The following is a 122,120-nucleotide window of genomic DNA, read 5'->3' on the forward strand; positions in this document are numbered from 1 at the left end:
TTCTTTTTACTTCCAGCATTATACCTTATTTACCTCAGAAATATATTATTCAATAACTGTAAAATGTGAAAGTATGAAATGTATTCCAACAATGCTGTTACAATGTCTGTCCTGAAAATTGTCCAAGATTTCCCGTGAATTTGGAAAAAATCGAACTTTGTCTGAAACAAAGGAATTCAGAAGATTCCTCTATTTATTTATGTATTTTTTGTATCATTTAACATGGATGGGGTCAAAGTAAAAGTTTTTTTTCTTTGTCCTCAGTACATTCAACCTATGCAATTTGAGTGAATATTATAGCAAGTACCTTCTTTGCATATACGCTCCAGACATTCATTCAGCTGTTGCTTTTTTTTAAACTGAACTGAACAAAATTCTTGGCTGAAGTTAAGTTATGTTTATACAGTTAAGAGATGTTTCTTGTAATGTTCAATGTTTCTAATGTATCTATACAATATGAATGATAAAACTGTAAAATGCCAATATTTTTGGCTGAAATAGCCCACATTGTAGGGATAAATAGGGTGATTCAAAGTCTGATGTTGGTGTTGGTGTTTGGATATTGAATTGGGCTGCTAAGCTTGGCATCAACACATGTTTGCAGAAGTGATAACACTCACATTATTGAATGCTCAGCTTTCCCTGCTCCACCCTCTATTTGGGATTTATGTTGTGATTGGTGCTAATCCAACACCAGATTTATTGAAAGAATTCAATGTTTTACGTGAAGGCTTGATTATATGCAATGACCAGTTTGTTACATGATGGTTTTTATGTTGTGATTGGTGCTAATCCAAACCAGATTTTAACACTGAATTGAAAGAATTCAATGTCTTACGTTTCGGCTTGATTCTATGCAATGACAAGTTTGTTACATGATGGTCAGCAATATGTGAACGAGGGACTTGACATTCACCCGTGTGACAATTGCTCCTACCTTAGTACCTTGATTTCTCAGAAGATAGCCGTAAGGTTTAGAGTTAGGTGTCAGGTTAGGTTTTTATATTTTACTTAATTATTTTCAGAAAAACAAGTTACTGGAGAGAATGGCATGGAGCCATTGTACAATGATAGTATGAAACCGTCCTCTGATATGACTATGATTTTGTATACACACCAAAAATAAAACTGCACGCAATTCATTGAAATAAGTATTGCTTTTCTTTTCACCACTTAATTCATCTATTGCAGGGCTTCCCTTTTGAACCATTCATTGAAATCCTTTGAAGTGCCATGCTGAATTGGATGTTGTTGACCCAATCTCAGTTTTTAAAGTAGCTAGTGTTTTCCATAAATCGCTGCAGCGTGCTGATAATGTGTATCTTTATTTATTTATGTTAGTTTTACGGTTAAGTTGGATCCTTGATATTCAAAGAGGGGCTTATTCTAAAGTCCTTGCGAGCATTTCATGAAGCACCTTGTCCTTGATTATTATGTAGAAAAATTCCTACCAGCCAATCAGGTGCTTGGATTTCAGTAGCTTGTAACAGTGACAAAGAAAAAGTTCTTAAATGTCATATATTTCATGAACAAGGTATTTTGCTATTTTGATCTAAGGTTGATAATTCATGAAAGAATATTTTTAGGTTCATTAATGTCTTCATTCACTTTGTATATGTATACTCTGTCAGGAATTAGAAAAAAAGTTAAAAGTTCGATATTTGCCAAAATTTTACCTCAAAAATGTTCAGCTTATACAGTTACTCTTTTGTGATACAGATGTTATTTATGGTTGTGGTGTTTTTAGATGTGTATGATAAGTATTCTTTGTGTGTCATGTGGCAGACTTTGATTTGACACTGAAAAAGATGTCACCTGTTCCAATTGTTCTTTTTGCAAGAACAACAAAATGATACATACCGGTAAATCTGCCTTAGTCAATTCTCTGGGGACCAAAGAAATACCTTTGGCTTTGGCAAAATTGTAAGACGATTAAATGATCACATTTGGACTGTCTATCATTCCAGAATTTTGAAGCTGACGCAGTAAAGTCCTATCATCGGCTAACATGCAAGTTACTGAAAAAGTGAGATGGAGACAGTTGCTGGCTGATCTAGTGGGTTTCAGATTCAGATAGTTACTCTAAGACTCTTAAGATCCGACAAATCCTATTTTATTCTACAATTACCATAGTAACAGTAGCTATCAGCCAATGAGATTCAAGGAAAGTTGTCAGATCAGGGGCCCGTTGCAGAAAGAGTTGCAATCAATCGCAACTCTAAAAATTTAGGGGCAACTTGATTTTCAACAAATCAACAGCGCGCATTTTGGTCTTGCAATTGATTTTTTGGCTTGCGTTTAAACGCAACTCTTTCTGCAACGGGCCTCTGACAGTTTGGCGGACTGAAATGTTGATGAAACGCTCAGTTCTTGATATTTTTACCACAGTACTATGCAAATTGCATTTCCCTTCCGATATATTCATACCAAGTTCCTCCCACTTAGGAATTTTAATCTCTTGTTCTTTCCATTAGAAAAGGTGGGAAGAGGAAGGATCTGAACTAAGCCATATAATGTCAGGAGTCTATGTTTTACCTAAAATCAAGTTATTTTTAACTTCAGATGTGCTAATAGGAAAATAAACTTTTTTGTGTTCTACTGCTTTTTGTATAGAACCACAAGTTGGTTGTATGCAATAATGGCTGAACTACCATTTCACTTATCCTGCCTGTATCATCCTGCCAACTTCAATCTGATGCTACAGTTTATTACATTTAGTAGTGATGTATCTGTGTACATGAACATTTTCAAAGTTTATAGAATATCTTTAATCCTAAAAAGACTGGGGGGCTGATTCAGCCCCCCCCCCCTCGACATTTTCGCAATAAATCTGCCGCTTGAAATTTTTTGACCGCGTCGCTTGCTGACTTTTTAGTTTTAGTCTCGCGCAAATTTTGAGACCAAAATTGTGACCCCCGGGTACGCGGTTCCGAAATTATGCAACATTTCGTAAGTGCATGCAGACTCAAAAACGTGAATTTGTGTATGAATCCAAGGCAAATAGTTTTTTTAGCCAAAATTCACAAATGTATCATTATTTTTCCTTTCACTGCTTAAAATCAATTAATTTTGTCTTGTTTATGGTCAAAATAAGTCCCTGACAATTTCCATTGAACAAAACAATAAAAAACAATATGTTGAAAAACATAGAAATACAAAAGAAATTTAGAAAACAATAAAATACATAAGAAAATTAATGTTTTTTTTTTAATTTTTGAAAAATAAATTTGATCAGATGCTTATCTAGAGTATGTGAAACAAAGATGAGCATTTTAGGGCACTAATTATTAATTAGTGCAAACTTATGATTTTACACATAAAAATTAGCATAATTAATGAGCAATGAGATTTTTTGCAGAATTTGATACTATAGTTTTGTAGATAATGCCATGGGTAACGCACATGCCAATTTTTGTCGCGATCGACGGACAAGATCATAAAAGGGGCTGAATCAGCCCCCACCCCCAGTCTTCTTAGGCATCGAAATAGCCCAGTCAATTTAGGGTTAATGATCAAACAAATTTTTCTTTCATCTCTGATTGAAAAATCATTGAAATGCTTAGAAAAATGTTCTGAAGCACTGCATTGAATTTCCTTTTTTTTTGCCAATGATCAAAGAATCAATGTTGTGAATGTTCTTCTTTGTCAATATTGTTTACCAATTGAAAAGTCAACCATTCCACTTTACCGTGAATAAACCATTGGTAGGGGTGGGTGGGGGGGCTATGCCCTCGTCTAAGGTTGCCCACCACTGTATTTACTATGCACGTGAAGATATCACCTTTTCTCATATACATTAAAAACAATTTTCTTTTGTAATAACCATTATTTTTCAGTATTTTTTACTCTTATTACTTTAAAAATGTTATGTAATTTTGTATTTACACAGTATTTTCATGAAAGTCAGAAGTCTAGACTGTGCATGATATTTTTGTATTCAACACTATACCAAAGCTTATTTTGATTTGATATTTTTTTTACATTGAGTCCGTCTAGTATCCATGATACTGCATATATTTTTTATTACATGGTATTTTTGGATTTTGTATGAAGTCTTACTCAAATTTCACAGACATATTAATGATTTGGTAAGGATGTCTTACACAGACGATTGCCGCAAGATTGGACAACTTCTTTAGCGACAAGTGATCGCTATGACAATGATGTAAACAATGGTTATAGAAGTGCCGTATTTTGAAGGCTTTGTCATTCTCTTTTGAAGAAGTTTCATTAAAACTTTTATGTACAAAGTTAAAGTGAATTTGCTTTGAAGTCAGTTATTGTTGTTGAGATTTTGAAAATGGTGATCCTTCATGTTTGCATGGTGGTGTGTACGTTTCTTATTATAGGCCTATGCTTGTGGGGCAGTCAACTTGCACAAAATAGCAAGGGTTGTTGACAAGGCAGTTAAAACAAGGGATGGAGGGTAGGAAGAAGAGGGAGAGAGAGAGGGGGTGTCTTAAAGTGCAGATGTGCTGGAAGCATATTTTCAAATGTGTCAGTTACTGCATTGCCATGACAAAGTTCATTGACAAAAATGAGGAAAAAATGCCAGTTCTAATTCCTACCACAAGGCCACCTTGATTGGGCAAGGGGATACATTCTATGATATTACCCTTTATATTTTTACCTCCAAGCCCAGGGGGGCCACTTACATTGACAGTGGATACCATGCGTGAGCCAAAACAACATGTAAAAAGCGTGTCTTTTTGAAGATGGTCACGTTACGTACGTAACGCAAAAAGGGTGTCAAAAACACTAAAATAATGAAAACATGGTATCTATTTTTGCTAAGTATTTAGGGTCCAATTTGCGAGGGTATAAAAATAAGACAAATATTTTAAGAAGGATGTACTTTTTGCCTAATTTGCATAATTATATGTATTTACTTGTGAATTTGAGAATGGCGATTGGAGAGTTAGATTGTGAATGGATGGATGTAATTGAACCTCGCCCCTACCTTGATATTTATCACTTTTATACTCATGATATTGTAATTGACGATCAAAATTTCACCGTAAGGGTGTGTGATTGATCCATTCAATAAATAGTAATGATAAAAAATGGATGACACATCGAATCTGTCATAATATAGTTTGCTGAAATACGGTTCGATCAGCAGATCGAAACATTACCTCTGTTGAGGATATGCCTTTTGACTTGAACATGTTGCTCTCTGTTGCGAGAGAATCCACTGTCAATCCCTTCTGTAAAGATTCTAAAAGAACCAAATAAAAAGAGACTTCCCAGAGGCCTGATTAATTTGTTTACCCGCGTAATTAGTGTAATCTCTGAGTGTACGTAAAATAACCAGGGTGGACAAACCAGAGTGTTTGCATACTTAGAAATTGAATAACCGCGGATCAATTAAGAAAGTTTTAAGTAAAAATCGATGAGAAAGGTGAAATGCACGCTTTGTTGAAGAATTAAAGTGGAGAAGAAATCATGAAAGAGATTTGGAATCTTCTACCTTTACCTATAGTTCACTTGTTAATGTTGTTAAAGCTATTGAAATAGTACGTATTTTACTTTTTTCCGGGAGCGGAGGGGGGGGTATTTTTACAATATCAAGAATCCAATTTCATTTGTTTTTACTTTATTGAAAAGAAAAAATAAAAATATTTTTTAATTATTTTCATTTTTTTAATCAACAAAATCCTAAACAGCTTAATGGTTAAAAGGGGAAAAAATGTTTGACCGTTTCATATGCTGTAAAATGATGAGATACTCAGAGAAATATGTATAGGCGATGCATAGCGACCGAGTTTTAACATAAAAAGCCTCATTATCTGGTGCTTATTTCCGTAGCATAATGTAACATTTCTGACTTAATTGACCTTTTTCACACCCCCCCCCCTTCTCTCTTTCTCTCTTATTGCCATTTCAAATTATAAGCAATAATATTTTTAAAATCTGACTAACAAAGAAAATAAATCGGGGTGGGGGTCTGTCCTTCTCTTGCCCGATTGCAATCAAGAACTAATCGAATATTTTATTTAAAAAAAAAAGAATTTATAACATTAGAATTCGAGGTGTTCTCCCTCATTGGATGCTCTATGCATAATTACCCTGCCCTTTCAACAGTAATTAGAGATTCTCATTTCAACAGAATCTCAAGAAATTACTTTCTTTCGTAACCATCAGGTAAGCCTACCAGTTAACCCTATCACAATCGGGGATCACAATTAAGTTGCAACAACCTGCTCGCGGCTTCTTTTGTATCATGGATTATCTTCTGGTGGTTTATCATTTCTAAGTGTTTTTTTCATTTACCTATCCCGAACAACAATGCATGTTGTAGGCCTAATTATATAGGCCTTTCCAATGAGAGTAATTTGGAGAGTGGGGCTCTATACAACAGTGGATCTAGGTATATACGTGGAATTCAAGAGGGGCAGTGTATATGTTTTTATTGTTGGAACTGTTATGTTGTCGTTGGATCTAATGTTCTTTTGTTTTCAACCAGTCTTATGCAGGATATACCATTCATATTATACATAAAGATGATTATAACTTCTTGATGATGATGATGACAAATACATATAATTCTGATGGTGACTATACTCTGAAGTATATAAAATAGACTCTGCAAATTGATGTACACAGTGGCGTACCGTGGGTCACAGCATTGGGGGGCACCAGCAAAAATTTCGAGCCGGGGGGGGGCAGCTTCCATTCACGAGTGGATACCATGCGCGACCATGGGGTCTCGAAAAGCGCCCTAAACACGTAATATCCATATTTTGAAAATGCACCCCTTAACAAGTATTGGCGTGTGAAACCCTACCCTTAACAAGTATTGGAAACAAAACGATACTCTTGGCAAATATTCCCTATAATGAACCCCTAAACAAGTACAGGAATGTTTTCCTTCGGTCGTCGGATTTACCTTATTTGATTTAGTACGACCCCATTTTCTACACCTCGCGCAAATCAGACTCTAAACACGAAGTGTTAGGGCAAAAAGGACATCCTTTATAAAACATTTTGATTTTGTTTTATCAACCCCGCAAATTCGACCCTTAACACGTAATTTTCCTAGCCAAATAGATACCCTTTTTTCATTATTTTTGTGTTTTTGACCCCCTTATCACGTTACGGACGTAACGTGCCCTATCGTGAAAAAGACATCCTTTTTACGTGTTTTTTGGTCGCGCATGGTATCCACTCGTCAATGTAAGTGCCCCCCGGGATTTCGAGTCACTTAAGAAGCGCGCTCAGTTGCCAGGTATATACTGACCTAATCATAGAGCTATTAGAGATAGAGACATTTTAAGGACATGCAGTGCCATTAAACGGATATGTATTTCACTGATTAAATAATGCGAGCGTGAAGCACGAGCTGAAATTTTTTTATTCAGATCAGAGAAATTGACATTTTAAGGACTGATTTTAGGAATTCATGAAGAGCAGACATCTTACCAAACAACTAGTGCGAACGTTAGCACGGACAGGAAATGTTTTATACCAAGACCTTAACATAGGGCAATCACTTTAAGTAGTCATGAAAAAAAGCAAATGTCACTCCGTAAAACAATTTTAACTCGAATTGTGAGGAAAATTATTTGGTGTATATTGATTTGAAAACGGGAGGTTTTAGTACAACAGGATTACATATCTCGTTTATAAACAGTCTATGCGAGCACTAGGAACAATGAAGATATGAAGATACAATGAAGGCCCTGAGCAAATCATGTTTCATAAATTCATGAAAAAAAATGCTTCTTATGTAATATAACATAAAATAATATAATAGAACATTTTAATGAGCAATAATTTCTTCTTTCCCCGCTATATGTTTCTCTTCCTTCCTAGCTCTTTTTCTCCTTTTCCCTGTATTTTTGTGCCAGCCGATGGGGGCCGGGGGGGGGGGGGGCACGTGCCCCCCGTAGTTACGCCACTGGATGTACATGTAATATAAAATTCAAACTCTTCTGTAGCTCTATCTCTAAACCATTCCAAAATCTAACTCTATTCTCTATTCTGTAACCAATCTGACACTTCCTGAAAATCCTAGAAAAAAGCAAAACTTCCTAGAATTTCCTGGATTCCAGGAAGAGTGGAAGCGCTGGTTTTAAGTTTAAGTTTTAAGTTGGTCTGGTCAAGACTCTACTCAACCAAACAGGTGGTGGTCAACCTTGGACACTTGACGAAAACAATCTGCACGTCATAACTTTATAGTCTGAATTGGGGGAGTTGACCTTTTAACATGAAATGTAATAATAAAACCATAAAATTTTGAGTGCGTCAGAAGTTTAGCTGGAAGAAGAATTAATTAGTAAAGAAAGTTGGATTTGATATACCTCCTGTAGAAGTATAGATAAGTATTGATTATGTATTGATGTATCATTGAATATGGGAGCTGTGTCTTATCATCACATAACAGAACTATTGAGAAAAAAATAAGATACGCCCCTCAACCCTCAGAATCATAAAGGCCTATACTGTCGATCATTGTGGAATATACCTGTCTACAATCGCTCCTGAATATGCAGTGTTCTCCGTTTGTATATTACACCCCCCCCCAAAAAAAAAGAACGCGAAACGCGTTAGAGCTTAATGATTTTACAATTAAGAGCGAGTATAAAAACAGAAGATTACTACAAAGTATGTGAAAATGTTATTGCATGATCTGCTTGATGAATGGAAGAAAAATTTTCAACATTTTTAAAAAGCCACAGGAAATAATTATGAACTTATGTGTTCCATCGATTCTCTATAGCTGCAATAATTTTTGCTCACAAATTTCGAAATCCATTAATTAGCAATTCTATTTCTATATCAAATTACAGATAATAATATTATTTACTTTCATAGAAGAACGACGGAAGTATCAAATGTTTTGTCAGACAAGAATGGGTTATTCGACATTCACAAGAGGAATTGTGCCTGTCAGCTAATCAATTAAGATCAAGGAAAGTTAGTACACAGGTCCATGATGAAACGGGAGGAAACGCCGCCCCCTGAATACTGGGGGGCATTTCATCAATATTTTCGTCCGACAAGTTGTCAGACCGGACAACTTCCCTGGATTCTGATTGGTTGAGAAGCACTGTTACTATAGTAACTGTCGGATAAAACAGGACTTGTCGGATAAAACGTCTGACAAGTCCTTTCATGAAATGCTCCCCTGATCCTATTACTCGTCGTCGAGTTTGATTTGATGAAGTAACTCTTATCATGTGACTCGTCACATGATTATTACCAATACATGGACCTGTCATGATTTGACTTCCAGAAACGAGTGCGGCTGGCAAGCCATCAATATATTTGGGAATTAACTTGTTATCAATTCTCTCAGCTATCACATGGTAAGTAAGTAAAGCTTCAGTTTGGGAACAATTGCCCACCACATTTAACAGTTAAGAACAATAATTCTGTACCTTTTTTTTCCGCATCGGTCTCAGCTGAGCTGAGCCGCCGACCTGTCATGCCTGCGCACTGGCAGTGGCACTTCCCCTGAGCCATCCTCGGCGCTAGCAAGAGGTTAAAGCCGGTTCCAGGTGGGGTGCAAAAGTGCACTTGCGCCACTGTTGTTAATGTGGGCCTGCCATGCCAGTGCCAAGCGAAACCAAGGTCAAGGTTTCAGTTCCAAATTTCTTGTTAAATTTATGTTGATTTGATGAATAAAATCAATGCATATTTATTTCTTGCCAGTTAGATCTATTTTTACTTTGTTTGGCAAAAACTAAAAGTAAATTTATTTTTTTTCTAATCTAGACTCTAGTCTAAAGACACTCAAGGGTTCAAATCGTCTCGTGTGTGAAGGATTCATATGCACCGGTGCACGCGAATCTTTCACACCCTTTTCACTAAAATAACTATGACTTTACATCGTAGCTAAGCATTATATTTGAGCTATGACACTTACCGAACCATGGCATATGGATCGTTTGTTGAATTCTCTTTGCTGTTTTTTTAAATAAAATAAGAGCATTTTTCGTGATCTTCACGTAGATGCCTCTTGATCAGCGTTGATATCAACTTTTGCCTAAAGAGGGCGCGCGATATTATTTCAAAGTCGGTAGGCACTTAAGAACCAAGTTTGAAAGGATACTCGTAAAATTATGTCACTCTCGCCGATGAATATTCATTAGATCGTGGTCGTGCGTGTTCAATACACACTGAGTGCATGCATGCAGAGAGTTTTTATTGAACACGCACGATCTAATGATTATTCATCGCGAGAGTGACGTAATTTTACGAGTGTCCTTTCAAACTTGGTTCTTAAGTGCCTACCGTACCTTTGTTTACGGTGTTGCAAGCTAGCTGCATTCTAGGCGATCAGCATTATTTTCTTGCTCGTTCAATCCACTTTCATCATCATCTTGTCAAAAGATGGCGTACTTTACCAATAAGTATATACTTGAGATGCAACCTGTTGATTTTTGGTACAATTTCCTATTATGCGCTGACGACTTGAATTGAGAATGTTCGATACGAAAAATTGCTTTTCGATTGTTGTTTGCGTACTTTCCACCGCAGTATTAAGGACGGATCGAACGGAGTATCCTGGTTGAGACTTGGAGGTAAGCGATAAAAACACTTTTATAAATAATTTCCAATTCATTAAAAAAAAAAGTTAAATCATAAAAACAAATTTCCATTAGTGGAGAAATACTGAAATGTTTGGCGTTTTTCATTCCCTCACATTCGTGTGATGAATGAAAACGTCAAAGTCCACTATGAAACCACATGCGTTGTGCGAGGTTAGTATTACTAATACTAACCTCGCATGTTGTGTGAGTGGTCTAAAGACTAAGTAAGTTAGACTCTAAATAAAAAAAGTTTTTGGCCGGCATTTCTTTTTAATCTGTAAAATATTGTTTTCGAGCAGCCTCTATTTAATGAAAAAAATCCTAAGATTATTAAGAAAAATAAATCATAAACTAAACTAGGAATGGAATTAAGTATTTATCACTCATTCAATGAACAAGGTTATAATATAACCTTGTTCTCAGTTATATCTCCATGTGTGGCAAAATAATGGTGGCAATGTTTGGCTTAATTTCTCTTTTTATATGGGACAAATGCTTGATTTTCTTACACTGTCAGTTTTCATTACAGGCATTCATCATATAACTTGGCTCTTATGTAAATTTAATTCTTGAAATTATTTTTTTCTTAATTAAATATAGAGATTGAAAAATGAAAATTTTCTTGCCATATTTACTTTCCACCAATAGAGGGCATACACAAAAATATGCCCAAAATTCAAGATTTTGAGCGCTCTTGTGAATACAAAAATTATTCCTAAGTTACTAATGAAAAATAAATAGCAACTGTATGGAAATCAGTAATTTTGGTCACAAAAGTGATATTTTAATGATTTTTCAAAGTGTGTGCTATGTACAGCATTGGCATACCATAGTCCTACCTGTAGATTCCCCACAGGCAGGATGGTAGCAGTGAACAAGTGGTATTTATTGTGAAAAAACTATATCTTAACTACATAGCTGGGGCCCGTTTCTCAACACATGGACAAGTTAGTCATATGTTTATCCACAAACCACGGAGTTAGTTCCAATCTTACTAAACCTGTTTCTCGAAAGGCTTCCTAACTAGAATTCCTTGATATCGATACTATCGGTAAAAAGAGCAGAGAAGACGTAGCCTTAGTCACAAAATAGCATAATTTTCAAAAAGAAAAATTATGACAAAATTGCAAATATTGTGATGAATTGGGAATTACATGTTTTAAAAATAGTAGCACAGGGTCATTTTCAAACAAAAGTGGACATGGGGGTGAAAATTAAAACTTGCTAGAAATCATTAGGCTTCAATGGTTTTTGAAACTAGAAAACTTAAAGTATATTTTCCCATTTCATTTACATAAAATTATTAATTATGTCTTGAGATACAGTGAATTTTATGCAAGGGAAATTAAATATTACAAAATGTTGATTTTTTGCATTAAAATTCACATATTGCCTATCACAATATAAAATTTGTATTAGATGCACATTTGTTGGCAAGATACAAGCTGTGAATTGTATCTAACTCCTAAATAGCAAAAAAAAATTCTGTGAAGTGTTTTTCTGAAAAAAATTGGGTTTCAAAGTTTTCAAAACTGGTTGTCGTGTCACTCACGTTTTAAATGCAAAAAGTTTTCTAGAGCTGTGTATTCTTAAAATTAATTTATCCCAGTACTGGAGCAAATACAGTTTATCTGTACCTTATTGTATATAAAGTAACTTGGTCCAATGTGTTAAGGTAAAGCTAAATTTAACTGTTAAAGTTGTGTCGTGTCACTCACAATGTCGTGTCACTCACGAAATGTCGTGTCACTCACAGTATTATATTGTGTATAAAAAAGGACATCCAGTAATTTTTGAAGCGTTTTACCAGGGATACAGTCAGAATGTTGTTCCTGACATCATTTAGGCCTATTTTAGGCTAATAATTTCCTCCATCTTCCTAATTTCACTCCTTTTCATGGAAATATTGAATTTGACAATGAGTTCATCTATTTTCTCTCCTCTCCGTGGTTGCCTTGGTTTAAAAAATCCTGACAATTTTCCATTGGTGTGAAGACTCGGATCCTAATTCATATTTTGGTGAATGTACTGTGATTATGAATATAACAACATAATCAATCAACACAAAATTATGAATGTATCAAGAGAAAAACCACTATACTTTAGCAATGGACATACAATGCATAAAGGGTTGGTGATGGTGATGGTTCAAGTCATACCTAGGTATTACTTGAACATTCTCTGTCTCCATTTACAGAAATGAGCAGAAAGTTCACCTTTCTTTTGAGCAATGTTATTTCTTTGTTATACTCATAGCTAGAAAAGTCAGGGATCCTTTTTTAAAATTTGCAGAAATTTTAGTGGTAAAGTAGTGTACATGAGATATAAGAGATCACCATGAACACCAAACATTTTTTCAAATTTGGAAAAGAAATATTTTTTCTTTTCCTTCTGATTGATTAAATCAACCTTTTCATTTGCCATAAAGCTTGTATTCCAGGACATGAAATAAACAAATTTGCAAGATAACATAAACATTTCAGGTGAGAATGTACTGAGATTTGATAGAACATTTTGGATATTGCTTGAAGCAGCTACATGCCAAGTTAAAAATCATTATTTGTTCGGCCACCAATCATACCGCTAGTGATTAACTACATGTAGGCTCTGAACAGCAAACTACCGTAAGCAGGCCGATGTGTGTTCAGAGCAGATTTGCATTTACAAATATTCATTACAACAAAATGATGCATGTTCATGTAGGTCCCAGCAAGTCCCAACTGAGACCGCATTTTGATTTGAGCAACTTTGATGGGTTGCCATGTACCAGTAGTTCAATTTTTTTTTTGGGGGGGTACCCTGATAAGATCAGAGCTGGACCTCGAGGGGAAAAAGCTATTGAGGTATAAAGGGAGCCTGGTTGGGATGCTGAATTGGATTTTAGTGTGACATCCAAGGGCTTAGAAAAGGAAAGGCTAATGACTTGTAGTTGTAATAGTAGCAGACTGCAAGAATCAGGTACTGACTGCGTCTTTCACCTTGTGGCTTTCCCTGGATTCCCGTGGTATGGTATATGATCAAATAATCAGCAATGAAAAGGCACTTACAAGATTCCAGCTAAAAGCATAGCTCTGAATTTTGGTACAGTGCCTACATGTACTGCCTTGGGAGGGTCCACATACAAGCACTGTTCAGGAGAAAACCTATGCTTGTTGAGTAGAATTCCCAAGTTTCTCAAGGATTTGCTGATAGTCCATCTGAAGTGTGCAGCAACGTGATTGTGGTTTGGTACCAAAAAAGACATTGAAACTGCCATGTCCTATTTGGACAATGCCTAAAATATTAAAGGAGGATAATATTGTAATCCGATATTTCAAGAAAGAGGAGTCATACATGACATCATTGGCTAACAGACCATGCCAGATGATGTGAGTGACTATTGAGAATACCTTTCTTACAAGGAAAAATTATTCCATCCGTTGTGAATGCTGAATTATATAAACCCGTAAACTTTCATATACAGACAGGGAGAAAGAGTTAAAGTTTTGAATGATATCAGGCCACAAAAAGAATGTTTGAGTTGATGTCAATGCCAAGACCTCATAACATCTCCTTCAAGTGCCCCCTCTCCTCTAAAGAGGTGAGTGGTAGAAGCCCTAGTGTGACAATGTGGTATGGTATAGGGAATGTGAGTTGATGGGCAAATATGACCATAACCCAAGAATAAAACATTTGGATGACATATTCTGAACTTTAAAGAAAGCAGTTATTATGTAATCAAGCTTGTTTTTTGGTTAATGGTATTTTACTCTTCAACATCATGCAAAAAATACTTTCAATGTTGAGATAAATGTTGTATTTTTGCACTTGTCGTGTCACTCACGTTTTGGATGTCGTGTCACTCACGGTATATAGGAGGGTACCATTTTCCATAGAGAAGGTTTGATTGATTTTGACTATATGTGTTAGATAGGTACACTATTTATGTCCATTTACTGGTACTCACAGTACTCCATGACAACTACTTGGGCACGAATCAAACCATATGTGTTAGTGGTCAGAAACCCATGTCCAAAATTTGTCGTGTCAGTCACGCACCGTTTTTTAATCATATCTACTAAACGAATTGTTGAATTCAAATCAAACTGCGAGTGGCCCATGCCAGTCCTACATTGTATATAATATAGTAGTCATGATTGATTCGTAACCTTTAAGTTTAAAGATATGAGCCCTTAAACCTCTCTGATTGTCGTGTCACTCACGTTTGAAAATGACCACATGTAAATTATGCATCATACATACTTAGACCATGAAGACTGTGGCATTCAATCGCTGAAAAATTGAATTATAAATAATTTATTTCATGACTAAAAAATCACAAGTGGACGTTGAGATGGGTACCCCCGGGATATCCAATTTTAATAGTTTACGAAAGTAAACCATAACGGTTTTATTTGTAAAATTATGATAATTATACAATGTTTTACGATTCCAAACATCATCGAAATATAGTTTAACATTTTTTTTTATAAATCTTTGATACTGATCTTACGATATGACAAATTCTATGCAGAAATTAGAGATTAGAATTTATCCAAATGTCAATAAGGTCTGAAAACGACAAATACAAGTCCAGTTATGGATGGCCTGACGTGGTAGAATTTTTATCGATTAAATTATTTTACTATTTCAAAATGAATGGTTTTGTGGCGTTTTACCAACAGTTTTGTATTACAATGAACATTGAATGCATTAGGGCAAGTCCAAGAAAAGGTCACCCTGGAATGCAAAATTTCATCTTTAATTTAAGAAGTTATCTTTGGTGGGGTAAGAAAGACCAAATGTTGAATTTTAAAATTTCATTAAGAAAAATTTGATAATATGCATATTTATGCTAATTAGGGGCACCTAATTTGCATAATCAGTAAAATGGGCGTTACGTATGGGACAATTATAAAAACTCATAGAAAATGAAAACAAAACTTCTGAGATTTAGTCATAGGTGGGACATGGACCCCCTTACATCTTATTACTTTTGGCAGAAAAAAAGTGGTGTCATCTAATTAATTATGCAAATTAGGTCTTGTCCAAGGATGGAATGTCCCATACGTAACATTTTGAGGATGTTTTTTTAAGTTATTTCTCATAATACAATACTTGTATTGTTGCATCTCTGGGAGGTTCTAATTTATTAAGTATGAAAATGTTATACCACAAAAAGTTTCAAAAATGGAGTTTACTTTTTAATTAAAAGTTAATTAAAAAATTGTTACGTATGGGACAACATGTTACGTATGGGACATTTACACACAATGTCAATGGGGAGATTTGTGTACAAAGTGAATGGAGAAAAACAAATTTGAAGAGTGCTCTAAAAACTGATTATTTACCTTTTCTTTAGTTTTTAAACACTGATTTGTTATGAATACTGATTAATGAATACAATTGAAGCCAAAAAAAATGTGAAAATTGAAAAATATATAAAAAATAAAAACAATAGAAATACATAAGAAATTCGTAAAACCATGAAAAACAAGGAAAAAAAGGTTGAAATGGCTAATTTCCCCTTCAGTCATATCAAATATGTCTCAGTAGAACATTTAAAAAGAAATAAACTCTTGTTATTTCCATATTTTAAATTATTTCAATTTTTTGAATTATGGGGAAAATTGTGTACGTTCTCTATGGGGACAAAATGTCCCATACGTAACTGTCCCATACGTAACATGTCATTAATTTGTTTAATTAGAGTCTGTAATTAGAGGGATTTGGCTTATGACATGAAACTTGCCATAAATATACTATAGTATTGAGACTTCTATCACACTAAGTTTCAAGTTGTCAAGTGAAATACTTTCAGAGAATTCTCAACTTGAAACAAATGTATTAAAAATTGTCTTTTCTCTGCGTCCCATACGTAACGGCGCATCTTTTCGCTCTAAAAGGTCAAGATCAAGGTCATATGTCACAATTTTTTGCATGATTATTCTTCTCCTAGATGTCTACCATCATGAGGGTATTCAATCTAATCAAAGTCATTTAACACTATTTTTCAGGTCATTAAAGCCTCTGAAATGTCCCATACGTAACGCGCGCGAATTCTTGGACTTGCCCATTATCCCACTTGTTTTGGGATGTAATTTCAACCTCTATGGTTGATTACGTAAGATTATAATTTTCAAATTTCTCGGCACTTTTGCATGTCATAGTCTACCCACTTGATGCCACTACGTCATCAATAAAGAAGTTATGACAGGTTCGGAAGTGTCATAAATATTTAGTGAGGTTGTTGTACCCGATCTTGGTAAAGAGGGCTTCGTGAAACGGTTAGCGGACAAGTAGCTCACTATCTTCGATTTAGTCAAGAAGTTAGACTTATGACGGTGTTGAGAAATGGGCCCCAGGCAGCCATCTGTTTCAAGGAGTTTTTTAACATTTTGATTTTTTTTCTAATTTCTCCTCACATACAGACTACTCGCAGCCACCATTAGGGGTTTAACAATGCTTGCAAAATCACCCCGACGGGGCTCATTGATTTTTTTCTTTATTTCATAAAAATGTATAAAATCAACTGTACAAAAATAAAGATTATTATTCCATTTTGGCCTGAAATGCACCAAAATCTGGAAAAATAAATTTAAAAGGGGAAAAAACAGTGACTTACTTTGGCTGTCGCGCAACTTCACTTCCCTGTTTTATCCGAACTTAATACATATACATATGGCCATTGAGTCCCCTGTACAGATCGAGTTAGAACTTCGGTCTCTGTATTTGGTGAGTGGAGCCAATGGAGTTCAGCGGAGCAACCAATATAACAGAGACCGAAGCTTTTGGTCTATATCTTAACATGCTTAAAGCCAGTTTTCAGTGTGTGATGTATCTTGCGTAGACACAGCTGGGTGGTTTCAGACTGCAAATGAGAAGTAGCCTATTGACAATTAATATGATCATAGTTTTAAGTGCAGTGGCAGATGCACTTCTGCTAAATTAGCATTGCTATAAATACATGTAAGACCTGGCTATAACCATCAAATTCACAACTTTTGAGTTAAACTTTAAATAAAAAGAATGAAAGGAAAAGGGTTAAATATGATATTATCTCCTGAATACTGAATATTGTGTCAAAATCTATCACAAAAAATCAATTTTCATTCAATAGGGTAAAAATTTAGCTTCCTTGTGTGAATGCTCATGACTTTTGATTTTATTAAGTGCTGATCACTTGTAGGTTTGGGGAAGTCCTTTTAGTCAGTGTGCCACATACTTTGTTTTGACAATTTTATGGCTAACAGTTGAGAGCTTTCGTTTTCTGAGACGAGCCATGTGGACGTACGAGATTAAGGGATTTTGGGAGCACTGCGCATGCGCGAAATATTCTGTGACGAGCCTTCTCGTTCACTGCCCAAATCTGTGACTCGTATTTGAAGGTTTTGACGTTCGCTGTCATAGTGCTTGAACGAGCGCTTGTTCGTGCATGATGACGTCATCCAAGCTTAGCAAAAATGAATGAAGCCGCATCAACACTTGACTTTCGTTGATTCAGCAAGGCTGGTAAACTGCAAATTACTGCTTGTTACCAGCTTTTCCACTACATTTAGTGTGTCCTGTTTTCAGACACTACATATCCGATAGGTAATTGATGTTCTATTTAAAAAAAAATGGTGTTTTTTTTTTTTTTTGGGGGGGGGTTGCGCAAGAGTGCAAGTGTTGCACCCTCAGTCGCCCCACTGGTTCGTAGGGTGATGCTGCGCCTGACTCTCCGGCCGAGCATCGGCCCACGGCCCGCTCGCTATCAAGCTGGTATATGCTGTGGTCTGGTACGGGCCCAGTACGGGTACGTCGATTAAGTCGAAACTGTTTTCATCAATGTACGAACGTGATACTGAACGAGCGGTGTCACCACTTCCGGTGAACTAGGAATACGTTGCAGTCGCAGACAATCGAAATCTCTCTAGTGAAAAATAACATAGAACCCACAGTAACTTTCAGTCAATATTACAGATCATTTGTTTACTCTGTCCAAACCTCAGAGGACTAATGGGTGATGGTTCCAGAGAGTCTGATGGCTCACTGTAACAGTAAGGTTAATGGTCAATGTCTCAGGATATTGTTTACAGAATGATAAAAAGGATAATGTAAACACTGTTTGATGCCCAAGTGCTCCCAAACAATCAGCCTTTCATTTCTTTGTCACAAGATACTTGTAGATTGTATTGAAAATTTAACTGAAACTTTGCTTGGTTACAACACAAATTTTTTTCTGAAGAATATTATAATTTGATAAAAAATAAATATTTACAATTGAAAAAGGTCTAAAATGAGCTACTATTTTTCTTATTTTCAAACATTTCTTACTAGGAGGAGAAGAAGGATGCTTTTCTTTATTTTAATTGTTCTTGCCAGTTGGCTGCAGACAAATGGAGAATTGACCTTTGACCTCAATGGGCAGTGGAAGCTGACCAATTCAAATGGCAGTAAGTAGAACTTATATCCATAATCAATTCTAGTAATGTCTCAATCCATGCATGAAGTTTCAAAAGTTTCTTTTCATTCAAGGATTGTTTTCCTAGATCTCAATCCTTTCGGGAAGAAAAAATATTTGCATGAAATACATTGTGGAATATACTTATAAAGTTAGTATATTTTTGAAAAGGACATTTTCAAAAGTAGAAGGAATAACCAACTTGTTTTACAATGAAAGTATGGTTGTTGAAGGGGTAGTAGCATTTACATTCACTGACAGGTTTTGTCCCCCCCCCTCCTTTTTTTCAGTGGCAGCTTATAATTCATTGTGCTTTCTTCTTTTATTTTAATTACTATCTTAATCAATCAAGTGAATTTCCAACCCCAAGAATACATTTTACAGCTTATACAAGTATTTCAGTGTACTTATTTAAGTATTCAAGGTATTCAATGTAATTTTGTAAAGGAAAAGTGGTTTGTAAGAAAAAGCATAACATTGTAGGTATCTTAAATAAAAGCAGGGAGTTTGAAGCTTGATAGCGTACTTTAAGTGGAACAAATAAACAAAAATACTTTATAGGTATTCATTTGTTCATTGTTAAAGGATTAATAGCTTTGACATTTCTCTTGCAGATTTTGCCTTGTACGTTTTGAAGGAGGTGAAATTAAAAACTTTTATTTTACAATATACAAGTATTTGTTTGTGTGATGTTGAAGGGGTATTAGCTTTTTCTGACAAGTTTTGTTTTCATTTTATTTTGCTTTATTTTTTAGTGTTTTATTTTCTTTCTTTAACATGTTGTTTTGTAGGTATTTCCATTCCTGGTCAGGTTCCAGGAAGCGTTCACACTGCCCTCATTTCATCGGGTATCCTGACTGATCCATACTATCGATTCAATGATGATCTCTATAAATGGGTAGGTAGGGAGAACTGGACCTACACTCACAGCTTTACTGGTAAGCTTGTAGAAACTACCGGGTAGGGAAAAATTGCATGGGGGCTGATTTTGCTCCCGAATGCTCAAAATAGCCCTTAGAAATTATTAAAAAGACCATTGGAATATACCCATTCACTCCAATGTAGTTAAGGTTATCAAATGATTGCAGATTCAAGCTGTAGGTTTTTAAAAGTAGCCCCTGAAATAAAAGCTTTGCCTTCTTTTGAGAGAGGGGTTGAATAATTGAATTGATCCAAGGCCATTTGAAAGCCATTTCACCCACCCTACTCTCTTCTCTAAACTCATTTAGATTATTTAATCTTTTTTTCTGATCTCAAGAATATTTCATGTTTAGTTAATTTCTGAGTTAATTGATGCAGAAAACCATTGTAAAGCTAGTGAGCAAAGGGAATAATGGAAAGTGTATGCCTCCTTTTCACAAATGATACCAAGGTTTTAAAGCAGGGACTGAAAATTTTTGAATTGATGAATCATTTGGATTGGTGTTGCTCTCATTCCATCCCACCCTCTCTGCTCTCTTTCGTTTTGATACAATGTTAATTTCAATCTGATGTGAACATTTCATGTTTTATTTCAGTTCCAAGTGAATTGGTGAAGAAACGCAATGTGAAGCTTGTGAGTAAAGGCCTTGATACAATAGCAAACGTCACTCTCAATGGCATTTCGGTTGGTTCATCAACAAACATGTTTGTACGTCATGTGTGGGATGTAACATCTATATTGAAGGTTTGTAATTTATTTGGAAAATCAACAATCATTTAAACTATCTCCGTAAAATCGCATCTTCTTACAATGCCAATCTCTATTTGCCATTGTTTATGTCATAAATATTTTTTTGAACTTTCCATATGTATGACTCAAATGAAATAAGTACGTAATTCAGGATTTTTATGTCACATTCATAGTTCTATTGCATTGAGTGTTTTATAGTAGCTTTACATTGATTTTGGGTGGAGAAATTGGAATATTGGAAGGGAAATCATGCTGAGCGGGCTCAATTTTTGTTATGAGGCTCCTTATGAATTCATAAAGATAAACTGCATCTTGTGTTTTGCAAGATTCACACATGTTGCCATTGATGGCTAACAGGGAGCACTTTCTATATTTTGTACTGCACCAAGAAGTTCAATTCAATTTACCAGAGACTGTTTTGATGTTCAGACTGATTAAAGGACAAATCCACCCCAACAAGAAGTTGATTTGAATAAAAAGAGAAAGATCCAACAAACGTAACGCTGAAAATTTCATCAAAATCGGTTGTAAAATAAGAAAGTTATGACATTTTAAAGTTTAATTTCACAAAACAGTGATATGCACATCCTGGCTGGTATGCAAATGAGGAGACTAAGATGTCATCCACTCACTATTTCTTTTGTATTGTATTATGTGAAATATGAAATATTTTAATTTTCTCCTCATTGTCAAGTAATACAATAATTAATTCCTCCCTGAACATGTGGAATTAGCATTGGTTAATACTATTATGGTTCAGTCAAGTTGGTCCTCATTGTCAAATCTATAAAAAGTGAAATATTGTATAATTCAAACAATAAAAAACAAGAAATACATGTAGTGAGTGATGGACATCATCGACTGAGTCACCTAGTTGTGCATTTCACTATTTTGTGAAAAATAATCGAAACTTTAAAATGCCATAACTTTCTTATTTTACATCAGATTTTGATGAAATTTTCAGCACTATGCTAGTTTGATTTTTCTCTATAAATATTCAATTCAGCATTCAGCAGTGTTTTGTGAGGCATCTCATTGGTGATTTTCACTTTCAGCCAGTCAGATGCAAGCATTTCAGTAGGTTATAACAGTTGTCAATGAAAGCCACTGACTATATGTTCATGAAATGCTCCCCGAACAAAATTTATCTTTGAATAACAGGCTGGAGAGAATATCATCCAAGTTGCGTTTGAGTCACCGGTCACCTACGCCGCTACCAGGTCCAGCTCATACCCCTACGACGTACCCCCGGATTGCCCGCCTCCAGTACAACATGGTTTCTGTCATCCAAACTTCATCAGGAAAGAACAAAGTTCCTTCTCTTGGGATTGGGGGCCGGGCTTTGCCCCCATCGGCATCTGGTAGTAGGATGTTTCTTCACATTACCTTGAATGATCATTGCTTTTTGTGTATTTCATTTAGCCGTGACTTTTGAATGGATTTCAGTGATTATCAGTGATATATTTATTGCAAATCAATTTATGCCGAAGTTATATCAGCCATTACTCATATAGGCCCTAATACATGATATTGTTTGTTTGTACCAAAATTTGTATCTTACTTTCTCTCTGTTATTGTTTCTTTTTAATCATTACAAGAGATCTCTTAGTTTCTTTTAAAGCTGCCTCAGAAAATGTTTGCAAACTTTCAAATTGGATTTCAGTTTGATGATGGTTTCATATTTGACGTGTTCACCATAGAAAATTGCTATGTTCATATTAGATTGATCTGTCCTCTATTAAATTTCATTAATTTTGTTAATTTTTTTTAAGGAAAGACATTTATTTGGAAGCATTTGATGATCCAATCCTCAGAGATGTGACTGCCATTTCATATGAATGTAAGTTCGAACATATATAGTGTTGTCAGTTATGCACTTTCAGTTAGTAATGTGTGAGATTGATAATGAGAAGTATCACTGTCAAAGTATGTGTTGTAGTCCTGTGGTTAAGTCACTGGACTTTGAACCACCAGGAAGTAGTTGCTCAATTAGATACTTACCGGTACATGAAAATCATGCAAGGTTCTCAACACCACACCTAAACTTTAAAGAAAAATTATTTTTACCTTATTCAACCATTTGTGCAAATGCTTTCTTTGCAAATATTCCCCTCAACAAGTTTAACACTTTTAATATCCTCAAATTAAAGAATTCAAGTTGCTTGAAAATCCAGTCCAGTTTCTGTTAAATAGATAAATGTCATTTGATCAACTTATTTAAAGGAAATGATGATTTTTCTTGATTTTGAGAACTTTCAGAGACATAATATCTTACCATATTTATTTAGATTTAGATTTATTCATTTTTCGTTCACAAAGCACAACAAAAACAATACATAGTCAAATTTGAAGTACAACATCAATCGAAATAAGGTATAAACAATGAGAACTAATGCAAACTATTTGACAACTTAAACTCAGCCACCAGGAACTACAGTTTTGTATCTCAATCTTTATAATTCAGAAAACATATGTCACAGTATTTTCTAACATAGTATCTGTTTTACCTTGGTTTATATTTGTGGAGGCGCGATGGCTCAGTCGATAGAGCAGGGGTTTTTGATCCAGTGACCCAGGTTCAGTTCCCACTTGGTGCGCTAGTGCCCTTTTGTAAGGCATTTAAATCCTCATTACTAGGTCCATTGGAGAGGACCTTTAGCCGTCGGTTCTCTGGTTGCTTGCTTATGAGCATTCATATGCAATCATTCAAGAAAAAATCACCAACAATCTTAAAATTATTGATAAATAACAAATCACCACATACAATCTTATTCCAGCAATGCCGTGCCCCCATCTGTTTAATATCCGTACTGATGATTTAGTTTTATCCATTATATGTATTATTATTATTATATTTGAGTATCCACTTTTGTTCGTATAGTGTGTGTGTATGTGTCTCGATGCCGGGTGAATGTGAGCGAATGCTTGGGTATGACTGTTTAATGAGTGTGTCATTGTGAATATTTTTTTTCCTTTTAAATAATTCTTTTTGATAATCAATATTCCTTTAAGTAATATGCAATGTACACTTTTATTGTAAATTCATGGCGCAATTTAGTTTTAAAAACTACCATGCCTGTATGTATTTTATGTGTGATTTTGTATTAATAAAACCATTTATCTATCTATCTATCTACTTTTTATCTATTCCCAGCGGAAAATTCTGTCTCCGAACTGCCAAATCCAGGATGGCTGAATATCACCATATACTTTGATCTTGGGAACCTTCCCTCCAACGAGAGCGTTAATGCCACAGTGCTGGTGTGGTTTCCTACCATGAATTATACAAAGACATTTGACATTGAGATTGATGTTGACCATGACCAGATCAGCAAGCAAGTCTTTGTCCCAAAGGTAAGTGAGGCTGATTATTTCCAGATGGTAGATTAATCATAGAGGGTGTTTGATAAAGCTGTTCATTTACTAAAGACTTGAGATGCAACTTTCTTGGGTGCTTAATCAAATCTTCTATCTATTTTACTCACAGCACAAGTTAAAATACAATCTTTAGATGAAAATTCTTGATGTTAACAAGCATCTAAATGCAAGCTTATTATTTCTTAAAAGTTGGAAATTCAAACACTCATTAAAATTTTGGGTATCTCCCTAGGACGTATACTAGAAATGGGAAGTCTACGGTAATACATGTACAAAAACCTGCAGTCATTTGTAAATGTTACTGGGTAAGCTTATCTTCCAGTTACGGCCACACAGAAACCTTCTTAGCCTAACAGAGCTTTAACAGTAGAGCTAGTCACATCTTTCAGAAGTGATGTCAAACATTGATCCAAGCTGACGTTAGGCATCGCTGCAACATTACTGGTTGTAACCTTGTCGCTAATAGCACATTGTTAGCGTAACAATGTTTATATGGGGCTGGTACAGGTCATTAGTTGCAAGTGAAGTTGTGTGGAAAGTTGATGATGATGGTGGTTCTATTATAATGATAGTAATTTTAATAAAGAATATCAGAGCCGATGTTAGATATAAAATATCCAGTAAGATCTAATTATGAGTGTTTGTATTACCCATTTTTAATTTGATCCCTGGCATACGTACCTAAAAATCTCTGTTTGCAAAAGCATTTCATTGAATGGGGGGGGGTTGGGAGTTGTATTTTGTTTATAGTTTCATGTTTAATCTTGACTTGTTTTCAGTTATATACTCACATTCTTAACACCTGATATCTTTAACAGGCAGAATTATGGTACCCTCATGGGTATGGCTCCCAGCCTCTCTATCCTCTCAATGTCACCTTGAAGATTTCAAGGTCAGGTGAGACCAGCTCAAGGTCAATGAAGGTCGGATTTAGGAAGGTGGAGCTTGTGCAAGAAAAGATTGCTAATAGTACAGGTAATGGTATTTCTTTATAATTTATTTTATGAAATGGAGTATTGACTGGCCTCTTGGCGATAAGGCATATATCGCCCAAACTAGATTTATGTCGCCCGAGTTGTAGACGAGGGTGATATCAATTTAGTGAGGGCGATATATGTCATTTTGCCCCCAGGCTAGTCAATATTGCTATTATTAATCAAATCAGACATCTAGAGCAAATATCATGAAAATTTTAGAGTTTAAGAATGGGAATGTATTATGTCATGTTGAGCTGACTGGGCCTCTAAACTTTACCATTGTGATGTACTTGGAATGACGCGTCCCTGGCCTGGGGACTTGATTAACGGATGTGTGATAGCTCAGTTGGCAGAGCGGGGGATTCGTATTCTGATGACCCAGGTTCGATTCCCACTTGGTGCGTTAGTGCCCTTTGGTAAGGCATTAATCTTCAGTACCAGGTCCTTTGGAGAGGACCTTAAAGGTATTGTTTAACTTTGTGAGCTGCCGATTTAAAAAATTTTCAAACCAAGATGAAACATACTAAATAGGTTCATTATTGCGGATTGAAATAATCGCTAGAGGGTATTCATTTGTCTCGCAATCTACTATGGTCAACAAGGAAATTCGTGATCACTCTCGCAAAAAGTGTTCACTGGCTTTCTAGGAAATTCGTGATCACTCTCGCAAAAAGTGTTCACTAGCTTACAAGTTCACGAGCTTTCGAGTGCCGCTGCAACTCTTTATCAAGTGACAAGGATTGTCCGATATCGTACTGTATTTATACTAATCTCCAAGACCGTACGCACAAGCGCGAGAACAATAGGTGGGCACTGATCCGTTGTGTGATTGGTCAGGAGTTATGCAAAATATATGCAAATACGCCGTGGGTCGGCAATATGCAAATGAGACCAAAATTGGCGGGCTCGCTAGTTTCCCGTGGGCGGGGGTTGACTGGCTGAGCGGTCCCTCGATCGGGGCCGGGAACGATCGGGTCGGCGTGCACTGCCAGGTAAGGGGGTATTGTGCTGTCGGATGGTTCGCATCCAGAAATCGGGGATGTCGATCCCGCTGTCTCTGTTGAAGTTGTTAGGACAAAGACGTATACTAATAGCCTCCTTAATCCTGCGTGTATACCAATGTCTTTCTTTGGCAATGCAATGTACACCCTCCCAATCTGGGTGGTGTTGCTTCTCCCAAGCATGTTCTGCCACCGCGGATGTGTCGGTTCGCTGTAACCGAACATCGCGCTTGTGTTCAAAAATGCGTTCAACTATCGGTCGGGCTGTCTCTCCGATGTAAGACCCGTCACATCCCTGGCAAGGAATGTTGTATACTACGCCATCACGTCTGTGATCAGGGATAGGGTCTTTGGGGCATACAAGCTGTTTGCGTAAGGTGGTGTCCGAGCGGAAAACCGTTCGGATACCGTGACCTTCTAATCGGCGTTTAAGTTGTTGTGAAAGGCCATCTATGTAAGGCCATCTATGTTTGCCGTGTCACCCCCAAAATTGCCCATTACCGAGATAGTAGCTAAGGTCGAAACCGCGGTCAAGTTTATTGACCTAGTTTCGGCCGATGCCGCACGTAAAGATGTAGATTCTATTCTACAGAGAGCACGTCTTCCAAAACCGAATACCACAAGAGAGATGCGTGATGCTCTTAAGACACTCAAGAATGATGATAGCATCACAATCCTTCCTGCGGATAAGGGTAGTGCCACAATCATTCTAGATAGTACGTCTTACGAAGACAAAATGACCGAGCTTCTGAGCTCTGGTCCGTATAAAATGCTAAAGAAAGACCCCACAGATCGAATGTGTCGCAAACTGACCAGTACGTTACTGGCACTAAAGAAAGACAAAGTTCTAGATGAGGCTACATACAAAAAGATAAAGCCCACACAGAAACAGCCACCTAGAATATACGGGTTGCCCAAAATACACAAACCCGGGATACCTCTCAGACCAATAGTTTCATGCATAGGTTCTTTTGCCTATAACCTATCTAAGTACCTGGCGGACATCCTGTCCCCTCTCACTAACTGCTCAGAACACACGGTTACCAACTCCAGTGAATTCGCTGAATTCACATCGGAGCAGACAATTAACGAACAAGAATCCATGATCTCTTTTGATGTAGTCTCCCTCTTCACTAACGTACCGATAGAGGGCGCATGCAGTACGGCCCTGCAACGCATGCAATCCGACCCCACATTATCAGAACGTACCACACTTATGCCTGAACAAATAGCCGAACTCCTCGAGTTCGTCCTCAGATCCACATATTTTCTGTACAGAGGCTCTTTCTATGAGCAAACAGAAGGAGCAGCAATGGGTAGCCCAGTCTCAGCGGTTGTGGCTAACCTATATATGGAAGGATTTGAACAGAACGCTTTGCCCAAGTGTCCTTCCACATGCCGCCCACGGTACGCCCCAAAGACCCTATCCCTGATCACAGACGTGATGGCGTAGTATACAACATTCCTTGCCAGGGATGTGACGGGTCTTACATCGGAGAGACAGCCCGACCGATAGTTGAACGCATTTCTGAACACAAGCGCGATGTTCGGTTACAGCGAACCGACACATCCGCGGTGGTAGAACATGCTTGGGAGAAGCAACACCACCCAGATTGGGAGGGTGTACATTGCATTGCCAAAGAAAGACATTGGTATACACGCAGGATTAAGGAGGCTATTAGTATACGTCTTTGTCCTAACAACTTCAACAGAGACAGCGGGATCGACATCCCCGATTTCTGGATGCGAACCATCCGACAGCACAATACCCCCTTACCTGGCAGTGCACGCCGACCCGATCGTTCCCGGCCCCGATCGAGGGACCGCTCAGCCAGTCAACCCCCGCCCACGGGAAACTAGCGAGCCCGCCAATTTTGGTCTCATTTGCATATTGCCGACCCACGGCGTATTTGCATATATTTTGCATAACTCCTGACCAATCACACAACGGATCAGTGCCCACCTATTGTTCTCGCGCTTGTGCGTACGGTCTTGGAGATTAGTATAAATACAGTACGATATCGGACAATCCTTGTCACTTGATAAAGAGTTGCAGCGGCACTCGAAAGCTCGTGAACTTGTAAGCTAGTGAACACTTTTTGCGAGAGTGATCACGAATTTCCTAGAAAGCCAGTGAACACTTTTTGCGAGAGTGATCACGAATTTCCTTGTTGACCATAGTAGATTGCGAGACAAATGAATACCCTCTAGCGATTAAGATGAAACATGTATACAAGTGCATGTATTAGAACTAATAAAACCTAAAAACAACCATTATTGAGAATGAAAAGCTAAAACTACAAGGCAAACCCCGATTTTGTAAATAGGCGTCTTATAGACACCGAAATAGTACACATAAGTGTATGGGATGAAATTAAGATGGTGTTTCTGGTCACTTTATATTTCAATTTTTGAAGCACTAGATAATTATTTTCGAACGCAATTTTTTCTGGGCTTCATTTTTGTAACATATCACAGACACAGGTGACAAGTGTGACCTTCTAGCTCAGATTTTTTAAAAGTCAAACCAATGTTAACCAATCACTTTAAGCCGTCAGTCCTCTGGTTGCTTGCTTACCAGCATTCATGCTTTCTTAGCGATCAGGTGAAAAATCACCACCATCACATTATGATGTATAGCATTGCGCAGTTCAAGGATGCGTACAAAAACGTGTAGAATATGCGGATGTTAGCTCTGCCTTATTTTTTTTCTCTTTCTTCTCTACTTCCAGGATTGTCCTTTTACTTCAAAATCAACAACATTCCCATCTTCATCAAGGGTTCTAACTGGATACCAGCAGATGCATTCCAGGAACGAATCACCCATGGCAACCTGACCGGCCTCCTCCAGTCGGCCATTGACGCTAACATCCATGCCCTGAGAGTCTGGGGTGGGGGCGTCTACGAGCGAGATGAGTTTTACGAGCTCTGTGATGAGCTAGGGATTATGGTGTGGCAAGATTTTATGTTTGCCTGTGCCATGTATCCAGTAGATGAAGAGTTCTGTTCATCAGTTGCTGAAGAAGTCCACTATCAGGTAAGCCTTTCATTGACCAGGGGGCCTGTTACACAAAAGATATTGAATGCAACTTGATTTCAACCAGTCAGAAGAACATTTTTTGGATATGCTCTCATTGTTTTTATTGCGTTCAAACTCTATCTGCAAAAGATTGTGCAACACTATTATAGTTTAAATTGTCTGGTGAAGACATCAACTTCAATTTGCATTTGATCCTTTACATTTTAGTCATTATGAGTATCCTTATGAATTTTTTTCTTCTATCTGTAATTATTGTCCCATTTTCTTTGACTTTTAGGTCCGCAGATTGAGCAGTCACCCATCTATCATCGCATGGAGTGCAAATAATGAAAATGAGAAAGCATTGAGACAAGACTGGTAAGTGACATAAAGGACTTCATAAATGACAGGGGCCTGGTACACAAAGCTTAGCAATCATCATATAACATTTTTATGATTGATTGCATTGACTACAATGTACAATTAATTGTAAAATTCAAGTGTATGATTAATCACCAACCTTTGTGAAATCCAAGTGTAGGATTCTTTGAAATTGTGCCTAACTTCACAAACACCTTCTATGAATCATTCCCTTGATTTTCTTCACGTCAGTCTCTCATTACCTCAAACTCTTAGGTATGATACCAGCAGGAATTTCACCAGGTATGAGAACGACTACATAGCCCTCTACATTGGGGTGATACGAGAGATAGTCCTCTCGCAAGCAACTGGTCTACCTTTTATGAGTTCCAGTCCCTCTAATGGCCTACTGACTGAGATGCAGGGCTGGGTGGCCAAGGACCCATCTTCTGTGTATTATGGTGATGGTAAGAAGATCGGCAAAAGGGGGGGGGTATGGGGAGTGTCATAAAGCTGTTTGTAAGTTATAAACGACCCAGGGGGGGGGGCACTCGACCAAAAAAGTAGGAGGTATGTGCCGCGGGCGAGATAAAAAACGGGGGCCTTGGAGCGGGCTTATTGTAAAAATGAGGGTCTTCGGAACTACAAATGTTTGTGAAAACGGAGGTCCTTGGAACGGGTAGCCTGCGTGTGCATCCCAATGGAACGGGCATACATGCATGCAGCTAGCCTGGCGCACGGTCGCAGGGTGCGCTAGCGCAAAGGCGATGGTCAGACAGGGCTCTGCGGCCGCTTTTCACAAAAATTGCGGTTCATCGTAGCAGATCAATGCAACCGCAACGGCGTAACGGAAAATAAGCTTTGGAGCGGATATCTTCTTTTTTCTCAAGAAGAAAATGCTATGCTTTGGAGCAGCTTTCGTTGTTTTTTTCTCAATAAGACAAAATTGCTATGCCTTGGAATGGAAATACTGAGTGCCCCCCCCCCCCCGGGCAAATGACTCTACAAACGACTGATGACACTTTCTTATAGTAAAGCATATACCATACTATAAATTTTGCGCCTGTTTAAAAAAAAAATAGGTTATCACCGCCCACATGAAGCATTTCCCTGTGTTCTCAAAGGTCCTCAAAAAGAAGAGGGCCTCACCCCCTCTGAATCCACACTTAGTTTTAATCAATCAAACAGATTGGAGTTTGAAGCAGACTCTTAACAACATAAGAACTTAGTGAAAATCAAACGGTTAAGCGGTCTAAGTTATGGTGTTTGAAGAAATCAATATGAGAAGAATCAAAATAGACTAAAAACTTCGAAAGAGGGAGGTACTCTTGAAAGAAAGGGAAAGAGCCTTGGAATGTAAATGCTATGCATATGCAAGGTTTTAAGGTTTTATATTTTTTTGAAAAGAACAATTTTTTGATGCGATTCAAATTACTTGTACACCTTGTTATTACAAAATGGTTGATTATTTCTTTTTTTGTTGTCTTTCTGTGTTAGTCCACTACTACAACTATAGTGCAGATTGTTGGGATGTATCGAGCTATCCTAAACCACGGTTCGCCTCAGAGTATGGAGTCCAGTCCTGGCCGTCGTTCAGGACACTCAGTCCTGTTTCCATAGCAACTGACTGGTCCTACTCCAGCTCATTCAGTGTCCACAGACAGCACCATATGTTTGGTGAGTGATCTTTCTATCTGGTATTGGGGCCCAAAACTCACAAACTTTTCTTTCGACTTCACCCCTCCATACTTGAATTTTTTGTATAAGCTTGAATTTTTGTATACATTGGCCTGTATTCTGATCGCAGGTTTAACTTAAACTTTTTTTTTTTTTTTTAATTATGTGTATTATTGGTATTCAAAATCACTTAAACTTAGGTTTAAAGTTGTGGTTTAAGTATGGATAGCCAATTGTTACATAAATTACTAACTGTAGAGATATCAAACTTCAACTCATTTGGGTCTCAAATCATTCATAATTGTCTAGGAAGTATAAATAGATGATTGTCTTCACCATCGATAAATCAGGATAGAGCACAGTACACATAAACATACAACTTAATAAAAATTTTGATACTTTTGGCTACCCATACTTAACCGACGGCAACGGTGGCAGTGGCGTCGTCAAAATTGAAATCTTAACCAAAGTTCAGTTTTTGAAATGTCATCATAACTTAGAAAGTATATGGACGTAGTTCATGAAACTTGGACTTGGACTTGTTTCATTTTGTCATGCTATTTTTTCAATTCATTTCATTATCCACTCTGTTTTGAATTCATGCAAATTCATTCAAAATATATGTGCAAAGTGAAATGTGGAAATAATCTGAAATTGAAACTGAATGCTGAAAACAGAGCTGCCAACCTGAATAAAAACATTTGAGTATTTTCAAAGCTGAAAATCGGTATTAATTTTCAAAGAATACCATAGGACAACACATAAAACTGAATCTTTAGAAATTAGTGTTTTTCATGAAACCATCAATATTCTTCTCATTTTCAGTACTAAATACAGAGAATCCATACTACTTGGCAGCTCTGTGAAAAGGTTGTAGCCAAAAGAATATGAATGATGTTTCAAGAGTGATCATACAGAAAAATCATCGAGGGTGTCAGTAAGAAATATCCACTCAAGTTTCCTGTCAAATAGTTGTATCAGGACTTGGTAGTGTTTCAAATCACCAGTCTTGTGTAATTTACGAACAGCTTTATGAAACACCAATGATAATTGAAAGAGGGTGTAGATTGGCAAGGCATTTATCTACATTTGCCACTCTCCACCCAGGTGTAGTAAATGGGTACCTGGTAGGAAGGGATTCATTGAATGCTTGAGCGTTTGATCAGGAAAGCTGTGCTAAAGCCGGGGTAATAGTATGCAGCACTTTTCTGTATTAAGCACTATGTAAATGTTGCATATCATTATTAGTATTATTTTCTGTGCAGCCCTCACATTAATAGTTGTTTATCCAAGATATGCCAGTTGGAGACTACATCCATCTTTGAATTTACTTATGATTTCTTTTTTTTCTTGAAGGTCAGGCCCAGATGTTGGCTCAGATCCAGAGACATTTCAACCTCCCATCATCAAAAGATCATCTCGTTTACTTCAAGGATTTGCTCTACTTAACACAGGTATGTTTGAATTCAATGTTTAATCCTTTTTCAAAAGCTTTGGGATCATGGGTGTAAATCCATGAGGTCATGCTATTCAAATGAGGGATATAAAACAAGAGATCATCCCCCTCCCCCAAACAATAGGTTTACCACTTTAAATTATACCATTGTTTGGGATTCATACCAGCATCTCTCTTAAATCTGTATTATGAAGAGAATTAATAATAACAACAACAGAGAAACTTGGAAAGAATTAAAATATCTAAAGAAAAAAAAACAGATGATGAAATGTTATTAAAGACTTTTAATCTCCTATGCTGACCATTGATGGCATCTCAAAGCACTTTATATCTCACAGCACAGATGCTATAGAAATACCAACTATTATTATCAATATTATTATTTACTTTTGAGGGGGGCTAAAGCACAATATCAAGAAGGGCAGGAAACAGAAATCACAGGGAAAATGTTTTTTGCTCAAAATAATGTAATTCCTCTCATAGAATTTGTCCAGCTGTTATGAAGTTAGATTTTCATTTTGTCTACTACCTTTTCTGTGATAGATATAATATTTCTTTAAAAATGAGGGCACCAAGTAAAGGTATTTTATGAGTCCCCCAAAATACATTTAGATGCAATGTGACAGTGACAGTAGATCACTGCTAACAATAACATTTTATACATACTTTTCAAACAAAAGGTGTTCTCAACTTCAAGAGAAATTTCCAGAGGCTTGTCAACCTAGAAACAAGTAAATGATGCATAAAACAGGATCCCAATTATTGCAGCTTCTTAGATCATTATTATTACTAAAATGGTAAAGGATTACCTAAGAAGAGAAACATCCATAACTTTGATTCACTTTGTAAACAGGTCTATTATAGTGATCAATGACATGTTTAATAGTGACTGATTATTTTTTTGTGTAGGTATCCCAAGCCTTGTGCATCAAGTTTGAGACAGAGCACTACAGACGGCTTCAGAGCATCTTGGTCGATGGTCAAGGTCACTGTATGGGGGCGCTCTACTGGCAGCTAAATGATATCTGGCAGGCTCCCTCATGGTCATCAATAGGTCAGCCATTTATCACCCACATTGTAAACATTAAACTTATTTTGGCCTAGAGGTCCAGAGACAGATTGCCAACAAGATTTGTATGTAACAATTGTGAAAAAGCATTCCATGACTGATCCATTTCCCCCATTTTGATGAAATTTTTAGAGAATAATTAAGGGATGCTTTGAAGTTTTAGCCAGCTTATACTAACATACATAATTTTGTCATTTAATAATAAGTTTTAATACCAAGAATTGCCTGTTGATAATGATAATACAATAATAATTTCTTGTATACATATGTCAATATACTCATGGTAAAATGTCAATATGTAATGTCCCTTTTGAGGGAATGCTGGAATTATTTGTGATTTAGATTTTGTGATACAGTGAATTTTGATTAACATTGTTATCACTTATCAACATTTCAGTTTAAGGATTTAGTGATGATACCTTAAGAATACTTCAGTAAGATACTTTCTTTTTTGTCTTGTTACATTTTCAAAAAGAATTTGGGGTGCGCTTGAAATCATCTGATTATTATTTAACAAATATCCGGAAGAAAAGTTTGAAAATAAGACAATAAGCATTGGTATTGGTTACATACATTATTGATATTGAATATTAGCAAGCACTGATTTGACCTCTGACCCCACAGAATATGGAGGCCAGTGGAAGATGCTTCATTACTATGCGAAGGATTTCTTCTCTCCCATCCTTGCCTCGGGCATGGTACAAGATGAAGAGCTGTATGGCTACTCTGTCACAGAAACAGACAACCTTGTCGATGCTAGATTCGTCACATCCGTCTGGTCTTGGACGGATCTGAAACCAAAGTATCAAGTTACCAATCAGTTTTCTCAGGTGAGTTGTTTAAAATTAGACATTCAACCATTTATTTAATTCATCATAAAAATGCATGTACATAAAAGGAGAATTATCATAGACAATCAGAGGTACTTAAGCAAGTAAATACAATTACATAAATGGTGAAGTTATCTTAGATTTCAAACAGGTTCATATTTTACAAGTAACTCTGACAGATAAGATGGAACCATTTGTCGAAAACACTGAAGAGAGAGTAGTAAGATCTTGAACAGAACATAATTCGTGACCTGACAGGCAACCAATGCAAGGATCTTAATACAGATTAAACAGATTCATATATTTTTGTTCTGGTAATAATCCTAGCAGCAGAGTTTTGAATGACCTGAAGTTTCTGGAGTTGAGCGGCTGGTAATCCATACAATAGAGTATTGCAATAGTCTAAGTGGCACATGACAAAAGCATGCACCAACCTCTCAGAGGTATATCTATCAACATACGGTTGAATTGACTTACAAATAATGAGATTAGGCCCGGTTTGAAAGTCCCTTTTTGATGCACGTGTACACGGCGTGTTTTTCGGTCGTGTACACGTGTACACGTTGTAAACACTGAGTGAGTGAGTTACGGTATGTTTTCAGTGCTTCCTACATGTAGCCTGAGACTAAGTCACGGTTTTAAAGCTTACCTGAGATGTTAGAAGTATCAATCCACAAAAATTAGTGCAATTAAAAAGTTTACTCAGCTTAGCAGCGCATTAAATTAATAAAGAATGCAAAAGTAAATCAGTGCAGGGCCCTAGTTAGCGCTGACGTTCGTTGGATGCGCATTTTGCATACTGTACCGTACATGCATGCACAGATCGCTGCAGAATTAAGTGTAACTGAAGTTATCGATTGATTTTCATTATTTTATTGCCAATTTGTTTGTAGGCTTGTAGCACATGTTTATGAGCGTATAACACGTAACTGGAGCAATGATCGCTGTCGCAATTGGTGATTCTCAAATTGGCTCTAAAAGTGATTGAAGAACGCTTTCGAGAGTCTCCAGTTACGTGTTATACGCTCATACACATGTGCTACAAGCCTACAAACACACGCTCCTCAAATTGGCAATAAAATAATGAAAATCAATCGATAACTTCAGTTACACTCAATTCTGCAGCGATCTGTGCATGCATGTACGGTACAGTATGAAAATGCGCATCCAACGAACGTCGGCGCTGACCGGAGCATACCCATTTCGTGTGGTACAAAAACTGGAGTCTCCAGAATAAATGTGGATTAAATCGGCGATTTTGGAAGTAAACTCACTCTAGGTTAATTGAAATATATTGACATATTAGTGATTAAAACATGTGCAGTGTCTGAGAATTAAGAATTAAATGTGAGGCTGTGAGCTTGTTCACTGACTTTACAGTCCCACGCAAGCTTTATGCAGATGCTACCATGTACACGGTGATGGAATTTAGTACATGTGCACTGACTTGACCGTGCGTGTACACGTGTACCCGTGTACCCGAAACGGGCCTAAATGAGATTATATAATGAATAAATTTCCAGTAAAATTTTCATTATAGCCAAAAATTACTCTGAATTACGGTTTCATTTTGGCTTTTCTGGGATGCACTGTATATCATATCCTCTGTTAAACTGATGTAAAGATTGATTCATCCAGGAAAAGTCAAATTACGATGGAAAATAAATCTTATCATCTGGACTTACTTTGGAACAGAGAACTGTTTCACGTCCGATCGGGGACGCTTCTTCAGCTCTAATGAGTTGGCGGGAAATCATCGTTGCCATTTTCCGGATTACTGGATTGTAAATATTCTCTGTTAGGAGTCAGGACCAATCCATATTAATCAAAATGTTATATACTAGTAAATGAGTACTCTATTATCATTTCATTTCAATTAATTTCACCTTGTCCAGACTGCATTATCATCCAAGATGGTCCTCAGAACACCTCTCGATGACCTCCTCCAGAAAGCAGCGTGTGGTTCAAAACCTGTTCGCTCTTGCTTTGTAACCATGGCGATATACCATAGCAACACCACCCAACTCTCACCAATCAATCCTCTCTTTCTGTCATCCTTCAGTGATGTAATGGGACTAAAGAAACCAGTTATGAGAGTAAGTCATCTGTCTTGTTTTGGTAAATTGCCATTTTTTGTCTACTTTTTGTTTGGTCTCATCCCCATTGTCTAATCCTAGTCTCCGATCAGGTTGTCCAAAGGCCACCACACGCCTTACGACCCGACTGGTCTGCGGCTGGCTTGCGACTGAGTGAGGGGAGATGTGACGTCACAGCTCTTGTCAGCTTGAGAGTCGCAGACCAGTCAGAGACAAGTCGCAAGGAAAATCGTAAGGATTTGACACGTTGAATCCTTACAACTGGATCACAAGCTCATTCCAACATTCAGTCAATCAGACAGCAGAGTTGCGCGGCGCGTATATGATAAACAACGCGCATACGCAGTAGTAAGTGCACTTTATCAGTTGATCTGGCAAAAAGCTCATCTGTGAGTCGCAGACAGCGTGGTAGTCACATCGCGAGGTGTGTGGTGTCAAGGCATATAACTACGCTACGATTCACCTCCCCTCACTCAGTCGCAAACCAGTCGGAGACCAGTCTGGTCGTAAGGGGTGTGGTGGCCTTAACAAAAAAGAGAAAGAAAGAAAAACCATATTCTATGTATACTGTGCTCATATGAATCGGCTCCAAATTTCATTATTTCATTCATTGGTAACAGGTGTTTAAAGGAAAGTGATCATTAAAAACCTGTGAATTGGCAACCAGATGTAAATCTCAGAATTGCTGTCTCTCCATGCGAACTGGCAAGTTTCATACTTCAAAACACGATAAAGAATGTCAAGTAGTTTAGGTATATATATGTGTTTCTTTTTCGAGTACAATGATGAAAGAAAAATTCTGCTGTTACCAATTTGAGGAAAAAAATATGATCACCTCCATGTAAGTTCTTTAATACAAATGTTTTGAATTAATTTTTATATTTTTTTTTGTAATTGTCTCTGTATAGATTTCTTCTGTCAGCAAAGCTTCAACAGATGAGTTCCTCATTACCATCAAAACCAGTAGCATTGCTCCATTCACTTGGCTGGACAGTGGTGATCGTAGAGGGCGCTTCTCACAAAATGGCTTCCTAATGATGATGCCCTCGATATCGGTGACTTTTTTTGCATGGGAGTCAATGTCTACCGAAGAACTTGCCAACTCACTCACAGTTTCATCTTTAATGGATTTGTATTGAAGAATGATTTTGGATTGAAACTGGTTTTAAACTTTTGACAGTCTTGTCACACATTGCATTGTGGGAGTTTTTAGAGATAAACAAAGCCTGTTACAATTCGCAATTCATGCCTTGCAGTGCAATTTTTTACTTTTTCTTTAGTAAAATCCACTTTGTGCAATCTGTATTTCTGTCGTGTGCAGACAACTTGAGATCATAAAAGCAAAGATATCATCCTTACACAGAGGGATTGCCTGGTAGATTTCGCTTTTTTCACATCCCTCCCGTCGTCAATAATGCTATGAATAGCAGATTCATAAAGGTCTCGGAATTTTCCACGAGGAATGCAAAGTTTATGGGCAGCATTATCCAAACTCTCGCAGAAGTTTCTCGCGTGTAGTCGTTCTCGCCATTGTGGATGAAGAAAGTGACTTATATGCATTACCTTCGTCTTTCCCACGTATTTCTTATTGGTCCGATTTATTTCTTCTCATACATATGTAATTATGCATGAGAATTTTTCGTACAAAAAACTGGCAAAATTTCAAAGTCAATATAAAAAAACAACATCCAAAGCAAGACTCGAGTGTATAGACGGCTGCTAATGCAGCCACAATGTGTAGTCTTTGCCAAATCAGACGTATCTCTTGCATTCAGCATAACAGCAAAGACAATTATTACTGCAGCCTCCGCCTAGGTTATAGGCTATCTTTATCCTGATCAGTGGATGTATGGGTTGGAAATGATTATCACTATGTTTTAAGAGTAATGAATTCAACCTTCAGAATTCAACTCTTTAAAGAGACCTATTTGTTTTCAAACTAAAGTTTTTACACTACTTAAAATGATGGTATTGTTAATAGTGTGTGAATTAAAATCTGAATTAAAAAGATTTCAAGTATCCTAGCATTAATAAGTTTACATGTACAGATGTCTAGGCTCTAATCCCTCAAATATTGTTGGGATGAATTTTGTAGCATTTTGATAGAAGATGATGATACTATATTGTGTAATCACAGTACTCTTTCATCAAATGTAATCGTATGTTTATTGTTATGCAAGTATTGTTTATTGTTGTCCACTCCTAGTCAAATGCTTCCAACCAATATTTGGCAACTATTTTGTTTAGTCATTAATCTGTGGATCAAGTATTATTGCTTGAGAGGGGAAGCCCCTAGAATTCCTTTTCTAGTATTTGTTTTAGTCTGCTTTCATGAGTACAAACAGAAGAGAACCTTTGATAAGGCATTATTTACCATCATTTTATCATAAATTTTGATACAATTCTAGAATTATTCGTTAATGTTTATTTGCTTCATCGTGGAAATTTTAATTTGACCCCTTCAGCGTGTGCTGCTGGTCAACACATGTGAATGTATATACTAATATATAAATCAATGACGAAGCAAGACTAATTTTTGTGTATTTCACTATTTCAGATCTTTTTCTTAATCTCTTTTTTTTCATACATGTGTATAAAATGAGCTTCCTTGTTACAAAATTGATTACAGCAATGGTGTTAGCAGTCTAATTTTTACACTATTGAAACTTAAAATGCGAATTATTGTAATTTCATATGATAAACCCAAAAAAGGTATTGAGGAAAGCCATCTGCTTGCTCATTACATATTCATGATGGCATGCATAGAAATAAAAACCTTGAATAACTTTGTAATTACTTGTCTATCATAATGAAATGCTTATATTTCCATTGGAAAATTTCTTTTTTTAAATTCAGATTCAGATTTGAATAATCTTAAATTGTATGTTTTTAAACAGTACTAAGTTGACTGATGTGACTTAATAAATCGATATGCAGATTGATAGCATTGTGTGTTTTACCATACTGAATTTAAGTAAACATTAAAGCTCCAAGTTTTTGGTCCTAAGTTTTATTAAAGATTATATAACCCTTTTTTACTTAGAGCCCCCTTGGATTTTCAGATAGATTATAAAAGATCCGCTTTTAAAATTAACAAACTGAAAGTTTCTCTTCATTTTTTGAAATCTATGCTTTTTGTAATTTGATTGAGTGATTTTAAATGTATGAAAATAAATTAAACCGGGCAGCCCAGTAGCATTACTAGGATTTTCCAAAAGGGGGGCAAATTTGTCCGCCAAAAAATTTGACAAGCAAAAAAAGAAAAAGGTCTTCAACCACAAATAAAGGATTTCGTACCAGAAAAAAATCTGACAAGCAAAAAAAAAGAAAAGGTCTTCAGGCTCAAAGGTGCAGGCACTTGTGGCACGTCAGGGATCAGTTGTAACTCGTCAGGAGGGGGGGCCATGGGTCCCCCTCTGCAGTGCACCCCACCCCCCCCCCCGTAGGTACGCTAATGGAGCGTACCTACGGGGGGGGGAACAATCCAATGCATAATAATTTCATAAGGACAAAGTACACCAGTAGCGTAGGGGGTGGTTCAAGCTGAATGAAATGTTGACAACCAAAAAAGTCTTCAAAACAATTTTAGGGGGGGGGTTGGGAATTAAAAAAAATTAAGGGGGAGGGCCCCGGGTTTGAATGTCACTGCAGTATACACCTTAAGAGGTTGATTGGTAGAGAGAGAGAGAATTAAAGAGAGCAAGAAAGAAAAGAAAAGAGTGCATATGCATGGTGAAGGTATATAGGAAGACAGCTTGAAGGAATATGACTACCGGTAGATAGAGAAGACAAGATGCAAATTGCGAGTAGGTAAGAAGAAAAGTATTGAGAAAGAAAGGGTGCAACATTGTAGAGATATCAGGAAAGTAGGGGAACCCTTGTAAAAAAGAAGCTTTTAGCGTGCACAATAAAAAAAAAAACATACATAATATTCAAGGTATATAATTGAGAAATATCTTTCTATTGTGATTAAAAAAAATACCTTGAAGCAAAGCCTATATGTATTCTTTTTAAAAGGTGTTATAATAATCTTATTTTCATTACTCTTATTCCTAATTTTGTTTCCTCCTCGATCCTCTTTTTGTTTTCATCCTCTTTTCCCTAAAATGAAAATCTTTATTGAATGTCGGTGAATTTTCTTTGTAAAATCAATCTATTATTTAAAATAACTTGAAAATAAAAAGAAATGAACAGCTCTAATTGATAAACCTCTATCGACAACCCGGAAGTATCCTGAGACGTCGAGACCTCGATTTATTGCAATTATGCACGTGACGTTTTGAACAAGCCGCCAATCCGAAAACACAATGTTAATCAGTCACGTGACACCGGCATCGAAAAACTCCGACAAGATTTTATTACGCGGGAACTCATTTGACAACCATGGCTACAGCACTCTATCTCGAACAGTACCTCGACAGTAAGTGGATATTTTCGCCTTTTATAGGAGTTGACGGAATTTGATGTGTGAATGGTTTGATACTTTAGAATTTTCTTAAATGGCATGGTTGGATCGTTTGTATGTCCATTGAAGAGAAGTGTGATTTTATTGGTCTCAAATGTGCCTAATTATGTATTCAAGAAGGTGGTTCGCATTCCTTCAGACGAGTGTACGGTGCCCGTGTATACTGCGCAATGTTTGTGTACGAACTGTGCTGAATGAATGACTCATGGTGCGATTGGCATCGTGTGTTCGAGTTGTGTGTGCGGCTATTGCCGATGCACTGATGCTGTGTGTGGAGCGATGGGGCCCCTGACTGACTTGGCCTTGCAGAATCATGATTGTGTGTTTACGGAGCTGTAGCCCTCGTTCATCGGAGAGTTGCCCCGTGTGAATACGAGTGCCTGCTGTACATTGGCTGCTTAGAATTCAGATAGTTGCAGCATTAAAAAAATGAATTCATAAACATGATGAACGTAAATCAAAAAGCAAATCCACACATCAAAACTTTTTGTTTCAATATTATTGGTTAATTTTCCTGATTTATTATTTTTTTAAATCAAATTAATGAAAAATGATTTTTTTTAAATTAATAAAACCCTTTTTAGTTTAGGGGGAGGGTTTGTTGGTAATGTTGGCTTTGAATGAATTTTCTCACATTCCAGATCCAGGCCGGTCCTTCAGTGAAAGGGGGGGGGGGCTGCCATGCATTGCATTCTTTTTAGCCAATTTTTTTCCAGATCCGTCAATTTAAATTAAAAAGAAAAAAATCTGCAAGGGCAGGTTTTACATGTTAAAGAGGGGTATGCAAAAATAATGATAATTTCATATGTAGATCTAAATTTTATTTGAAAAATGTCAAGCACAAGGCAATACTTAGTTTGAACAGTGCAAGAACCCCCCCTCACACAACGAACAATTGTCCATAGACTGTGTACAACGGATAGATCGTCTCCGCACAGCGATTCGAAGACCGCTGATTGGTCAATCGCGCAGATCACGTCATGACCACGTGGTCCCAAAAATAATTCCTTCGGACTGCGTGCGGAAGTATCGATAGCGATAACGATATCCGGTCACGTTGTGTACGCCGTAAATAGTTTTGGTTCGTGATCGGATCGCTCCGGTATCGATCGAAAATTATCGAAACTCTGCAATTTCATGCATATTCAGGCGACGCTCCGAAACCCGGAAGCCAATTGACTTTGTGCACGTTGCGATAGACTCTACAAATTCCAACGAACACGATGGCATATAGACGCTAATTCGTAAGATTTTGATGGAAAAGCAAGAAGTAATCGAAATTGCTTACCTGTGCAGTATCGGTGAGAAAATAGATCCTCCGAGAATACCTTTCATAATTCATATAAAATACGGGAAAGTGAAATTCTAGGTCGATTTTGGTACGAGGTGATAGAGAATTGCACACTTGTTTTGGTGGAATTCTGTGTGGGGAAATAAAAGGCTTGCACTGCGCATGCTTACTATATTTTCATTCATAAATTGGTTCTCGGCAGGGGCTGGATGACGTCATGTAATAAGCAAAACTGTACACGACCGCTACGTTCACGCTCCGCTATCCGTTGTACACAATTGTTCGTTGTGCCCTCCCCCATGACTTATCCAGACCAAAGTCAAATGGTGCGCTAGTCAGAAAATCAAGGATCATCCTTGTTTTCTAAGATCATTATTTCAGAGGATGTCTTCCGCTTTCAAGACCCTAAACTGAGTCTTGGGTGTGCTAGTCAGTAAATAGGTTTTATATTAAAGGAGTCCCTGAGGAAAATAGCAAGACATGAAAAAAGAGACTGAACTAACTGAAGTGAAGGCTATTTGATGACACAATCTATTTTAGTACATTCAATAGGTGGAACTATTGACATGTATGTGGCAAGGCTGCAATGAAGTAAGATTTCAAGCATTGTAAGAAATTTGCCAAAGAAAAAAATATGACTGGTTTAATTTGTGACCTCTATAATTGTACGAACTAAAAAACTTTTGTACCAAGTTCAAAAGAAAAAATATATATATAAAAATTCCTAACCAAGTGAGCTAAACCTTGCTATTCACAACACACTTTTTCTTTGTTGTATGATTATAAAGCATTTGTGTGTTATCTCAAACACCAAAATGACAGTTATTATCTGATAGAGAATGGGCAGGGAGTATGGACCAAAAATGCCTACACCTTATTCATATCCATTTCAACTATCAATCAACACCCTTTTTAAGTGGTTGTAAGTTAATATTGTATTTCTTGAAGTTGTGCAATGTGAATTGATTTGAACAATTACCGTATATATCACAATTTATTTTTTTCTTTCTTTCAGGTATTGAAAATCTTCCTTTTGAGCTACAAAGGAATTTCACATTGATGAGAGATTTGGACCAGAGAACACAAGGTGAAAAGGATGGAAATGAAGCCTTATTACATTCAAATGACCCCCCCCCCCCTTATCATAAAAAGTAGAGACGCATGGCCAATATGGGAGACTCTCCAATATGAGAGACAATCTCCCATATTGGAGACTTGCTTTGCAAAAGAACGAAAGAAATAACACCAACAAAAGCATAATTTTTTCCACCTAAAATTTTGTCTCCCTCAGGTCAGAAGCCCATTTGTTTTGTGTGTGATTGACAACAAAAATCCTTACCAAAACAAAAGTAGACAGAGAAAAGGGGTAATATTTCATGAGAAATCTGCTTATCACATTTTTATTCGCCACCAAGCTAATCCTTTTGCAGCAAATGTAAACAAAGATATTGGTCTCCCAAACTGGAGTCTCTGATATTGGAGATAATCTCTCTCATGGGAGACCGTCTCCCATATTGGCTGTGCGCATCTGCTGATAAAACTTAGCGACTAATTGTGATGATGATTTCTACGATTGTTAAATTTGTGTAATATGATCAAACTTCAGCGCCAGACCCACATACAATTGCTAAGCTTTATGTAAGAGAGTCAGGGTTATGAAGATGCAGAAATGTATGGAATCACAGGCAGAGAAATTCATCATAAAGCATCTTGTCCATGAAGAAGTGATGATCTTCGTTGTGTTTTACATATGCGAGTGCTCCAAGTGAATCGGATCTGGAATAGTTATAGAAGTCCATATGCATAATAATAATGATAATCAATGATATTGATAATTTGATTGAGATGAGATAAAAATCAACAAAGATCTAGAATTTTTAGTTGGTATTTGCAAAACGGCATGCATTGATTTTGTGATGATGTCACAAGCCTGTTTGTGTGATATGCCTCTTTATGTGCTCAATTTTTCTTCAGAGCTTGCTAAGAGTATAGACGAAGATACAGTGAACTACTTGAAGAATGTCAGGGATCTGAAGCCAGAACAGAGAGCCGAGAGATTAAAGAAGATAAATCACTCTTTCACGAAAAGTAGGGAATATGGCGACGACAAAGTACAGCTTGCTATGCAGACGTATGAAATGGTGAGAGAATAGCTTCTTGCATTAATTAAGTTCACTTGGGTCATACCGAGGCACAAGAGATCTGGAAACTGTTTTATAATTCAATAACTTTATTGAATAGCTACTTAAGGAATTGTGAACCATTTGTGGCATCCCATGGGGCAGTTCAGGTCATTGTTTAATGTTTATCCATTTTCATCTAGGATTACATTTGTGAAACCTGTGCTAATTTCAAATACAAGTGCTATAATTGTGAGTTGGAAATTGTAAATCAGCAGTTTGATGAAGGTTGTGGACGACTAGCTTTATTTATAGCTGGAGTGGAGTAATTACAAATTTCAATTAATTTGGAAGTGGTTAGAAATTATTTTAAATATGTCATTGCCTCTTGTATTGCTGGGTCAGCAGCAAATTTTGTATCCTCTTTCGTGAAATCTTTATGAAACAGCCCCGTTTCTGCTGTTCATAGCTAATGTTGTTAATCATTATTTTTGACCATTTTCCAGCAAGTTTGTATATTAATATCCAATAAACCTTTCCTAGGTTGATAAGCATATACGACGGTTAGATGCAGACTTAGCGAGGTTTGAACAGGAGCTCAAAGAGAGAACACTGGAACAAGCCACGCCCATAGAAGGAAGAGAAAAAAGTAAGATCTTTATCTTTTCTTTAGTGGGGGCGTTGTAGTCTAGTGGTTCCGAATCTCGTCTTTCAATGAGAGGGATGTGGGTTTGAATCTCAGCGACTGCATGTTTTACTTCAGTGATAAATTTATCCACATTGTGCTGCACTCAACCCAGGTGAGGTGAATAGGTACACGGAAGGATCAGGGACTAGGTTTTGAGGGGAGTGAGATCAATTGCTCGCCTTAACCCTTTTCAGGTTGAGCGATTTATTGCTCGCCTCAGGGAATTTGATTTTATTGTGACATGCAACAAGAAATTCAGAAAATTTTGTTACTCTATATGTTATGCTTCTTTTCATGCTTCTTGTCATGTTGACAAAACTGAATATGGGCCATCCATACGTTGTGTATTTTTTTTATATACTATACTATACTACTCCCCTAATGCCCCCCTCCAAATTTCCAGGTGAGCTTTTTATTGCTCCCCTCATAATTATAAAACTGAGTCCCTGCAGGATGAATTCCTTGGTTGCACCAAGCGCCTTAAGCAGCTGGAGTTACAGCGGGGGTAATGTATACTGTGCCATTGAATAGGAAACAAGATCAGCACCTCATTCGCTATATATTATTATCTCAAATATGAAAATGAAAATTTGGCTGAATATTAGAGATAAAATAAAGTTCAATTTGAGTTTTGCCATAATGTATTCATAAATGTTCATCTAAATTTCAATGCAATTTCTTTAAAAATGTGATTGTTTAATAATACATAATTATTTGCTGTTTTTTTCTGTAGAGAAAAAAGGTACTGAAAAATCGGCAAAGAAGTTGAAAAAAGCTGGAAGATCGTCTGATGATGAAACGCCAAAGACATCGAGAAAGAAGATGAAGACGACTGCGGTAGAACCGTAAGTTTAGAATCAAGATGGGAGAACCAATCTCATCTAATCCATTAGATCATTAGGAATTCACTACCTCATACACAACGTTCCCAATTTTGCAGAATACAAAAACATTGTTAAATAGCACAAATTAACAATAGGAGAAGAGTTCTGTCATATTTTCTGCCAATTAAGAATAATCTTCACCAAGTGACATGGAGGAGATTAGAAGAAATTATCAACTTATTTGTTTTGGATTTTTTGGGAATGTTAGGAGAATCTGATGTATGATGGATTTCATATTTAATAGGAAATTTGCATTTTGGTATAGATCATATCACGCCACAGTGAATCAATTTTTATCTGATCAGTGAATTACAAGACTGATTTGAGATTGACTTGGGATTAACACAAAATTTACCTGAAATCAAGTTTCTAACAACTTTATACATAATTAGATGTACCAGGGAGTGAAATTGGACCCAAATACCCTCCACTTTAATCGTAAATCTAGTAGACTCGATTAGATTTTTGTATTATTATGTGACGTTTCTTTGACATGTAATTTGCTTCATCTTTGCAGTGTTGTAACACCCATCCTCACGTTACCGTCAGTTATCAACTCACCTTCGGATGTCCTAGACATGCCCGTTGACCCCAATGAACCCACGTATTGCTTATGCCACCAAGTTTCCTATGGGGAGATGATAGGCTGCGATAATCCAGATGTGAGTATTCGAACAATGTTGTCTGTATGATACGTCTGTCATTTTTATGACCCACCCTATGACTCCATTAGGAATGGTGTGTCACTTGTCAAACACGCGTCGGATTTTACTATATCATGATGCACGTGTGCGTCTAATCGATGATGGATATTTGCAGACAATGACGGACACCCTCATCAAATGTATGATGCACCATTTTTGGATTTTGACTGACATTGATGAACCAAATGAGTACAAGTACTGCATCCTGCAGCACTAATTTGATGTAAATGATCCATCCACGACTCATCTTTCGGGGGGGGGGTCATAGATTGGGTCATACGAATGACAGGTCATTCCAAAGCAGAAGAGAGACAAACATGCTGCTTTTCAGACAGTGGTGGCATTGCCATCATTGCAGGCCATTTAACAGTGAATATCAACCGTAAATCAATCACAATTAGAATTATCACCCTTTAATGGATTGCAAGTCTGCAGCAATTTCAAGAATATGAGCTTCTTCTGGCACACATTTTTTTTATTGGAAAGTAATGTGCCTTTGCAATGCAGTATTCTTTATATTCTTGATTTCGGTCTCAATAGTTGGGAGAAAGTTCAAAGGAAGAAAGGTTATTGAAATTTAGTGTTATCTCTTTGCACTTGAGAGTAATGGTGCAAAATGTAAGAAAGATTGAGGACTCCCCTCCCCCCTTCATCATTTTCATTTGATGTTTACAAGTTATTTATCGCTAAAATGTTTGTCTGTGTTCTGTTTCCAGTGTCCGATAGAATGGTTCCATTTTGCCTGTGTTGGTCTCGTCACAAAACCAAAAGGAAAATGGTGAGTCACAAAAACTTTATTTGATTTTATATTGTTGCTAGGGATGGTGTTTGATCCTCGTATCTTAAAATGTAAAAATTGTAAGGGATCAAAAAATCAACTAAGGTCTGCATTTTAAACATTTATGCAGTGGTGGCAACTTCATAATTGTTTGAACTCAGTCTCTTAATTCCTGTAGAGAACTTTATAAGTATTGTCTATCATGATTACACATAGATGTACCCACGGCTTCTCTATTTATTTGTAATTTTTTATGGTATTGGAGCCCAGCCTGTGTCTTTTTGTATATTGATTGTATTTGAGTGTTTTTTTTTTACAGTAATTGGAAATCAAATTTAAACAAAATGACATTAAAAAAAAAAGAAACTCTTCAATTGAACTTTTCTTAGCTCTCAAAATTTTGGATAAGAATATTATAGCAATAGTAAAATCTTTTGCACGGGTGGTTAAGTATAAACTAGCTATTATTTCAATGCAGTTCTCAATGATTTACGTACTCTAAATTTGATAGATGGAGAATCCAGTGTTAGAGTAGTGTAACATTTGAATGCCTGTTTTAAGTCGCATGTTTTAGATAGAAATCTGTTCAAAATAAAGGAATGAGACTGTCATGTTCGGTAGGTACACAGATTTAATGTTGAATTGGCACATCTACAAGAACATTTTATTTTTTTTTATTTAGACAGAATTTACTCATCAAATATATTTTTTAGATAATTATGCGTTTTAGTCTTATTGTTTCCCAAGCTGTAAAATGGAATTTTTTTAATCAAATAATGTGTAAACCAGTTGCCTGATACTATGATTTTTATTTTCATATTCATCTTTTATTACCATTTACAGGTTCTGTCCGAAGTGCTCACCGGAGAAGAAAAAGAAATAACACCAGCTGCAATATCCTTATTTATTATGATTATGTTTTCCATTATCACATCTGTACATATCTTGTAAATAGACAAAGATTAATTATTGAGGCTTATTAGCAAAATATTATTATTGTTTAAGTGAAGTCTTATTCAGACGTGGCACAGTAAGTCTCAGCAACATTTCTTTTTTTGCAGTATTCAGACACAGACAAATCAGCATTGACCCTCACCATTACCCCCCCCAAAAAAGTAATAAATAAATAAAAATTAATTAATAAAAAGAAGAAAAAATAGAAATGAAAACTAAAAGAAATTGCCCAAAGTTTCAGAATTATAGGTCTAATGATCATTGTGATGTTGTGATTTTCATGCTTAGGCATTAACTCAACTTTTGATCGAAAAAAAATCCGGAGAGTAATTTCTTGTCATTCACAAGTTCCGCCACTCTGAGTAATCTCTGTAAAATGTATCTTATGCAATTGGCTTTACCAGCTTGGCATTGATACGGCGGAAAGCAGTTCCTACAGGGGTTACTTCAACAGAAAAAAAAACTTATTATGCTGTCATATAATTTGTGCAGAAATTATTTGCTTGAAATTTTAAGAAATCAAAAAACGTCTCCTATGTTTGTGAGACGTTTTCCGATAGCATTTGCATTCCAAATGAGTGTTGATAATGCTATGGGTTGTTGCTGATCATTATTGCTGAGCAATTGTTGAGTGATGTTGCTGAGAGTTTTTCTGAGTGGTGCTGCTGAGCAGTGTTGCTGAGCGTTGTTGCGCCATGTCTGAACATGCCTTTGATATAGCTTATTAGCATCCTTACAAGCCATACAAATAGTCTATGCAAGCTGCACTTTTCAAGAATGATGAAACCCACGGTGCGAGATAGATTGTTGGAAAAAAGGTTTATGAATGGGAGTTGCGATGATGTCGCAAATTTTTTTTATGGTACACAGCACACACTAGTTGATTATAATACTGTCTGCCTGCACTGCGAAGATCCGAACTACCCAAAGCAATGTTGGTGAATTTATATATAAATAACGGTTATGCATTGAAGTTGTATTGATGAATCAGAGTTTTCTATACACAACACACGCTGTAATTGGTTAAAACCATAATATTACTGTTTGCCTGTTCTGCAATGTTCCTTATTTACTCATATATGTTATTAAAAGGACATTATTGGTGAATTTATACAGGTTGTGTATGGAAGTTGTATTGATGTATCAGAAATCTTATGCACAACATACATTGTATTGGATTGTACTATCACTCTGCCAACACCCCAAAGTTCTCAACTTCCCTTATACAGATTTAGAAGTGTTATTGAATTGATTTGGTTACATGATATTATTATAGCTGAGTTTGCCCGAGTTGATATCTCTTGAAACCACAGAGATCTGTTTTGGCTTGGGTGACAATCAACATAGAATGATATTTGGTTTGCGTTATCTGGTGACTTCTGGGCTGAAAATGCTTTGATCTGGCCCATTATTTAGCTCATGGAAGGTATTGTTATGCAGACTTGGTTGTTTGTGACATTCAAACAAGCTTGTGAACATTATTGAAAGTGAGTTTTCATGAGGACTGACTCACAAAAATCATAAGAATTAATCCATTTTTAGAACAACCACTTGAATGTATGCCAAAGAGAAGTAGGTTATTTTGCACGTATACTGGTATAGGAATCGATGTGATTATTTATGCAGAATGCTGTGATATAATAGGCAAGCTTTCATCACATAGGAATGCATTTTTGTATGTAAAGGGATGGTGATTCTCATTATATTGGAAAGAAAAATGAATAAAGGATTTTGAAAAGGAGATTTCAAAGATCAAGAAAATGATTTAGGTTGAATGTCGGTATTTCTATTGCAGTCAAGAGGAAGTATTTCTATATGTTCTTATGTAGTTCTTTAAATAGAAGATGTACCACTCTTGACATTGATGACTTATATCCAAAGTTGATGGATGTTTTGCTACATGTATTCAGAGTAGGACAAAAGTCAAGCAGGAAGTTTATTCTGTAAAAGATACACTTGATAATCTATAATTTTTGTCTCACCTGCATAGCAGAGTGAGACTATAGGCGCCGCTTTTCCGACGGCGGCGGCGTCAACATCAAATCTTAACCTGAGGTTAAGTTTTGAAATGACATCATAACTTAGAAAGTATATGGACCTAGTTCATGAAACTTGGCCATAAGGTTAATCAAGTATTACTAAACATCCTATTAGAGTTTCATGTCACATGACCAAGGTCAAAGGTCATTTAGGGTCAATGAACTTAGACCATGTTGGAGGAATCAACATCAAAATCTTAACCTGAGGTTAAGTTTTTGAAATGACGTCATAACTTAGAAAGTATATGGACCTAGTTCATGAAACTTGGACATAAGGTTAATCAAGTATCACTGAACACCCTGCATGAGTTTTATGTCACATGACCAAGGTCAAAGGTCATTTAGGGTCAATGAACTTTGGCCGAATTGGGGGTATCTGTTGATTTCCCATCATAACTTTGAAAGTTTATGGATCTGATTCATGAAACTTGGACATAATGGTAATCAAGCATCACTGAACATTTTGTGCAAGTTGCAGGTCTCATGATTAAGGTCAAAGGTCATTTAGGGTCAATGAACTTTGTCCGAATTGGGGGTATCTGTTGAATTACCATCATAACTTTGAAAGTTTATGGATCTGATTCATGAAACTTGGACATTAGAGTAATCAAGTATCACTGAACATCCTGTGCGCATTTCAGGTCACATGACCAAGGTCAAAGGTCAATGAACTTTGGCCGAATTGGATGTATCTGTTGAATTACCATCATAACTTTGAAAGTTTATGGATCTGATTCATGAAACTTGGACATAAGAGTAATCAAGTATCACTGAACATCCTGTGCGAGTTTCAGGTCACATGATCAAGGTCAAAGGTCAATGAACTTTGAGCCATGTTGGTTTTTTTTTTGTTAAATAACCATCATATCTCTGTAAGTTTATTGGTCTAGTTCATAAAAAGTGGACATAATAGTAACCATGTATCACTGAACATCTTGTGCGAGTTAGAGTAGTTTTCAAAGTCAGCACTGCTGCTATATTTAACTGCGTGATGCAGGTGAGACGGCCAGAGGCATTCCACTTGTTTACTTTAAAAATTGAGAAAGTTGACCAAAATATTTATTGGATTTAATGCCAGCTGTGTGTTATAATCACTTTGGTACACAACAGTCAGACCTTCATTTTTGAGGAGCGCGATCGTGCTGGCGCTCCTACTGCCTTTAAATCCATGAAATGGCCATCTGCTTTCCATAATTCCTTGAAATGATTTTGATTTAGTTGAAAACTATCAGAAAAATGAAGAATTTCACTTCTTTCCTGACTCTGATTTGAATTTGAACTCTGTAAATATTGTAGTCCCTTATGGAGGTTTTCATGGGAACATCATGAAAGTCTACATGTGGGACTTTAATATTTACCGAGAGTTAGTTCAAATCAGAGTCGGGAAAGAGGTGAATATCCTTCATTTTTCTGATAGTTTTCAACTACCGGTAAATTAAAATAATTTTTTTTGGCAGGAGCACGATATTGATCATTGATGTTTTGTAAACATATCAACCCACGCCTAGTTTCACCACAGATTGATTAATAGCTACACGGCTATTGCATATACGATGTTACTGAAAATCTAAAATTTATCATACATGTATTGTATTGAATTGATTTGAGCTCCTCAAAGGGAGGGATGCTGAGGAGCTCAATTGAGCTCCTCAAAAAATAAGGAGAGCGGTTTATTGAGCTCCACGAAATTATAAACGTTAAGGACTGAACAGTCTTACATTATTATAATAGTGAAAACTTATTTTCTTACCTGTACCAGCCGCATACATGTACAATCATTGTGAGCGCTATTGACAGAGCACTAGCAGTAGACGTTGTTGCAGCATTGCCGAATGTAACAGGGATCTCTGTTATAGCGCTAGCGACTTTTGATGTGGCTGGCACAGGTCTAGGTGATGTTTTCTCTGTTTTCATTTTTGCATTTTTAACATGTCAACTTAAGCTCATTGTGAAGTATGGATTTAGAATTGTATCCCATTTCCTTCAGATTTGATGGTACTTTGTCAATTGATTTCTATGTGTGCTTGCCTTTAGGGTCGAAGGGTTGAATTATCATGTTTACATCTTTTTAATTATGCTTTCCCTACCATTGTTGATAATCACTTATCTTAGGATAGACTTAAGGTTCATTTTTAGGATTTTAATAATGACTACTTGTTTACTTACTTGAATATTTTGATGCAATATACTCTTGTATGATTATGACCAAATTTGTTCTACAAGGTTGGAATTTTCAAAGTTACACTAACCTAGAACTTTAGTTAAGACTTTCATGGAATGCTAGGTTTCATTTCATCTTCCTTATTCAATCGAAGATGGTCATTCTACACAGCCCGTGTAGAATTCAGATTTGGCTATTTATGAAAAGCTTAATTAATTTTGCCTTTTTATGATCAGAATTAAGTCTGGAACGATTTCCATTGAAAAAACATTAAAAAACAAAAAGTAAAAAACTAAGAAATACATAAGAAATAAAAAACAATAAAGTACGTAAGAAATCGGTCTTGGTACCAGAATTTTTTTCATTCACAATTGTTAGGAATGCTTTAAAGAATATTTTCACCCAAAAATAGCATTCTAGGAGCTTTATTTAGTGAATTAGAGCAAAAAGTATGATTTCATGAATAAATTAGCATAATTCATATAAAATAAAAATATCTGAATTCAGTGAAATTTACCAATGTATCTGCGTAGATTACATCATTCTCTATCATCATGCAAATTGTTGTTGTGATCGCGCAATCTGGGCTGAGATCTTAAGGGGGGCCATAATGCCCCTCACCCGGAATGACAAGAATTAAAATACCCCAGGAGAATTAGGGTTAAGCCGTGCTGTATTTATCTGTATTATTGGTTGCTAAGTTAATGTTCAGGCAGTGTTTCCACAGATCCAAAACAAATTTCCTGAAATTTGGACAATAACAAAGTGAGCCTGAACTTGGTCCAAGTGACCAAAATCAAGGAATTTTACCTTTGTTGTTGAATGCACTTTTTTTCAATAGCTACAAAATGCGAGCACGGAGAGTGATTAGAAAATTTTGAGCTACGAATGAGGCAAACAATTCTTTGAATACAACATGAATATTGAAAGTTGCTACGTTTAATTGAAGTTTGATTTTCTGATTTCCAAGAATTTTTTCATTTCCCGAAAATTACCCGAAAATGATCCAGAATTTGGGAAGTTTCCCAAATAGTGGAAACACTGTGTTAAGGGTTAATTGGGTTGGATTGTCCTTAGAATGTGTAATTAATCATATCAGTCATCTTCAAAAAATACATATAACCTTGATATACATGTCATTTTTAAAGCTTTTCTGATTTGTCATAGATTCCTTTTTGTAGATTTGCCAAAAACCATAAAAATATTGAATGTATTAGGAAACAATAGTCCTGTAACACAAAACTTGTAATCAATTTTTTTTTAATTGACATGAGATGTAATTCGTTGTAACTTGTAATTGTAAGTCTATATTAGACTATGTGTGAAAGTGTTGCAGTTAATCATAACATTAATTTATCTTATCTCAGAGGGTACATGAAAATGCAATGAACAAATATCAGAGATTTGACAATTCATGAAATGAAGTAAGAATAATAATAAATGAGATTTGTATAGCGCACTCTCCATCTTGATTAGATGCTCAAGGCGCTTCAGAGCAGAACAAGAAGAAGTCGATGTCAATCAAAAGGCAGTCTTAAACAGGACATTGCCCTTGAACAAAAATTGGGGTCAGATCTACAAACAAATTGTTTTATGGGATTGCCCTTCAGGAAAATAAAAATAAGCATAGCATGAATCACAAATATCCAATTGGATTGAACAGGTTTTGGACCAAAGATATTAACCATGTCAGTGCCCAGATTGAATTCAGCACAATTAAAATCTACAATTGATACAAACTTGTAATGTGGTTTACAAAAGACTAACTTACAATTAGGGCCTTTTTACACGTGAATCTTAATCATCATTGTAATGATGATTGCTATTGCAATCGTGACTTTGATTAGCGTTCATGGTTCTAATCATGTTCTAGTTTGGTTTCACACGTGCTGAATATTTGTCATTAGCCTTAGATGTCTCTGGAATCATTCAAAGTACAATTTTTATACTGTGTGAAAGGGTGGTTAATTGCATACCGTAATTTCTTGTTGGAATGTTGTTTTTACATTTGTCACTGTCAAAACAATGTGCGCATAGGGAAATCAAGGTAATTTGTTACTCCAGAGTAGCCCACCTGTACTGAGATTAATGTCAGAAAATACTGGTGATCATGAAAATGAAAATCTAGATAGACTAGTGACTGCTTCTTTGGAGTTGGATCAATTTTGATCACCATTAACTTCAATTTTTTTTCCAATTGTTTAGATTTTTCAAATAGGGTGAAGATTTTTTTTATCAACCAACTAGAAATACTGGAAATGAGATATAAGTAATGTTTTCATATGGTCATAAAATGGAGAAGGCTTCGGGGGGGGGGGGGGGGTATTTGTATACAAATCAAGTACCAGTTATATTTTTTCCTTGATATTTGCATATACTAATCATAATGATTAAAAATTGAATTTCTATAATAGTTTTTAATATTCATCCAGTATATCACGAAATTTTATCTGTTTTGTTGATCATATTTTCTGCTTTCATGCAGGTATCTTGTTCTAAGGGTTTTATTAGCCTGTTGTGTGCACAGAAGAGAATAAAAGAATTGTATGGTCGGAGGATTTATATTAATGTTGATGTTCTCATTAAAATGAGCTATATACCTGAATACCCCTTGTCTTATCTTGTTTTCTCTGAATGAAATTACTTTTATTACTTTACTTATTGCTACTTGCCTATTGTCTATACTACTACTGATCAAAAAACTCTAGCCGGAAATCAATTGAATGTATAACGGTAAACAAGAACAGGAGGCGCTGTAGCTCGTTGCTTGCTTACAAGCATTCATGCTTTCTTAGCGATCAGGTAAAAAATCACCACCAATCAACAATTTGTAGATGTATGATTTGCAATGTACTGTATTTTGTAAACTGAAATGTTTTTTTTTTTCCAAGCTTTTTCCTCGTTTCTGGAAAGAATTCAGGTTCTTCCCGATCGTGGTATTTTAACCAAAGATGTTGTTGGTTAAAATATCACAATCGGGAAGAACCTGGGGGGCATGCAATACCCATGAATATAGTTTTGTTAGCAAGTAGATAAAAATTGTTTAGGGGTCATATTATTTCTGGCGACAATTTGTTTAGGACCAAATGTGTAAATGAAGCCCGTGAAAAACTTGTTTAGGGGGTTATTTTGCACACAGAGAAAACTTGTTTAGGGGGTGTTTGGAAATAATTTGGTCATGCATGTGTACAGTATTACATTTTACTGGACCCCCCCCCGGGGGTGTAAGGTGGCGTTCAATTGCAGATTATAACAGGTGCGGATCCAGCCGGGTAAGACAATAGTTTTGGGGGGCTTGGTATTGTTCGAAAGCAATATGGCCCCCGAAATGGAAGTGTGTAATCCGGCTGGGTCCACGCCTGTAATAGGTACAACATTAATGCATGAAAATACTTGTAATAATAATACACAGCATTTATTATGCACCATCTATCTAGTAAACCATTCTGAGGCACAGAGGGATTACAGGAAAAAAAATACATATTTTACAAAAGTATGAAGAAAATAAAAAGGATTTTAAATACTTTTTAAATGCTTCAAGCGATTCAATTGTTCGGATCCTCAGTGGAAATCCGAAAGAGCATTCAAAATCAAGAGAGATGGAGCTGAAGAGGCAAATGCCTTTTCTCCTAGGGTTAAATAAATGTATGTTGAACTTGAAGGGTTTTCTTCCTTATGAGGGAGTGGGGCTCAGATTAGTCCTTTGTTGGAAAGTTGTTTGAGGTTGACTTTGATCTAAATGCTTTATATACCCTGGTTTTCAGTCACGTCTCTCCAGTGTGACTCTCCAATTACCGGTAGATTAACTTGTTTCTTACATGTAAAATCATTGGAGAGAAAAAAAAATGTCACGGGGCTTGTCCGGGAATCGAACCCGGGGCCTCTCGCACCCAAAGCGAGAATCATGCCACTAGACCAACAAGCCTCACTTGAAAAGCAATGGAGATTTATAAGTTATGTAGCACATACTTTGCTATGTTCGTTGTGATATTGGACTAGTCCATTTTTTTATAGGATTCTGAAATTATTCAATCAAAAAATTTCAATGATCAGATAATCATGATTGAAATTCAAGTCTTTCCTCAATTTTTTTAAAACTAAGAAATTCGACACCACGATAAAATTTTCAATGAAACGTGTCTTTTTATGAAACTCCCTTCTTATTACATTATTAGGACATTATTATATTGAAATGGCCGAACCCAGCCCTTACTCATGAATATTCATCATGGATATCGCCGGTGAAAACATGGCGAGCCATCGGAGAATTCATCCATTTCACAACAAATGTGGATCCTTAATTTCATTGAGTGATGACGACAAAACAGCAAGACGAAATGACTCCAGACAAGAATTCAATAACGGGCTAGTATTTAGCAAGAGACCTCTAAAAGACGATGAGATTTATGAAGTCAGAATTGATGAGAAGGTGAGTTATCAATAAAGATCTCGAGATCGCCTGAATCGAGCCTCCATTCGGAACAGTGGCAGTTTTACAGCCGGGCTCCGTACGGTACGCTACGAACTCCGGGGACGATGGTGCATTGTCAATGATCCGGATGGCAGGGGCTGGGCCGTGACTGCACTTGGGCGCGAGTGCACTTTCGCATCTGGCAATGTTAAACTAATTTCACCGAAAAACTTTTGTCCAAATTTGTATTCCCAAATTATCTTGGGCCTAATTAACCCTTAACAGAACCAGTGCTTGTGCAGTTTCACACTGCACTGGCCGATTTCAAGAAAATAAAATGTTCCTATTATTAGTATACTATTATTAGTGTTGTAAATCGAATAAAAAATCAGATCGAAAATCGGATCGGCAGTTAAAGTAGAAATATATTGAAAATCGTAAAACTGGAGAATCATATATCACAATAAAGGAGAAAATAAGGAGAACACGATGGTGTACATCATTTATCATGGAGACGGATGAAACTCAGTTAATTGATAGTTTAAAGTTCTCTCTCTGAATTCTTCAAACACGCAGAATTACGTCCGCGAAATTGGGGATTTTTTTATGACGTCACTGTCTGTACGAGAGGCGTGATTGGCTCTCCCACGTGAAGCTCCACTTGCATGCAAAACCTGTTGCAAGGGTACATTTTCTCCACATTGTCACTGAATACTTCGATCCCGAAATGATCGAAAGAAAACCCAGAATTTTATCTAGATTTGGATTTTCAAATTGATGATTTTGAGATGAAGAGAATGATGATGAAGTGAAACAACACAGTGCCGTAGTTGGAGGTAAATTGGGGGAATTACGCCGATGATGATGATGATGAAAATTCAACTTGCAACACAATCACAAGTAAAGTCATGTACATACCGATTCGCTACCAATTCATGCTGCTGGAAGTGCTAGCTACACCGCGCGGGCCAAATTGAATTCATGCTGAACATGAATAACCACATCCAGACAGTCTATCATAAGAAGGAAAATGATATAACTGTACTTACAAACAAGTGAATAATCCGAACCTGAAGGCAAATCAACTCAACGAATAGTACCAGACGATATGGCATATGCACTGACGATAAACTTCATGTGGCTGGATAGATTGTCACTCGTCCTGTTAGATGTAACTTTTATCTCATTAATTTGACAAAATTACGAAACTCGGGGAATTATTATTCTATATAAAAATATAGTAACATCTCTTATCATTTTTTGAATTACGATAAAACCTGTTTTGAAGGAAAACGTTGAGGTAAATTAAAATTAGATGTAAAAGATCATCCCATCATGCGTAGCATTATGTGATCGTAAACAAACCATCACAACAACACATGCCGTATTGTTTGCTCGCCTTGGCTGAGACTGAGAGAATAGATCTATGCACGTGTTGCACAGCTCTCAATCAGCAAGGAAGGAATACGTGCATGTTTGCGATGGTTTGTTTACAATGACATACAAACTACGCATGTTGGGGGGGGGGATTTAAAAGTAATTTTAGTTTATCTCAACGTTTTCCTTCAAAAGAGGTTTTATCGTAATACAAAAAATAATAAGAGATGTTACTATATTTTTATATATATTAATAATTCCCCGAGTTTCGTAATTTTGTCAAATTAATGAGTTACAAATTACATCTAACAGAACGAGTGACAATCTATCCCAGCCACATGAAGTTTATCGTCGGTGCATATCGTCTGCTGCTATTCGTTGAGTTGATTTGCTTTCAGGTTAATTCGGATTATTCACTTGTTTGTAAGTACAGTTATATCATTATTTTCCTTCTTATGATAGACTCTCTCTGGATGTGGTTATTCATTTTCATGGATTTAATTTGGCCCGCGCGGTGTACGTATAGCTACCACTTGTAGCAGCAGCTGCATGAGTTGGTAGCGAATCGGCATGTACATGACTTGTGATCGTCAGGCAAGTTGAATTTTCATCATAATCATCGGCATTGTTCCCCCATTATTTACCTCCAACTACCTCACTGTGTTGTTCACTTCATCATCATTCTCTTCATCTTTAAAATCATCAATTTGAAAATCCAAATCTAGATAAAATTCTGGGTTTTCTGTCATTTCGTGATAGAGTATTCAGTATTCAGTGACAGTGTGGAGAAAACGTACCCACGCAACAGGTTTTGCATGCAAGTGGAGCTTCACGTGGGAGAGCCAATCACGCCTCTCGTACAGACAGTGACGTCATCAAATTCCAGTCAATTCAGAGACCGATGCGAGGCATATTTCGGAGGGGCATTTTAGCGTTTTTTAATCGGCGATTTTCACCTTTTTGTATTATTTTCGGTATTTTTGAATGACCCACTGATGATCCCCACATCATTACCTTTCCATTGATATATTATAAGACCACATTCATAATCAATATATTTCTCCTTTAAGCTTCTAAAAATAAAAATAAAATCAAATCGGTGATGTTTAAAAACAAAAGAAATAAATTAGAATTTTGTTTGTGGTTGCGCGCATCTTCCTGACAAAGTCACAAAGACGAATGCATTGGATTAATGGAAGTCGCCAACAACACGCATGCGCGATCGTTTGAAACGTTTTAAAAGTGTTTTGAGGTGTTACTGATTTACAATAAAACTTAGTGATTTTTATTAGAAAGATAAACGAATGACGCATCTTCCGAGCAAAGGAAAATAAAATGAAATTAATTCTCATGTCAATAAACGATCGGTGGGACATCTTTCAGAAGTATTTTTATGTGAGGTGCTAGCTATTTAGGATTATTGGAATGATCTCTTGATCTAGTATACCCAGTTGTTGTGTATCCGGACGGGTTGTGTGTCCGGACGATCAATTTTAGAATGTCATTTGGAAAAATTTACAAGCAAAGTTTCATCATTTTTAGTACAAAACGTTCGGAAATATTACAAAGAACAAAATAGATAATGATTACAAGTAATGAATTCATATTTTTAGTGTAATCCACAGACAAAAAAAAAAAGAAGGCTTCAAAAAGATAAGTGTCCGAACACCCGACCCCCCATCCTACGATGTAAGAGAGTCGCGCAATGATGTCTGTCAATAATACGTCCTTGTTAAGTTCACGGCGGCGTCTGCTAACACCACAAGGTTGAAGAGAAGTTGACTATCATCTTAGACGATGTAAGCATGGTAAGAGAGTAGCGCAGTGATGTCCATCAATAAGACGACCTTATTAAGTTCACGGCGGGGTCCGCTATCACTACGAGGTTGAAGAGAAGATGTATATCATCATAAACGATGTAAGATAGTAACGCAACAAACTTCGTCAATAATACGACTTTATTAAGTTCACGGTGGGGTCCGCTATCACCGCGAGGTTGAAGAGAAGATGTCTATCACCATAAACAATGTAAGAGAGTTACGCAACGAGCTCCGTCAATAAATACGACTTAATTAAGTTCACGGCGGGGTCCGCCATCATCACGAGGTTAAAGAAAAGATGTCTTTCATCATAAACGATGTACGAGAGTAGCGCAGTGATCTCCGTCAATAATACAACCTTTAAAACTTCACGGCGGCGTCCGCTATCACCAAGAGGTTGAAGAGAAGAAGTCTATCATCATAAATGATGTAAGAGAGTAGCGCTGTGATCTCTGTCAGTAATACGACCTTTAAAAATTTCACGGCGGCATCCACTATCACCACATCATCAGAGATAATACCGCATCTTTCTTACTGATTAATGTGACCACGAAATAGCTAGCACCTCAAAAACAATCTTGAAATATGTTTTGAACGATCACGCACTGTAACTAACGTTAGATCTATGCCGATTTTTTTTATCCAATTTTTTCCTTCAAGGGGCATGATCGAAGATTGGCAAGTGATCGCCGATTGTGGTGAAATCGAATGGAATCGGTTACAAGCTTACCTATTAGCCTATATTGCAGTTCACAGATGGCAATAAAATAGACCAAAAAGAGCTTCGGTCTCTGTTTGTTGGTTTTTCAGCTGAACTCCGTTGGCGTCACTCACCAAATACAGAGACCGAAGTTCTAGCGCGATCTGTACAGGGGACTCAATGGCCATATGTTTATGTATGGTAGGGGGTCCTAAAGCTACGCACCATTCATCGCGCATGCTATGGCAAATGCGCACTCTGTGTGTGGAACTGTGACTGCAGAGTGACGAACGATTCCTATTCAATTTTTTTACAGAGGCTGCAGTAAATCTCTAAATGCAGAGAAAACCAGCAACTGTTTGAAATTTTGGAGTTATATTCGCTTTAATTTCATTTTAGCCTATAATAATTTGAATATATTTTAGAAATTGAGGCACAGGAGATACTATTTTTTTGCATGATAAATTGAGTGCATAGCTTTAGGACCCCTTCTACATTGGACGGCGACAGAGATGCCAAGTTCAAAGACCAGCTATGCGTGAGATTTTCTGTGAATCTGAGTGAGATCACAGACATTGTGTACAATGTATATGGGGATAGGCTGTGATAGTTGCGTGAGACAGAGATTTGAGGGGATGAAGAAGAGTCCAAAATGCTTGAGTCTCACGCATAATGCGTGAGACTTGGTAGCTCTGCAGCGAAATCAAGAGGTGTTCGGAAAACATGGCGGGATTTTCGAATTAGTGAGTTTTACGTTATTTTCTTCTTGGTTAATGATCTTTAGAATGTTTGCCACAATTTAGTGAAATATTATTTGTTGAAATATTAAAACAGGGACAGTTTTTGTCTCACCTGCGAAGCAAGTGAGACTATAGGCGCCGCTTTTCCGACGGCGACGGCGGCGGCGGCGGCGGCGTCAACATCAAATCTTAACCTGAGGTTAAGTTTTTGAAATGACATCATAACTTAGAAAGTATATGGACCTAGTTAATAAAACTTGGCCATAAGGTTAATCAAGTATTACTGAACATCCTATTAGAGTTTCATGTCACATGACCAAGGTCAAAGGTCATTTAGGGTCAATGAACTTAGACCATGTTGGAGGAATCAACATCGCAATCTTAACCTGAGGTTAAGTTTTTGAAATGTCATCATAACTTAGAAAATATATGGACCTAGTTCATGAAACTTGGACATAAGGTTAATCAAGTATCAATGAACATCCTGCATGAGTTTCACGTCACATGACCAAGGTCAAAGGTCATTTAGGGTCAATGAACTTTGGACGAATTGGGGATATCTGTTGAATTCCCATCATAACTTTGAAAGTTTATGGATCTGATTCATGAAACTTGGACATAATAGTAATCAAGCATCACTGAACATTTTGTGCAAGTTTCAGGTCACATGATCAAGGTCAAAGGTCATTTAGGGTCAATGAACTTTGGCCGAATTGGGGATATCTGTTGAATTCCCATCATAACTTTGAAAGTTTATGGATCTGATTCATGAAACTTGGACATAATAGTAATCAAGCATCACTGAACATTTTGTGCAAGTTTCAGGTCTCATGATTAAGGTCAAAGGTCATTTAGGGTCAATGAACTTTGGCCGAATCGGGGATATCTGTTGAATTACCATCATAACTTTGAAAGTTTATTGGTCTAGTTCATTAAACTTGGACATTAGAGTAATCAAGTATCACTGAACATCCTGTGCGTGTTTCAGGTCACATGTCCAAGGTCAAAGGTCAATGAACTTTAGCCGAATTGGGTGTATCTGTTGAATTACCATCATAACTGATAGTTTATGGATCTGATTCATGAAACTTGTACATAAGAGTAATCAAGTATCACTGAACATCCTGTTCCAGTTTCAGGTCACATGATCAAGGTCAAAGGTCATGTAAGGTCAATGAACTTTGGCCATGTTGGGGTTTTTTGTTGAATAACCATCATATCTCTGTAAGTTTATTGGTCTAGTTCATAAAAAGTGGACATAAGAGTAACCATGTATCACTGAACATCTTGTGCGAGTCAGAGTAGTATGCAAAGTCAGCACTGCTGCTATATTGAACCGCGTGATGCAGGTGAGACGGCCAGAGGCATTCCACTTGTTATTGTTTGAAAACAAAGTGCGTAGCTTTAGGTCCCCCCATTATACTTAAGATCGGATAAAACGGGGAAATGAATTTGCGCGACAGCCGAGGTAAGTCACTGTTTTTGTTCATTTTAACTTGATTTTCTCTGTTTTTTTGGTAATTAATGCCAAGAGGGAATATTAATTTGCATTTTGGTCTCGTTAATTTTCAAAATTTTTATTCATTAAAGACAAAAATTGAAGAGCCCTGACGGGAGGATTTTGAATTGCAAGTCCCCCAATGGTGGCTGCACGATAGCGAGCCGTCTGTGTACGAGGAGAATTCACATTGTTTTCAACTTTGAAACAAAAAGTACTTTTTTAGAGGGAAAAATACAAATTTCAGCCAAAAAAGTAAAAAAGGGTGTCAAATAGATAAGTGCTTTTTACCCACACACGTCTTTAAATATATTATAGAAATAAGAACAATATTGTTAGTCCAGGTATTGATTCTCACTCTTGTCATAGTCTTTTACATGATGGATGCATAAGAAATGTGTGGATGTGAAAATATCCCCAAAAGTTAGGACGGGGCTAAATTAAGCCAACCAACATGGGGCAAGTTGAGCCATGGTAACTCTTATGGTAATATATATTAAAAAATTTAAAAAAGCATAAAAAGCCATTGATATGCAGGCAGAAAGCAGCAAATTCACATGACAGTTATTTTACTTTTAGAAGATGTTAGTACATGTATTTATAGAGAATTAGCAAGTGAAAAGACTTTAAATGAAAAATTGACATCCTGGTACATTTTATACATAGTTTTTGTGGCTCACCTTACCCCAGACCGTGGCACAACTTACCCCACAGATGGGGCAAGTTGAGCCATTTGACATCAGTTTTTTCAAAGGTCACAACGACTTTCAGTGTGGGGGTAGAAAGTTATAGGTGAAAAATATTTCCCAAGAATCAAATTTAAAGGCAAGGTACTTATTTCTACAATATTACTAGTCATATCAATTCTAACATGCAAAATGCAAAAAGTGTCACAACTTACCCTGCCTTCCCCTACATATTTCAATGGAGAAATGTTCCAAGGGAAACCAAAATTCTTTGCATGTTTGCAATTATATAGAAAGAATTTAGGTTTGTTAGTATATAAATCGAACCATACAGGGCTCTCTCGAAAAAAAAATCTGTTTTTATATACCAGTACTTAAGAGACCACCCTTTCTAAGAAAATAGCTATAAATAAATAAATAAATAAATAATAAATAAATAAATGAATGAATAAATATATAAATAGATAAGTATATAGATAAATAAATATATAAATAAATAAATGAAAGAATAAATAAATAAATAAATGAATAGATAAATAGATAAATAGATAAATAAATAAATAAATAAATTCTTGTACATGTATTTAAGGTTGAGACATGGAGTGGATCCATTGAAGTAGGAGTGATCTCTTTGGACCCGGACAACCTGGAGCTTCCCCCCAGTGCCACAGCACTCTGCGAGGGATCCTGGATCCTCTCCGGATGTACCGTTCTGCGCAACAGTGAGTCCATCCTGGATGAATATGCCTGTGACCTTGATGCCTGTGCCCTAGGAGACCGGGTTGGTGTGCAGAGGAAGAGGAACGGTGAGCTTCGGATCTACCTGAATGGTGTTGATCAGGGCATCGCTGCGTGCAATCTACCCAAGAAGGTGCACGCTGTGGTGGACTTGTATGGCAAGTGCACAAAGGTCACGTTGGTATCTTCCCCAAGAGGTGAGAACAAAAGAGATTGAAAGTAAATAAGGGTGTGTTCAAGAGATTTCCTTGTGATGGAGTCACCAATCAAAATGGCCCGTATTCTGAAGTCAGGTTTAATTTAAACTCTAGCTTTAAGTTGTGGTTTAACTCTGGAAAGCCAGTTGTTACATAAATCTTTAACAGAAGAGTTTCAATGTATCAGCTCATTTGGCTCCCAATAGAGTATTAACTGCATGCGAAGGATAAATATGACAGTTGTCTTTACCATTAAAGAATTAGTAAAGAGCACAGTAAACATGTGAAGCATTCAATGTAAACACAATTTTGAAACATTTGGCTTCCCATAATTTTAGCACAGAGTTAGACCACGGTTAAAGTTAAACCTGACTTCAAAATACGAGCCAATATGTTTACTATTGAATTTGACATTACACTTTCCACTTTTGATGAATGTGACATGGATTTTGGATATAGGATATTGATATGCATAAATTTATCTTGAAAAGAATCAAGATTTTCACCTTTTTTGTTGTTTTCGAGCCCAATCCAAACCAGGTAATAGTTTGGAGTGGGCTGGTAAGTGGTAACCATTTGCCAGGTAGGATGTGAAAGCTATTGGTTGCTTTGTAATTTCAATGACTTCATTGCACATCGCTGACATATGTTCCAGGGAGTTGATATGTAATTGTGCATACATGTACACTGTATGCAGGCAATCCAGAATCAAATGTACAATTGTACGTGTATATCTGTGAAGTACTTTGGATTAGTTCTCAAGCCAACTAGCAAATGGGTACCTGGTAGGATGTGAATGTAATTGTTGACTTTATAGTGACTTGACTGCTCATATAGATTGTGTATACAATATATGCCAGACAACCAGAAAGAATATGAAAAGAGGAATATAATTAGCATGAATACTGTTATAATTGCATTGACCATTTGAACTCATATGTCCCTTATATTTTGCCTTTTAATAGTTATAGAAATGAACAATAGTGAAATGGCCCTATCCAACCAAGAACTAGATTCCTGTCAGGATACAGACTCTGATACAGATGATACATGTGGAGAATACATCGACGACTTGATATGTGTAGGGGAGGATGAAGAAGAGAACAATGAGAATGGTGACAATAATGATGATGGTGATGTTGATGACGATGATGATGACGACGACGATGACGACGAAGATGATGATGAAGACGACGATGAGGAGGATGAAGACGAGGAGGAGAGTTCAGTTGGCGATGAAGATAACGATTCTTGTGACGACGATGACGAGGACAATGAGCGTGAGAATGAGCAGGAGAATAATAACATTGATGCGGATGTGAACAGTACTGATTCCGACGAGCCTGTCGCGGCTGCCGCAGCATCGCTTAATACACCGTTGTGTTTCCACGCAAGACACGGGACCATGATAAGGTTAAAGAATTCTGGGAAAACTGCAGAGAGGACCAATGCAATGGATGAATTCAACAATGGTGTGGTGATCACGAACAGAGCTCTGAGGTGCAATGAAATATTTGAGGTGACTATAACTAAATCAATTTGGAAAACATTGCTTATAAAGCATTTTCACAATAAAGAATAAATTGTTGGGTTTCTAAAATAAATACTCTGATAAATATCCATTTTATTTGCATTCTTCCAATTCAGTTTACTACTATATTATTGGTGGGATCTTGTAAATTGGTCTGCATTTGTTAACAATATTTATCGAATCCCCAAGTAATGCCCGCATTACTCCTTGCAGAATAACCCTCTGTATGATTTTACATAATTATCGAGGAGAGCTGCATTTAGACTAATGAAAGAATGAACAGTTAACTGCAGTAAACATTGCGAATTTGTGAATTCCCTTTAAAATCTGTGTTCTTATTCCCGTGCCACTACAGATCCGTATTGATGAGTTAATAGATAAATGGTCTGGATCTATTGAGATTGGAGTAACAACACACAACCCTGATACTCTCGAATTCCCAGCCACCATGACAAACCTCCACACAGGTAAGTGCTGTGATAATGTCCCTCATAATAATCACCCATAAAAGAGTACAAAAGTGGTGACCTTTTTTGTATTTCCAGTCCTTCAATTTTATAATTTCGTGGAGCTCAATAAATCGCTCTCCTTATTTGAGCTTCTCAGAATCACTCTCCTTGAGGAGCTCAAACCAATTTAATACAATGCATGTATGATAAATTGTAGATTTTTCGTAACATCGTATATGCAATAGCTGTGTAGCTATTAATTAATCTGTGGTGAAACTTGGCCTGGGTCAATACGTTTACAAAATATCACGCTCCTTCCAAAGAAAAAAAATTTAAGAAAAAAAATTCCTAAAATTTCACATTTTACATCTTTAAATCCATGAAATGGCCATCTATTTTCCATTATTCCTTGAAATTATTTTGATTTAGTTGAAAACTATCAGAAAAATGAAGAATATTCACCTCTTTCCCGACTCCGATTTGAGCTTTCTCTCGGTAAATATGGTAGTCCCACATGTAGACTTCAATGGTGTTGCCATGAAAATATACATATGGGACTACAATAGTTCAAATTCAAATCAGAGTCAGGAAAGAGGTGAATATTCTTCATTTTTCCGATAGTTTTCAACTAAATTTTTTTTTTTTTTAGGAGCGTGATTTTTGCTCTCCCTATTTTTTTAGGAGGGCGGTAGGAGCGCCAGCGCAATCGCGCTCCTCAATGAAGGTCTGTATTTCAGCATTATTTATACCTTAGCTTGGCAGGGCAAACTCAAATTCGGTGGAAATTGGACCATGGAAGCCCAGGATATGACGTCATGAATATATACAGCTTCATTGAAGTCAAAACATTTAGAACCTGGTGGGTGTTTCATAAAGCTGTTCGTTAAGTTACGAACGACTTTACGCACGACTGGAGCATGTTCTTAGGTCATAAATCAATTACATAGGGACATCACATAGCACAAGAAAGGATCACCAGTCGTGCGTGAAGTCATTCGTATCTTACGAACAGCTTTATGAAACACCCACCAGGTCAATAATACATTGAGCTCAATGGGGTTAATGATGGATTCACAAGGTCATATCCTATCATGGATCGATTCCCACAAAATTTTGGTTGTGGAGGTATTACCTGTACATCATGATCTACCGATTATGGTAAAAAAAATCTGAAATACAAAATGGATGATGTCACACTTTGGTAGTCTATAAGAACTCTCCAATGTACTTGATTCGATTGATGCTTATTACAATATTGGACGGGTAGAATGTCAAAACTACATGTATGGCTGGGGGATTTTCACTTTGTGCACACATGTAGGCTATACGACACAGTAAATGCATGCACAATTCATAAAGGTTGATTGTCTTTTCTTTTTTTTAGATAAAATCCTAATACTTGTGGTTATGGTATCATTATATAGAAATTTACAAGGTAATGGAATAGCAGATTTATCTACTAAATTTTGACAATAATAATAAATATATTGGAATTATATCACACCAAATCCACTCTGTGAAATGCTCAAGGTGCTTTTACATTTCTTACAAAGTCACTGCCGAATGTTACTCTTTGGGTTGAGCTGATGGAGAGATGGTTGATTGAAATCTTGTAATGATATCAGAACTGTTGGATTTGAAATTTCTTTTGAATATTTCTTGTTGTTAATCTTGTTGTTTATCCATAATTGATTGTTTTGTTTTGATTTGATAGGAACTGTTATGATGAGTGGAGGTGGTATCTTATCCAATGGAAAAGGAACCAAGAGAGAGTATGGTGAATGCACATTAGATGAATTAGGGGTGAGTAAACTTCTTATAAAAAAATATTTGTTTGATGTACGATACTCCAAAACAAATTTTATCACACCTAGATTACTAGGTGTCATTTGATTGGTTGGTCAATATCGATCATTCAGCCCATTTTACAATGACGTCATAAACCGTGCAATATTAGATCCAGTCATCATGCAATTTTGGAACCATACGATTTTGTCTATTGCATGCGCCCACTCAGACTGCAGGCACCACCCGTGTTTGCAGTGTGCATGTTGTATGTACGTGAATGTAATTAATAGACCAAGATCGCACTGCATGAGCATATTTTGCATCAAAATTCACAAATTTCTTATGAAAAAGAATCTATTTTTAGGTGTCATGTAAACCAAATAATGAATGTTCTTTTCATTCATGCAATGGGCAGAATTCTTCATTTGGTGAAAGATGAAATGAATGATCCAGTCAACTCGGCCATGCCTCGTTGAATGGATCATTTCATCTGTCACCTCATTAAGTATTCTGTCCATTGCACTCGTAAACATTCATTTTTTGTGTAATATTAATTTCTGTGCGTAGTGCAATTGACGTGTAGTAGAATTACATCGAACACACTGTCTCAATTACTGTCTTGTCCATAGATCCACTCACGACTGGATTAATTTTAATCTTTACTCTAAAAATGTGTATTGATTACTGTATTTTCATCCTAAATGTAGGTAGGAGATCACATAGCAGTTGTACGGAAGACTTCGGGTGATCTTCATTTCTTCATCAATGGACGCGACCAAGGCCTAGCGGCTTCAGACGTACCCAGTACAATCTATGGGGTTGTAGATCTCTATGGCATGGCAGTACAGGTAAGCCCACTCTCCTTACTACATGTATGTTTCCCTGTTTGTTAAGATACAGCAACAAATCTCTGGTCCACTTTCCCCTGCAATCTCTATATGGATTCTTGGGCCCTGTAACATGAAGCTTAGCAATCATTAATGAGGCTGATTTCCCCTCCCCCCCTTCTATCTCATTTAATGTACACATGTGTCATAATCTTTGTCTTCGTCCCTCTTGTAAGGTTTCCATTGTAGAACCTCAACAGGGTCCAGTGAGACAAAAGTGAGCGATTGATAGTACGCTTGATTTTTACGATTGATCGTACATTGTAGTCGATGGAATCAATCGTAGAAAAATGTTCTACGATCTTTGCTAAGTTTTGTGATCCACAGAGTACCATGTTAGCAGCAATAGATTATTTAGATAGATGCCTCTTGCATCTTATTTTTTTTTACCTCAAATCCTTCCTCCTCTCCCCTTTCTTTCCTTCTCTCTAAAGTTTGATATACCATGTAATCATCTCTCTGTCTCTGTCGCTTATAAGGTTTCCATTGTAGAACATCATGTGAGTAGTATGTTTGCAGCCCTAGATACATTGGCCCGAATTCACAAAGGTGGTTTTAAAACCCACGGTTGAGTCCATGGTTTATGCAGATTTCCTGTATAAATCACGCTTAATTTAGCGCGTATCGGGCACGTGTATAAAACATGTCCAATGCTGATGCGCGCATTTGTCACAGTGCGCCAAATTGACGCCTGTTACCATGGATAGATACGCTATTTTGTGGACTCATGAATAAAATAGCGTATCTATCCATGGTAACAGGCGTCAATTTGGCGCACTGTGACAAATGCGCGTATCAGCATTGGACATGTTTTATACACGCGCCCGATACTCGCTAAATTAAGCGTAATTTATACAGGAAATCTGCATACACCATGGATTCAACCGTGGGTTTTAAAAACCACCTTTGTGAATTAGGCCCATTGTAGACGACTCATGCATATTATTACCTCCAACCCCTTTCTCCCTCTTCCTCTCTCTCTCTCTCTCTCTCTCCTCTTGCTTTCTCTCTGTATATTTTAATATAATTATCTGTCTGTTTTAAGGTTTCCATCGTAGAACATCACCAGAGTACCATGTTAGCAGCCTTAGACAGACGACTCATGCATCTTAATTATCTCAAATCGCTCGCTGAACAAGAGTTACCTTTCGTCTTTGGAGGTAAGTTGTTTGTCTATTCTCCTGTACATAGTTTAATACAGTAAAAATGGTGTTCAAAGTTTTAGTGCCTTTATGTTTGATATATTTTTAATTTTTGTGGAGGATTTTTTGTTTCTAACAAAAAAGTGAGGATTGTTTCTATGAGGGAAGCCATAGGATATATATATTCATAATTTGGTACATCTGTCGCAGGCAACATATTCAATGGTTCCTCAAAGACCAGTCAAGATAATTTCAATGTATTATATTCATGCTAATGAATGCAGTATGTCTGATATACTACGATGTATGTACAAACCACTGTTCATGCTATTGATATTGAATGCTGGCAAGCAAATAACTGGAAGGATGATTTATACACCCGTGCAAGGTTTCATTGTGTAACACACGGAAACTAATGCAGAAAGATGACACACGACACCATTCCTTGTGTTTCGGTTCGTTTAATAATCGATGGATAGTTATATACAAAATTCCAAATACAAGAACAAAAGATGAAAAAAACCTGCAAAATCAATGAGATTAAAACAATTAAATAGAATGATGATAACGTTTGAAAATGCACAAAATAGAAATATACATATATTTGCTTGTGACTCTAAGATAAAACATTCATCAATATGACGTCAAGTAGACTCGTAATGATAAATGATAAACATGCTGTCTATATCCATTCATTAAACGTAATCAATTTTGCCTGAATTCAACTCGTCTAATCACAAATTCAGTTCCTCCATCGTTATGGATAACTCTACCAACAAATAAATGAAATACAGCTATTAGGTGAAGTTTACCAAACAATTAAAATATGCCAACAAATTAGCATTGAAATACAGTGGTTTATAAATGATAACCACTCACCCTGGCAATCTGGCCTAGAGGACCATATTTCCTCTTGTGATAGCCTCACCTGCTACACGAATGTCATGTCAATACCTTTAAAAGGAAAATAACAATTACACATAGTAAGTAACCATTGTGACCATTTACTCTGAAAACACAAAACTGAAACATTCAATTAACAATTCATTAACCAAAATCAATTTAGCCAAAATCCTCAACTCTAAAAATCATTTTACTAAATCGTTTCACTATAAGGTTAGAACTGAACACATTTTATGTTTATCTACTAACTACAATTAAGTATACAAGTACAGTTAATTAATACAAAATGTAACAGATGACATACAAATCATCTGAAGTAACAAAGACAGATGAATAGCTAATTAATTATTTAATTCACAATACCCTTTTAAAATAAGACAGATAATTTTTTGTATTGTTTTGAAATAGTATTTATTAAAATATTCAGTTCAAAAATAAATAATTATTCATTATGCAAAAAAAATTGTACACACAAAAAAAAATACAGATAATATTCGAGTCATCAAGAACAAATATTTAAGTCTGTAAAAAGAAGGAAAAAAAATAGATATGACAAAAAAATTTTATAGCGATGCAATTGAACTGAATGAGTAAACGAAGTAAACCCTCCCATCCCAACTGCCCCCCCCCCACATCCCATCCAAGCCCAGGAAGCGCGGCCTGCTTCCCTCCCCTCAACCCTAGCTACCCTCCATTTCAATGTACATTCTGAGTCACAAACATGATCTAACTTGTGCACCTGAATCTTCACTCCAAATGCAAAAGAGCCACTCCGGCCCCCAAACACACCCCTCCCAGAGAGAGATAAAAGACTAGTCACTCCAGAAGCGGGATCCATTTCCCCAAGAGCGCGCCATAGCTCCCTCTGGAGCAAACAGCATATTCATTTTTTCTTTTCACTCCAGAAGGAACCACAATGCACCTCAAAGATACAAAGCCCACCCCAAAATGACCGCCCCGAACCCCTCCAAGAGGAGTGTGACCATAGGACCAGACCATCTCCCTCGCATTTAGAGTGTTTAATAACTGTATGCTTGAACTTTCTTAGCCCAAGCATCCCTAGAAAACAAACTTGTCCCATTTTCTGAAATGGTTTGTTAATAGACCTCTCTGTTCAGCTAGTTTTTTTCTTCAAGTCTATCTTGTATTTTTTCTTTAATATGGTTAAGGGTCGGTGGATCTTTTGTGTTTCTACTATCGTATACATGTACTTTATGAGGATTATTATGTGATTTAATAATTGAGCCTCTCCTTTAGTTGACCCTTCCACGCCTATGTGTACACCTTTTTTTATCTATATTTGTAATGATAGGGAGTTGAAGCATGTTACCACATTCTTTCCATATACATGTAGTTTTTTTATTTTATCACATGAAAAGAATATATGATCATATGTTTCCATTTCTTTACTGCAGAATGAACATAAATCATCTGTTGTCATTTTGAATAGATATAAATATTTTTTTTGTGTATAGTATATTGTGTAATATTTTAAATTGAAATTCTCTGAGTCTGCTGTTCAGAGTCGATTTTCGTGGTCCTAGGAAAATATCATAAATATCTTTTATATTTTTCCTCAAGTGTTTTAAATGCTTGGGGTATATCCGATTTCATACTTACAAGAGTATCATATATTCTTTTTGATGTGATGTCTTGCAAGTCAAAAGTCCTGCTTTTGATTGAAAATCCAAAATTACCTCACTATCTTTGGAACTTTGTCCCTCTTTTTTTCAGCGAGTCCATTCAAAAGTATGGAATGTTATTAAAAATTTCGAGTATCTTTTCTATTTCAAAACGATCCAAACCCATTTTTTGAAAGGTCGAGATAGACTTCATCTTTATCTACAACATGATGTAGTTTATAAATTTTCTTCAAAAACAGCTTTTCACTATAATATGTTTGTCCTTTCAAATGGATGAACCTATTATTGAAAATGATCTCATTTCTTTTATTCTTCTCTTCTTTAAGTAAAAACAATTTCTTATTGAACCATACATCTAAGTCTAACATTTCTGTATAAAATTCTGGCAGTTCAAATCCTATCAAATTCATTGTGAGGTTACTAATGCTATGCTAGCAAAGATAGCACTTTGATATAATCTAATCTCTTATTCAAAACAATAAAAAATACATTGTGAAACAACTTTATAAACTATTGTTCAAAACTAACAGAATTGACAAAATTATCTTACCTATAATTCCTACCCGAAAAAGAAGAAGCCTCTCTGCCTGCCCCATGAATGGGGTGCAGTGCAGGAGTGACTTGGAGTAAAATCCTCTCTCCCTTTTGTGCAGTTATCACTCTCCATTCACAGATGCTAAGCCTTGACCATAATTATCTACATCATAAGAGCTCATAGCTCTGGAATGATTTGACCCAAAGACCATTTAGCATCACTCTTACCCAGAAAGAGTGTGAATCATACTTCTTAAAAAGCATGAAGATTGATAAACATTTCTACTTTCTACTACTTCCTGTGAAGACATCAATTACTTACAGACAGATGATTAAGAGTTATTAGAATATATGAATTTCAATTAAACAGTTCATTTTGACCTGTTACAATTGTATGGAATCAGTGGTTCCTGTGTGTATTAGATTTAGTATAGGTTAGAGATAAAGGCCACCACACCACGATCTGATTTTCGAACAACTATAATTTTGCACATTTTCTGAAAATGGGAATTTCTTTGAGGTTCAAATTAACTGAAAGAATACTAATATAACAAATTTGGATGATTGCAAGCCTTTATTTTGGAGTAAAGGCCAAATAAGTTTCAAATTGTAGCCAATCATTCAATTGATATGATGACATTTCGACTAGATATTCAATTCACTTTTATTCTAGTAAGGATGACAGCATTGTCATAGATTTGAACATACATATAGGTATCCGGACGATGATCTAGAATACTACACAGTAAGAAATTCCATGTCTCAATATTAGCATCAAATTCTACTACGATTTATTCCAAATTCGGGTAACAGACCAACCGTAAGGTGTGTAGTAGCCTTTAGTTTCTCATGAGACACTACTTTATGGACTTATTGTCAACAAGTGATCAATGCTGTTTATTTTTATACTTTTAGATGGAGATAGGATGATGTCAGAACCACTTCTTTTCCATCCTATCTGTGGGGCACATGCCGAGATCATCAATGGATACAAGTCTGCACATAGACCAAGGTGAGACTTCTTGTTTTGTATGTAGTCAATTTGTTTTGCTCTTCAAAACGATGCACACGCCTTTATGGAAAAGAATACCATACAAGATATTCAAAGGATCATTGAATTCTGTATAATTGCAGCAGCTTTCAATAGAACAAGATATTCACTTTCCCACAGCCTATTAAACATCTGCTTATGACTGCATTAATGCAATGTCAATGAGTAATAGATCTGGGGCCTCGTTGCAGAAAGAGTCGCAATCAATCGCAACTCTAAAAATCATGCGCAACTTGATTTTCAACCAATCAACAGCGCGCATATGGGACTTGCAATTGATTTTTTGGCTTGCGTTTAACTTTCTGCAACGGACCCCTGTGGTGGGAAGTTGAATGTTTTCTCTCATAATCGATTATTTAATATCTGTTATTTATGCTGTTTCAGTATTTCACTTGATTATTTCATCCAGGCTTTTTGTGATTTTTGTGACTTTGGCAATGCTACTGTGCTGACACATGAAAAAGATTTTTGTTGCAAAGTCATATTGTAGAATTTATCTAACCAGGTGTGGATCCAGGAGGGGGGGCACAGGGTGCACGCTCCCCCCCCTTTCGAGAAGCGAAATTAAAATTTATAATGTAAAAATGACATTGAAACTGAGATGTGCCCCCCAACCCCTTTTTTTTTATTTTTTTTTTTCCTGGATCTGACCACTTATATTTGATCAAATTTCTCTTTTTTTTCTCTCTCAACCAGGGCTATGGATGACTTCAACAATGCAGTAGTCTTGACAAATAGACCCTTAAGAGAAAATGAAATGTTTGAAGTTAAAATTGATAAGATGATTGATAAGTGGGCAGGGTCATTGGAGCTTGGCGTGACAACTCATTCTCCATGTAATCTAGGTGAGAAAAATATGCTTATTCTTTATCTTTCCTGTTCTGTGCCTCTTTCTCTCTTTCTCCCTCTTTCTCATCCTCTGCTTCTTCTTTTTTCTCCATCTCTTTCCTTTCTCTTTGTCTCTTTTTATCCCTCTTCCTCCTCTTCTCTATTTTCTCTTGGTTTTTAACCCTTTCCCCCTTCTTGTTTGCATTATCTATTTTTCCCCTCTCCCTCCACCCTTTCTCTCACACTATCACACACATTTACCTTCACACTCATTTTTTCCACTTTCCTTCTCATTTTTTCCTATCTCCTATCCTATCTCTCAGGGTATTCTTTGATCTTATAGCCTTCCATTTACTTGTATATGTATGAAGTCCAATGAGAAATCTTATCTTCAATCCACTTCATGAATTGGTTATCAAGACCTGGACCAGGGCTTCATGTGCACGTGTGAGGCCCCTCGTGGCCCAGTGAAATTGTTTAGCAGCAAGCATGCCTTCGACGGTGTTTGGGGCATACATATCGGATTCCGCCAGCATGTCCTTCATTCCTGCATCACCCCAAAGCTTTCCAATAGAAGCAATGAAGGTTGCAAGATTATCACTACAGCGTAAAGCTATTGGTCAAACGTGAACACATGTTTGACAAAAAAATGCAGACAGGATTACAACGTACACATACTTTATAATCCTACCCGCATTTTTTTTTAATGATCCTTTCCTTTTTTGAGGGTTGTGTACACAGTTGCCATATGAGAAGGAGAAGCTTCTATGATGGATAGATAGGGCACCACTGTCACTTCATCTTGATGATCCTCAAGCAGACAGTAAAATCTCTAGACCTTAGACATTTACCCAATTACTCTATTGTTTTCATTTGATTTTGGGTTTTTTTTTTTCAGACTTCCCATCAACGATGACCAACGTCAGGAGTGGTACATGGATGTTGGCCGGTAATTGTGTCATGCACAACGGCACCAACATCATTGATGAGTATGCCACGGATATGGACCATTTAAAGGTATGCCGATCACCGCAGGCTTCAAATTTTGATCCTTTTCGGGGAAGAGCATGCCAAATCTCAAGGTCAATGAGGGGTGAAATCTAAAGTGCATCCATGGTCATGACGTTTGATTACTTTAAGCCCTGGCTAAGCAAAAATCACATAAATCCTTGCGTGCAGTCTGGGCTCCATAACCCAGAGGATTGCAAATGTGGAAGATCAATTCTGATTTGCTGTTACTGTTCTTCTGTTTATATAATTTATTTGTCGAAAAAAGTAAGAGAAACAATATCAAAAGTTACTGTATGTATGCCTTTTAACCAGCGTTAGAGATGAGAAGGTAACATGAACATTGACATTGGAACAAGTACAGATGGAAGAAAACATGAAAAAATTGCCTTGTTTTTAACTCTGAAGTGTATGTGTTTGAGATTTTATAGACGTGTATCAATCATATATGATCATTTACGTCTGGGACCGACCTTTAACGTCACCATCAGAAAGACATGATCAGGGCTCAAACCCCAAACCTATGAATCAATTCTTACTTCTCAACACAGCTTGTATTACAAGGTCACGCCACAACGCCTAGTCATAGTGAAGTAAAACTTCCAAGTCTATTTTAACCTTGAAATTTTGCACTTTTTGTTCAACACAGAATGGTGACAGGGTTGGAGTTGTCAGAAGACCAAACGGAGACCTTCATTTCTTCTTCAATGGCGTGGACAAAGGGGTCGCGGCTTCACATGTGACCTCCAGTCTCTATGGGGTAGTAGATCTGTATGGTCAAGCGGCAAAGGTCACCATTGCTGACCCTGGAGGTAGGTCATTTGGACTATTTTAGTCACATAATGGTTTGAAGAAAAAAATAAAAGCATTTAAGTCTTTATGCAAAATGTACAGTAATTAATAAACAGGGAAATGTATAGAATTCAGCAGATTCAAGTTTATTAAACAGTAAAAATAAATTAAAAAAAATAAAATAAATGGAAAAGGAACTACATAAGAAAATTTATCTTTTGCATTTGTGATGGAAATCTGTGGAAATCTGTGCCAACTTGTAATCAAAGCTTCACCTGTATTTTTTAGTGTGATTTATCTCCCCTGAAAATCATCAAAACCCATCTATTATTTTTTTATAGTTACTGTATTTGACCACCACAAAGATAGGTCAGAAAGATGGATGGACAGGTACAATGTCAACCCCCCTATAGACTTTGTCTTTGGGGGCATAAAAAAATTTGTAAGGCTAAATGCTGCTGGTGAATGACTTTAATTTATCAAGTGAAACATTGTTTGATATCCAAATGCTTACTGCACTTAAATTCAATTAACTAGTTCATTTGGTCATATTTTAGATTTGAAGTTAATTTTGGTTGCCTCTAAGTATCTCTTGTCATTTCTTCTTGTAACAGAGAGGATGCAAGCAGAGTCTGTGAGAGACGGCATTACCCCATCCAGTACTTTCACCGTTGAGAGCCCCGCCCACCCCCAGCAGAGGTTTCATGCGAAGCATGGCAAGAACGCTACCATCAGCAACAATGGGAAGAGAGCATTCCGGGCCAATCCAGCGGGCGAGTTCAACGAAGCTGTCGTGATGAGTTGTTATCCACTCACCAACGGAGAGCTTTTTGACATCTGCGTGGAAAAGATGGTTGATAGGTGGTCAGGATCTATCGAGATTGGTAAGAAAGCATTTATTCTACATTATTGTACCTTATTTATTATGTAATACAGGCCTATGCTTCAGACTTGTCCAATGATACACACTGTCAAACAATGTTTTCTTTTCAGGTGTAACGACTAAGAAGCCAGAGGATATGGACTTTCCAAGTACAATGACGGACCTTGCATCAGAAACATGGATGCTCAGGTAAGAAGAACACTGTATTGCCAATTGGTCTACACCCACGTTGTCAACTATCCCAACATATTACACATGCGTATTCTTAGAGTCATTATAATCAACATTTCCCCCTATGTCTGTGAGATTGTTACTTCCTCAATTTAATTGTATTACAAGAATTTGTCGTAACTTTTGAATGTGATGATATTCAGATAGACCTTATTCGTCATTGTCATCCCATCGTCATCTTTGAGACTGAAGACAACGCCTTATGTGTGTTGGTGATCTGCAGCTGGCGCTTCTCTGACAACTCTGTTTATGCATATTCCTTTCTCCTTTGAGCGAGGGCGCTATGAGATAATGGCGTCAATCCGTAATACCACATTCATTTTCTGTTTCTCAGTGGGGCTTCTCTGATGCAGGAAGGCTTTACAGTCAACCACACATACTCACTTGACCTTGACACACTCCTTGAAGGTCAAAGAATAGGTCTCCTTAGGACAGAAGAGGGAGCCCTTCATTTCTATCTAGATGGGATTGACAAGGGTGTGGCTTTCACCAACATTCCTGAAGGTACTATTGTTTTTTATTAAGTTTAATGTTTTTATATTTGTCATATTGCTGTTAGAATGCATGTTTGATGAAGCTGTTCATAAAGGTACTCATGAGTCACGACTTCATACATGATTTGATTTTTTATGTACACTTTTATTATGCGATTTGAATGGATAAATAAATCCATCTGAAACACTTCAAATTCAAGTTATCGTAAAGCCATTTGTAATCACTCGCTCAATCTGCTTTATGCACCCCATTTTCCCCCAGGAACTATTTTTCCTTTCATGGTGACGAATACTTTAACTGAATATTTGGATTGAATTAGATTCTACATACCTATGAGTTCATCCCAAATTATATTTTGTATCAAAACCAAAGGGGTTCATTTGTAAGACTTTTTTTACATTAAAGGGGCAAATCGCATTTGGCCTCAGGATGTTTTATTAATTGTTTTGTACCTACCTTATTTGTTTTTATGACAGATGTTTACGTAGTGATAGATCTCTATGGACAATGTGCACAGATATCTGTCTATGATTCATCAATGACACTTTCTGAAAATCAACTCATCTTGCCTCCACCAACAGTACCAATTGAAACCATTCTAACAGGTAAGGCACTGTCACCATTGTCATCACCTTTCACCATCTTCATCATTATCAGCAACGTCATCATCATCACCATCATAATCACCATCGTTTTCATTATTGCCAATATCATGATAATCTTTTTTTGTGACTACCATCATCATTATCATCACCATCATCATAATCACCATCGTTATCATTATTGCCAATATCATTATAATCTTTTTTTGTGACTACCATCATTATCATCACCATCATCATAATCACCATCGTTATCATTATTGCCAATATCATGATAATCTTTTTTTGTGACTACCATCATCATTATCATCACCATCGTTATCATTATTGCCAATATCATTATAATCTTTTTTTGTGACTACCATCATTATCATCACCATCATCATAATCACCATCGTTATCATTATTGCCAATATCATGATAATCTTTTTTTGTGACTACCATCATCATTATCATCACCATCGTTATCATTATTGCCAATATCATTATAATCTTTTTTTGTGACTACCATCATTATCATCACCATCATCATAATCACCATCGTTATCATTATTGCCAATATCATGATAATCTTTTTTTGTGACTACCATCATCATTATCATCACCATCGTTATCATTATTGCCAATATCATTATAATCTTTTTTTGTGACTACCATCATTATCATCACCATCATCATAATCACCATCGTTATCATTATTGCCAATATCATGATAATCTTTTTTTGTGACTACCATCATCATTATCATCACCATCATCATAATCACCATCGTTATCATTATTGCCAATATCATGATAATCTTTTTTTTTGTGACTACCATCATCATTGTCATCACCGATCACCACCATCATTATCATTATAATCAAGAACAACATTAGCATCATTGTTATCATTTAAATCCTTGCTGTGGATTTTCTTTTGGAAATGGCAGAAGCATGGTCTTCTCTTTTGGACATGAATGTCCTGTTCATCTTACTTTCAAATCTTTTTAACCACCACTGAAATGTATTTAAAAAACCCATGGATCTCAATGAAAGAATATTATCTAGGTTGTCCATTATTAAGCCCAGACAATTTAATAATTTTCACCTTAATTCGAGTAAAAAAATACTTTTATGTTTAGAACTAGGCCACCGATGCATAGACTTTAATAGGGTTTATTAGGTATTCATTTGGTCCTATTTTGGGGCCCTATTAAACTAATTTTTACCAAATTTGGGCTGCGGACGTTTTTGTCTCACCTGCGAAGCAAAGTGAGACTATAGGCGCCGCTTTTCCGACGGCGGCGGCGGCGTCAACATCAAATCTTAACCTGAGGTTAAGTTTTTGAAATGACGTCATAACTTCGAAAGTATATGGACCTAGTTAATAAAACTTGGCCATAAGGTTAATCAAGTATTACTGAACATCCTATTAGAGTTTCATGTCACATGACCAAGGTCAAAGGTCATTTAGGGTCAATGAACTTTGGCTGAATCGGGGGTATCTGTTGAATTACCATCATAACTTTGAAAGTTTATTGGTCTAGTTAATTAAACTTGGACATTAGAGTAATCAAGTATCACTGAACATCCTGTGCGCGTTTCAGGTCACATGACCAAGGTCAAAGGTCAATGAAGTTTGGCCGAATTGGGTGTATCTGTTGAATTACCATCATAACTTTGAAAGTTTATGGATCTGATTCATGAAACTTGTACATAAGAGTAATCAAGTATCACTGAACATCCTGTTCAAGTTTCAGGTCACATGATTAAGGTCAAAGGTCATGTAAGGTCAATGAATTTTGGCCATGTTGGGTTTTTTTGTTGAATAACCATCATATCTCTGTAAGTTTATTGGTCTAGTTCATAAAAAATGGACATAAGAGTAACCATGTATCACTGAACATCTTGTGCGAGTTAGAGTAGTATTCAAAGTCAGCACTGCTGCTATATTGAACCGCGTGATGCAGGTGAGACGGCCAGAGGCATTCCACTTGTTCATCATGAAATGCCAAATTTGTGTTTCCTTATGATGTCACACTTTGGTACCCTAAAAAGATGTAAAGCTGTCAAATATTTTGACATTTAACCAGCGTTCCTTTCTTGACATCCATTCCACAGTACCAGGTCTGCCTCACAAGTTCCACCCGTGCATCGGTTGCAACGTCTCACTCTCTGAGGACTCCTCAAAGGCCACTAGGACAGATGCCTTCAACAACGGCATCATCTTCAGCTCTAAACCACTCATAGAAGGAGACTTCTTTGAGGTAGGTCTATCAGTGCTGAATCCGAGCACATGCTGTAAAGACGTTTTTGATTAGTGGTTACGTCCCTCGGCTGTGAACCATTAGGTCCTGGGATGGGCTTAGATCCCACAGATGCATAAGTGTCCAGTAGCAAGTTTTATTTGTATTTGCTTGTATCATTTTGATACATTGGAAATCGATACTGAATTCAATTGAATTGTACTGTACAGAATAGATCCTGTAGTCAAATTCCCTTGCAGGATAAGTGTCTAGTTGCAAGCAAGCTGCTTTTGTTTGTGTAAGACTGTAAGTTCAAATTAGATTTTTAACTGATTTGATCTGAACTTAATTTTGCTTTACAAGAATATTGTATTATCATTATTGCGGAATCATCGCTATAGCTGTTCTCACCTGGGTTTGTAATCAGAGGGTCATGTGATTTGAAATCCTAGGGTCCTTTGGTAAGGCATCAGTCTATTTTTTGCCACTCTCAACCCAGGTTTTAAATGGATATCCAATAGGATGTGAAAATCTGCATAACATGTGGAGTTTAGAAAGTCTTGTCGGAATGCTCCTCAGGGAGTGGAGAGAGTACATACATTGTACTCAGGCAAGGCAGAATACAGTGTATCAAGTGCTATGTAAACAGTCAAGTATCATCATAATTTACTGTAAATTATTATTGTATTGTTTAATACAAACCATTTCAGGTTCAAATTGACAGACTAGCCAGGCATTGGTCAGGTTCCCTCTGTATTGGACTCACCACGTACCATCCTGAAGATCCTCTCCTTGCCGAGCCACTGGCCGCCACCACCTCAGAGCTGAAGGCTAGGGGTACATGGGTCATGCAGGGGTCGGATATCAGGAAGAACGGGGTCAACATCAGGTCAAACTACGGCCCAACGTTAGAAAGATTAGAGGTGAGATGTAGTAACATTATCAGGGGAGCATTCTATGAAATGAAAAAAAATTATTGTTAGAAGATACTGCTAATCCTTGCATCAGCAAGTCAGTATAAAAAAAGGGGTATGGCTGCTAATCAAGTGATTGACATTATTTTGATAGCAAACAGTAAGATGTGCTAATTACTGATGATAGTGACTTGTTCTTATGGCAGGTCATGATTTTTAACCCTATCTAGGCCGGGGGGGCCTCGGAGGCCCCCCTCAATGAATCGCGCGATATTTTCATCGTGCGAATTTTTTTGACCGCGTCGCTCGCTGACTTTTTACTTTCAAGTCTTTCGCAACTTTTGAGACCAATTTTGCGTCACCCGGGTACGTGGTTCCGAAATTACGCAACATTATGTAAGTGCATGTCAGACCGAAAATTGCTCAAAAACGTGATTTCGTGTACAAAGTCAATGCAAATTGTGTTTTCATCCAAAATTCATAAATGTACGATTATTTTTATTTTTTTTTAGTCTAAATGTATTCATTTTATGCTTTTTATGATCACAGAAGAGTCCCCAACAAATTTAATTGAAAAAAAACAATGAAAAACAAAAGGTAAAAAAAACAAAGAAATACATAAGAAATTGCAAAAAACAATATAATACATAAGAAAATGATTTGATATCACAATTTTTTTCATGTACACTTGCTAAGGACACCACAAAGAGTTTCTATACCAAAAATTAGTACATTTGGAGCTTTATTTAGGGAGTTAGAGGGAAAAAGTATGATTTCGCATACTAATTACGCATGAATTAGCATAATCACTTAATAGCGATTCGCATGAAATAAATTACTATACAATCTTGTAGATTATGCCCCATCTCAGTTCAGTTCATTTATTTTCATAATCTCAATAAAAAACATCAAATGCAATCAAAATTTACAAAACAAGTACAAACGAGAGTATTCAAAATTTAAACAAAAGCATGAACATAACGATTGAGAGTATGATGGAACTAGCAAAGGCCAAGGGCCTATCACGGGCTAGTCCCCGAAAGGATATCAGTAAAATTATTGAGTTACATATGTATGAATTAAAATATTTTAAAGGAAATAGCAAAACAAAACAGACAAACGAACAAACAAGTAATTTGATATTTTTGAGTTGGTTAAAAAAAAAAAAATCATTTAAGTGCATTGTTTTGTGATCGAGAGAAAAGGTACATTTTATAATTACGTTTGAAAGACGATAAAGTGGGCATATTTTTTATATCATTTGGTATGTCATTCCAACATTTTGCTCCTACAAAAGATATAGTTGTACGAGAAAATTGATATTTGTATAACGGCAAGCGTAAATGGCTACTGGTCCTTGTATCATAAAAATGGAAAAAACTGTTAAGCCTAAAAGATTCATTAAAATTTGAAGGCAAGATGTTTTTAAAATATGAGAACATGAATATAGCAACCTGTAGTTCATACAATTCAGTGATCTTAAGAATCCTTAGATCTTTAAAAAGATTAGCAGTGTGCGAAAATGCATTTTCGTTGCTCATGATACGGACTGCACGTTTTTGTAATTTTAAAACACGATCCAATAGGTAATCAGCACAGTGTCCCCACACAATACAGGAGTAAGAGATATATGGCAAGATCATTGAATAATACAAAGTTAATAAGACTTGTTTGGGTACTACATTCTTAAGACGATTCATTGCACCAATACTTTTGGAAATTTTGGAACAAATATCATTAACGTGTATACTCCAACTTAGATTTTCATCTATATAGACACCCAAGAACTTGGTATTGGTTGTTCGCTGAATTTCATAATTATTTATACATATTTTAATATTTTCGTCATCTATATTCTTATTTTGGGGTTTAAAGATCATATAAAATGTTTTATTCAGATTAAGTACAAGCTTGTTTGCTGTGAACCATTCATGAATAGACTTAAGTTCAAGATTCAAAGTAGAGATCATTTCTATGATATTATAACCAGAGATAAATAAATTTGTGTCGTCTGCAAACAAGATACAAAAAAGTCATTGACTGACATATTGAAGATCATTGATGAATAAAAGGAAAAGTAGCGTACCCAATACCGATCCCTGTGGTACTCCTACATCTATGGTACACATTTTCGAATTATAATTGTTTAAAGATACATATTGTTTTCGGTAGCTCAAATAACTATCGAACCATTTCAAAACTGTTCCACGGATACCATAATGATATAATTTTTTTAACAATATTTCATGATTAATACAGTCAAACGCTTTGGAAATATCCAAAAAAAGTCCAATTAGAAATTCTCTATGCTCAAAAGCTTTTGAAATTCTATTAGTAAATTGAAGAAGCGCCATGTATGTTGAATAGCCTTCTCTAAAACCAAACTGTCGGAGAGTAGAGAATTTCGTTGGTTGTAATAAAAGAAATCAGTCTCTTGTACACCAGTTTTTCAAATAACTTTGCAAAAACAGATAATAAAGAAATGGGTCTATAATTTTCAAAACAAGACCTCTCACCCTTTTTGTGAATTGGAACAACTTTAGCAATTTTTAGTCTATTTGGGAATACGCCCTCTTCCAAAGACCTATTAAAGATATTACCTAGAGGCTTTAAGACAAAATTAATTGATCGTTTAAAAACTTTAACAGTAATAGCATCTTGACCTGGGCTTTTATTTTCTTTAAAAGTGGACACAATATCTAAAATCTCTTTTCCTGTTATTGGTTTAAAGAACATTGTATGGCTGTTTTTGTTACCTAAAAAATCACAAAAGTTTTTGTTACTACTAGGGGCATTATTGATAACATTACGTCCAACAGAGCTGAAATATTCATTAAACATGTCTACAATGGATTGTTTATTCTCTACTTCACGACCATTGCTCACCATCTGTTCACATTGTGTACGCGGCTTTGGTTTATTAAGGACTTTGTTGATAACATTCCAAGTGTCTTTTATCTTTCCACGTACATTGTTAAATTTGGAGTTAAAGTATTCATGTTTAGGTTTTCGAATTTGCTCTTTCACGAAATTCCTGTAACTTTTGTAATTAGTTTCCCGTTGCTGTGTAGGGTTTTTCAAAAAATTTCGTAAAAGAGTATATTTTTTCTGACAAAGTTTTTTTAATGAAGGATTAAACCAAGGTTTATTGATTTTACCTTTCTTTTTTGAATTATATTTCTTAATTGGGAAGCTTTGTGTGAAGAAGGATGTATAAATATCCATAAAGGCATTGAAACTAGCATCGACATTTGTGAAATTATCAAGAAAATTCCAATTTGTGTCTCTCAATAAACCACAAAAGCCAATTATATTTTGTTCATCATACAAACGTTTAAAAAAACATTTTTCGGTGACGTCTATATCTGTATCAACAATTGTAAACACAGGAAGGTGATCACTAATATCGGAGATTAAAATGCCAGAATGTAAATTTTTTTCAGGTATATTTGTAAAAATATTATCAAGCAGTGAACTGGATACATGTGTGACTCTGGTTGGTTGTGATATTAGGGGAGAAAGTAAATAAGTTGATAATACATCTATAAAACTGTCTGCAGTGTAAGGAGCACTGTGGTTCAATAAGTCAATATTGAAATCTCCTACCAGAAAACAGTCCTTCCTTTCGTTTACAATCGTTTCTAGAGGCACTTCTAAACAGTTTATAAAATTTACAATTGATTGACTTGGTGGTCTATACACAACTGCTACAATAAGTTTTTTTTGTTTACAAAACACTTCAATAAACATTGATTCAAGATCATCATTAAATATATCCAAATCTGGTTGCCTTTTAAAGGCAACTTTATTGTTGATAAAAAAGCCTACTCCTCCACCACGCTTTTCATTGCGACTGAGAAATTAATATATTATTTGGGAGGGTTAGAAAATTATTATCGTCGTCCTTAAGCCATGTTTCAGTAATACCGATGATAGAAAATTCAAAATTTATATCGTTGAGAAAACATTCTAAGTGATCAAAATTCCTCTTCAAACTTCTACAGTTTACATGCATTAATAAAAGAAGATTTCTATCACACATTTCTTTTGTAAAGGTTGAAAATTCTCGATTATCATAATAACTGGAACGACTAGGAATGTCAAAATTTGTTTTTTCATTAAATTCACAAGATATGCACCTATTCGTAATAACTGGTATTTGACCATCATTTTGTATTAGGTATTGGTTATTGCACGAATTACAAACATTTCTTTCAAACATTATGACACAAGTACAACACTATAAGTGATAAATTTAAGTGACAACAATGTGTATGAATTAACAAAAAAGTAAAAAGAGTAAGAAATACAATTACCTTACAGTGTTACATTCCAAAAAGGGGGATGCCTGATAAAAATAACAAACAGTGTCATATATTTTCCAGATCATGGACGCTTGTAAGGAGCTTTATGATTTCCTTTCCATCCTTGCCGGTGGTTTTGAGAAGAGCAAATATACGACCATCTCTTGTCGAAGCAGATTTCTCTTTCTCACTCTTGTATGCCATTCTAAGATCTCGACGGCCGAGATCTTAGGGGGGGCTGGGAGGCCCTCATCCCCCCCCCCCCCCCCCGGCCATAGGAACTCCCAAAATACCCCGGCCTAGATAGGGTTAAATGAGGCAGGTTTTTCAAATAACAAGGATTTACATCACCCAACTTATAAAACATCACCCAACTTATAAAACATTGAATACACATCATTTTTCTAGGGTATTAGAAATAGACACACTTGTAATCCTTTGGAACAGTAGGAAATTTGTCAAATGGTTTGTCATGCATGTGATTCTTATTAGTGCTCTTGTAATGTGTATTTATGGTATATCTCATTGTTGCAGATTGGCCATAAGGTCGGTGTAAGGTTAACAGCTGATCGTTGTATGCACATGGTAGTCAATGGAGAAGACCTTGGACAGGCTGCTGTAGACATACCACAGGTAACAGATAGGGACCCTGGTGGGTGTTTCATAAAGCTGTATGTAAATTAAGAGCGACGACTGGTGATCCTTTTTTTTAGCACATAAGTAGGGTTCACCAGTCGTTCTTCAAAATGCTCTTAACCTACGAACAGCTCTGTAAAACGGCCCCCAGTAATATAAAGCTTCAGGATTTATAATAGAGCTGATCTTTACGACTGATCATACACAATTATCAATGCAATCAGTTGTAGAAAACAGCCTTATGAACAATCGCTTAGCTTCGTGGTACGGGACCCTGGAATATATATAAGTAAATAGCCGAGATTAGGATGAATTTAACTTTGTTATCAATTTATTATAGAATATAAGGTTTGACCAGAGCCTCACAACATAAAAACGTTGCAGTGGATTTATATGATGGATTGTTCATAATGACCAATGCAATTGATTGTAAATCAGCCCTGCTATCAATCTCTTCATTTAGTATTGAGTGGCTTTAGGTAGCAAAGTGTAGTCTCATTACATACATTATTTTATGATATTTAATTTTGATTTGTAGCAGGACCTTTGTTAATTTCTTGACTGTATGACTTTGCCATGAACTTCTCATTATAAAGTTCAGCTGTCTGCTTCATTTATCACTTTTTTTCAGTTAATAGTCTATTAAACATTGATACAACTACGTTTATACTTAAATAGTCTTTTGTTAGTTAGATAAATATTTCTGTCCCTTTTTGAGTGTGTTTGTGTATTTGGAGATTTCAAGGATTTCTGGCAGTGAGAAATGTAATTTTGTGATGAAATTTTCACTCTTATGAACCAGAATATAGTTAAAGTTTTTAAAGTGTATTTCTTTTGATATTTCCAGGGTGTGTATGCTATTGTAGAGCTGTATGGTCGAGTAGAGAGCATACATATCATCAGTTCCTCAGTCAGTCTCCCCAACGAGCCCCTTAGGGCGCCCTCAATTTCATCAATAAGTGATACGGAACCAGACTCAGAAAAAGAGGTAAAATTTGACTAAGATATTGAGAATGGATTAATTTCAAGTATCCTTGTAGTAAATGAAGATGTTGAATTAACTATGAACCTTCTGAACAGTTAAAGGGGAAGTTCACCCTGAAGAAAACTTTGTTTTAAAAATAGGAGAAAAACTTGTAAAAAATATTGGTGAAGGTTTGAGGAAAATCCGTTAAAGAGTAAGAAAATTATTTGAGTTCAAAGTTTTGGATTTGTGACGTCATAAACGAGCAGCTGCCCCATGTGTTATGTAATATAAAATGCATGAATTTCAAATTTTGTATGGTTCCTGATGACTTAATTTTGTTCTCTCCTCATGATCGGTTGTGAAATGATTTGTCTATTGATATACAAAAGGTACAATGAAAACCATTTTCAATTTTCTGAGAAAATGACATTTCATTGATTTTTACCATTCGCTATGTAGGAATGCTGCTCGCATATGACGTCACAAATCAAATAATTGAAATTCTAATAACTTTTTAATTATTTGATGAATTTTTCTCAAACCTTCAGCAATATTTTTTATTATTTTTTCTGCTATTTTTATAATAAACTTTTTGTTAGGGTGAACTTCTTTGATCTTAACACCTTCTGTGCTACATTACAGAATTTTATGTCTCCACCCTATGTTGGTACATGTAGTTGGTGGAGACATTTTGGTTTTGAGATATCCATCCATCTGTGTATGTAGTGCCTGTAATATATATTTTTTTTGGCAAAGGTGGAGGCATAAACTACGACTATTTGAAGTAAAGAAATCCATCTAGTCTGTTCATGTTTAATTTTTTGCACCTTCAAAGTGTTTCACTTTCTTTATAATTTTTCATAAAAAATAATTCTCTCGGTACTTAATAAGGTCTTTGTTTCAATTTCATTTGGGTTGGTTGACGTTTGTTATATATTTTTTTATGGAAATGTGTAATAACCTTTGAAATTTGAATTTCTTTTCTGAAGGATGCATCCACAACATCAGAGAAATCGCCATCCATCTGTTTCCATGACAACCATGGGAAGAATGCATCGCTGTGCAATAATAACCTGACCGCCCGTAGGATAGGAAGCTATCATCAAGGAATCGTACTCAGCACCAAACCCTTGCCAAGAAAACAAACCTTTGAAGTAAGCAAATAGAATTTTTTTTTCTGAAATTAACATAATACAAAAAGTAAGTTCTCAATCAAAATGGCATAATGTTTTTGGACGGTTAAAACCTGGGGTGGTATTCTGAGAATTGTCCTTACTTTTCTTATAACTTTTCTTGTAACTCAGCAAGAAAGCAGCTCACTAAAATTGTCCTAAATTGGTATTCTGAAAATTGTCTTATATCTGTAAGGACGTCCCCTATTTCATCTCTGAACACGCCCAATATTCTGTCATCAACCAATCATGCTAAGGCCAACCAATAGAAGTGTCTCTTCCGAATATTATTATAAGCGCATTGTTGACATGAGGTGTATTTCCCTTTCGCCCCGACGCTTGTGCATGTGCGCCACTGTGCTAAAAATACACATGGCTGATCTCAGAGTCTTTTTTTTTATAAAATATTCATCATCTCGATCACCAATTCGTAATTGCTGAAAAGTCTACCAATCCGTCTCTGTATGTCTTTGGAATGTCTCCTGCAGTAAAACATGATATGCTTGCGGGATGCAGCATGCGGCCCCTGATATCTAAAATTATATTTAAAAAAAAGACTCTTAAGCGGGCTCAGATACTAATTTAGAAAACGTATTTTGTGACACAAGTAGTAAACTTATTTTGGCTTAAAATACTGCTCTACATTAATGAATGTTTTTAGACAATTCATAAACAAAGTAATGTATTATTAAATCCACATCAAACTATTTAGAGTGCCTAAGAAGTCTGTCAAACATTGCTGGATGGGAGCAGCCCCTTTAGCATAGATCCAGCTCTTTAGCAATTTCCTTCCAGAAGATTTTGAAATATTTGTTATGAAGAAAGGCAACTTGTTATATGCGAGCCTACAATCTATATGAGAGTATATGCTGCTTTACTTTGTATTCTTGTTGTTTTACTCTCCCATAATTGTTTGTGTTTGATGATTTGTGTATGGTATACATTGTAGATTATTAAGAGGTGACAAAAATTGCAAATTTCTCTAATAGTCAGCATATTGAAATTTATGTCATGAAAATAAGATTTGGGAATATATTTTCAACCTGTTCAGTCAATTCACAAATTGTTTCTTAAAACTTTGGTAATGACCAGATCCAGATTGATAAGCTGAACGAGCATTGGACAGATTCCCTGAAGATTGGAGTAACTGGAACGTCTCCTGATAAACTAACATTCCCGGCTACCGCATCGGCCATCAAGAAATGCTCCTGGGTTGTACAGGGAGAATCCGTCTTCCATAATGCCAAGAAGGTAAGTGAGCTTGAAATGAATGGAAAAGACTTTCAGCAGTGGCAGATCCCCTCTTCCCTATCTCGAGGGAAAATGTGAAAACTTTGGGGGGAAAAAGGAAAAAATAGATAAGTTTCTAAAAACTGATGAGGGTTATGGTTGTGATGGTGATTGTGACGATGATGATGATAATGGTCATGGTGATAGTGGTGATGATGATGATGATGGTGATGGTGGTGATGATGGTGGTGGTGGTGATGATGATGATGATGGTGATGATGATGGTGATAATGATAATGATGATTATGAAAATACAAGAGTTTATGAAAAAGGGAAATTTATAAATACCGCCACATATCCCATATTGTAAAATCTGAAACTGAATTGATTACATGTTACCATATTTTCAATCTTCTTCAAAAGGTAAAAGGCAACTACGGACCCAATTTAGACAAGTTAAAAGAAGGGAGCATTGTTGGCCTGGTTGTAAGCAATGAGGGCAGTCTTCATCTTCATGTTGATGGAAGGGATTATGGGATTGCAGCTGAGGACGTGGCTACACCTTGCTATGCTCTGGTAGATCTCTATGGACAATGTGAACAGGTGAGAAATGGAGATATACAGCAAATATTTTGAATGCTATAGTTCAGAGAACCCAGTTTTTCTGTTTTCTAAAATGCCATTTCTGTGTTCTTCAGTGGTTAAAACATCACATTCTTTATTTTCTAGTGTACAATGCATGATATAGCAATTTATAAACATGTAGTGAAAACCTTTGAAGAACAGAAGTTTTCATGAAGATAAAGCTTTGCAAACACATGGTGAATGATACTATCAGATATGATGTGCAGAGTTTTTGTTTTATTGGATTTTGCTTCAATTATATGCTCTGTATTTCACTGGTTTGAGGGACATGAAAAGCTTCTGTTTTCTGTGAATTCTGTTTTTTTCTGTATTCCATGATTTTCTCCAGTTTTCTATGGTATCGTGGAAAAATGGGGACTCTAATAAAGTTGTATATGATTTTATAGCATTGTAACTTACGGTGAATAAAACTCGGAGGCTTCCAAAGGACAAATGCTGAGATGAGAATGAAATGCAATTATTTTCTTTTTCTTGAAAAGGTTACCGTGGTAACTGAAGCATTAGCTGCATCAGGAGGCTTACAAGATGAACGAGAGAAGGCGGTTCTTGAGAATGGTAATTATCCTTATTTCTATTGAACCTTTAGGGATGTTTGTATGGGTGTGTTCAAAATCATTCATGTCATTGTGTGTATATTGACAAATAGATATCATCAATCTCCGTTATTGTTGACAATAACTGCCCTTATTGTCATTATTTATCCGCCATAGTTATTGTCATTTATATTCAAAATAATTCAATTGAAAGAAAAAAGGATCCAAAAGATAGGCCACAGAAATCTGTAAATTTTCTGACAAGAGATAAAGGGGAAAAATATAACTACCTCAAAATGGGGTTGGAGGTTTTGCGACATTTTTTCAAACATTCTCCCCTTTGTGCCATCCTCATCTACCACTGGGACTCAGCATTCATTATATTTCATATGTATATGTCTATGACACTAAATAAATCATCCAATTGCAATTATAGCCCCCCTCCTCTTCCTTGATATGAATGTTTACTTTACTTTTATGGTTGTATCATCATTCTGTTTTATTTGATTTTTTTTCCATTAGGTTTGAAAGAGAATTCCCCATTACTGTCCTATCATCCAATGGCTATTACAGCAAGAGATTGTGACTATCAGAAACTGTGCAATAGATTCAAAGCATCACTTGGCTTACCAGGTAAGTCTTCCTCAATTATTGTTGTCATCATCAATTCACTATTACCTTTATCATCAAGTCTTCATCATCGTCATCACCATCATCATTGTCACCATCATCATCCTCATCGTCGTCATTATCACCATCATCATCAATATTATCAATTCATCATCATCACCATCATCATTACCACACCATCTTCGTCATCACCACCATAAACATTGTCACCATCATCTACCGGTAATCCAAAAATTTATCCTTCTAACAAGAGGTTCAAATTTTACCCCCATAATAATGCTTTCTCTAGTCCCCATGTTATCTCTCGAAGTGTATAAAATCTATCATTAGTAGGTTGTTCCCATTACCCACGTTTTATATTAACTTTCCCCTTTTTCCCCCTTAATTTGACAGCTGCTTACTTTGAAGCAAACACCCGTTCAAGTAAATGCTACTGTGAGGCGTGTCATAAAGTCCATGGAGAGGAGGCCTATACCACCAAAGGTGACCCGCCTAGGGGGTACACCAGACCGTTGAGATGGTGCAAGTTTGCCCTAAGGTATGTCTTTCATTGTTGATAATTTACATTATCGAAGGGGATTTCCCTGTCTCCTTCCATCATTAAACTGCATGATCCAATATTCCTAATTCTGGGTTAATTGATTTAATACATTGTATAACTTTACTAAAATTATGGGAAGTAAACTGTCAGAACTATCTTTAATCCTTATTTTCTTTATGGTTATTGGGCCCTGTGCTCATAAATTGAAAATGTGAAAGAAATTATTTAGGATTCATTCCAAGACAGTTTTTAATAGTTTAATAGAGTGCCAAATATGCTGATATATTAAAAATTTCTGTGAGACGCTTGCAGGCCTCTACAAAAAAAAAATTTCATCACTTGCCCTGTTGGGCAAGTGATGACAAAATTTGCTTGCCCGATAGAAAAAACTGCTTGCCCAATTTTTTAAATAATTTTTAAAATGATAATTAAATAATTTTTTTCATTATGACGGCACTACTCTTATTTTTATTAAGGTATACTAAATAACAATTGAGAATCATGTCCAGTATAAAAGAACACACATTGAAAAGGATATTTTCAGCAACGTAGGCCTGAGTCTTTACGTTTATTTTGGAGAAAAAAATCAATATTTTATGGCTATTTAAGGTTTTAAAAAACCCTTCAACAAAAGTTGCTAAAATTTCATATTTTGCATCTTTAAATCCATGAAATGGCTACCTGCGTAACATATTTCCTTAGAATTGCTTTCATTTACCGTAGTTGGAAACTATAAAGAAAGCCAGTGAAAAATGTTCAGCTCTTTATTGACTCGGAAAAAATTATTTTATCATCAAAAGTGGAGTGGCTAAAATTTCACATTTTGCATCTTTAAATCCATGAAATGGTCATTTATTTTCCATATTTCCTTGATTTCCTTGATTAAAAAAAAATTAATTGGAAACCATCAAGTCTTTTCTTCATCATTTTATGATGTTCCACTCGGTCAATAATTTTATCTACATGTTTTCACTTATTAATGAATTATTAGTAACATTGTTTACGGTAATATTGTATGATTTTTAAGTAATCTTTTTCACTATGCTTAGAATCTTGGGTGTGTGTGTGTGTGTGTGTGCGTGTGTTTGTGTGGGTGTGACTGTGAGTTGAACTTTGATATAAATGAATTCAATATCTAATTTCTACTTCGCCTATTCGAGTACAATAACCTGTACTCGGCCATGTAATAAAGGCCCACATACCCTAACTTTTCCTGAAGTTCTTTGAAAACGCAGACTTCTACGAAAATTGCATTTCTCTATGGGGGAGTCTAAATTTGGTGAGAATGTATTCATTAATAACTTAAATATACATGACAATAAAGAAATCATCAAACTTTATTGGAAGTTTTGAATAATATACCCGAAATGTAAACTCTGTCTGAAACAGAAAATCACCATCATTGAGGCCTTTACTGAGCGACTTGTCCCCCAGAGCTCTGGCAGAGAGACAGAGCTCAGACTGGCTAGCTAGTATGCGCACGTGTGTGAGCCTCCCGCCGGCCTTGTAAAATAGATGGAGCTTTGTTTGATGATTTATTGTCTGATATTTACCTCATCCCCTCAGAAAGGGAAACAAATGAATTTTACGTCATAATTAACAAATACGGCAAGTTATTTTAGATGATGATAGGCCGTTTTGAAAAGCAAAGCCGAATGACATGACAACTCACCAATGCGAGGTTACTAGACTCTGTGATTTATTTCCTGTGTAATTCTAACTATTTTATCACAGAATTGTGATATCGGAAGGGGGAAAATGTGCATTAGAAATTGCACATGGTGGTAGTCATAATGGACCCCTATACTACATTCAACTGTTTCCCGGCCATTGCGTTGATTTTTTTCATACCCGGTACCATGTATGGAAATACGTGGTACAGAAAAAATAACGCAATTTCGGAATTTGAAACTGCGCTACTCGTTATTTTTTAAGGCTGATTCATGATTTTGAGTGTGGATTTTGGATGATTTATGGAAAAACGAGGTACGGTACTGAAAAAAAAGACGCAACAACCACTTGCCCGATCGGGCAATTGACTTTGAGAGGTGCTTGCCCGCACGTCATTTTCACTTGCCCCGGGCAAGCGGGTTTGTCGCGCCCTGCGCTTGTGTCACTTTTTGCAGCGCAATGGGCACTTTATGGTTAATTGAATGACCATTGGGGGTGCATGATTTACAATTGAATTTTATTTTCCATAAAGCCCGGCTCACTCTATGCGTTTCGTTGCGATCCGAATTTCAAAGAAATTGTAATAACATTTGATATGAACATTCCAACCAATAAAATCTTAGCGATGAGACTTCAGAATTGTGGTAGGACTACTGTAATCAAAATTCAGTCTAGTTGAGCCTCCCTATATGAATAAAAGTAATTTCAAGTCCAAATTGTAATGACTTCATCATCGGCTGTGGCTTGAAGCTGATTTGGACTTTACCCCGACTACAGGGCTTGCCGCATAGCAAAATTTTGATTTGATTATTCCTCACATTATCATCATCATCATCATATCAGCCATGTTCAGCCCACTGCAGGGCGAAGGCCTCCTCAAGTTGGTGCCAAAGGTGCTTGTCTTGTGCTGACGCAATCCAATTTATACCAATGAATTTTGTGAGTTCGTCACTCCATCTCAATTTCTGTCTACCCCGATTTCGTGATCCTAGCCATGGTCTCCATTCAGTGATGCGTTTGGTCCACCTATTATCATGTGATCTTGCAAGGTGGCCAGCCCATCTCCATTTCATTGATTTAATTGCTTTGATTATGTCTATTACTTTAGTCTGGCTCCTAATCCATTGTATGGTTTTCCTATCGCGTTTTGATATCCCTAGCATTATATGTTCCATACTGTGTTGAGTGGTTTTTAATTTCTGTTCCATTTTCTTTGTTACAGACCAGGTTTCGGAACCATAGGTCATTGCCGGTATAACACATTGATTAAAGACTTTTCTTTTAAGGCAAATTGGCATATTGCTCTTCATAATGTCATTGAAATTCCCAAAAGCGATCCATCCAGCTCTTGTCCTCCTTTTAACTTCTTCCAGTTGTTCATGATCCATTCTGACATGTTGCCCAAGGTAGATATAATGATCTACTCTCTCGATTTCAGAATTATCCATTATGATTCTTTGCTCCGTAGCAAATTTGTTGAACATTACTTTTGTCTTTTTCATGTTGATCTTCAGCCCTACTTTGTTACTTTCAGTGTTGAGATCGTTAAGCATATTTTCTAGCTTGAGGCCATCATCAGTGATTAGAATGATATCATCTGTAAACCTTAGGTGATGGAGACACTCGCCATCAATGTTTAGCCCTGTACTTTCCCAGTCTATTTTACGTATTAATTCCTCCAGTGCAGCGTTGAACAGTTTGGGTGAAATGGTATCTCCCTGTCGCACTCCTCTGTTAATGAGGAATTCATCACTGTCTTTGTGCAGGTGAATGGTTGCAGTTGCTTGGCTATACATTTCCTGAATTAGTTTAATGTAGCTATGGTGCACACCTTGTACCTGTAAGGCTGTTATTACTGCCTCACATTATACTGAACTTCAAATGAAATAATCTTTTTCCTTCGAACTTTCACATTTGGTCGCAACCAATCGCATTGTGTGAGCTAGGCTTTATACATCGTATAAATAAGATGGTATTGACATAATAATGGGTTGTGTGGTCCAGTGGTTAGAGCATTGGACTCATAATCGCAAGGTTGTGAGTTCGAATCCCAACTCTGCCATTGTCTCCACTTTGATAAAAAGGCCCGAGAGTGATATCTGTCGTCTATAACGTCAGCCGCTATGACTGATTAACCTAACCTAGACGTAAAATGTTTCAGAGGTAATTGGTTATTTACCAGCTTGGCGTTTACCAGCAAAAAATGCTGTCCTGCCGAGTTCCTACCGGAGTTACAAGAATAATACAACATGGAGGGATGCCATTTATAAGCAATAATTGTTCCTTTGCACAGACATTTTTTACAATGTCCTGGCAAATCAGCCTAACCTGTGTGTAACTTTAACTATTTTCTTAGATTACACAATCTTGCTGAGGAACTGAATGTTTTTGAAAGCTGGCATGTAGCATACCATGGAACGTCAGTGGGATGCGTTAGGAAGATCCTAGACAGAGGAACGTTACTTCCTCCAGGTAAGAACACAACCTTCATAAGGAAAATTCCATGAAACATATGCTCAGTGATTTTCACTGACAATTCTTTCTAGGATCTGATTGCCTCAGAGCATGAGGTATGTTTATAGCTTGTTAGAGAGGATACAAAAAGTAACTAGCCATGCCAAACAGGGAGAATTGTATACTCCCCCCGTTGACATTTTTGTAGTAAATCTGTAATACCCCCATCTCACTAGATGGCGATTCCACTGCAATCGTCAAAAATCAACAAAGCGTGGTATAATGTAGCTTGATCGTGGCTTGATCTTTTCAATCTACTCCGTCGTACCTTGATCTTTTCTGAAGCGGCAAGGTTCGCCACCATCTTCCTGGTCGCTACAAAATTTTGAAACATGTTCAAAATTTACGTAGCGAGATCGCGGAGGTGCTAAAGCGCATCACAATCGAGTCATGAGCGTATTACAAACGACATTCGTAGCTGTAACGGAGCCCCAACGCATAAAGCGTAGTATAAGCGCGTTAAAAGCGCCACTGATCGCCGGTGGTTTTCAGGCCCGTTCCCAAGACAATTCCGCTACGCTGCTTCCGTTTACAAGGTGACTGCCTTGCGCTCGTCATGCTTCACACCGTTTCCACCGCGACGCTTTCTTCTTTGGATGGCATGTGGCACACGTTCTCAGCCCGCTACAGGCATTCGTGTTGTGCATTTGCTGCACCGCAGATGACTTGACAGTGATTGCGCAACGACCGTCCGCACTTATATAAAACGCCGTGCCAATGGCGGCGAATTATCATATTTGCAACAGATTACGAGGCAACACCACAACGTTTTCAAACATACCTACCAGAAAAAGGACCAAAAATGGAAAGTTCACCAAGCTACCCCTCTTAGGCCGGCGGTGGAAGAGCTAGGAAGAATGGGGGGTCATGGTGGTGGTAGAGGAGGAGGAGGATGAAAATCTTACTGCTGAGCCAGCTGGAAAGAGAAAAAAAAACGCTCACATGCCTTGATGACGAAATGGGTTACCTCTGCAGAAATATATAAATTGACTATGTTTTAAAAATAGATTGAATTCTAACCACAGTGACAGTAGACAATATCAAATTTTGTTAATGATTCGATCACTAATGCATTGATTGGGAAAGGCAATCTTTGGGGAGATTCTGGCAATGTGCCCCTTCCCCTCTCTCCCTTTTCATGAGATCTCTCACATCAGTAGACTAGTTCTTGTCAGCAAATTTGAAAGAAATTTACCAATTATGACAAACTTTTGTGGGAAAAAATAAACAGAATATCAAAGATTTTTATGCTCTTTTATGAAATTCTGGATGCATCCCTCATATAAACTATTAGGCTCATCGACATCTTTTGAATGAAATTTTAATATTGTATATTATGACTTGGGTGACAGCCAGGATCGGACCCTGTATCTTTTTGGCCGCCTCCTTCTCCTGTCCTCGCATTCAACTTTTAACTGATGGTGTTGCAGAATGCTAAGATGTATAAGTCCACCAAATTCTGGACATCCATGTTGGTTGGAGGTTGGCAATCGACTGAAAAAATGTGTCATGTGCCCCGATTAATATGCCGATTGCTTGAAATCGTTTCAAGAGCCCATCATGAACTTAACATAATCGCTCCATTCGTAGCACCACCGTACCGAGGTCCTAATTAGCGTATGAGCCTCGTAGTACGATTGCTTTGATCGCAGAAGAAGCGCATCACATCTGCCTTGAATCGTCGCAAGAAAGTGGCATTGTCGTACTTTCAGTGTATTACCATCGCCTTCAGCGCAGGTCGGTCACAGAGAAGTTGCAGTGCAATCGTCTCGCAGGCTAAAAATAGAATTCGAGGAAGATTCTGCTACGATTTGCGGGTTTTACACAGATCGCCATAGTCACCATGATTGCCTTCCTAGTGAGATGGGGGCTTAAGGTAACAAAATGTCTTGCAACTTTGAGACCAGGGCCCATCTAACAAAGAGTTATGATCGATCCAATCAATCTTAACTTTATGGAAATCCATCAGTGTCATAATTTCTTTTCAGGAAATATGTAAAATGTCCTTTGTAGACAAAGGAGAAACAAACACCCCAAAGACCCTATCCCTGATCACAGACGTGATGGCGTAGTATACATCATTCCTTGCCAGGGATGTGACGGGTCTTACATCGGAGAGTAAAAAAAAAGTATTTTACATGTTGACGCTGCTGGCCGTCCATAGTTGCGATTGATCAGATCAATCGCAACTCTTTGTAAGATGGAGCTCTGATACGCGATGGACATGATATGATATCAATTTTTTGAGGGAATGTTTCCTGTCACATGTAATATTGGTGATTGTGGCAAACTCATGGTCCATCACAGTAGGGTAACAAAGGTCACAAACTGGTTGGGCATGTATTGCTTTATTTTTGCTCTGTCTAGATGATACAAGTGATGGACGTTTATACTGGCCAGAGATGTTGGATTCACTCAGACAAAATATCCTAAGTACCAGATCTCATGGAGATCTTTGTCTCACCAACACTGAAGTCATTAATCACATCTCTTTATGTTACTCCCCTCAGGTGATATGAGTCTTGGACGGCTGTACCGGCCAGAGACACTTGGTACCATCAACAAACCTTCCCAAGTACCTGATCTCATGCAGATCTTTGTCTCACACTGAAATCATTAATCACATCTCTTTATGTTACTCCCCTCAGGTGATATGAGTCTTGGACGTCTGTACCGGCCAGAGACACTCGGTACCATCAACAAACCTTCTCAAGTACCTGATCTCATGCAGATCTTTGTCTCACCAACACTGAAATCATTAATCACATCTCTTTATGCTACACCCCACAGGTGATATGAGTCTCGGACGTCTGTACCGGCCAGAGACACTCGGTACCATCAACAAACCTTCTCAAGTACCTGATCTCATGCAGATCTTTGTCTCACCAACACTGAAATACGCTGGCTGTGATATCTTCTCACACAGATGCAAGTAAGTCACATATTTCTTTTCTTCTCATTACTTAAAGGCCTCTCTGTACACTGTAGGTGGTTCCCAGAGGCATTAATTTTTCAGGCCATCCGTCCATCCCTCCTTCCCTCCCTCTTTTGCTTTTTCATCCAGAGGGAGGGAAGGAGGGATGGACGGATGGCCTGAAAAATTTCATCGGGAGGCTCCCAAAAATTCATCCCAACACCCGCCCTTACGATTACCATGCTTATCCTCCTGAAATTACGATTTTTTTGCATTGATCAAATGGGATTGGAAGTACATTTGTCGTCTGCTAACTTTAGCATGTAGTAACTCCTTTACGTTCGCTCCTACTAAATTCTGTGTGAAAGGCAGACAAATAAGGAGCAGCGAAAAGCTGGTGCATGTGATATGACCAACGAGAATCCACTGTGCACCAAGCCGGTAGGCCTGGCTAGCTTCGCGAGGCGTGTGCGCTCACGGCCGCTGGATCTGTCGAGTCGTGCGGTGGAATAGCGGTGTGTGATTTCGGCGTATTGATGGGTTGATATTGACACGAAACGGCGGAAAATCAACAAAAGCCGACCAAGAAATGGGCTCAGAAGTATAAGACTGAATACAGTCTCCAGTACCCGTGTATTCGGAAGTCGGAAAGAGGAATTTACCATGCATTTTGCACAATTTGCAGCATGGATATTTCAGCTAAGCATGGAGGTCATGATGATATTCGGAAGCACGTACATGTAGGGAGCAAACGGCATACAGACATTACGGAGACGAGATCTTCGAGCTCCACTAGTACCAGCGAGGAGGAAGACGTTACCCGCGCTGAGCTTATCTGTACTGGATTTATAGTGGAACATAACCTGCCTATAGCTGTCACAGACCACACTGGCCCTCTATTATCTCTGTTCCTCCTTATGATTATTGTTGAACAGGTACTTTTCTTCTAATTGTCCCCTCATTTTTTTTACATGTATAAATGCATATCGGTATTTATATTTTTCTTTAATTCTTATGTTAAAAAAGTGGGAACAATGTTTTTTTAAAACCATGTGAAATGCTCCAAAATAAGGGTCAGATTGCAACAGAGAGCATCTAGAAACCCAGAGCTTCTTGGGCCCTAAGGCGGGCCCTGGACCCGGCCGGAGGGGTCGAGTGCTCAGCGCTCGAGATGTGCGCTACGGTTGCCAATCCTCCCTAATTCTGATTTCCAAAAGTTGGCATCTCTGGGTCTAAGTTAACAGACCTGACTTCAGAATATGGGCCAGAGGGTTCAAAGCTTATTAACCATTATGTCCTTTTGTTTTATCTTGGTAGATTCATCGACTCTCAGACGCAGAAAGAGCACTTTGCGAGGGTCGCATTTCAGGTCCGAATCAGGCCGGGATGCTACACGGCGGGTCCACAGAGCATCGGGGCCAACCACACAATAGATCCTTACATAGAGAACAGCAGAATAGAGTGGACTACAAAAGAGACTGCGTCCATCGTCCTGTGTGCTCTTCTCATATCGGTAGAGTGAGGGTACAGAAATATTGTATGTAGTCCCATGTATTTATTTTGCTGCTGGAATAGGAACGCCCACAGAGCAACTCACAAGCGAGGTGGCCCTTGCACGGAGAATAGCTTCTTGGAGTCCGCACTGGATGACGAAGCATCTGTTATCTTCTGAGGGCTCTATTTGAATGTGTTTGTTTGGATGTATTGCCAAGTATTTTGCTCCTGGAATGGGAACCTCTGTTGAGCAACTTGCAAACCTACAGTCCAATTCAAAGCATTCGCTTGGTGGAGTTGACCGCAAAAGAAAAGGCATTGCGGTATTGCTACTATTAAAGCGTTGTGTGTAGTTCCAAGTATTTATTTTGCAATACTGTGTATTTGTAGAAATACTGTCTACTATAGAAATTGCAACACTTATTCTGTGAATTGAGCTCTAAAAATGGAAATGTGCATGTGAAAACAGGGATGTTTTTGCAAAGACAATGCCAAACTGTCCAAAATTTTACAAATATCAAGGAAAGAAACAGTTTATCATCCAACCTGTATTTTCTTTTTGCCAATTTTATGACACTGTAAAGGATAAATAAACGAAAAACTTATCAGGCTCCAAACTTCTGAGGCAGTGTTGAAACATTGTTTACAAAAATTAATATCAATTAATTGCAGCTGTATTCTGTCTTTTTGAGTGGGAGCATTTTTCCAACAGTCAGGGCTTAAACTAGTACTTATGAGACATTTCATCTTCAGTGAGCACAAAAAAAGGGTTCATTGATTCAGAGGCATAGATGAGTTGTAACTCCCCTTCAGCTCCCAGGCCCTGTGGCACGTAACCGAGTGATTGATCATACAGTTGATTTTATGATTGATTGTTAGTTATGATCAGTGCACATAATCGAAAAAAATCAGACATTCATTGTACGTTTGATTACATCTTAATGATTTCTGCATTTAACCATCATAATCAGGCCTATGATTGCTAAGTTGAGATTTATAATTAATACAGTTGGCCATCAAAACCAGGCTTACGATCGTAAAATTGATATTTATGAGCGATCGCATATGAGGATTTATACAGTCAGCAAATTGATTGCAAATTTGGCTTGCACAATCAATTGCATCTAATGAGCAATGCAATAAAAAATCACTAAGTTAAGTGTTACAAAGTCTAGCTTTCATTCCTTTTAACATCATTCCACAAAGCCACATGTATTCACAACCACATCATTCACACTGTCTTTGCCGGGTTTCCTATGAAGCAATCTTTGATTATAAAAAATTCAAAAAAACTTGCTAATATCTCTTGAAAATCTTTCATATATGATCACATTTGACACTCTTTTACAAGTGTTTGGAATAAGAACTAAGTTTGTTCCACTGTTGAAGTGTGAGAAAAGATGAATGAGTAAACAAAGTGAATATACTATACAATTAACACAAGATTTTGACATTTTTGGTTTCCCATAATTCAAGCGCTGAATGTTAGACCATTGCCAAAGGTAAACCTGATATCTGAATATGGGTTCTGGTGTTTAAATGCAACCTTTATATGTATTATGTGTAAGTTATGTTGATATAATGCAAAGATGTGTCATTGGCACCACTGGAATCATTGACAAAATTATAGGCACAAGCTGTTGTGTCTGAATCAGAAGATTCTGGTTCATCTGAAGTCTGAATGTGCAGCAATTCTGAAATCTTTGATTACCAAAGTCGAATTTGGTTATATGGTATGCTAATGAACATAGCCTTTCTGGTTGTCAAAAAAGGGAGAAGCAGGTATTAGTTAAGAGGGGTTTTTTTTACTACGAAAACAATGGTGCATTTGATATATTTATGATTGTAAGATACTATGAGTTGTATATATTTAAAGCTTTATCTTGTAAATGAGGCAGATCTTTATTTATTTCTATGGCTGATTGTTAACAACGGAAAACACAAAAAAGTATTGATTTCTACTCCATCCACCATGTATGGGCTGGTCATACAATAACGATAATAGTGCTCAGTGAGCTTTGTGATGTCACAATGGAATAGGTCAAAGGTCGTGTGCCATGGAAGAGCTTGCAGACAAGGATTGATGAGTAGCATGCTACTACACGAAACTGGAGCCTGTTTCATAGACCTTGTCTAGTGACAAATTCTAATAACAGATTAAAGCTAGTGAAATCATTCAGTTCAAATGGCTGATAGAAAACAGGCACTTGTTATTTTAGCAAGTCTTTATGGAGCACAACCCGGGTGGGTGTTTCATAAAACTGTAAGTTACAAGCGAGTTTACAAGAGACTGGTGATCCTTTCTTGTGGGAAATGATCCACATATACCAGATTTTCATTGGCATTGATTAAGTTACAAAGAAAAGATCGCCAGTTGTTCGTAAAGTCTCTCATAACTCAGCTTTATGAAACACCCACCTGAGTCCTGTTTCATAAAGCTGTTCATAAGTTAAGAGTGACTTTAAGAATGACTGGTGATCCTTTCTTGTGGTAAATGATATTCACCCTTTAATGTATGTTTGTGATTATGTGGCGCATAATGAAAGAGTCGCCAGTCGTTCTTAAAGTCTCTTGTAACTCAGCTTTATGAAACACCCACCTGGCCGGGAAGAACATACGAGCTAGCCCAAGGTGTGTGTATTGCCTCCTATGATTAGCTTGTGACTTATTTGTCACTTTCCATTTTAGCAATTTCTTGTCTTGTCTTCAGGCCTCATTGTAGCTGACGCACTGCTAAAAGTCTACAACATTATTTTATCAATGCTAAAATGCAAGGATCAATGTTGGAAACGCGCTTGGAGGATTTCTGCAGGAAAGACCTGGCTCTGACTTTGACAATGTGCGTAAAACCCAATGGACCCTTAGATCACCGAAAGGCCACTGTACACTGTATGATCTGACTGGTCTCTGACCGGTCTGTTACTGAGTGAGAGATGAATATTGGCACAGCCACTAACAGTGACACTTGAAATATTATGATCCAACTATTACAGTATTCATTCCTGGAGATCATTTCATTAAAACAAATAGTCACTAACTTTTGTTATAAGCTACCCAAATCCTTGCATCTAATTGGCTAAGAGTAAAGATGTCGGTGAAAACCACTGACTGTTTGCTTCATGAAAGTGTCCTCTGTTGTTTGTTCAGCTGAACCTCAGATTGAACGTGCGACCCACTGGGAGAACATTTTTCGGAACTGAAGTGGCTACCCTGGGTAAATATACCGTTATTATTATTATTATCATTATTATTATTATTATTATCATTATTATTATCATTATTATTATTATTATCATTATTATTATTAATTGTTGAATTTTAAATTGTCATTTCCTTATGACTACCCTTAACTTTTTTTCCTCTGGGGCCCATTTACATAAAAAGCTACTATGAGAGATAGTATTCTTGATTGTGATTGGCTGGTGAGAATTGTTGCCATGGTAATTGTCATTGGGTAGTTTTTTGTGCAATAGACCCAGGTATATTGGGGTTTGACAAGAAACTTATCTGCAATTGATTGCAGAGATCATTCACAAATTGCGATTGAAAGATCAAATTCAACCATTGCAAATTTATTGATGCTTTACCAAAAGTGAACTTCTATTTTAGTCAAATTAAAGTTAGCAATTGATCTGACTGTCATTTGACTTGCAATAGATTGGATAATTCTTGCAAATCCCCCTCTTTCTCTCTTAAACTGACAAAAGCTGTGACAACGTGATCTCTCACTTTGCTTCAGACCAGTTGCTTAAGCATCAGATCTTCCTCTGTGCGACGGGCTTGTATTGTCTTTGTATGTTACATGTCTACCCGGAGTTGGATTGTTTTTAATAATGTGTAAATATCGCTGACAAATGTGCATTGTACATATTTTCATAAATTTATATTTGGACTTGGTACTTTGTGTCATAAGGTGATTTCAAGTTCGGTGTTAGGTGTTGGTGCTGATGTTGGTGTAATATGCACAACTTCAGTTGCCTTCCATAGCACCAACACTTAATATCAGTTTATAAAGCTGATCCAAATTACATTACTCCTAGAGATATTCATCTCTTAACCTGTTTCATTATGTTTGGTGTTGTGCTGGTGTAAAACTTGGCTTAACACCAAATGTTAACACCAAACTTGAAATCACCCACTGACAGGCCCAAAAACAAGTTATCAACAACAAAAAAATGATAAAGGATGTTATTAAATGAATACCATGCTAGGTGCAAAGAAATAATGTGTTGTGATCGTTGTGCAATACTGAAATTAATAATCATTATGAACAAAGCGATAGATGTTAGGAAATCAGATAAATAGTGCACTTTTATATGGAAGGGTAGTAAGTTTGTAAGTTCTAAGTAGACGCTAAATTATTGTTCCCTCTGAAGTTGGGATGTGAGATTTGAAAAAAAAATATTATTCTGTAACTAACTTAACATGCAATACAAGAGATAAAAAATGGTTTGTTGTATAGAAGAGGAGTTATAGAAATCTTCCAATTGGTTACGATATATAAGTTGCAAATTTGCAGTATATAGAGTCCTGTCTAGAAAGAGTCTGTTTTTGTCACGAGAAACAGACCCACAATTAATTGGAAATCGCAAACATTAGAGAAAATTATTTAGGGTTCCTTTTATTCCACCCCTATGTACCATGTATTAAATAAAGTGACCAAGTCACTTTAAATTTCTTTCAGACTTTATTATAACAGTATAATATATATTAAGTAGTCACTAATAACTTCTATAATTCACGTGAAAATACCAGTATTCGTTCAGAGCTCTTTCAACCATGCCTGTCCAGTGTAATGTGTGATAGTGCCCTCTTTAGGCCATTTAAACATAACTTTTCCTTGGCTGAGGCATGTTTGGATAATGAAAGGGGATTTGTTGAATTTGACTCACATTAGATTAATGTCATTCACTCTTATTCACGTCACACTGCCCTCTCTGTTGCAAAGTTGTTTACCTGTAGATCTACTCTGAATTTGTTCTTTATACAAATTACTTAATAGGGGAAGTTCACCCTGAAGAAAAGTTTGTTGTAAAAATAGCAGGAAAAAAATAAAAATATTGGTGAAGGTTTGAGGAAAATCCATTAGAGATTAAGAAAGTTATTAGAATTTTGAGGTTTCGGATTTGTGACATCGTGAACGAGCAGCTGCCCCATATGTTGTGTGATATAAAATGCTTAAATTTCAGTTTTTCAATGGTTTGTGATGACTTATTTTTGTTTTCTTTTCGGAACGGGTGTGAAATGATTTGTCTGTTATACTGAAGGTGCAGTAAAAACCTTTCTCAATTTCCTAAGAAAATTGCATTTCATTGAATTTGTACCATGCGATATGTAAAGCTATTCGCATATGATGTCACAAATCAAATAATTAAAATTCTAATAATTTGTTTATTCTTTGATGGATTTTTTCTCAAACCTTTACCAATGTTTTCTGTTATTTTTTTCTGCTATTTGTATAATTAACTTTTTGTCAGAATGAACCTCCCCTTTGATATAAGTTTCACGAGGTAGTTAGCTATATGCATGTGAATATGCAATTTTACTACCGAAGTAAATATGTCTTATTATAAAACATAAATTATGATATTGAGCTTTCTAGATGTATGTATGCATTGTACATACTGCTGTAAAGCTATCGACGTGATCACAGAGACTTTGTGAATGTATGTGCATATTTTGTTACACATTTATAAATCTTGCCTGCTTTGTTGTACTGTATATCTTGTGCCACTGTTAGAAACCGTCTCCCCAAAGATTCCGAAATATGTTATCGGTGCCATGTAGACTATGACGTTGCAGTCGATTAAATCTATGCTGTGTCTTTCGTAAATTTGATGTCTGACTTTTGTTCTTGTTGAGGTAAGAACATTATCTAGGTTTGATTGAAGCAAATCAATCAGTACTCTCAAGGTAATTCTACCAAGTGCTGATCTGCCAAAGTAGCTCTCCAATCGTTTTTTTTTTAGAGTGTTGCTGAAGTAAAGCTATTTGGAAGGAAGATTCAGCAACAATTCCTTGAGAAAGAAAGATAAACAGAAAGGGAGGGCCACTAGCAAGCCTGAAATGGGATGGGGGCAGGTGAAATGCCCCCCCCCTTTAATACAGGGGGGGTTATCCCCTATTTTGAGGGGGATGAGGCTTTCAGATTTTTTCAGGGAATTTTTTCCTAAAATGGCATAAGACTTCTAAGCAACTCATGTTTTAATTGTCAGAACCCCTTACCCCGATGAGCTCGAGGTTCCCCAGGCTTCCCACTGGAGATGACAAATGATAGATTGGGATTCCATACGTGTCGTAATGGACATTTTGACAACAATTTCTAGTTTCCTAGCTTAATTCCTTGAGCAATAAAATATTCTTTTTTTTTGTCAATGATAAAGCTATAGTGGGTAGTCATGTGAAAAAACTAATAACCAACACGAAACAAAAATTGATGATGGGTAAATTATACTTTTATAGGTGAAAATGTGTGTCGTATGGGACGCAGAAATGCCCCGTAGGACACGCAACATTTTAAGCTCTAATTCACCTATGGACAAGGTATTTTTGTTGGTTGTCATTTTTTTGCACATCTACCCAGTAGTACTTTAATATTACCACAAAGTTAATTGAATTTCTTCGTTGGTTTGGACAGCAGGTTGAAAAATGTTGTGAAAATGGCTGATTTTTCTAATTTGGAATCGCGCTAATGTGATGAGGGGTGTACTGATAATGTCATGTTCTAAAAGTGGGGGATGCTTCAAATTAGCATAGTGTGCCCATCAAAATTCAATGGGAGGTGCACATTACAAAGACTTGAAAATGAAACGACGCTTTGAAAGGTCTGCATTCGTAACAGAAGCCATGTAGGATTTTTAAATGATTTAGAGCAAAGGAAAGGGGGTATCTCACTGGGCTTGAAACTAGTTCGCGACTAGTTCGCGACTACAAATTTTGCTAGTTGCAGAGACGTCTCCGCGACATCTCTGAGACGTCTCATGAAAATTACAGAGTCTCCGAGGAGTCGCAAGAAGATTAAACATGTTTAATATTTTGGGAGACTGTTTCTAGTCTCCGCGACGTCTCCGGGAAGTCTCCATCAGTTGCTGCGACGTCTCGGAGACTAATGATATCCGCGACTGCTGAGACGTCGCCGCGATGTCTCAGAGACATCGCGAAGACCTGCTGGAGACCAAAAAAATTATAATACATTGCGGAGACGTCTCCGCGACACTTCTTCACACTGTTTGACCCACTTCAGAAACCACGTGACTTATCAACATCATTACAGATGTCCATGGTGAGAGTTCTTGACTGTCTGGTGTCGGAAATACGAATGATATATATAGCTGTAGACCTAAGTGTATATAGGCAGGAGGAAGTCTCGGATACGTCTCAGCAACCTTTCGGAGACCCTGGCAAACTACCAGCCAAGTCACCGCGACTGCCCGGAAACATCTCGGAGACGTCGCCGAGACTGCCTGAAACGTCTCGGAGACTCGCTTGCAATTAAGAAATGTCTCAAGGACGTCGCAGCGACTACTTGGAGACTTTCCCGCAACATCGCCGCGACTGTCGGGCTAGTGCTTGTCACCTGCTCTGGAGACGTCTCTGAGACAACGCAGAGACGTCTCCTTGGTGAGAGCGCAAGCCATTTTTGTCTCCGAGACGTCTCCGCGACTGCTGCGACTGATAAGTTGGAGACTGTCGCGGCGACGTCTCCGTTGGTGAGATAGGGCCTGATGGTCGAGTTGAGTCTGCAGTTATAGAATGAACACATATCAAGTGATTCTTGCGTCATAATAAGATGAAGAGGATGCATGCGGAGTGAACTCAACAGAAAGGGATGTCGGATAAATCATTGCATAGTTACATTACATTCATTGGTATGTTCGGGTCCCCTTCCTAAAAGTTGTTCGAACGGGATGGAATAGCTTTTGAAAGAGAAGAATGGGAAGCAAACGTAAAAGAGGGAAAACTCCGCACACCTGAGGGTTCGAATTCCGCCCAATTCTTCACAAATCATTTCTTTTATATGTAGCAAATTGCGTTGTTCATATCGTAAGGGAAAGACGGAGACAAGGAGTGATGATGAATCGAGAGATCAGATGAGTATAAACACGTCCTGATATGCAATTACAGTATATGTACACTACTCAAAAAAAGTTAAGGACCACTTTTTAAAACGTATATAATTTTTTTATACAAGGTGTTTTATTTCTGGAAATACCTCAGTACAACTGTCCTGAATGTCCTTAGACACGCTGTAATCAATTTCACGCATGGGTGGTTTCAGTTGTTGCACACTGTCGCTCTCATCACTGCACATCCTGAAAAGTGGGTTCACAGGGGTATCAACTATCGACATGAAGAGGAAAAAATGAATGTCTGAGTGTCTTTCAGGCAGCCTAGTATCGCGTATGACCTCCTCCTGCAGCAATAACGGCTTCACAGCGCTGTCTCATGGAGCTAATGAGGTGATTAATGTCTCTGACGACCAGTGCATCCCATGCAGCCTCCAGAGCCACACCCAGCTGCTGCAGTCCAAGTGGATGGTCTTCGAGCTGCTGGATACTTCTCCCCATCATCTCCATCATGTCCCAGACGTGCTCTGTCGGGTTCAAGTCCGGGAACCTCGCTGGCCATTCCATACGCTCAATTCCATGGCCCTCAAGGAACTCGGTCACCACCCTAGCTCGGTGGGGACGGGCATTGGTTTCAGTTGTTGCATGATGTCTCTCACATCATTGCATATCCTGAAAAGCGGGCCCATTGTGAAGTGGTACAAAAGTGGATTCAAAAGCATTTTCTGTCTTTAGTCTTTACAATCAACAAATTGCTGACAACAGTAATGCCAGGATACAGGTGTCCTGAATATCCTCAAACACAATGAAATCAATTTCAAACATGCAGTTCTTTCACGATGTTTCTCACATCATTGCAGTGGGCCCGTATAAAAGTGGCTTCCAAAGCAATTACTGTCTTTAGAATCAACAAATTGCCTACAACAGCAATGCCAAGACACCACCTAAGTGAAACAGATGTAGCCAGAGCCCTAGGGATGCTCGAAGCTGGCCTCAGTCAGCGAAGAGTAGCCAGAGTGATGGGCGTGTCACGCAGTGTCATTAGCAGAGCAAGTGAAAGACACCGAGAGACAGGGCTATACTCTGAGAGACCCCGTAGTGGCCGACCAGTTTCAACAACCCCTAGAGATGATCGCTACTTGACGAATCTCAGTCTCCGCAACCGCTTTCACAGTGCACGCCGCCTCAATAATGACTTCACTGCAGCAACTGGAGTGATTGTTTCCACTCAAACAATCCGTAACCGACTTCACAGAGCAAATTTGAATGCCAGACGGCCAGCTCAGTGTGTCCTACTCACCCCTGCTCACAGAAGAATTCATCTCAACTGGGCTCGGCAGCATGTCAGATGGACCAGACAGCAATGGCGTAGAGTTCTGTTCACAGATGAGAGCAGATTTTCCCTTGACCACAACAATGGACGTTTGAGAGTCTGGAGGCGACCAGGAGAGAGATTTGCTGACCCCTGTATTGCAGAACATGACCGTTATGGGGGAGGCATCACCTATGACAACCGTACTCGTCTCTACGTGGTCCCAGGGAGAGCAATGAGGTACAGGGATGAAGTCCTCGAACCTATTGTGGTGCCATTTGCTGAAAATGTGGGTGAAAACTTCATTTTGATGGATGACAATGCCCGTCCCCACCGAGCTAGGGTGGTGACCGAGTTCCCTGAGGGCCATGGAATTGAGCGTATGGAATGGCCAGCGAGGTTCCCGGACTTGAACCCGACAGAGCACGTCTGGGACATGATGGGGATGATGGGGAGAAGTATCCAGCAGCTCGAAGCCCATCCACTTGGACTGCAGCAGCTGGGTGTGGCTCTGGAGGCTGCATGGGATGCACTGGTCGTCAGAGACATTAATCACCTCATTAGCTCCATGAGACAGCGCTGTGAAGCCGTTATTGCTGCAGGAGGAGGTCATACGCGATACTAGGCTGCCTGAAAGACACTCAGACATTCATTTTTTCCTCTTCATGTCGATAGTTGATACCCCTGTGAACCCACTTTTCAGGATGTGCAGTGATGAGAGCGACAGTGTGCAACAACTGAAACCACCCATGCGTGAAATTGATTACAGTGTGTTTAAGGACATTCAGGACAGTTGTACTGAGGTATTTCCAGAAATAAAACACCTTGTATAAAAAAATATATACGTTTTAAAAAGTGGTCCTTAACTTTTTTTGAGTAGTGTATATAAACGTACAATGAATGTGTTTATGATTATAGTTGCGCATATATTTTTTCGTTGTTTATGCAAAGCACCTAAATTCAATCTCATGGTGGATTATTTGAGAGGTTTCTTTTAAAAGGATAAATATTTCATAAAACAATAGCAAACAATCAAAATGATATAGGAATAGCAGAAGCATAACGGTAATGCTGCTTCATAGTGCCAACTTTGGCAAAAGGAAGCAAGTGACACATCAGTCAAATTTTAGTTATTGTTGTTTCTGAAACTCCCTTTGTATGTTGCACGTTCAGGCAAAATTTGAGGAAGAAATTAATCGTTCTATGGAAAGATATTGAAGAAAATGTGCTGTTAAATTGCATTGACGTCTATGTAAATGACGAAACACATTTCTCATTTACAACAAATGATACTTTTGTAACTTGCTTCCTTTTGCCAAAGTACGGCAGCATAATTATCTTACGTTTCTGAGCTAGATTTCTGGAACATGTTAAAATTATGAACTTACTGCAGCCCCTCAAAGTACTAACGTCTCCTAAGGATAGCTTGCACGATGTACGGAAGTGTCATGCCAAAAGAAGCCCACCTTACAAAACGACCCAAGAAAAATGGCATTGAACCAAAAAAATAATGTACTGGTTTGGGGATGTAGGCAATTGTGTGTCCCCATTCAGTGTTCAAGTTCAAATTTCAATCGATCCGTTACGTTATACTTGCAAAAGCAACAACGGGAACAAGAGAGCGGGCGGGAAGAATTGATGCCTCAAACAACACGAGCTACCATTGTTCATCGAATACTCCACTGAGCTTATAACTATTTGAAAGTTCTTTCTCCTTCTTTTGATGGTGGTTTAAGAGAAGGGGAGAAGAAAAGAAGCGATGTGGGTTTTGGTTACATGTTTTTGAAAATTCGGCGTAGAAAGGAAACCGAAGGTTATGAGCACAAAACGGATGTAGACTAAATACAGATGAAACACTTTGAACAACTTTTATTTGAGCTCTTCTTCTTCTTCCTTCTTCTTCTTCTTCTTCCTTCTTCTTCTTCTTCTTCCTTCTTCCTTCTTCTTCTTCTTCTCCTCCTCCTCCTCTTCCTCCTCCTCCTCTTCTTCTCCTTCTCCTCCTCCTCCCTTTTCTTCTTCTTTTTCTTCTTATTCCGTATCCTCCTCCTTTACTTTGTCTTTTTTTTCTTTTGAATTAGGTCTGCTCTTAAAGACAGTGGATTTTTTTTATGAGAATTGATTTGATCAGTTTCATAGAGGTCTTTTCCGGATACTGTTTTTGGACCTATTAAAAAAAATCGACCTCAGCGTGTATACAATCTTAGATTTTCATGTGATTTTTGTTGAAATCTGATAGTTTGGACGAAAAAATGTAATATCTTATCGCTTCGACAAAGTTACACAAATTATTACCTGCAAGAACAGGATGCATGAAATATCAGAAGGATTATCCCCTCTGCAACCCGTTGCAGAAAGAGTTGCAATCAATCGCAACTCTAAATATCATGCGCAACTTGATTTTCAACAATCAACAGCGCGCATTTGGGACTTGCGATTGATATTTTGACTTGCGTTTAAACGCAACTCTTTCTGCAACGGACCCCTGTTCATGTAAACTGTAATAATAGAATTAAATCAAGATAGGAGGCTTACAATTCAGAAATCAGTTAAATTAGGGTGTTTACAAATGTCCCTTGTGACCTCACAGACAAGATATTAATACCAAGGAGGGCAATAAACTCGAAAATCAAATCAACACAATTGTGAGTAGATTTCAGCGCCAAAAAGGATGAGAGATTTGTTAATTACGCATGGGAATTCTCATCTCCAGCCAATTTTAGCTGATTATTAGCCATACAATCTCTATGCCTTGTTCATTCACCTTGGGTCGAATATTACTCTTTAAAGTTTTGAATGTGTATTTTCCTTAATCCAATGAAATGAGGATTGTTTGCAATCTGCAATCCCATTTCCTTACTTTATTTTTCGACTCTTCTCTATTATTCAGGTTATTTTCTTTATCCCACTCCTCATTAATGTTCTATTTCAATACATAAATCGGATAATGTTCATTTCGCTTCCAGTTTATCGTCACTTCTTATTCATTACGTGTTTTTTATAAAGATCATTTGCACTGACTTATTGTTATATTTACCCACGAATGAATGATACATTATCTAATGGGTAATACTATCCGACGATCCTTTATAATATTTAGTTTTATATCATGAGGTATCAGAAAGAAATTAATCAAGTTTATGAGAAAAAAAAACCCTTCCTCAATAATTTATCTGCTATTCGTAACATTGTTAAAAGGGTGGACCTCATCGCGTCGATCCATTCTAATTTATAAATGATCATAATCGCGTTAAATAAATCTTATTACAAACCGCTTGTTCCTTTTACAAAAAGATCCTTGAATTATAATCAAACCTCATAATGTCCATAATGAATTTCGTTATTTTAATAATATCCAGGGAAAGTGGATAATAACAGACTCTATTAGTTATCCTAGGTCATAACATCTAAAAGTTTTAAAATCTCCATAATGCATGATAAAGATATCACCAAAATATTTGTTTATTCAGAATGTGCATATATACGCTCCTGTGTAATTATAGTGGCGTAAATTAGGCAAAATTTTAATTGCGCTCAGTTTTTTATTTGCTACAACGTTTGCGAGCATAGCGAGTGAGCTCAAATAAATCTTTAAAATTTTATTTTTGAAAATCATTTGGTGTGCGAATAGGTTTTATTGGTCGGGTTATATAATTGAAAACTGTGATGCTACAAACTTCAATGATTTGAAGAAGAAGAAGAAGAAAACAAGAAAAATACCGCGTACATTCGTAATTCCGAAGCTTCGTTATTCCGAAGGTTCGGATGTTACGAAGGTTCATTATTCCGAAGGTTCGTACTTCCGAAAACGAAATGAGGTTCGTAATTTCGAAGGTTCGTTAGTCCGAAAACAAAGTGAGGCTCGTAATTCCGAAGTTTCGTTAATCCTAACACGAAATGAGGTTCGTAATTCCGAAGGTTCGTTAGTCCGAAAATGTAATGATTAACGAACCTTCGGAACAACGAACCTTATTTCGTATTCGGATTAACGAACCTTCGGAACATCGAACCTTATTTCGTTTTCGGATTATCGAACCTTCGGAATAACACCACAAATGTTCGGATTAACTAACCATTTTACGTTTTCGGATTAACGAACATCGAGGTATAGGCAATTTATGCGTTTCGGAATAAAAAACCTTCGGAATTACGAAGTGTAAGCAAAAATGCATATGCTGTGATTTTTTCCAGGGGTGGCCCTATCAAGGCCTATGTCTTCCAAGCTAAAGACAAATATGTGAGTATTGTGGAAAAATAATGATTTCGAGATGCACTGCTAAAAATGAATAACTCTCTCGATTGTTAGAATTAATTTGATTTTTATTTCAAGGCTTAGCGCTAAGAAAGTTGTTCGAAAACCGTATCTGCCAGAGCATAAGTCTGTAATTGGACTGGATGTATGATGCTGTAATACTGTCATTATCAGATGTATGATGATGCGAACAAAGTGAGTCTCTTTTAATTACATATTAGTCAGTATGAGCATACACCATGGTATGAGTCATTGGAAATTTATTTCGTGAGTTCATCCAGCTTTTTTCGCTAATGTTGTTCATGTTGATATAATTCTTCAAGACGAATGCAGTTACTGTCATACCCGGTGGGTTCATGGTATTTCTTGACGAGACGACCCTCTCTTATGTAGGCTTCTGTGCAAAGTTCGAAATGTGAGAGGGGGGGGTCACCGCCCATGGTTATAAATTACAGTAATAATAATAATATCCAATTTTTTTATATAGCGCTTAATACAAATGTTTCTAAGCGTTGCATACTATTATAATCCTCTCTTTCTCTCTCTCCCTCTCCCCCTCTCTACGTCTACCTCCCTTTCTCTTTCTCTCTCTCTTGTTTGTTGAACTGCAAACACCAGATCACAACCCCAACAACAGCAACAACAAAGAGAGAGCAAAAACTGAATTTTTTTTATTACATCCTCACAAAAGAAACCAATCTTGATAATAATACAATTTACGAAATGGAGGAAATAAGAGTAACAGAATGGTTCATATTTGAAGAAAAAAAAATCGGACAAGATGTAAGAAAGTGGTGGCTGTTTGAAAAAAGAGATCCTCTATCATATCTGAAATTTGGAATTTGGTTAGCAAAACGAATTCTCCCAATGGAGATCTCCATAGGAAGTAATAGAATGGTGTAATTAAACTATAGGGGAAGGCGGGGTAAGTTGAGCATAGGGGCAAGTTGAGCCACCAGCCCCAGGCCAATAATGAATGAGTCAGACATTGTGGTGGTGTCATGTATTGATGACCCATAGCATAACCCCTAACCCCACCACATTGTTTCCAACTTTGAAACAAAAAGTAGTTTTTTAGAGGGAAAAATATGAATTTCAGCCAAAAAAGTAAAAAGAGTGTGAAATAGATAAGTGCTTTATAAACACACACGTCTTTAAATATAATAAAGACATGATAACAACATTATTAGTCCAGGTATGGATCTTCATTCTTGTCATAGTCTTTTATATGATGGATGCATAATAAATGTGTGGATACAAAATTATCGCACTAAGTTCGGACTGGGGTAAGTTGAGCCAAACAGCATGGGGCAAGTTGAGCCATGGTAATTCCTATGTTAATGTTTCTTAAAAAAACAAACAAACCATAAAAATCGATTGAAATGCAGGCTGAAAGGAGCAAATTTTACAAGACTGTTCTTTTCCTTTTACAGGATGTTAGTATTTATAGAGAATTAGCAAGTGAAAAGACTTTAAACAAAAAATTGACATGCTGGTTCCCCCATACATTTTGTACATAGTTTTTGTGGCTCAACTTACCCCAGAAGGTGGCTCAAACTTACCCCATATATGGGGCAAGTTGAGCCATTTGACATCGTTTTTTTCAAAGGTCACGATGACTTTCAGTGTGGGGATAGAAAGTTATATATAGGTGGAAAATATTTCAGAAGAATTAAATTTCAAGGCAAGGTACTTATTTCGACAAGATTATTAATCATATCAATTCTAACATGCAAAAAGCAAAAACTGTCACAACTTACCCCGCCTTCCCCTATATACGACAGTTACCAACTTTAAAAAAAATATAATTTTCTAACTGTTTGTATGATTTTGACAGATTTAGTTATGAGCTTCGACTTTTACCAACTTAAACAAATTCCTATTGTGTAATTTTGATATCTGTCTTTGAGACTGTTTTTTTTTATTTTTCTTTTAAACTTTTGTACCTATCTCGTTGTTTCCTCTCTCCCTCCCCCATCAATAACTCTCTCACAAATTATTGTCGGTTTTGCACCAAGTAATTCGACTTCTTGGGTACCCCCTCCCCAGCCATCTGTCTCAAAACGAAGGAACGTTTTGTTTTCTCATATTCAAGCTCATAAAACAGTAGAACCCTTGGAGTATTACCAAAAGTTGGGAAGAGCTTGAATACTCAAATGATACAAAAGACAGAATTACTGTCCTTCTCGGTAAATCTTTATCATACCCTTATGTTACAATTCAAATCTCACAAATTCTGTAATTTGGAATATTACTGTGGTCATAGCAAAACAATTCTTATGTCTTTCAGTCAAGTCGTTTTCAAGAAAAGAGAGAAAAAACGACCATCAATGCTGAAACTTCATCAAAATCGGTGGTATACATGGTATAAGATAAGAAAGTTATGAGATTTCGTTCATTTTGAACCAAACAGTTCTATGCACAACTCAGTGATATGCAAAATGAGAGAGTCGATGATTTCCCTCACTATTGTTGTTTTGTTTCTGTGGATTAATGGGTGACCAGACGTCCCGTATTTCCCGGGATTGTCCCGTATTTTGCTCTTTTGTCCCGGCGTCCCGACAAACCCTTCCCGGGACGCCTATTTGTCCCGTATTTTAGAATATTGAACAAAATGTAGTTAATACATTTAAAAGTGACGAATTTTCATCAAATACCCAACAGATGACGAAGTAGAGACAACGATAAAATCGATAACTGTTAACTTTTGCAAGTTCTGTGGTGATTTTCTTGCTATTGCAAATCAAGTGGCCTGCCTATGTGTAACAGGCTACTAGCTAGGCATGTAGGATCGGAGCAGATTCTCAATGGTGCAAACAATGACATGATAAACAGTTGTTTCCACCAAAATAATCACAAAATATATTATGAATTCTCAGATTACTGATTTGGAGATGTAATCAGAGGAACAAATTATTGAGTTTTCATAACTAGATCTAGTTGTTTCAGCTTTCGTTTTGAGTCTAGATGTGTATCATGCCGCGATGTTTCATCTATAGTTTGCAATGCTTCACATTGAAATTTTATTCATTTCTTTAACATTTTATTTTTTTATTTCAAAAATATATTTAATAAACACTAAATATCATTATGATTATTGTTAGAGGATTAGATTGCTTTTGTTTGTTGAAGTTTAAACTTTTTCAGTTTCTTCCTTTTCTATCCTTCTTTCTCCATCATTCTCTCCTTCCTGCTTGCCTTTTTGTTCCGTCTATCTTTATTTCCCATCTTTCTTTCCTGATCCTTTCTCTCTCTGTTCATTTTTCTTTCTTTGCTTCTTTCTCTTACTTGCTTTTTTTTTCTCTGCTTCCTTCCCTCCCTTTCCTTTTCCTTTCCGTTCTCTCTTTCCTTCTATAACTTTTTTTTTTCAATCTCTCCTCCCTTCATTCTTTCCTCCCTCTACCCTCCTCTCTTTCTTTACTTATTTATTTCTTTTTTTCCTTTCATTCTTTATTTTATTTTTCCTTCTAATTCTTTTCCCTTATTCTTTCTTTCCCTTCCTTCCTTCCTTCCTTCCTTCCCTCCTCCGTCTCCCATCCTGTTTTCTTCTTTCTTTGTTTGTTTCTTTCTATATAAAAAAATGAAGGAAACGTTTTTTCTTTCCTTCATTCTTTCTTTCCTCCTCCTTTTTTATACTTTCTTTTTTTCTCCTTTATTTTTTTTTTTCAAACATTTAATCATCTTAATTCCTTTCTTTTTCTTTCTTATTATATTCAATTAAAAATGACCGAAAAATTGTTCTCTCTTATCTTTTTTTTCTTTCATTTTCCCCTTCACTTATTCTTTCTTTCTTCTTTATTCATCTTTTTTCGTTTGTCTTTTCATTCTCTCCTTCATTCTTTAGTTTACCCTCCCTTCCAATTCTTTACATTTTTTTCACAAGTCTAACACTGTGTTGCCTTCTTTGTTTATTCTATTTTTTGTAGATTGTCCCGTATTTCATTTTGTGAAATCTGGTCACCCTGATTGTTTGAATTATACAATATTTCAATTTCTACAGATTTGACAATAAAGACCTCCTTGGTTGAACAACACCATGTTAAAACAATGACAATTCCACAATTAGTGGGTTCATGGAGATTTTTTTTTCACTTCACTATATGTGGAAAAATAAAAAAGTTTGTTCTTATTATTGACACTTTATTTGTCTTTACTGGCGGGGACGACACATGTACTAATGCATTTTTTTTAAATCCTGACAGTAGTGCTAAAAGGATAGTGAATTCCAACATGAACATCTTTAAAGTGTTCCAATTCTGCCATCTAGTATGATATTCAATTGTGAAGTCAGGTTCATTACAATTCAGGAACATTACAATGTAGTTTGTTCCTCGGGCTCGCCAGACATAACAGTGCTGTCTACAAACTAGCATATATACCTAGGGGGGGGGCAGTCTGCCCCCCCCCCCCTGACGAGCGCCACCAGCCATGCAAAGGAAGTATCCCTACCTCCCCCCTGACGAGCTTGAAAGACCTTCTTGCCCCCCCCCCCCCCGACGAGTTTGAGGACCTCTATTCCCCCCCCCCCCCTGACGAGTTTGAAGACCTTTTTTTTTTGCTTGTCACTTATCTTTCTGCTACGAAAGCCTTTATTTGTGATTGATAACCTTTTTATTTTTTTTTTTTTACTCTTCAAACTTTTGGGCGGATGGTTTTGCCCCCCCCCCCTCCTGTAGAAAATCCTAGGTACGCCACTGTGTCTACATTTTAAGACTCAGCATGGAGGAGTGCATTTTCCGGTGGGGTTCACTCATATTTTTAGCACTACAGTGTATATAAAAGAAATTCTTGCTATGATGATATCAATAACGATATACATGTACTTAAATCTGTAATCCCATATATTGTCGATCCTCTTGCTTACATTTCCGAGGTAATTTTTTTTTTCTGATTCCATGAAAATTGCAAAAGTCATTCCCATTTATAAGAGAGGAGATAGATTGAATATTAGCAATTATCGACATACAGTGCGTCCCAGAATAAACGAAACCAAGATTTAGCGATCATTTATCATTACTTAATCATAAATAAAATAGTCAAATGACCTACCAATTTAAAGCTTAGAATCTCCTCTTTCATCTGATATTACTTAGCTTATTTTTTATTCACGCATGAGTGAGCAAAAACAATTTGAAGAAAGGATACCAAAACTCATTTGGCGAGTGTATCTGGGTTTCAAAAAGAAAACCACATTTCTGAAAAGTTCAATATCTGCTCTTTAATTTGGTACCTCAATTACATAAAATGTCAAGAAATAAAAAAGTTCTGGTCATTTGAAATAAGGCTTGTATTTCCATAATTTCATGAGATAAACGTGTTTTCACCGGTTTCCCACAGAAGCTTTCGCATGGTGAACAAAAGATTTAATGCATGGCTGATCGTCAACAAAACGGAGTGATGAGTGAGTTTGAAAGCCAGCCTGGAGAACCTCTTCATTTTATGAAATTATTGAAATTCAAGCCTCATTTCAAATGACCAGAACTTTGTTATTTCTTGACCATTTTCTGTAATTTAGGTATCAAATTAAAGAGGAGATATTGAACTTTTAAAAAATGTGGTTTTCTTTTTGAAACCCAGATACCCCCCGCCAAATGAGTTTTTGATATCCTTTCTTCAAATTGTATTTGCTCACTCATGCGTGAATGAGAAATAATGTAAGTGATATCAGATGAAAGAGGAGATTCTAAGCTTTAAATTGGTAGGTCATTTGTCTATTTTGTTTATGATTAAGTAATGATAAATGATCGCTAAATCTCGGTTTCGTTTTTTCTGGACGCACTGTATATCCCTACTCCCGTGTCTTTGTAAAATTCTGGAAAACAAATATATAGCTGAACAATTACATTTTTGAATGATAATAACGTTTTTTTTTTTCAAATTTCCAGTTTGACTTCTGAGAAAAGCACAGTAAAATTCACGCCTTATTTTCCTTTGTTAAAAATTTGCTCATGCTGTCGATAAATCTTTACATATCATGCATATGGTTGGTATTTCCCTAGACTTCGACACTATTAATCATAACATCCTACTCCATAATTTATCGCATAATGGGGGAAGGTCTTGGAGTGGTTCAGGAATTACCTCTCTAACATAAAAAGAATAGTTTTTCTTAATGAACTTTCCTCTAATTTATGTAATATTAATTGTGGTGTGCCACAGGGAAGTGTTCTGGGACCCCTTATGTTTATTTCATATATAAATGATTTTAGCAGAACATCTAATATGATATCTTTCAATATTTTTGCTGATGGCACAAATCTATTCTCTCATAATGACCCGCTTACACTTGTTGAAATAACAAACTCTGAATTAACTGAAATTTTGAATGGGATCAGAGCTAACATTTTATTCAGTAATACGATAATTTCGTTGCCTTTTGACATTTTTATTGAAGATTTTCAGTTGGAAAGTGTCTTCTCAATCAAAATTTTCGGGGTTTTCATGTAGATAACAAACTCTCATGGAAATGCCATATTGATAATATTTGTAAAACAATTTCCCGAAATATAGGCATCATAAATAGGTTAAAAACATTTATTCCTTTTACTTCTCTACTTACATTATATTCTTCTCTTAGTATATATCAAC

General features: G+C 36.8%; 3 protein-coding genes and 1 non-coding gene across 6 annotated transcripts; 3 read left to right on the plus strand and 1 right to left on the minus strand.

Moving 5' to 3' along the window:
* Window positions 1-9,193: 9,193 nt before the first annotated feature.
* Window positions 9,194-39,479, plus strand: LOC121427453 (beta-mannosidase-like). Of its 3 annotated transcripts, none has more exons than XM_041623852.1 (17): window positions 9,194-9,315; window positions 18,837-18,952; window positions 19,752-19,898; window positions 20,478-20,626; window positions 21,794-21,993; window positions 22,405-22,472; window positions 23,787-23,986; window positions 24,829-24,985; window positions 28,721-29,025; window positions 29,306-29,385; window positions 29,644-29,834; window positions 30,865-31,044; window positions 32,401-32,498; window positions 33,410-33,554; window positions 34,194-34,399; window positions 36,295-36,495; window positions 37,404-39,479. In XM_041623852.1, exons 2-17 carry the CDS (start codon window positions 18,850-18,852, stop codon window positions 37,632-37,634), a joined length of 2,661 nt encoding a protein of 886 aa, XP_041479786.1. In that variant the 5' UTR covers window positions 9,194-9,315; window positions 18,837-18,849; the 3' UTR covers window positions 37,635-39,479. The 3 variants fall into 3 exon arrangements, with proteins under 3 accessions (XP_041479786.1, XP_041479785.1, XP_041479787.1); XM_041623851.1 differs by having other exon boundaries at window positions 9,194-9,311; XM_041623853.1 differs by lacking the exons at window positions 9,194-9,315; window positions 18,837-18,952 and having other exon boundaries at window positions 19,774-19,858.
* Window positions 39,480-40,807: 1,328 nt separating this feature from the next.
* On the plus strand, window positions 40,808-49,883 carry LOC121427259 (inhibitor of growth protein 4-like). The gene is made up of 8 exons (XM_041623592.1): window positions 40,808-40,915; window positions 43,267-43,338; window positions 44,226-44,392; window positions 44,915-45,020; window positions 45,793-45,904; window positions 46,461-46,605; window positions 47,364-47,425; window positions 48,269-49,883. Exons 1-8 carry the CDS (start codon window positions 40,879-40,881, stop codon window positions 48,306-48,308), a joined length of 741 nt encoding a protein of 246 aa, XP_041479526.1. The 5' UTR covers window positions 40,808-40,878; the 3' UTR covers window positions 48,309-49,883.
* Window positions 49,884-56,432: 6,549 nt separating this feature from the next.
* On the minus strand, window positions 56,433-56,504 carry TRNAP-UGG. The gene has a single exon. It is a non-coding gene; the product is annotated as a tRNA-Pro (tRNA).
* A 276-nt stretch (window positions 56,505-56,780) lies between these two features.
* Window positions 56,781-102,287, plus strand: LOC121427416 (neuralized-like protein 4). Its single transcript, XM_041623795.1, has 28 exons — window positions 56,781-57,008; window positions 64,401-64,746; window positions 65,712-66,265; window positions 66,633-66,744; window positions 68,441-68,529; window positions 69,222-69,362; window positions 70,447-70,561; window positions 74,539-74,635; window positions 75,371-75,519; window positions 76,401-76,519; window positions 77,160-77,322; window positions 77,917-78,186; window positions 78,296-78,374; window positions 78,751-78,920; window positions 79,388-79,516; window positions 81,616-81,761; window positions 82,451-82,663; window positions 87,493-87,591; window positions 88,442-88,582; window positions 89,551-89,715; window positions 90,826-90,984; window positions 91,387-91,566; window positions 92,088-92,163; window positions 92,664-92,774; window positions 93,165-93,309; window positions 97,340-97,455; window positions 100,288-100,429; window positions 101,729-102,287. Exons 1-28 carry the CDS (start codon window positions 56,808-56,810, stop codon window positions 101,931-101,933), a joined length of 4,632 nt encoding a protein of 1,543 aa, XP_041479729.1. The 5' UTR covers window positions 56,781-56,807; the 3' UTR covers window positions 101,934-102,287.
* Window positions 102,288-122,120: the final 19,833 nt, after the last annotated feature.

Source organism: Lytechinus variegatus, chromosome 14 (genome assembly GCF_018143015.1).
Source record: "Lytechinus variegatus isolate NC3 chromosome 14, Lvar_3.0, whole genome shotgun sequence".
Taxonomy (NCBI): Eukaryota; Metazoa; Echinodermata; class Echinoidea; order Temnopleuroida; family Toxopneustidae; genus Lytechinus; species Lytechinus variegatus.

What these genes read in the sequence shown, in the direction of transcription:
- LOC121427453 (XM_041623852.1), top strand. Translation starts at nt 18,850, where the DNA reads ATGCTTTTCTTTATTTTAATTGTTCTTGCCAGTTGGCTGCAGACAAAT. An exon ending in CTACACTCACAGCTTTACTG is followed by an intron (nt 19,899 to 20,477) that starts GTAAGCTTGTAG and finishes GTTTTATTTCAG; the next exon opens with TTCCAAGTGAATTGGTGAAG. An exon ending in CAGACAGCACCATATGTTTG is followed by an intron (nt 31,045 to 32,400) that starts GTGAGTGATCTT and finishes TTTTTCTTGAAG; the next exon opens with GTCAGGCCCAGATGTTGGCT.
- LOC121427259 (XM_041623592.1), top strand. Translation starts at nt 40,879, where the DNA reads ATGGCTACAGCACTCTATCTCGAACAGTACCTCGACA. An exon ending in CATAGAAGGAAGAGAAAAAA is followed by an intron (nt 45,021 to 45,792) that starts GTAAGATCTTTA and finishes TTTTTTCTGTAG; the next exon opens with AGAAAAAAGGTACTGAAAAA. An exon ending in ACAAAACCAAAAGGAAAATG is followed by an intron (nt 47,426 to 48,268) that starts GTGAGTCACAAA and finishes TACCATTTACAG; the next exon opens with GTTCTGTCCGAAGTGCTCAC.
- LOC121427416 (XM_041623795.1), top strand. Translation starts at nt 56,808, where the DNA reads ATGGATATCGCCGGTGAAAACATGGCGAGCCATCGGAGAATTCATCCA. An exon ending in GGTGCAATGAAATATTTGAG is followed by an intron (nt 66,266 to 66,632) that starts GTGACTATAACT and finishes GTGCCACTACAG; the next exon opens with ATCCGTATTGATGAGTTAAT. An exon ending in ATCTTCTCACACAGATGCAA is followed by an intron (nt 100,430 to 101,728) that starts GTAAGTCACATA and finishes TTATCTTGGTAG; the next exon opens with ATTCATCGACTCTCAGACGC.